At 44.0% G+C, this 144,179-nt stretch overlaps 1 protein-coding gene across 1 annotated transcript; it reads left to right on the top strand.

Moving 5' to 3' along the window:
- Window positions 1–32,836: 32,836 nt before the first annotated feature.
- Window positions 32,837–120,890, top strand: loxl1 (lysyl oxidase-like 1). Its single transcript, XM_060853955.1, has 7 exons — window positions 32,837–34,407; window positions 70,226–70,334; window positions 84,654–84,791; window positions 100,652–100,808; window positions 106,877–106,972; window positions 107,058–107,173; window positions 119,255–120,890. Exons 1-7 carry the CDS (start codon window positions 33,246–33,248, stop codon window positions 119,259–119,261), a joined length of 1,785 nt encoding a protein of 594 aa, XP_060709938.1. The 5' UTR covers window positions 32,837–33,245; the 3' UTR covers window positions 119,262–120,890.
- The last annotated feature ends 23,289 nt before the right edge of the window (window positions 120,891–144,179 follow it).

Genomic DNA, 144,179 nt, shown 5'->3' with positions numbered 1-144,179 from the left:
CACAAGATCGCTATAGAAAATCACGCTGTAGAATAATGTTACAGAAAATCACGCCGTAGAAGATCATTATCAAAAATAGGGCTATAGAAGAAAGTCACGCTGTAGAAGATCGCTATAAAAAATCACATTATGGAAATTCACTATAGAAAATTGCTCTGTAGAACATCACCATAGAAAATAGCGCTGTAGAAGATCGTTATTGAAAATCGTACTGCAGAATATCATTTTAGGAAATCACACTTTAGAAGACCATTATAGATAATCACGCTGGAGAAGACCGCGATAGAAAATCGCGCTGTTGAAGATCACTATAGAAAATCACACTGTAGTAGATCGCTATAGAAAAAGTGTGGTAGAAGATCAGTATAGAAAATCGCGCTGTAGAAGATTGCTATAGAAAATTGCACTGTTGAAGATCACTTGAGAAAATTGCGCTATAGAAGATAGCTTTAGATAATCACGTTTGTAGAAGATCATTATAGAAGATTGCACTGTAGAACACCATGTTTGAAAGTCATGTTATGGGACGGCGCTATAGAAAATTGCGCTGTAGAAGATCACTCTAGAAAATCATGCTGTAGAAGATCGCTACAAAAAATCACGTTATGGGGAGCCACTTTAGGAAATTGCTCTGTAGAAAATTGTTATAGAAAACGGCGCTGTACAAGATCACTATGGTAAATCATGCTGTCGAAGATCGTTATAGAAAATCGTGCTGTAAAAGATCACTATAGACAATTACGCTGTAGAGTATCGTTGCAGAAAATCATGCTGTAGAAGATCATTTTAGAAAATCATGTTATGGGAAGTCACTATAGAAAACCGCACTGTCGAATATCGCTTTAGAAAATCATGCTGTAGAATATCACTAAAGAAAATCGCGCTGTAGAATATCGCTATAGAAAACAGCACTGTAGGAGATCGCTATCGAAAATCGCGCTATAGAATATCGCTTTAGAAAATCACACTGTAGAATATCACAATAGAAAATCATGTTGTAGAAGATCACTATAGAAAATCGTGCTGTAGAATATCGCTATAGAAAATCACGCTGTAGAAGATCACTACAGAAAATTGCGCTGTCGAAGATTGCTATAGAAAACCACGCTGTACAAGATCATGACAGAAAATCGCTCTGCACAAGATCATTAAAGAAAATTGCTCTGTAGAAGGTCATTATAGAAAAATGCTGTGTCGAATATTGTTATGGAAAATTGCTCTGTAAAAGAACGTTATAGAAAATCACATTGTGGGAAGCCACTATAGAAAATCGTGATGTAGAAAATTGCTATAGAAAGTCGCAATGTAGAAGATCATTATAGAAAATTGGACTGTAGAAGATCATTGTAGAAAATCACGATGAAGAAGATGGTTATATTAAATTGCGCTGTAGAAGATCGCTATGGAAAGTCATGCTGGACAAGGTGTTTACATAAAATTGAGCTGTCGAAGATCACTATAGAAAATCACACTGCAGAAGACCGTTATAGAAAATCGTGCTGTAGAAGACCATTATAGAAAAATCACACAGCAGAAGATCATTATAGGAAATTGCACAATAGAAAATCATAATAGAAAATTGCACTGCAGAAGATCACTGTAGAAAATCGTGCTATAGAAGATGGATATAGAAAATCACGCGGTAGAAGACCACTACAGAAAATCGCGCGATAGAAAACTCCATAGAAAATGGCGCTTTGTAAGATCACTATAGAAATTCACATTATGGGAAGCCGCTATAGAAAACCGTGCTATAGAAGATGGTTATAGAAAATCACGCTGTCGAAGACCACTATAGAAAATCACGCTGTCAAAGATCATTGTAGAAAATCGTGCTGAAGAAGATCGTTATAGAAAATCATGCTGTAGACAATCCTTATAGAAAATCATGCTATCGGAGATCATTATAGAAAATCCCGCTGTAGAAGATCGTTATAGGAAACCGCACTGGAGAAGAACATTATAGAAAGCCATGCTGTAGAAGATCGCTACAGAATATCACATTATAGGAAGTCACTATAGAAAATCATGTTGTAGAAGATCATTATAGAAAATCATGCTGGAGAAGGTCACTGTAGAAAATCGCGCTATAGAAGATCGCTATAGAAAAAGGCATTGCAGATATTCGCTGCAGATAATCGCGTTATGGAAAGTCGCTGTAGAAAATCGTGCTGTAGAAGATCACTATAGAAAATCACGCTGTAGAAGATCACTACAGAAAATCACGCTGTAGTAGATTGCTATAGAAAATCATGCTGTCCAAGATCATTATACAAAGCCATGCTGTGGAAATCACATTTGATAACCATGTTATGGGAAGCCGCTATAGAAAATCATACTGTAGAAGATCGCTATAGAAAATCACGCTGTAGAAGATCACTATAGAAAATCACGCTGTAGTATATTGCTATAGAAAATCGTGCTGTCCAAGATCATTATAGAAAACCATGCTGTGGAAATCACATTTGATAACCATGTTATGGGAAGCCGCTATAGAAAGTCATGCTGTAGAAGATCACTATAGAAAATTGCGCTGTTGAAGATTGCTATAGGAAACCACGCTGTACAAGATCACGACAGAAAATCGCACTGCACAAGATTGTTAAAGAAAATTGCTCTGTGGAAGGTCGTTATAGAAAATCACATTATGGGAAGCCACTACAGAAAATCGTGATGTAGAAAATTGCTATAGAAAGTTGCAATATAGAAGATCATTATAGAAAATTGGACTGTAGAAGATCACTGTAGAAAATCACGATGAAGAAGATGGTTATATTAAATTGCGCTGCAGAAGATCGCTATGGAAAGTCATGCTGGACAAGGTGTTTACAGAAAATTGAGCTGTCGAAGATCACTATAGAAAATCACACTGCAGAAGACCGTTATAGAAAATCGTGCTGTAGAAGATCATTATAGAAAAATCACACAGCAGAAGATCATTATAGTAAATTGCACAATAGAAAAGCATAATAGAAAATTGCACTGCAGAAGATCACTGTAGAAAATTGTACTATAGAAGATGGTTATAGAAAATCACGCGGTAGAAGACCACTACAGAAAATCACGCTATAGAAAACTCCATAGAAAATGGCGCTGTGTAAGATCACTATAGAAATTCACATTATGGGAAGCCGCTATAGAAAACCGTGCTATAGAAGATGATTATAGAAAATCGCGCTGTCGAAGACCACTATAGAAAATCACACTGTCAAAGATCATTGTAGAAAATCGTGCTGAAGAAGATCGTTATAGAAAATCATGCTGTAGACAATTCTTATAGAAAATCATGCTATAATAGATTGCTATAGAAAATCATGCTGTCTGAGATCATTATAGAAAACCATGCTGTGGAAATCACATTTGATAACCATGTTATGGGAAGCCGCTATAGAAAGTCTTGCTGTAGAAGATAGTTATGGAAAATCATGCTGTAGAAGATTGCTGTAGAAAGTCACATTATGGAGAGCAGCTATTGAAAATCGCGCTGTAGAAAATCATTATAGAAAATCACACTGTAGAAGATCATTATGGAAAATCGCACTGTAGAAGATCATTATGGAAAATCGCACTGTAGATGATCATTATGGAAAATCGCACTGTAGATGATCATTGTAGGAAATCGTGCTGTAGCAGGTAATTATAGAAAATCATGCTGTTGAAGATGATTATCAAAAATTGTGCTGTAGAAAATCAGTATAGAAAATCGCATTGTGTAAGATCGCTATAGAAAATTGCACTGTAGAAGATCGTTACAGAAAATCATGCTGTAGAAGATCAGTATAGAAAATTGTGCTGTAGAATATCACTATAAAAAATTGAAATATAGAAGATCTCTGCAGAAAATCACGCTGTAGAAGATCGTTATAGAAAATTACTAAACCCACTCAGTTGAAAGTTTGCTTTAACTAAGCTGAATCCACAATTCGTCAATTGCATTATAAACAACATACACTGATAACATACGCTTTCTGCCAGGATGACCTGTAGAATCCCTAGTGTGAAAGCAGGTCATTTGGTCCATTGAGTCCACTCTGAAGAGTCCAACCCAGACCCACCCCCCACTCTATCACTGTAATCCTATATTTCCCATGGCTAATCCACCTAAACCACACATCCCTGGACATGAAAACAAAGAAAGTGCTGGAAGTCACAGCGGGTTAGGCAACATTCATGGAGAGACAGCAAGCTAACATTTCAAATCGAGATGACTTTCCAGAACTGACATCCCTAGACACTATAGAGAATTTAGCACGGCCAATCCCCCCAACCTGCACATCCCTGGAACTATGGACAATTTAGCATAGCCAATCCCCCCAACCTGCACATCCCTGGACGTTATGGACAATTTCACATAGCCAATCCCCCCAACCTGCACATCCTCGGAACTATGGACAATTTAGCATAGCCAATCCCCCCAACCTGCACATCCCTGGACACTATGGACAATTTCACATAGCCAATCCCCCCAACCTGCACATCCTTGGAACTATGGACAATTTAGCATAGCCAATCCCCCCAACCTGCACATCCCTGGACACTATGGACAATTTCACATAGCCAATCCCCCCAACCTGCACATCCTTGGAACTATGGACAATTTAACATGGCCAATCCCCCCAACCTGCACATCCCTGGACACTATGGAGAATTTAGCACGGCCATTCCCCCCAACCTGCACATCCCTGGACACTATGGAGAATTTAGCATGGCCAATCCCCCCAACCTGTACATCTCTGGAACTATGGATAATTTAACATGGCCAATACCCCCAACCTGCACATCCCTGGACACTATGGACAATTTAGCATGGCCAAACCCCCTAACCTAAACATTCCTGCAACTATGGACAATTTAACATGGCCAATCTCCCCAACCTGCTCATGCCTAGACACTATGGAGAATTTATCATGGCCAATCCCCCCAAACTGCGCATCCTGGAACAATGGACAATTTAACATGGCCAATCCCCCCAACCTGCACATCTCTGGACACTGTGGGAAATTTAACATGGCCAATCACCCCAAACTGCACATCCCTGGACACTATGGACAATTTAACATAGACAATCCTCCTGACCTACATATCCCTGGAACTATGGACAATTTAACATGGCCAATCACCCCCAACCTGCACATCCCTTGACACCATGGACAATTTAGCATGGCCAATCCCCCTAACCTACACATCCATGGAACTATGGAAAATTTAACATGGCCAATCCCACCATCTGCAGATCCCTGGAACTATGGACAATTTAGCAAGGCCAATCCCCCTAACCTACACATTCCTTGAACTATGGACAATTTAGCATGGCCAATCCCTCCAGCCAGCACATCCCTGGAACTATGGACAATTTAGCATGTCCAATCCCCCTAACCTACACATCCCTGGACACTATGGACAATTTCACATAGCCAATCCCCCCAACCTGCACATCCTTGGAACAATGGACAATTTAGCATAGCCAATCACCAACCTGCACATCCCTGGAACTATGGAGAATTTAGCATAGCCAATCCCCCCAACCCCTGCACATCCTTGGGACTATGGACAATTTAACATGGCCAATCCCTCCAACCTGCACATCCCTGGACACTATGGAGAATTTAGCATGGTCAATCCCCGAAACCTGCACTTCCCTGCACACTATGGAGAATTTAGCATGGCCAATTCCCCCAACCTGCAAATCCCTGGAACTATGGACAATTTAGCATGGCCAATCCCCCTAACCTACACATCCTTGGAACTATGGACAATTTAAGCTATATTGTACATAGCTTAAGGTCAAACCGAATGCATTGTAATGAGAGTCTTTTGAGACGTGACTCTCCAACAGCAATTTAGACAGAGAATAACATGTTTAAAAAATTTGAAGTACATTTTAAAGGTGTCAGTCTAAGCTTTCCAGTAAAAGTAGTTCTGCATCTCATTTCTTTGCATCATCACAGAGACTCTTAATCAGCAAGCAAATGGGCTAAACTGAGGGCTACCTGTTTATACAAGCACACCTTCATAAGTCATGAATGGTTCCTGCACCATTGCGAAACAAGGCCTTGAATACATCCTGCAGGAAATATTCAGTCAATTAGTACAGGACTTGCAGTTGTTTCTCTCAGGAGGGGAAAAAAATTGTAAAGCAGAGAATCAGAATGTGCAGCATACACAGGTAGGACCATGGAATGCATTCGATTCTGGTCTGTGACCATTGGCAACAAGTCTCCAAGTGAATGTTTTTGATCTCTGATCTAAGTCATCCAAAAGCTTGACAAAACTTTGCAGCAGAACCTTGATCACCTGGGGAATTGGGCTGAGAAATGACAAATAACGTTTAACACAGAAGAGCGTGAGGTCATGCATTTTGGAAAGTCAAATCAAGGTAGGAGTTTCATGGTGAATGGTAAGACCTTAAGGAGTGCAGTGGAACAGAGGGACCGTGAATTCAGGTGCATAATTTGTCTGAAAGTGGAGTCTCAGGTGCACAGGGCAATGAAGACAGCTTTTGGCACACTGGCCTTCATGAGTCAGGGCTTGGAGTATAGAAGTTTGGAAGTTACGTTGCAGTTGTACAGATCATTGTGGTGAGGCCGCACATGGAGTATTGTGGCCAGTTTTGGTCACCCTGCAATAGGAAAGATTTTGTTAAACTGGAAAGAGTGCAAAAGAAAATTATGAGGATGTTGCCAGGATTCAACTGCTTAAGTTATAGGGAGAGGTTGAACAAGCTAGGACATTTTCTCTTTAGAGTATAGGAAACTGAGGAGGGGTCTTATAGAAGTGTATTAAGAGCATGAGAAGCATGGATAGGGTGAATGCATTCAGTTGTTTTCCCAGAGTTGGGGAATTGTGGACGAGAGGGCATCAGTTTAAGGTTAGAAGGGAAAGAGTAGAAGGGAACCTGGGAGGCAACGTTTTTACAGAGAGGGTGGTATTCATATGGAAGAGCTGCCAGCTGAACTGTTTGAGGTGGGTACATTAGCAACATATAAAAGGCATTTGGACAAATACATGGATAGGAAAGTTAAAAATCACACAACACCAGGTTATAGTCCAACAGGTTTAATTGGAAGCACACTAGCTTTCACCTGATGAAGGAGCAGCGCTCTGAAAGCTAGTGCTTCCAATACACCTGTTGGACTATAACTTGGTGTTGTGTGATTTTTAACTTTGTACACCCCAGTCCAACACCGACATCTCCAAATCATGGATAGGAAAGGATTAGAAGGACGTGGGCCAAGTGCAGGGAGATGGAATTAGCATGGGTGGACATTTTGGTCAGCATGGACCAGTCTGGACTAAAGGGCCTGTCTGTGTGCTGTAGGTCTCAATGATTCTAAGCAATATTTCTACATAGCTTTATGCTTAAACAGAATTTCACAGAAAAGGAACAGCTAAGGGTTAAAGCAATTCTTGGACATTTTATTTTTTTGGCTGAGCCAAGTAATGCATCAAGTGCCTTTAAGTAGCAAATAATTTCAGGCTAAGATGAATGCACTGTAAACAGAAATAAATAAATAAATTGCAGGAAAACGCGGTATTTTACAGAACTGTATAAATTGTTGTGATTGTTTGAACTTTGGAATTCTTGTGTTGGTTCTGATGAGTGGAATACAATTTTTCTCTTTTTCTAGCAACATTTTGAGTTCATCGTTTTCAAATAATATTCAGAGAATAAGTGGCAGACATTGCTGGAGAAACTTAGCAGGTATGACAGCATATGTGGGAAAAAAACAGAGTTAACATTTTTTGAGTCCAGAGACTCTTCATCGGTCTGATGCACATAGATGTTGCCAGACCTACTGAATTTCTCCAGCGATGCCTGAAAGAGAAATTCTGCATCTCTGGCAACATCTGTGTGTGTCAGACTGGTGAAGAGTCTCTGAGCTTGAAACAATAACTCTGCTTTCTTCCCACAGATGCCGCCCACAGATCTGGGGGGGGTTCTCTAGCCATTTTAAAATTTTGTTTGATTTCTCCAGCATCTATAGCTCTTTGTTTTATTTCAACTCAAAAATATCTGTTACCACCTCTTTGTTCATTACTAGTGGTTGTAGAAGATACCAAGTTTTCATTGAAGAGTCATAGAGCTGTACAGCATTGAAACAGACCCTTCGGTCCAACCCGTCCATGCTGACCAGATAACCTAAATTAATCTAGCCCCATTTGCCAGCATTTGGCCCAGATCCCTCTAAACCCTTCCTATTTATATACCCATCCAGGTACCTTTTAAATTGTACCAGCCTCCACCACTTCCTCTGGCAGCTCATTCCATACATGCACCACCCTCTGTGTGAAAAAGTTGCCCCTTATATCCCTTCTATATTTTAACTAGGTCTCCGCTACGTGATTATAGAATGTAGAATTATGTAGCTACATCCAGCAACAGTCACTTATATCTCTGTGGATGTTACAACTTTTAAAAGACATTTGGATAAATGCATGAATGGTAAACCTTTGAGGGGATATGGACCAGGAACAGGCAGGTGGGACCGAAGGGTGTGTTTCTGTGCTGTATGACTCTATGACTCTAAATTTAACCCTTTCAGATCAAGCACCCTATATAGCTGTGTACTGGCTAATCTCAACAATTCAATTCACCTCAGTCAAAAGGAATATCTGATCATCTTTACATTGCTGTTAATGGGGGTATGCTGTACACTTTGCTCACATGTCACACACACTTCATTGGCTGTGAAGCACCGAGGCTATGAAAGGTGCTATGACAATGCAAGTTCTTCCATTACTCCTGTTCCCAATATTTTGTTATGTTTTCATGAATTTTTGTAAAGGCAGAACTGCATGCCTCACTTTATCCATGAGGGCTTCCAAGACAACACAATACATTGTGGGGTTAAATTGAGCAGACATCAGAAAACATAACTCATTAAAAGAGAGTGTTTTGAGTTGCTTCAAGCATTTTTGTAATGATAAATTCACAGCCTGGTGAGCACACCCCTGTCCATCAAGTCATGGCTCAGCGCAGAATTATTATTTGTGAAGCTGACTTGCCTGAAGGTGTTTTCCTTCATTCTTTCCCCATGATGAACCGATACTAGTGAGGTTGGACACTATTAATGGACTCAGCCAAAGAGCTCACAAACACATCTCATATGTGAACTATTTTAGATAAAACACCAAACTTGCTCTAAGTCAAAGCACAGGAGATTTTGCTGCAGGACAAAGGTCTGACAGTGGTGACATTGTCTATCATGCTCAGAGGTACAACTCTCAAGGGAAATTGTTGAAACCAAATCCACAACATTGAATCCATAGAGTGCAGGAAGAGGGCATTCAGCCCATTGATTCTGCACAAACCCTCCAAAGAGTATCCCACCCAGACCCAACCCCCATCCCTGCAACAGGGGAGACAATGGCCTGGTGATATTATCACTGGATTGTTAATCCAGAGACCCAGGTAATACTCTGTGGAACTAGGTTTGGGCCTTGCCATGGCAGAGGGTGGAATTTGTATTCATTTTTTTTATATCTGGAATTAAGAATCTAATGATGACCATGAACCCATTGTTGATTCTTGGAAAAGCTCAATCGCTTCACTGACATCCTTCAGGGAAGGAAACTGCCATCCTGACCTGGTCTGAGCTACATGTGACTCTAGACACACAGCAATGTGGTTGACTCTTAACTGCCTTCTGGGGCAATTAGGGATGGGCAATAAATGTTGGCCTGATGAGCAATGCCAAAATCCCATAAGTAATTTATAAAACCCTGCATTTACTGTGCTAATGCACCAAGCCTGATCACTATGGGCAATTTAACATGGCCAATACACTTAGCCTGCATATATTTGGACTGTAGAAGGAAATCAGAGCATCCGACTGAAACCCATGCAGACACAAGGAGAATGTGCAAACTCCATACAGGCAGTTGCTCAAGGCTAGAACCAAACTTGGTTGTCTAGCGCTGTGAGGCAGCAGTGCTAACCACAGAACTACTGTGCTACCCAATATTATTTAGTATTAACCAAAACTTCAACTGAACACGGAATGAAAAAGGGCTGAATTTACATGGGCAGCTCTCCATTCACTGTCCAGACATGGTCAGATATGTAGATGACATCTTTGTAATCAGTAAAAACACAGAAATAGAGAACACACACTGGAACAACAACGCCACACTCATAGGAATCAGATTCACGAGAGAGGAAGAAAAGGACAACCAGCTCCCATTCCTAGACGTGATGGTACAGAGAACACCTAACGGAGAATTCAGCACAAAGTTATACAAGAAAGCCACACACACAGACCAAGTCCTGAACTATGAAAGCAACCACCCCAACACACACAAAATAAGTTGCATCAAAAGGGCCACAACACACTGCAGTACACCAGAACTGCAAAAAGAGGAAGAAGAACACCTGTACAATGTATTTGCCAAAAACAGACAACCGCGCAATTTCATCAACACATGCCTAAGGGAAAGACAACGGAATGAGGACATGCCACAACCCAAAGGACTAGCCACACTACCATACATCAAGAGCATTTCCGAACTGACAGCCAGACTACTGCGACCACTAGGGCTCATAACAGCACACAAACCAACAGCCACTCCCAGACAACAACTCACTAGAACGAAGGACCCGATACCCAGCATGAGCAAAACCAATGTAGTGTACAAAATCCCATGCAAGGACTGCACAAAACACTACATAGGACAAACAGGAAGACAGCTAACGATCCGTATCCATGAACACCAAACTAGCCACGAAACGACACGACCAGCTATCCTTAGTAGCCACACACGCAGATGACAAGCAACATGAGTTCGACTGGGACAACACTACTATTATAGGATAAGCCAAACAAAGAACAGCCAGGGAATTCCTAGAGGCATGGCACTCATCCACAGATTCAATCAATAAGCACATCGACCTGGACCCAATATACCGGCCGCAGCAACGGACAGCTGGAACTGACAACCGGAAGTGGCAGATTCAAATGCCAGAGGAAAGATCATAGAAACGCTTCACAGGAGGCTCCCAAGCACTGAGGATGTCACCTAGACAGGGGACGAAATGTCTGCAACACCAACTCCCAGCTCGGTGAACAGAACCACAACAGGCTAATATTGTTACAACACAGTGGTTTGTTAAATTGCAGAAGTTTTGCTTAATCAGTGAACTTTATCTCTCCCTCCCCCCTCACTGATGAAGACTGATAAGGAGCTTAACTATCAGCCTTTTGAACTGGGAATGAAACCAGCTATAAAAGGTTGGCAATAAAATATCTCTTTAAATATGCCTTTACATCGTAGGAGTCTCATCCTCAATGACAAGGTCAAAGAAGAGACAGCATACGTTTAAGAAGAATATATGCCACGTGCATGTCTATGGGCTTTCAACAAATCTCCACACCATTGACTTCCAAAGAAATCTGATACTTCCAATGTGTGTAGTAGTCCCTCAGAATGAGGACAATGCTTGCTCCTGGCAAGAACCTTGGATGTGGAGTCTCAGCGTCGGGGAAGCTACTACACTGCAGTTACTACATCGTTCTGACATCCGGGAAACTCTCCCACTCTCGCTGCCTGCCATAGATGAGTCAGCCGACTTTACAGATTGATAATTGACCCTTTTGGACCCATTAAGATGTACTTTCCATGGCCATCAAGTCCTGAAATTGGACTTCAACCTGAAGCCTCCAGCTCACAGCTATAAACCCATTGCACTGTAAGACCTTTTCAGGATGACCACTCACAATTGTTCTGATGGTATCAAAAGTTTTTGTCATCTTCTAAAAGTGAAGGAAGTCAACAATGTCCAGAAACTCGAACTCTTCATCCCCATGAGAGATTTCTATTTTCAAAATGATGTGTCTGCTCCCTTTCAACTCCTCCATGACCTTTTCTCGGTCCAGTATTCTGTCTGTGATGTTTGGACGCTATTCCTATTGTGCTGCTCATAATTCTGTTGAGGCCTGATATTTCATCCTGAATAGAATAGAAAGGGTTTAGATTAGATTAGATTACTTACAGTGTGGAAACAGGCCCTTCGGCCCAACAGGTCCACACCGACCCGCCGAAGCGAAACCCACCCATACCCCTACATTTACCCCTTACCTAACACTACGGGCAATTTAGCATGGCCAATTCACCTGACCCGCACATCTTTGGACTGTGGGAGGAAACCGGAGCACCCGGAAGAAACCCACGCAGACACGGGGGAGAACGTGCAAACTCCACACAGTCAGTTGCCTGAGTCGGGAATTGAACCCGGGTCTCAGGCGCTGTGAGGCAGCAGTGCTAACCACTATGCCACCGTAATCCTGTTCTTTTATTTCTCTTCCATGCAAATCTGAAGCCAGACATCACTATGTTCAGAGACTGAGATGTTTGCATAAAGCAATTTACCTGAGGAATGGAGAACCCTCGAGGAACATTGTTTCTGCCTCTCAGTGACAGTTTCTCATGTACTGAATTATGAAAGGTCCAGACACAAATTAGACCTTAAACACAGATTACAGACAAAGGATGAAATGATGTGCGGATATCTCTAAGATAATATATGTACGCTTATTCAAAATTTAGAGATTTATATACAATGGCCCAGTGGTTAGCACTGCTGCCTCACAGTGCCAGGGACCTGGGTTTGATTCCCACCTTGGGGACTGTCTGTATGGAGTTTGCGCATTCTCCCCGTGTCTGCGTGGGTTTCCTTCAGGTGTTCCGGTTTCCTCCCACAATCCAAAGGTGTGTAGGTCAGGTGAATTGGCCATCCTAAATTGCCCATAGTGTTAGGTGCATTAGTCAGGTGTAAATATAGAGTAGGGGAATGGGTCTGGGTGGGTTACTCTTTGGAGGGTCGGTGTGGACTCATTGGGCTGAAGGGAATCTATTACTGTAGAGAATCTAATCTATTTTAATCTATGTGAGCACGTTATGGGTACAATAGTCTACATACCAATGATGGATATAATGCAGTACATGTATTATGTATAAATCAATTCTGTTTTACAGAGATGTCTTGGCCCAGATCTTCTGGCTTCCTGATTGCTGGAGACTAGAAATGTGAATCAAGATGTGTGTCAGGACCCTGTGGAAGTCCCAACATGCTGTCCCTAGCGACTGCCAAAAAGTTGCTTGAGAAGTTTGAACTTCTGAAGGCCAATTCTTCTTTCTCTCAGGAGCTCCGGTAAAGTCTCTGACTCTGAGTTAGAGTTGGAGATTAGGACAATTATATGGTGCTTGCCTGAGTAACTACCCATCCTAGTCTCATTCTGACACCTCCAACTGACTTCTGTTCCAATCCCTCCCCAACTCCTTGATTTGACCAGGCCATTACTCAAAAGCTGACTGCCCCAAGCCTAAGGCAGCATGGTGGCTCAGTTGTTAGCCCTACTACCTCATAGTGCCAGGGACCTAGGTTCGATTCCATCTTCAGTTGACTCTGTCTGGAAATTGCACATTCTCCCCGTGTCTGTGACGGTTCTCTCCCATGGTCCAAAGATGCGCAGGTTAGGTAAATTGGCCTTGGAAATGCAGGGTTACAGGGATAAGGTGGGTGGGTGTTTGATCTGGTTGGGATGTTCTTTGGTGGGGTTGTGTGAACTCAATGGGCCAAATGGCCTGCTTTCACACAGTAGGGACTCAATGAGCTAGTTTCACATTTATTTTGCTCGGGCAACTCCCAGCCAGTCTGAATCAATTTACCAGCCACTCAGCACTTTTGTTTTCCTCTGCAATATAAATAGTGACTGATTGATTGAAATTTGGTATTCTTACATGTGATCGTGATGAAAAAAAGACATTGCAACATGTTTCTTTTTTCAACAATATGCAAGTCCAGTATGACCAAGTGACTGTTGGTATAATAGTGGTATGTACAGATTAATAGGAAAGTTTTGAGAGCATATGTATTATATATCAAATATCACATCATACTTTTAACTCATATCTGCAGACACATCAGACTTAGTAACAGCAGTAGGTCATTCAGCCCTTAAAGCCTGCTTTATCATTCAATAAGGTTGATTTGATTGTGGTCTCAATGTTACTTCCCAGAATCCTTGACTCACTAACACAATTGTATCTAACTCAACCTTGAACAAATTCAATACAGTCGCCTGCACTATATTCTGAGGAAAAGAATGCCCTAGACTAATAACCCTCTGGAAAAAATAAGTTCTCCTCGTTGCTGTTTTAAAAGAAGAGGTCTCTTCTTTCAAAACAGCTTAGTCCTTTTCTTCCACAAGAGGCAACATCTTTCCAACAGGTATTTTCTTAAGCCCCCTCACAACTTTGGTGACCTCTCATTCTTCTAACCTCCGATGGTTCAACCTCTCTTTGTAAAACAACACCTTTATTCCAGGAATGAGTCGACTGAAACATCACTGAACTGCTTCCAATCCTTTTACAAATAATGAGACCGAACTGTACACAGTATTGCAGATGTGGTCTCACCAAGGCCCAGGACAGCTGCAGTATAAGTTCTCTCCTGTTATATTCCATTCCCCTTATAAACACCAAACAACATAGTTCAGACACCACACGCCAAACATCATTCCCCTTACCACAGGCTCCAAACACAATTGCCCAGATTTCCGGTAGATACCACATTCAAGAAAGTGCAACAGCGTCTCTACATCTTCAGGAGGTGAAGGAAATTCATCATGTTTATAAGGACTTGCCAATTTTTATAGATGCACCATAGAAGGCATCCTGTCTGGATGATTCACAGTGTGGTTTGGCAATTGCTCTTTCCCAGAACCGCAAGAATCTACAGAGAGTCATGAACATAGCCCAGTACATCACGCAAACTAACCTTTCATCCAATGACTCCATCTGTACTTCCCACTGCCTCAAGAAAGCAGCCAACACAATCAAAGACCTCTCCCACCCTGGTTATACTCTCTTTCATCCTCTTCCAATGGGCAGAAGATATAAAAGTTTGAATGTATGTCCAAATAGATTCAAGAACAGCTCCTGCTCTGCTGTGACCAGACTTTTGAAAGGAGCTCTCAAATGTTAATTCTGATCTATCTCTCTCTGTGTCTTCTCTTCGGCTGTAACGCTGTAATCTGCATTCTGTTCTGCTACCCTGATGCATTTTGTATGGTACGATCTCTCTATATGGTGCACAAAACAATACTGTTCACTGTATCTCGGTACATGTAACAACAACAAATCAATCAATCAATGTGCCACCTATATGTAGATTAGGTGACTACGTTGAAAGACACCAAGCAAGTATAAAACCATATGCATGTTGAGAAACAGGCACATGTGCACACCCTGCAGATGTTTAATTAAGTTTTCACCCTCTGTATAAATTGCAATTGAACAACTTTGCAAAGGATATTAAAAGAAAAAAACCAAAAGCCCCACATGCAAGAACAGAAATTGCTGGGGAAACTCAGCAAGTCTGGCAGCATCTGTGGTGAGAGAAAGCAGGGTTAATGTTTCAGCTCCTTTCTGAGGGAGGGGCAGTACCTCAACATTATGAGACCAAGCTACCTACAAGGAGCACCAGGGAGATTAGCTCAGGGTATGCAACAACAAAATACTCATCATTGCATGGTAATCTTCTGGTTGTGCACAGCACCATAAATGGGGCATGTTGCAATAGCAAAAAAAAATCGCCAGCTTTAAATTTTGTAATTTAGTGACAGTCAGCAGATGGCAGATCTTTGGGCGTCAAAGATTTGATTTTAAAGCCGACATTCTTATAAACAGTGCTTCCTTTGGAAATTAAGTGGTAGTGTACATTCAAATAGGCCCCTTGTGACCTCATCCTGTAACAGATGCCAATGAGTGTAAAAGCACAAACATGATGTGTGGAGGTGCCGGTGTTGGACTGGGGTGGACAAAGTTAAAAATCACACAACACTAGGTTGTAGTCCAATAGGTTTATTTGGAAGCCGTAGCTTTCTGAGTGCTGCTCCTTTGAAAGGTAGAAAACACACACACACACACACACACAGACACACACACACACAGACACACACACACACACAGACACACGCAAGTGCATGCATGCACACTGGCACAAACATTTCACACATGGCGCTCATGCCTTTGCAGCCAGTTCTGAAACACAAATCAACATTCCCTGAGAAGTTTGTGCTAATTTATCTGATTGCTTTACAAGTATATCATCCATATCATTGAACATGTCAAGAGATTTCACAATCTGCTATAGCCAAAGCCAGTCATTCTTGACTAATTAAGATGGGACCACTCATTAAGCTAGTGTCTTCAACACATAATTGTTGCATGCCATCACATGGAGTTAACCACTGAGAAATAGACTTTTTAAAAGATTTGTGCTGATCAGATGAAAGGTGAATATTAATGCTCCCCGCTTTGTAAGAAATGCAGTGAACCTTTGTGTTTATGTACTTTCCATTACGTAGTTACAGCTGTCACTTTTCCAACTCCAGGAGGCATTAACCTTGGTTGACTGGTCACTGGAATGCCAGATTGGCTATAGGCAGACTTGAAGACTGATGGAGTCATGGAAAGAATGCTTTCTTAGACACACCACACCGGCAACTTGTGCAGAACCAGAGAACATGAAAACCTCTCAGGTTAAAGTAAAAAGCACATTTTACTGAGTTTTTCATTCGCAAAGTCATCTTCCATGGCACATGCAAAATTAATTTGCATTTACAGAAACAGCCCAAAGTGCTATACAGTCGATTAACACTTAAGTGTTGTCACTGTTGCAATGTAAGAAAAGATGACATCCAATCGGTGTGCAGCAAGATTCCAAAACTGTAATCAGTCTTTAATGGTGTTGGTTGGTGCATAAATATCATCCATAACTCCACAGAGAAATTACCTGCTCTTTAAAATTGTTTCCCTGGAGGTTTAACGTTCAGCTGAGGTGGTGGACTGGATCTTGAAATAACATCCCATTGGCAATTCTGCACTCTGCATATACTGCCATGTTTGTGATGATAAATATTACTCTGTTACACATTGTAATCTTGGGAGATTGGACAACATTAATTTCAAAGATATCTATTCACAGAATAGCTGTGATTACTGAACTGAAGGATAAGCCGATGATGTTATGGTCTTCAACACAGCAGGCTATTGCTGCAAAAAGTCACCTTTGGTCAAAGCTATTTGTTTTGAACTCATCGGAACGTTTTGCAAAAATACAAATTCAAGGCAGAAGCCTACATTCATATTTCACGGAAGGGAGTCATGATTGATTCTGAGGCTCTGTAAGGTGCTGGTCAGACCACGTTTGGAGTATTGTGTGCAGGTTTGGGCCCCATACCTCAGGAAGGATGTATTAGCCCTGGACGGGTCCAGAGGAGATTCATGAGAATGATCCCAGGAATGAAATGTTTAACATATGAGGAACGTTTGAGGACTCTGGGTCTATACATGACGGAGTTTGGAAGTTTGGGGTGGGGGGCAGGGGTGTTCTAATTGAAACTTACAGAATGTTCAATGGCCTGGTAGATGTTGGGAGGAGAGACCAGGATCTGAGGGCACAGCTAAAAGTAAAGGGAGAGTCCTTTTACAACGGAGATAAGGAGTAACTTCTTCAGCCAGAGAGTGGTGAATTTATGGAATTCACTGCCACAGAAGGTTGTGGGGGGCAGGTCATTGAATATATTTAAGACGGAGATAGATAAGTTCTTGATTGTCAAGGGGATCAAGGGTTACGGAGAGAAAGTGAGAGAATGGGGTTGAGAAACTTATCAGGAGAAAGTGAGGACTGCAGATGCTGGAAATCAGAGCTGAAAATGTGTTGCTGGAAAAGCGCAGCAGGTCAGGCAGCGTCCAAGGAGCAGGAGAATCGACGTTTCGGGCATGAGCCCTTCCTGCCCGAAACGTCGATTCTCGTGCTCCTTGGATGCTGCCTGACCTGCTGTGCTTTTCCAACAACACATTTTCAGCTGAGAAACTTATCAGCCATGATTGAACGGCAGAACAGACTTGATGAGTTGAATGGCCTATTTTCTGCTGCTATGTCTTATGGTCTTATGATTATTAAATGGACTCTTATTGGTGGAGATGTTGCTATGGGGAATATAATCGTTAAAATTAAGCAACAGTTAACAGTCCAGTTTTAAACCACGCAGGTGTACTGGTACATGCCTAATCCAAGGTATTAAAATATATTGTTAATAATTGTGGCCCCAGCACTGGTTCTTGTGACATTTCATTAGTTATAGATTGCCATTCTGAAAACGTTGCCTTTATCGCACTTCTCTGTCTTCTATTAGTCAGCCAATCCTCTATCCACGCTAATGTATCACCTCCAATGCAATTGGCTCTTACCTTATTGAGTAGTCTAAAGTGGGATAGGTTATAAAAAGACTTCATATTGGTACTTTATGAAAAGTCTTCTAGAAATCCAAATATATGACTTCCCATCTCCAGGGAAGGGAGTCCAAAACTAGAGAACACAGGTTTAAGGTGAGAGGGGAAAGATTTAAAGTGGACCTAAGGGGCAACTTTTTCACGCAAAGAGTGGTGCGTGAATGGAATGAGCTGCCAGTAATTGGTGGAGGTTGGTACAATTACAACATTTAAAAGGCATTTGGATGGGTATATGAATAGGCAGGGTTTAGAGGGATATGGATCAAATACTGGCAAATGAAAATATATTAATGCAGGATATCTGATTGGCATGAACAGATTGGATCAAAGGGTCTCTGTTGTAAGTCTCTGTGATTCTAATGACATCTTTTAAAAGGTATTTGGAAAAGCTCTTGAATAGGAAAGGTTTGGAGAGCTATGGGCCAAGCAAAGTCAGATGGGACTAGTTTAGTTTGGGACAATGGTTCGTGTGGACCGATTGGATCGAAGGATCTGTGTTAGTTCTATAGGACCCTCTGACTCGATATATTGGTTCCCCTTTATCTATCTTGCTTGTTACCTCTTCCAGAATTCTAATAAAATTGTCACACATGATTTTCCCTTCATGAAGCAATGCTAACTCTGTTTGATTACATAAATTATTTCTAAATGCTCCCTTATTGCATCCTTTGCAGACTCTAACATTTCCCCAATAAATGAGGTTAAGCTAACTTGGCTGCACAGGACCAAATAGTGTATTGAATCCATTCACTATTCAGTACAATCAGAGCTACACTTGACTGTTTAATTAACTAATTATCAATTAATGTCCCCAATATACCACTAAGGATATTCTATGATGCATTTTTTTCAGTATTGCCTGAACTGGGCATGAGAGAAGACACATCTCTATATGCGAAGGGACAGAGGGTGATATTAAGGTTTGAACGGCTCTATCTTTCAGATTTTTGCTGCATGAGATGCAAACATTGCTGGCTAGACAAGCATTTTCCTTCCCTAACAAAATCAGAAGTTCAAGGTTTGTGCGAAGATTTGTAGCTCGGGTGCTCGTTGTTGTGGTTCTGTTCGCCGAGCTGGAAGTTTTTGTTGCAAACGTTTCGTCCCCTGGCTAGGAGACATCATCAGTGCTCTGGAGCCTCCTGCGAAGCTTCGCAGGAGGCTCCAGAGCACTCATGATGTCTCCTAGCCAGGGGACGAAACGTTTGCAACAAAAACTTCCAGCTCGGCGAACAGAACCACAACAAAATCAGAAGTTGCTGGAAGAACTCAACAGATCTGGCAACATCTGTGGAGAAAAAGCAGAGTTAACATTTTCGGGTAAGAAGTGTCCCTCGGCCTGAAACGGTAACTACTTTCTCGTCACAGATGCTGCCAGACCTGCTGAGCCCTTCCAGCAACTTCTCAATTTTGTTTCTGATTTCCAGCATCTGCCATTGTTTTGTTTTCCATCCCTCACATCGCAGTGGGTCTAGAGTCACATTTGACAAGTGAATTGCCTTACTGTATGAGCATCAGTGAAGCAGAGAGATTATTTTAAAATCAACAACGGTTATTAGATTAGATTACTTACAGTGTGGAAACAGGCCCTTCGGCCCAACAAGTCCACACCAAAGCACAACCCACCCATACCCCTACATTTACCCCTTACCTGACACTACGGGCAATATAGCATGGCCAATTCACCTGACCCGCACATCTTTGTGACTGTGGGAGGAAACCAGAGCACCCAGAGGAAACCCACGCAGACACGGGGAGAATGTGCAAACTCCACACAGTCAGTCACCTGAGTCGGGAATTGAACCCGGGTCTCAGGCGCTGTGAAGCAGCAGTGCTAACCACTGTGCCACCCACAAGCTAGCTATGTTATGTCAAGCTAGCTTTTCCTTTATCCCCACTAATTCAAATTTCATTCACCATGGTGAGATTCAAACCCCTGACCCCGAGACTTTGGCGTGGATTTGAACTGACACTGTCATGAAGCCTTTTTCTACACACGTTAATAACTGATGAACTGAAAGTGCAATAGGGCTGCCATAAGATGCAAAACCAGTCCATTCTGCTTTGTTCCAGATTTATGCAGTCCATTCAGTGAGGTTTTGAGTAGCCTTACATCCATTGAAAGTTCGTCAACAGATAAAACCCAATTCAACTGAATGAGTTGATTTGAAAACAGGAGTATACAGTGGGTCAAAACAGTTCCCTTTCGTATTGACAAAGTGTATTTCTGAAGTTCCCTTACTTCTGTCTTCTGGGCAGACCCAATTGTGTTTTCTATCTCCATGTTCAGAAAGAGTATTGGGTGCAAGAAGGTATGATGAAAAAAACATTTTATTAAGACAGAGAAAATAGGTTATCAGTCAGAATGCCCTGATGGAATTATCTTCAAAAACACGTACAATTGGGTCTGTCTCAACAAGCTGTACCTTGCAAACTTGGACGAAATCAACACTTGCTTTGCATCCACAAGTACTTGCCAGACAAACTATTCATAATAAAGCTGTGAGGCATACCTTAATCAACCTTGTATCGAGATTACAGCTGAATGAAAGGGAAAGTTTTTTCTCATACCATTTTACTTGTCAATAATGATACCTTTGCTCACGTTTTTTTTAAAGTCATTTTTAAAAAATATTTCACTCGCATTGATGAAGCAGCTGAAGATGGACACTTTCCTGAAGAACTCCTGCAAGGATGTTCTGCAGCTGCGATGACTGACCTACCATAACAACCATCCTCCTTTGTGACAGGTACCATTCCAGTTCAACAACTCTCCCCAAACCACTACCTCGGTAAACTAGAAAGATATCAACAGCAGGCGCATGGACGCACCACACCTGCAAGTTACCTTCTGAATAATACACTATCCTGTCTTAGGAAATATATTATTCTTTTAATGTCACAAGGTCAAAACCCTGGATGTCCATCACTTCATTCCTGATGAAGGGCTCTGGCCTGAAATGTCGAATTTCCTGTTCCTTGGATGCTGCCTGACCTGGTGTGCTTTAACCAGCAACACATTTTCAGCTCGTGTCCATCACTAACATCTGGCTCACAGGCAGAATCCTCCATAACACATACTCCATAACACCCCTTTACAGTCGGTACTGTGGGTCAGTCGTTAGCACTCCTGCCTCAAAGTGCTAGGGACCTGGGTTCAATTCCAGCCTCGGGCAACTGTCTGTGTGGAGTTTGCACATTCTCCCCGTGTCTGTGCGGGTTTCCTCCGGGTGTTCCGGTTTCCTCCCATCTGCAGGTTAGGTGAACTGGCCGTGGTAAATTGCCCATAGTGTACAGGGATGTGTAGGTTAGGGGCATTATCAGGGGTAAATGGGTCTGGGTGGGTTACTCTTCAGAGGGTCGGTGTGGACCTGATGGGCTGAAGGGCCTTTTCCACACTGTAGGGATTCTAAAAAAAAATTACAATCAGAGAGCATCATTTAAATGCAGTGATGTATCATCGATTCACATTAAAGGGTCAGCCTTTCTCGTCATCCCAAGCTGTCCAGCCTATGAATTTCATTAGACCATAAGATAAAGGAGCAGAATTAGGCCATTCAGCCCATTGATCTTGGCAATATGCTTCTGAACACCATTCTTTTCCCTGCAATCCGTGATCCCCCTGACTAATCGGGAACCCATCTATCTCTGACGTAAATGCACTCAATGACTTGGCCTCCACAGTTTTTGGCAACAGTGAGTTCCACAGATTCACCTGCTCAGAAGAAATTCCTCCTCATCTCAGTTCCAAAGGGCCGTCCCTTCATTCTGAGGCTGTGCCTCAAGGTCCTAATCTCTCCTACTCGCAATTGAGAGTGTGTGGAGGCCTTATGTCAGAGCAGAGATTGCATGGGGCCACTGGGGCAGACTGAAATGGGGAAAGTGGAGACAAGAAAGGTCTATTTCACTCCACTGAAAGATTAGAAATCTAAAGAATACCGCACAAATGCAATTTTAAAATAATTCTTGGAGTATGTCTTGCATTTAATACCAATCTTCAGTTTTACTCAGGGGATGCTGGGTTATCTTTACTTATGAGTGATTAATTTACCAGGTTAATAAAACACGGATAAAACTGAACCCCATCTTTTTGGGGACTGCACTCATATAACCGGTCACACTGACAAGGGTATTAGTGAATCAATTCATTTTTCAGATATCTTATGATCACTTTAACTGATCACCCGGCCTTTTTAACCTCAATCTCCCGATTTTTGAACCAACTCGGTTAAGATTCTTCGAAATCGTATGCAGCCATGTTTACATTCGGACAAATTTCAAAGCAGCCTCGGTCTGTAATCCAGTAAGGTTCCTCTGGCAGATTTTGGTGTCTGCAGCTGTTTTGTGTTTGCTTACTGATCACAACTAGTCAGGGCTGGTCAGGGCAAAAAGCGTTCTTTCTCAGTAATTGAATTGGGGAAAGCCACCAGCGATTGCTGAAATATTATCCGCACTGTTGGAGAAAGAGAGAGAAAAAACAACTGGCAAAGATAGAATTGCATCAACTGGTCAACACAGGAACTCCCAGAGGGTATGAAGGATTGTCAGAGGTCTCAGTGCCTCACACCACAGCCAGGGCTGAGGTAATGAAATATCGGTATGGACGTCTCTTAATTCTTACTGAATTGCACTTTATTGTCATGTGCACTCGAATGAGTGAAGTGAAAAGTTTGTAATGTCGCCTCTCGGCGCCATCTTAGGTACAGGATAACCAGGTACAGAAACTTTAACTGTTGCCACAGAGCTGAAATAGTTTAAAAAAAAACTAGCATGGGAATATAGAGTTTAAAAGTCCAGAAGGAGAATGAAAAGTGTCTTTTAGGTACTCGAGTTCTAGTCCTTTTGCAACATGTGTTTGTGCCCACTGGATTTCAGAGCACAAGGCCACACTATATCCACGTCGAGGATTCACACTGCTCCCCACCCACCCTGGGATGCAGCCTGAGACTCGCTCTGCTTCCCACTCCGAGCCCCACTCCGAGCTCCAGCCTGGGAATCACTCTTCTTCCTGCTCCACAACTCAGCCCATGACCCGTTCTGCTCCCCACTCCGGGATTCACTCTGCTCCCCACTCTGGAATTCACTCTACTCCCTACTCCGGGATTCACTCTGCTCCCCACTCCGGGATTCACTCTACTCCCCACTCCGGGATTCACTCTTCTTCCCACTCCGGGATTCACTCTGCTCCCCACTCCGGGATTCACTCTCCTCCCCACTCCGGGATTCACTCTACTCCCTACTCCGGGATTCACTCTGCTCCCTACTCCGGGATTCACTCTACTCCCCACTCCGGGATTCACCCTGCTCCCTACTCCGGGATTCACTCTACTCCCCACTCCGGGATTCACTCTGCTCCCCACTCTGGGATTCATTCTACTCCCTATTCCGAGATTCACTCTACTCCCTATTCTGGGATTCACTCTGCTCCCCACTCCGGGATTCACTCTACTCCCTATTTTGGGATTCACTCTACATCCCACTCCGGGATTCCCTCTGCTCCCCACTCCGGGATTCACTCTGCTCCCCACTCTGGGATTCACTCTACTCCCCACTCCGGGATTCACTCTACTCCCTATTTCGGGATTCACTCTACATCCCACTCCGGGATTCACTCTGCTCCCCACTCTGGGATTCACTCTACTCCCTATTCCGGGATTCACTCTACATCCCACTCCGGGATTCACTCTGCTCCCCACTCCGGGATTCACTCTACATCCCACTCCGGGATTCCCTCTGCTCCCCACTCCGGGATTCACTCTACTCCCCACTCCGGGATTCACTCTACTCCCTACTGGGACTCATCACCCTTCCTCTTGCCTCCATTCTCCATTCTAGGGTAGGGTTGTTTAAGAAGTTGAGTGGGGAAGATAAACTGCTGCAAAGAGGGAAAAAAGGAAAAGGAACTGGTGAGCAGAGGAGCTCCGACTGGAACGTCTTACTCTGCTGCCATACTGCAAATCAAGTTCCCTCATCTCCTGAAGGCAGTCCTTCATTACCAGCTCTAACTGAGTCAGTTAGCTCAGTTGGTTGAATGGCTGGCTTACAATATGAATGACATTGATATGGACAGCACAGTCGCTCAGCGTTTAGCACTGCTACCTTACAGAGTAATGACTTGGGTTTGATACCAGCTTGGGCTGACTGTCCCTGTGGAGCTTGTATCTCTCAAGTGAAGAATTATAAGTTTGAAATGTCTTACGACTGCACCATTACAAGTAATTCCTTGAGGATACTTTCTGAAAAAAACTGTAGTTTCTATAAAATGGATGGCATCCTTATTTTATTTTGCAGGAATGTTTTGGGATAAGGTTGCGTTATTGATGGAGTGGATTGAGTTAATGAGGCATCTTTTACAGTAAAGGGGAGATCGGTTTTGTCCATTTTCAGAAAATGTAAACTGATGCTGGTTAAAACATTAGCTTCCCAGGAAGTTACAGCAACACAACAGACCTCAGTAGGTTGGGATGGGACAAGGATCTGCTGATTCCAATACAATACTCTTCTCCACACTAACCTAACTCCTGTGGAATATTTAGATGAGGATGCCAATTGTAAAATACATTTCTAGAAAATGGAATATACATGTGCCTTGGAGAAATCAGTCCTACCGCTTGTATTAAAATCATAGAGCTGTATAGCATGGCAAAAGACCCTTCGGTCCATCTCGTCCATGTTGCCGAGATATTCCAAGTTAATCTAATCGCATTTGCCAGCATTTGGGCCATATCCCTCTGAACCTTCCTTTCCATAAACCCATCATATGCTGCCTTTTAAATGTACCAACCTCTGCCACTTACTCTGGCAGCTCATTCCAGAGACTATTTTCTTTTTCTCTATTTTTAATACAGGCATAGAGTCAACTGCTGCGTGAAAAAGTTGCTCCTTAAGTCTCTTTGAAATCTTTCCCCTCGCTCCTTAAACCTATGTCCCTCTAGTTTTAGACACCCTCCCCCCGGGGAAAAGGCCTTTTCTCTTTATCCTATCCATGCCCCTCATGATTTTATAAACCTCTACAAGGTCACCCCTCAGCCTCCAATGCTCCAGGGAAAACAGCCCCAGCATATTCAGCCTCTCCCTGTAGCTCAAATCCTCCAATCCTGGCAGCATCCTTGTAAATCTTTTCTGCATCCTTTCTAATTTCACAACATCCTTCCGATAGGAAGGAGACCAGAATTGAATGCAGTATTTCAAAAGTGGCTTTGTTTACTTTTCGCCTGTATTGATAAAAAGATGTGTTTGTTCTGTTTGCCAGAGTGTAATTTCAGCTTTAGATGGCAACGTCTACGTGAGAGAACATCCGACTTATGAACGTTTATACTTCTGACCATGAGCCTACACAAGGGTGTAATTTTAAAGATCCAATTTATGAACATTTCCTGTACTTACAAACAGCTCCTTTATGTTCATAGAATCCCTACAGTGTGGAAACCGGCCCTTTGGCTCAACAAGTCCATACTGACCCTCCGAAGGGTAACCCATCCAGATCCATTCCCCTACATTATTACTATATATTTACTCCTGACTGGGGCGGCACAGTGGCTCAGTGGTTAGCACTGCTGCCTCACAGCGCCAGGGAACCCAGGTTCAATTCCTGCCTCAGCCAACTGTACTGTCCTCCATCCTGTTCTGACTTGTGCACGAATGGAACCCAGGGACTGTTTGTGGACAGAATTTTCTTTCTCTCTGTTTTTAGTAGAGTCGTGGAGTCTTACAGCACGGAAACAGACCCTTTGGTCCACTCAGTCCATGCTGACCGTAATCCCAAAGTAAACTAGTCCCACATGCCTGCTCCTGGCCCATATCCCTCTAAACCTTTCTGATTCATGCACTGATCCAAATGTCTTCGAAACCTTGTAGTTGTGCCTGTATCCACCACTTCCTCAGGAAGTTCATTCTGCGCACGAACCATCCTCTGTGCCCCTCATGTCTTTTTCAAATCTCTCTCCTCTCACCCTAAAAACATGCACCTAGTATTGAAATCCCCCATCCCAAGGAAAAGGGAAGTACCATTCACCCTTTCCGTACCTGAGTAAGGGCTCATGCCCGAAACGTCAATTCACCTGCTCCTCGGATGCTGCCTGACCTGCTGCGCTTTTCCAGCACCACACTTTTCAACTCTGACTCTCCAGCATCTGCAGTCCTCACTTTCTCCTATCCTATCCAGACCACCAACCCACCCCCACTCCCCCATTATTTAAAAACAGGAACCATTATGGATATAATGATTGCTAATAACCATTAAACAGAGAAGATGTTAGTACTAATGTTGTTAAAATTTGACAAGTAATTTTGATTTAATTATTATCTTTGTTTCACTATTTCACATAATGTGTTGGTTCAGCTTGAAAAGGCTCTGTGTCACTTGATTGAAGGGCGGAGTGGACTCGATGGGCCAAATGGCCTTACTTCCACTTTTATGGTCTTATGGAAAGAGAGTTGCAGAGACAGATTAATGTCACAATGATGTTCTGATTTGTTAAAATAAATCATTCTGAGGATATGTGCATTAGCAGAAAGTTGCACGTTCCTAGTTACTTTTAAGGGTCGTCTCGATTCTCTGTAATGTCTGCTGTGAGGATGATGATACAGCCCAGGTAGATGGAGACCGTCAGGACTTTGATCAAGCAACCACCGAGTAACAACCATATATGGCGAGTGTCAGAGTACAGTGAAGTACTTATCGGAGATTCTGCTTTTCCAGGCTATTCCAGAGCTGAAAATGTGTTGTGGGAGAAGTGCAGCAGGTCAGGCAGCATCCAAAGAGCAGGAGAATTGACGTTTCGGGCATGAGCCCTTCTTCAGAAACGAAGAAGGGCTCATGCCCGAAACGTCAATTCTCCTGCTCTTTGGATGCTGCCTGACCTGCTGCGCTTTTCCAGCAACACATTTTCAGCTCTGATCTCCAGCATCTGCAGTCCTCACTTTCTCCAGGCTGTTCCAGAACAAAGGTTAGAGCTGGAAAAGCTCAGCAGGCCAGGCAGCATCCGAGGAACAGGAAAATCGACATTGTGGGCAAAAGCCCTTCATTTCCAGCACCACTCTAATCTTGACTCTGATCTCCAGCATCTGCAGTCCTCACGTTCGCCTACTCCTGAACAAAGTGAGGAAACAGTTGGTCACAGAAGCAATCAACGGATCAGATCTAAGCTCTGAAGTGGAGGCCAGGTCACTGAATGTACTCAAGGAAGAAGTTGATAAATGTTTAGCTATTCAAGACATCAAGGGGGTTTTGGGGAGAAAAGGTGAATATGGAATTAAGATAGAGGATCAATCAAGCTAATGTTGAATAACACAGCGAGCTCAGAGTGCTGAATAGCCTCCTGATTGCTATATAAGTCTTGCCAAATCCAGTCCTGAATGCCTAGATCATGAAATTAGTATTAAAATTAATACTCAGAAAGATTGTACTGGTTATACTTGAGCTTCACTTTGAAGTATTTAAAATGAGTTAAACCAGCATGCGTCATACAGTCATAGAGATGTACGCACAGAAACAGACCTTTCATTCCAACTCATCCGTCCTGACCAGATATCCTAAATTAATCTAGTTCCATTTGCCAGCATTTGGCCCATATCCCTCCAAACCCTTCTTAGTTATACACCCATCCAGATGTCTTTTGAATGTTGTAATTGTACCATATGTTTGCAAGTTTGACTGTTTTTTAAAAATTCCTTCTGGGTAGTTTTGGACAATGAAACAACTCACGAGAGGATGATGCTCCACAAACATCCCCCTCCACCAACAATGGTAAAGCCCAGCCCATGAAAGTGGAAACGTTTTCATTCATCTTCAGCCAGACATGCTGAGTGGGTGAGCCTTCGTGGACTCCTCCTGTGTCTCCAGCATCACAATTTCCAGTCTTCAGTTAATAGGATTTCTCTCTATACGATATCAAGAAATGGTTGACTTGAAACTGCAAAGTCTATGAGATTTGACAATATTCCAGCAATGGTGCTAAAGACTTACGTTCCTTAACTCCCTGTGCCCCCAAGCAAGCTGTAGTAGTATAGTTACAACACTGGCATCCATCCGACAATATGGAAAATTACCCAGGTCTGTAAAAAGCAGGACAGCTCTAACTTGACCAATTACTGCCCTATCAGTCTACTTTCCATCATCAGCAAAGTGTCATCAACAGTGATATCAAGTGTCACTTGCAAAAGAATATCTGCTCATTGACGCTCAGTCTGGGTACCCCCAGGGCCATGCATCTCCTGACCTCATTACAGCCTTGGTCCAAATGTGGGCAAAAGAGTTGAGGTGAGGTGAGAGTGATAGCCCTACACATCAAGGTGGCATCTGATTGATGGTTCCAGAATCGCAAAACTGGAGGCAGTTGGAATCAGCGATTAAGCCCTCCACTAGTGGCAATCATCTCTGAGAAGGAGCAGGGTTCCAAAAGCTTGTGATTTCAAATAAACCTGTTGGACTATAACCTGGTGTCGTGTGACTTCTGACTTTGGCCACCCCAGCCCATTGAGTTTATGCCCATTCTCCTTCGAACAATCCAGTCATTCCCACTACCTGGTTGATCCTTGTGACCCTGTTTACTTAATATTAAGTGTATTTCCTTCAAGCGCCCTTACAATTTCCTTTTGCAATCATTGATCATAATGTAGAAGCAGTGGTGCCAATTTACACACAGCAAGGGGAGATGGTGACATTGTTGTAATGTCTCTTTGAGTAATCAAAGCCCCAAAATAATACCCTGGGGCCATGAGCTCAAGTCCCATCCACGGACTTGGTGAAATTAAAATTCAATAAAATGTATAGCCAGATGACAACCATGCAACTACCGTTGGTTGTTATTAAAAAAATCTATCCGGTTCTTGAACACCTTTCAGGGAAGTAAATCTGCCATCTTTATATGGTCTGGTCACAGTGTGACTCCAGACCCACAATGTGTTTGATTCTGAACTGCACTGTGATAGAGCCCATCAAGACACTCAGTCCAAGGTCAGCTAGGTTGGGAAACAAATGCTGGCAAGGCCAGTGATGCCCACATCCCATGAACCAATCAAAAAGAAAAAAGCTCTAACAAATTATAATGACAAGATAATTTGTTTTAGATGTTGGTTGAATGCCAAAGCTCTTAGAAGAGCTCCCCTGCTTTTCCTCAAAATGGTGCCATGGTATGTTTCAAGATACTGGAGAGTGAGGGTGGGCCCATGGCTTAATGACCAATTAAAAATACAATTTTCCTGAAATTCCAACATATAGTTTCATTAAGTAAGGACAGGCTTAGGTCTCCCTTTCAGATTTTGGTCACCTTTCTAGGTGCCAAGAAGATAGATGAAGGCAAAGCAGTAGATACTGCCTACAAGGATCTTAGCAAGGTCTTTGAGAAGGTTCCACACGGTAGACTGGTCTGCAAGGTAATCACATGGGATCCAGGTAGAGTTAGCCAATTGTACCCATATTTGGCTTCACAGTAGGGGACTGAGGGGTGGTAGTAGAGAGCCGCTGATAAGTCTGGAGGCCTGTGACCAGCGGGTGTGCCACAAGGAACAGTGCTGGGTCCACTGTTGCTTGACATTTATATAAAGGATTGGGATGAGATTATTAGAAGCATGGTTAGCAAGTTTGGGGATGACACCAAAACTAGTGGTATAGTGAAGAGTGAAGAAGGTTATACAAGAGTAAAATGGGACCTTGATCAATTGGCAGTGCGCTAAAGAATGGCGGATGGCATTTAATGTAGATAGATGGGAGGTGTTGCATTTTGATAAAACAAAGCAGGGCAGGACTTACCCAGTTAATGGTATGGTCCTGGGAAGTCTGAGACCTAGCGATGCAGGTAGATAACACCTTGAAAGTAGTGTCACATGTAGACAGGGTGGTGGAGGCAAGCATCCTATAATGCTTGCCTTCATTGGTCAGCGTATTGAGCACAGGAAGTTGGGGTATTCAGTTACGGCTGTATAAGACATTGGTAAGGCTACATTTGGAATGCTGCATACAATTCTGGCTGCCCTGCTCCAGGAAGGAAGTTACTCAACTTAAAAGGGTGCAAAAAAGATTTACAAAGATGTTACCGAATCTGAAAGGTTTGAGCTATAAGGAGAGGCTGGATAGGAGGATCTTTTTTCCCTGGAATATCAGAGGCTGAAGGTGACCTGATAGAGGTTTACAAAATCATGAGGGGTATAGATAAAGTGAATAGGCAAGGTCTTTTACCCAGGGTAGGGGAATTCAAAAGTAGAGAGTGTAGGTTGAGGTTAAGAGGGGTAAGATTTAAAAGGAACCTGAGGGGCAATGTTTTCACACAGAAGGCGATGCCTATATGGACTGAGCTGCCAGAGGAAGTTGTAGAGGTGAGCACAATTACAACATATAAACAACATTTGGACAGGTACGTGGTTAGGACGGGTTTAGAGGGATATGGGCCAAAAGCAGGTAAATGGGGCTAGTTCAGTTTAGGAAACCTGATCAGCATAGACGAGTTGGGCCGAAGGGTCTGTTTCCGTGCTGTATGGCTCTATGAACATACGACTATCGCACTACAAAGTTTTTGATCCACCAATGTCTTTCAAGAAAGGAAATTTGCCATCCTTACCGGTCTGCCTGACATAGGACTTCAGGCCCACACCAATGTGGGTGACCCTTAAGTGACCTCTGGGCAATTAGGGGGTCAGTAAAAATGCTGGCCTAGCCTGCTAGACCCACCGACTGTGAACAAAAAAGAAACTGCAAAACAGATGCTCCGAAGCTCATCTTGAGGTACAGCAACATCGACGTTAATGACTAGAAGCAGCTTGCTACCAAACATTTAAAATGGTGATAACTTGTCATGCAAACTGAGAACATCACCCCCTACAAGAAGCCCTCCAAGCCATTCCCAACCTGACTTGGAATTTTGTCACTATTCCTTCAGTGTGGCAGGGGTCAAAATCCCAGCACTCCTTCCATGAAAGCATTGTGGATCTACCTCCAGCACATATGAACGACAGCTCACCACCACCTTCTCAAGGGAAATTAGGGATGGGTAATAAATACTGACGCAGCCACAAGAGAATTAAAGAAAAAAGTTTAATCAGGCCTTGAGTCCAAATGGCTTAACAATGAATGAGAATTAGGTTTTATTGTAATACGTACTCAAGTACAGGGATACAAGAGCACTAGAGAAAAATTTACAATGTTGCCATTCACCACTTTATCATCTACTGTATGGAAACAGACCATTCAGCCCAACAAGTCCACACTGACCTTCTGAAGAGTATCCCACCCAGACCCGTCCTCCCACCCTGTTGCCCCTGACGAATGCACCTAACTGACATATCTTTGAACACTATGAACAGTTTAGTATGGCCAATCTACCTAACTTGCACATCTTTGGGTTGTGGGAAGAAACTGGAGCACCCGGAGAAACCCACGCAGACACGGGGAGAATGTGCAAACTCCACACAGACAGTCACCCGAGGCTGGAATTAAATCCAGGTCCCTGGCGCAGTGAGGCAGCAGTGCTAACCACTGAGCCACCATGCTGCCCCATAGGTACAAGGTACCTAGGTACAAAATCTTAGTTAAACGTAGACAAAGAAATAAGCTAAGATTTCAACATTACGGTTCTAGTCAGTATAAAATAGTAAGTAAGAAATAAAGTTAAAAGTTCCAAACTGAATCTGCGTGATGGCAGTTAAGGAAGTTCATCAGTGTCCCATTACCTCCTGCTCATAGATCTCAAGTAATGAATTGTTCAATCACATGAAGGCTTCTGACAGAAATCTGTGACCATGAGCAGATGTCACCCTCTCACTGAGGGGCAGATGATGATGAATTACTGCTAATTAACCCCTCCAGGGCCAGAATGGAAAGCCACAGCTCAACCTGTAGCAGTTTCAAGTTCTGGGTTCTACTCCCACCCCAGAAACAACAGTGCAAAAAAAAAATCAGGTTTGTGCTGAGGGAGTGCAGCTGCCCGGGGACGACAAACAAAAGTTAATTATATTGACATTTAGTAAGGATAACAATAAAAAAAACACAGTAAACCAGCCAATACTGGTGCAAGTCATAGAATCATACAGCATGGGAACAGGGTGTTCAGAGCTGAAAATGTGTTGCTGGAAAAGCGCAGCAGGTCAGGCAGCATCCAAGGAACAGGAAATTCGACGTTACGGGCATAAACCTGATGAAGGGTTTATGCCCGAAACGTCGAATTTCCTGTTCCTTGGATGCTGCCTGACCTGCTGCGCTTTTCCAGCAACACATTTTCAGCTCTGATCTCCAGCGTCTGCAGACCTCACTTTCTCCCCCAACAGGATGTTCAGCCCAACTTGAGAGGGTTTCCAAGACTCAACTCATTCCCATTTGCCTGCGTTTGGCCGATATCTCTCTAAACCTTTCCTATTCACGTTGGGAACCTCTGGTTGCATCTGTTACACATTTCAAAATGAAACCCTCGGTGTGTTCAATTCCAAAAAAATCTCCCTTTCGACGTTACTGTATTTTTTTTTCCCCTCCTTGCAAAACAAAAAAAAAACCCGAAGCGAAACCTCTCTGAAGCGGGAAGAGATTTTTCCAGTGCCATTTCGGTTCGGGAATGTTAACTTTGAGCATGGATAGGGAGGGGCAACCAACGCTGTGAGGGCTGACCCGTTTTGTTGCCCGGAGGGAATAGAAAATTGTAGGGGAGATGTCTTAACTTTTTTTTTGTTTGGGAAATGCACTGGCGGTGGAGATTTTAAGGGAGGAAAAAAAAATGCAAGTAAACGGTTGACCCAGCGCTGAACAGAGAGAGAGAAAGTTAAAAAAAAAGGCGGTGCAGAAGAAACGTTGGGAATATTTGAAGAGTTGTTCTCTCTCTCTCTCTCTCTCCCCTCTCATCTTTCACCATCACTCTGTCCCAACATGTCCAGTCTGGGGTTTTGCATATACAGAGGAGAGCAACGCTAGAGAGAGAGAGAGGCAGCACTTTTGTGAGGTTTTCCAGGCGAGTGGTGCACAATACAAGATGCAAGGGGCCAGGGAGAGGAGGGTGCTGCTGCTCCTGACCTGCTGGTCAGTTTCCTCGTTGATTTCCCTGCGCTTTCAGCCGGGATCAGCGCAGCGGCCGGAGGACCACTGGACGCAGATGATCCGCTGGGAGAACAACGGGCGGGTCTACAGCCTCCTGCACAGCGGCTCCGAGTACCTCCCAGCCGGGCACCACCCAGCCCGCAGCAGCCCCAGGGTCTGGCTCGGCGGCGCCAGCAGGCAGCCGCAACGCCCCGCGGCCAATCACGGGCGCCGCCAGGCTCCAGCGCAGACGGGCCGAGCGGCCTCGGAGACGGTGAGGGGTCAGACCAGGCATCCTTTCGGCTTCGGGCAAGTGCCGGACAACTGGAGGCAAGGCCAGTTCGGGGACCCCAGCAACACCCACCGGTACGTGCCACCCGCCGCGAGGCAGGAGACCAGGTCCCGGCAGCAACAGCCCGGTGCCAGCCCCTTTGCGGATACCCCTTACGCCCAGCCGCCTTACCAACGTTACCCGCTGGCCCACCAGCCATCCTATCCCAGCGCCTACGACCCTGGCTATGAGCAAGGGTCGCCGAGAGGCTTCGATGCCATGGACGAAGGTGTGCCATATCGTCGGGTGCCCACCAGCCTACTCCCGGAGGGCAGGGGGTACGCCCTGATGCCCAGGACGAGATACGACGAGTACAGGGAGAACGCCTACCCGTACAGACCCCAGGGCCAGTACCCCAGCCAGGAGAGGTACCACGTTCCCCAGCAGCCCCCAGCCTTCGACGGGCTCGATCGGCGATACATGCACAGCCTGTACGATGAGAGCAGGGGGCAGCCCCTCCCGGCGGCAGACACTCAGCCCGCCCTCTCGCCGTCCAGCGTAAACCCCGGCTTTCAGTCCCCAGGCCCGTCCTCGGATTTTGGCCACTTGGTGCCCAGGGTGAGCTCTGACGGAGCGGGCGCCGGAATCTACCCGTTCAGCCGCAACGTGCCGGTGGACCCGTACGCCTCGTCCCGTTACAGTGAACCGAACGGTCCCACCATCGGTTTGGACCAACACTCCCAGCGGCGAATGGATCCCAGTGGAGGGACCGAGCAGCTCAGACACCATATTCCTCTCCCACGTGTGGCCCTGGGGAGCGTGTATCGACCAGACCAGAACGGCAGAGGTAATAGTGTTTAAAATGTACAACAAGTTGTCAAACTGTGCTTGGTTTCTGCTGTTGAAACAGAATCCAACATGAAATTACTGTTTCCTCTAAGCATGGTTGAAATTCTTCAAATACTTGCATGACACGACTGTATTATTGCCCTGTTCAACCGCCCCCCCCAGTCCCAGCCAGTGCACACGTTAATGGGACAGTTTATAAAATGCTAACATGCATTACATGTTTCTTGAATGAGTGTGCCTGAGTTGTTGAGGATTTAAGCAATTTATTCAGGTGTTCAGGCTGGTGATGTCCATTGCTAATGTCATATCAATGTTGGAGGTTATTTCTCACTAGCACTTTTCATTTTGATGTACATGTTGAATGTTGCAGTGTTTTGGTCCCCTCTGCCATTGGCTTTCTGTTTTCAGGTCTTGATTGGGAAAAATAACTTGCTTTCATTTGCTTTTTATAGCCTCAGGACAAATGCTTTACAGTCAATGCAGTACTTTTGAAATGCATTCACTGTCATAATGCAGGAAACAAGCCAACTAACCTGCACACAGCAAGCTTCCAGCAACCAGGGATAAAACTAACGATGAAATATTCTGCTTTTAATGATGTTGGTATTTGGGAACCTTGTTCAACAGAACTCAGGGGAACACACCTGACGGTGACAGAGTGGCTTAGTGGTTAGCACTGCTGTCTTACAGTGCCAGGAGCCCAGGTTCGATTCCAGCCTTGGGTAACTGTCTGTGTGGAGTTTGCACATTCTCCCTGTATCAGTGTGGGTTTCCTCCCACAATCCAAAGATGTGCAGGTCAGGTGAATTGGCCATGCTATATTGTATTAGGTGCATTAATCAGGGGTAAATATAGGATAGGGGAATGGGTCTGGGTGGGTTACTCTTTGGATGGTTAGTATGGACTTGCTGGGCTGAAAGGCTGGTTTCCATACTATAGGGTATCTAATCTAAATTGTCCAGGCTGGGTGGGTTATCCATGGGAAATACAGGTCACGGGGATAGGGTAAGTGGGGTGGGTCTGGGTGAGACGCTCTTTGGAAGGTGAATGTGGACATGATGGGCTGAATGGCATGTTTCCATGTTGTAGGGATTCTGTGAAAGCCTTCTTGGCACTTTCATGAAGTGTAGGTGTCGTTGGCAACATTGGCATGTGTTTGCCATCCCTAGCTGGCTTACTGGGCCATTTCAGGGAACAATCGAGAGTTGACCACGTTTATTGCTCATCTGGAGCCACAGGGAGGCCAGACCACGTAAGGAGCACAGATTTCCTGTCCTGGGAAAAACATCAGTAAGTCAGGCAGGTTTTTACAACAAGTGATGATAGTTTCGGTCACTGTGAGTGGCTTATTTTCCAAATTTATGAATGGACTTTACAGAGGAACCTCGATTATCCGAAGGACATGGCCGGGGCGTATTTTGGTTGGTTAATCGAATTCCGGATAATCAAATGCCGGGTAACGTAGCTTAGCCAAGCATTGGGATCTTGCGATCTTGCCGGATAATCCAAAATTCGGATAATTGAATGTCGGATATTGTAAATTGCACCAGTTGCCCTGCTGAGAATTGAATACAAGAGTATTATTCAGGGCTAAATGTAAAATTCTGCAGATGTTGGAAATCTGAAATGAAAACAGAGAAACTCAACAGGTCTTGCAGCTTCTGTGGAGAGAGAAACGATGTTAACATTTCAAGTCTGATATGATTTCAGAATTAGAGTTCTTCTGCAGAGGAGTCATACTGGACTTGTAACATTAACTCTCTCTCTCCCTGTCTCTCTCTCTCTCTCTCTCTCTCTCTCTCTCTCTCTCCCCTCCTACAGATGCTATCAGAACTGAGTTTCTCTAACATTGAGTTTAAGTACAGAAGTCACACAATACTGGGTTATGGTCCAATAGGTTTATTTGAAATCACAAGCAAATATGAAAGCGAGTGATTTCAAATAAACCTGTTTGACTATAAACTGGTGTCATGTGACTTCTGACCATCTCCATCCCAGTCCTACACTGGCACTTCCACATCATTCTTTGTGATTGTATGGGGCTGAGCTATCCAGATTACAAGTTAAGTCTTTTCCCACCATGCCACCATCTTCCCCATACTGTCGCGATGTATTTTAAGCTGAAAAGACCATTGAAGATTCATTTTAACATGTATAACCCTCAGGAAAGCATTGGACTCTCCGATTTTGTATTTTGAAGTAAGACTTGAGCACAATCTCTGAACTCTTGAGACAAGGATATTAGTCTTCAGTTCAGCTGCACTGTAGGAGTCAGAAAAAAATAGTTTCCAAGTTATTATTAAAACTACTGCAAAGCTTTTGCCTCACCCTTTCCACACAATTTCATTTCTGTGATAGATTTGTTTTTACACATCTCTAATTACTCATTATCTATCTATCTCTTTATGAAGTCAGAATGATCTAATTATGCAAGCACTCTCTCCAAGATAAAGTTGAAGTTCTGCAGAGTAACAATACATCTGAAGGTTCAAAGACCTGAATTTATTTGCTCAGTTTAAAAGAATGTTTGTATAATGCAGTTCCCCCGAGGTGGCATTAGGACCATTGCTTTCATTATACATGAGTGAATTGGCTAGGTTGTAAAAGGGAATACAAATCCTGAATATGCAAATGTGACACAGTTTGGCATTATATGGTGAACAAGAAAGTAGCAGAAAAGGTGGATATAGACTAACATATGAAGTGGGCAAAAGTGAGGACTGCAGATGCTGGGGATCAGAGTCGAGCCTGTGATGCTGGAAAAGCACTGCCAGCCAGGCAGCATCCGAGGAGCAGGAGAATCGACGTTTCGAGCAAACGCCTCAAGGGCTAATGCCCGAAACATCGATTCTCCTGTTCCTCGGATGCTGCCTGACCGGCTGTGTTTTTCCAGCACCACACTCTGACATGTGAAATGGGCAGGCACAATGAATGCGCGAGGTGTGAAGTGGTGCAATTTCACTCAAACAACATGGAGAGGCAGTTTCATCCAAATAGTTAGAGCTTGAGGAGAGGGGGTGTTGCAAAACAAAAAGAGGAATTGTGGCGAATGTGTTCACAGTTTTTTTTGTATCAGGGCAAGCAAACGATAAGGCTGTTAAGAAAGACTACATAAGATGCTGAAAACAAAAATGCTGGAGATCACAGTAGGTCAGGCAGACATTTGAAACGTTCGCTTGCTCTCCCTCCATGGATGCTGTCTGGCCCACTGTAATCTCCAGCATTGGTTGTTTTCAGTTCAGATTCCATCATCTGCAGTAATTTGTTCTGACAGATATGAGATGCCTTGCTTTTATAATGAAGGAGAAAGTGAGGTCTGCAGATGCTGGAGATCACAGCTGAAAATGTGTTGCTGGAAAAGCGCAGCAGGTCAGGCAGCATCGAAGGAAAAGGAAATTCGATGTTTCGGGCATAAGCCTTTCATCAGGAATGAAGGAGCCAGTGTTGGACTGGGGTGGACAAAGTTAAAAATCATTGGGTTATAGTCCACCAAGTTTGTTTGGAAGCCCTAGTTTTCGGACCGCTGCTCCTTTGTCACCTTCAACCACCTGATGGACACCTTCGTCGTCTAGTACTTCCCAGGAGCCGAAAAACTACACCACGTTCTTCACAGCCTGCAACGCATTATCAATGAGGATGAGCACCTCACCAAGACCTTCCCCACGCCTCACCTTTAAACAATCACCAAACCTCAAACAGATCATTGTTCACGGCAAAGTGCCTGGCTTCAGGACAACATCATCCAACCTTGACACGGTAGATGCTGCAAGACTTGTCAGAGTATTGACACAGATACCACCATTACCCATGGGGACAACACCCACCATGTACATGGCAGGTACTCATGTGACTCAGCCAACATTGCCTATCTCATATGCTGCAGACAAGGATGCCCTGGTGAGACAAAGCAGAGGCTAGGACAACAGATGAATGGACACAGCACAACAATCAACAGACAGAAGTGCTCCCCCCAAGATGGAGAACACTTCAGCGGTCCAGGACATTCAGCCTCGGATCTTCAGGTGATCATCTTCCAAAGATGACTTCGGGACAGGCAACAATGTAAAGTGGCTGAGCAGAGGCTGATAGCTAAGTTCAGTAACCATGGGGATGGCCTTAGGTTCATGTCACACTCCAGGTCACCCCACTGCACTACACAGACACAGACACGCACACACACATAGTCACTTCTACAGACTCATACACTCACGCAGACCCTCTCTCATACACAAGCTCTCTCTCATACACTCACACATACACTCCCACACTCTCACTAGCACCCTCTCACACTCTCACACAGGCACTCAAAGCCCCCTGCACACGCACGCTAACATGCACACATACACACACGTAAATTTGTGGGGTAAATTTGTAGTTGCTGAATTACATTTTATTTTCCTCAAAAGCTGCTTAAATCCATGTAAGATTATGTAAATCCCTTTTTTAGATTAGAATTAGTCTGAACATTAAGGCACAGACAACCTCACACAAGGCACCTCACACCTTCAATGCATTATCTGGGTCAACATGGCGCCTATTGTTAAATTTCACTTGAGAATGTAACTTAAGAAAGTTCTGGAATTTACGTATGAAAGAACTGAAACCAACATGCCCATTCTAAAAGATGAGAGATTTAACAAACCAGGTCTTTTTCAAGTATAATTTCAGTTACATCACACTGTAAACTTTTGCTATAAATTCTGTGTCTTGCAATCTTATGTCCACAACCACCTGATGAAGGGGCAGTGCCCCGAAAGCTAGTGCTTCCAAATAAACCTGTTGGACAATAACCTGGTGTTGTGTGTTTTTTAACTTTGTGATTTTTAACTTTGCTTTGTAATGAGAAGATTGAATAGACAAAGAGAAGCTGTTCCCATTGCTGGAAGATGTAGAGGTGCCGATGTTGGGCTGGGGCGGACCAAGTCAGAAGTCACATGACGCCAGGTTATAGTCCAACAGGTGACTTTGAGATCACGCAAGCTGATGGAGCGCTGCTCCTTCTCCAGGTGCTGCACCCTGAAAACTTGTGACTTGGAATAAATCTGTTGGACTATAATCTGGTGTCATGTGAGTTCTGACATTGGTGGAGGGATAGAGAATGAGAGGTCGCAGATTTAAGATAATTAGCAGAAGAAGAAATGGTGATATGCAGGAAAGCATTTTGCACAGTGAGTGGTAAGGATCTAGAATACACTGCCTTTAAGGTATACTGAGGCTGCTTCAGTGACGACATTCAGAAGGGAATTGGATCATTATCTGTTTCGGAAAATCTTGCAGGGCTATGATTTAAGGCGGGCTAGTGGCATTAAGTGAATTGCTCTTACAGAGAGCTGGCACAGACACAATGGGTTGAATTCAACTCGGAGAAAGTGAGGACTGCAGATGCTGGAGATCTGAGTTGAGAGTGTGGTGCTGGAAAAGCACAGCCGATCAGGCAGATCCAAGGAACAGGAGAATCACCATTTCGGCCATAAGCCCTTCTATGCTGTATCTTTTCTATAATTCTCTCAATTCAAAAGCATGAAAGTAATGCCAAATCTTTCCAAATAGCTTGTTAACCTGGCTTCTATCTACACTCATAGAATTCCCTCTCTGTGTCGATCAGGTCAGTCAGAAGTTAGTTGTTTTTGGTGAGGGGCATTGACATTTATTTGTAAATCTTCATTTTCAGCTTAAAAGAAACCAGACTGACTTTTAAAAAAATAAACTTTGATCCTTGGAGCTACGATGTTTGAGATCACACGCTTCAAGTGTGTGGACATGGTCATATATTTCCTTCCTGTGTTAAGTTGTTGGTTGCAATCAGTGCCAGCTGTTCCCATTGCAAATATTTAAGCCTGGATTTCCGATCACTTTTTCCTATGTCAGCTTGCATTGTTACAGTTTGTTGATGAAATAATGAAATCACTCAAAGATTTTTTTTGTCAAAATGTAATGCCAATTTTTTTCTCCCAGGGAGATCTTTTAGGTCCAACGTTTTAAATAAAATGCCTCAAAAATGCACATATTGCAAACATGGTGAAGTAGATCACTGGAATTACTTTTGTACCTTTGCATATTTTTATTGGAGTCCATACTGAAAGCAGTGGTTTTTCCTAAGCTCCTGTGCTCGAGCTTATTTGAGTGAGATTTTAACTTGTTCAGAACACATCCACTTGCATTGAGATAAAACTAAGCACAATATGAGGGGGGACATGATGGCTTAGTGGTTAACACTGCTGCCTCACAGCACTCGGGACCTGATTCCAGCCTCGGGTCCCCCCGTGTCTGCACGGGTTTCCTCCGGATGCTCCGGTTTCCTCCCACAGTCCAAAGGTCTGCAGGTTAAGTAGATTGGCCATGCTAAATTGCCCATAGTGTCCAGGGATGTGAAGGTTAAGTGGATTTGGCAGAAGTGGGTACTGCAGATGCTGGAGATTAGAGTCAAAATTAGAGTGGTGCTGGAAAAGCACAGTAGGTCAGGCAGCATCCAAGGACCAGGAAAATCAATGTTTTAGGCAAAAGCCCTTTGTCAGGAATTCCTGATGAGGAGCTTTTGCCTAAAATGTCAATTTTCCTGGTCCTCAGATGCTGCTGGATCTGCTGTGCTTTTCCAGCACCACTTTAATCTTGAGGTTAAGTGGATTAGCCATGGGGAGTGCAGGGTTACATGGATGGGTTTGGGGGTGTGCAGAGTGGGGTGTTGTTCAGACAATTGGTGTGGATTCAATGGACCAATGGCCTGTTTCCATATAGTGGGGATTCTGTGATTTTTGAATCATACCCTTGTCACAGGCTCACAGAGTTGTTCCAGCACAAATGAAGACCATTTATCCCGCTGTGCTAGCTAGCTCGTTGACAGAACGATCCATCTAGCAGACTTAGTAAGTCAGAACATGTGTAGTGAGGGGGAGTTTGTGTTCTAGTCATCTGGATTGGGATTTGAAGCTGATGTCCATTGAGCTCTAAGGTAAAAATGATCGTCTTCAGCCCAGCTGCATTGGATCATTCAGAAAAAATTCCCAGTGATGATTGCAAATCCTGTGGGGATTTCCCCTGACAAGTTACACACGGTTTCATTTTCTGTGATGGAACTGCATTTATACATCTCTAGTTGCTCACTAAATATCAATTTCTATATGAAGTCAGAATGATCTAATATTGCAGGCATTCCCTTAAAGATGTTATTGCACTCTGCAAAACAACATTATAACAGAACGTCCAAGACCCGAACTTTGTTGGTGTTAAAAATATTTACCTAACTGGGTGCAGTGGGGTTCCCCAGCAGTAAGCATTAAGGAATATTGTATTTATTATGTACAAGTGATCTGAATGTGGGTATAACAGGATAGTGGTTCCAAGAGTAATTTCACCAGATCCGTCATTCTGTCAAGTGGTAAGCTTGGTTTGCAATGGAGAAAGTGAGAATTGGACATCAGAGTCGAGATTGGGCTGCTGGAAAAGCACAGGAGGTCAGGCAGCATTAGAGGAGCAGGAGAATCGACATTTTGGGCAAGAGCCCTTCACCAGGAACATCATTCCTGATGAAGGACTCTTGCCCGAAACATCGATTCTCCTGCTCTTCGGCTGCTGCTTGACCTCCTGTGCTTTTCCAGCAGCCCACTCTCGACCCTTGCTGGTTTGAAATGCAGAGTGACACCAACAGTGGGGTTTCACTTCCTACACCAGCTGAGGTAACCATGAATTAGAATCAGAATTAGGTTTATTGTCACGTGTGCTCAAGTCACGAAGGAACAGGAGTACATACAGTGAAATGTGTCACAAACACACAGGGCTATCTTAAGTACAAAGTACCCAGGTACAAATCAAAATATAAAGAAAACAAAGGTTACACCACATTGCATACATAAATAGTATAAGTTATAAATAAAAAATAAAGCTAAAAAGACAGACATCACAGTCTTTCTGGGCTTCCACATGGTCTGACTGGGCTCCACTAGTTCCCCAACTAGTATTATCTTTGTTCTGGGCTGTTGACCACCATAGGACTCCCCTTCTCAATCTCATCCCTTGCCTGAGGTGTGGTGACCCTCAGGTAAAACCATCACCTGGTTGTATCTCTCTCTCTCTCTCTCTCATGAGAGAGCAGCATTTGTTTTTGTTACCATATAGCCAGCTATCCTTTTCACATTCTCTGTTAATGTCAATGGGCAGACAGTTCCAGATTGTGAATGGCTTCTGTCCTCAAGTCTGTTTGTAAGTTGATTCATGTGTATGTTTACACAATGCAGAACGATATAAAATATCTGTTCAGGAAGTACAGGAAATGTTCAAATATAGGATTTTTATCTATACATCCTTGTACGAAATCCCATTTGAGGCATTCACGGGCTGGATGTTTGTAGCTCAGAGTCCCACTGTATTAGTTTTCCAGAATTATTTAAAGAAAAGTAAGAGGCCATATTTAATTGTTTGTTTTATTAAGGGAATATTCATATTGACTTTGTTAAACAAAGAGATCTTGTGTTTGTCTCCGTCTGGGAAAACAAATGAGTAAAACAAACACAACAAATTACTCATTACGTACCTGGTGTGGTTTTATTTGATATTCGGACTATCCTTTCTAAACATCAAATGGCATATTAAGCTGAGAAAAAAATCTGAGGTCTCATAATCCACAAAAGGAATAATTTTCTCCAAAAAAAACATATAATTTTTAAAGCAACAGAAAATCTTTTAATTGTCACTTTAGTACCGTGTGTGCGTTAATAATAAGATGTATAACAAGCCTCAGTAAAATGACATATGCAGCCAAATTGTGTCCGTTTTGTGGCAATGGTTGAGGCTTTATACTTGCACACACTTTGCTTTCAAATGGATTCCAAGCCAAATGGTGAAATCAAAAACTAGACAAGAATCCTTTCCTTGATAACAGCTTTATTTGCGAGTGCAGCATTACATACGATATGGAGATGCCAGTGTTGGACTGAGGTGTAAGTGAGGTCTGCAGATGCTGCAGATCAGAGCTGAAAATATGTTGCTGGAAAAGCACAGCAGGTCAGGCAGCATCCAAGGAACAGGAGATTCGACGTTTCGGGCATAAGCCCTGAAGAAGGGCTTATGCCCGAAACGTCGAATCTCCTGTTCCTTGGATGCTGCCTGACCTGCTGCGCTTTTCCAGCAACACATTTTGGACTGAGGTGTACAAAGTTAAAAATCGCTCAACACCAGGTTATAGTCCAACAGATTTATTTGGAAGCACTAGCTTTCAGGGTGCCTCTCCTTCACCAGATGCTCCACCTGATGAAGGAGCAGCGCTCCGAAAGCTAGTGCTTCCAAATAAACCTGTTGGACTATAACCTGGTGTTGTGTGACTTTTAGCATTACGTATGTCTGGCTTCTTCTTTAACATTTGGTGTCCCGGAAATGTTTTTTCATGCACTCTTAATAATTTAGTGAGAATTGATCAACTATACACAAGATCTGTCACTTTTAAAAGGGATGCTTTGATGTTATTATACTAGATGAATATGTAGATTGACTGGGAGAATGACACTGGGGTATGTTGCTCATTCACAGCCATGATGGGTTAAATTACATGGTTAAGCTGCATTTGGAATACTGCATTCAATTCTGGTCTCCCTGCTGTTGTGAAACTTGAAAGGGTTCAGAAAAGATTTGCAAAGATGTTGCCAGGATTGGAGGGTTTGAGGTACAGGGAGAGGCTGAATAGGCTGGGGCTGTTTTCCCTGGAGCGTGGGAGACTGAGGAGTGACCTTATAGAGATCTGTAAAGTCATGGGCATGGATAGGGTGAATGGGCGGGGTCTTTTCCCCAAGGTGGGTGAGTCCAAAACTAGAGGGCATAGGTTTAAGGTGAGAGGGGAAAGATTTAAAAGGGGCCTAAGTTGGACCACATTAGCTGTCCTCCAGCACCTCCCTGTGTGAGTCGATCCTCACAGTTAAGGTACCTATTTCTGTCACTATTATTTCCAATCTCTTTTCCATCAGATCCCAGTTCTGATTCTTCCATTCTGTTTGACCCTGAAGGGGTTGACTGTATGAATGAGCTGCCAGAGGAAGTAGTGGAGTCTACAACATTTAAAAGGCATATGGCATGATGGCACAGTGGTTAGCACTGCTTCCTCACAGCTCCAGGGACCAGGTTCAATTCCAGCCTTTGGTGATTGCCTGTGTGGTGTTTTCAAATTCTCCCCATGACTATGTTGGGTGCTCTGATTTCCTCTCACAGTCCAAAGGTTTGCAGGCTAGGGGAAATGCAGGGCTATGGGGAATAGGGTGGTTGAATTAGCTCTGGGTGAGATGCTGTTCAGAGGATTGTTGCAGACTCAATGGGCAGAATGGCCTCTTTGCTCCTATAGAGGTTCTAGTGCGACAGGAGTCCCACTGTATCTAACTACAAAAGCAAGATGGTGTTTTCCAGGCATCTGATCCACCCCACATCAATCCAATATCACGGTCAAACAGCAAAGGAATGGAAGGAAAGACAACTGGGATCTGATGGAAAAGAGATTGACAATAATAGTGACAGAAATGGGTACCTTAACTGTCAGGATAGGTTCGGGGGAGGTGCTGGAGGACAGTCAATGTGGTTCAACTTTTTAAGAAAGGTGGTAGAGATAAACCGGAGAATGGCAGACCAGTGAATTTTACATCAGTGGCAGGGAAACTACTGGAGAATCTTCTGAAGGAGTGAATTAATCTCCAATTGGAGAGGCAAGGTTACATCAGGGATGGGAGAAAGCGAGGACTGTAAATGCTGGAGATCAGATTCGAGGGTGTGATGCTGGAAAATCACAGCATCCGAGGAGCAGGAGAATCGACGTTTCGGGCATAAGCCCTGATGCATAAGCCATTCCTGTTGAAGGGCTCATGCCCGAAACATCGACTCTCCTACTCCTCGGTTGCTGCCTGACCTGTTGTGTTTTTTCCAGCACACGCTCTCGATTTCCATCAGGGATGGTCAGTATGGCTAACAAGTCTGGTAGAATTTTCCAAGGAAATGACCAGATGTGTAGCTGAGGGTAATGCAGTTGATTTAGTTTATCTGGATTCAAGCAAAGCTTTTGACAAGGTTCCACATGGGAAACTGACAAAGAAGGTAAAAGGGCATTGAATGCAGGGTAACTTGGCAAGTTGGATCCAAAATTCTTTTGGTGGAAGGAGACAGAGGGTGCTGATAAAAGGCTGTTAGTATGACTGGAGGCCAGTGTGCAGACAGGGATCAATGCTCGGTCCCTTATCAAATGTGGAGAGGATAAGGAGTTAATTTACGGATGACACAAAGATTGGCCAGGTAGTTGACATTGAGGAAGAAGATTTTATTTGTAGGAGGATACTGACAGGTCGATCAGATTAGTGGTAGAAGGAATTTCTATCCTAAGTGTGAGGTTATACACTTTGGAAAATGTAATAAGATACAAGAGTACTCAATGTTTGGCTTACACAAGGAAGTTTGGGGGATCTTGGGATTGCTTATCCACAGATCCCTGACAGTGGCCGAACAGGTTAATAGGCTGGTTAAGAAGGCATGCGGGAAACCTGCCGTTATCAGTCGAGGCATGGATTATAAGGCAAGTCTGTTGGAGCAGTAAAAAATTTTCATTAGGCCACAGCTGAAGTACCATGTGTGGTTCTGGTCACCATTGCACTGGAGGGGCATGGGCACAGCAGTTCACCTTTGATGAAGGATCAATAGCAAGGGGCCATCATTTTAAGGTGAAAGGCTAGAGGTTCAGAGGGAATTTGAGGAAAATATTTTTCACCCAGTGGATGGTAGGAATCTGACATGCACAGCCTGAGAGGGTAGTTGAAGTGAGAAATCTCACATCGTTTAAAAGGTATTTGGACGAGCATTTCAAATGTTAAACCATGTAGGACAATAGGACTGGAGGCTCAGTGGTTAGCGCTGCTGCCTGACAGTGCCAGGGACCTGGGTTTGATTCCAGCCTCGGATGACTGTCTGTGTGGAGTCTGCACATTCTCCCTGTGACTGTGTGGGTTTCCTCCCACAGTCCAAAGGTGTGCAGGTTAAGTGAATTGGCAGTGCTAAATTGCCCATGGTGTTCAGGAATGTGTAGATTGGGCATAAATGTAGAGGGAATGAGTCTGGGTGGGTTACTTTTCGGCGGGTCGGTGTGGACTTGTTGGGCCGAAGGGCCCGTTCCCACACTGCAGGGATTCTATAATTTTAGAGGGTTTTTTTTTGGTGCAGATATACAATGTGCCTTTTCTGTGATGCTTGATTCAATGATCCTATGATAGTTACTGGATATAGAGAATTAACCTCAATGAAGCATCATGAAGCCATTGACTCGGGGGGAGACAGTGGTGTGTTGGACTACTGATGGAGAGAAACAAGTGAATGTCCCAGGGACGTGGGACCAGGTCGCACCGGGATAGTTGAGGGAATTCAAATTTACTGAATAAATTTAGAACTGAAAGCTAGTTTTTGTAATGGTGGCCAGGGCAGCTCTGACAGGTCTTGCCTAAACCCATCTGGTTGACTAATGTCCTGCAAGGGGAGAACTCCTTACCCTGTCTCACCTACATGTAACCTCAGACCCACAGCGATGTGGTGGACTCTTCAGCCACGTCATTTCATGCCAGTGACATCCACATCCCATGAAAGAATAACGAAAAGGAAAGCTCAAAATCTGTGGTTTAATTACAGAGAATTGAGAGTGCATTCGGCCCATTGAGTCCATGCTGGAAAACTGTTCAACCGGCCTCTACAAGTGCATCCTTTGATTTTTTTTTCTCCTTCAATGAGACTTCAACATAAAAGTATTACCTGCCATCCATCATCTTGTGGTCACAAGCTCCACGCTCTACATAAGAAGGTTCCTCCCAGATTTCCTCTTGGATACGCCGTCTTCCTGTTGATTATTTCACAAATCAGATGCATTGGACCTGACTCCACACTGGAGCTCTTTATAGCTTCACACATTCCTGTACTGTTTACTGAGCAAACAGAAAAGCAGCCAGTACCCTTACTGTGTCTGTTCCTGTTTCACACCATCCAAAAGGCCTGCTTTTTTCCCGAGCAAAGCCGAAACAGAGCCCACATCTTAATTTTAAACAAAACACGTGCCCCAGTGCTAATAATCGTTAAACCACAGCAGACGGGTTTAAAATTGCAGCAGACCTTGTGTAAACAATGAGGCCAATACTCCTGGGCAGACCACAAAGGATTGTGCCCATTTGCAATTCAGTTCAATGGGCCACCATAAATCATGTGTGCTTTCACTGCAAATATAGACACCCGACTAACAAAACGCCAATAAACTAGAATCTAACTTTCGATGAAATTACAGCAACCTTAACTCTATGATGATGACTAAACAAAGGAAAAGCAAATACTGGCCATTCATCCCATTATACCCCACTGGACAGGTGCAGACACAGGTGGTAAGTATTTTGTTTGGATAATTGAATGCTAGGATAATCGACTGTTCGGATAACACCATTTACCCAAACATCCGGAGATCTTGTTCGGGTAATCCGAAATTCAGATAATCGGTGTTTGAATAATCGAAGTTGTTCTGTATATGAATAAGGAGGGATTACTGGGATGTGGGCCAAATGCTGGCAGATGGGACTAGATTAATTTACGAAATCTGGTCAGCATGAATGAGTTGGACCGAAGGGTCTGTTTCTATGCTGTACATCTCTATGACCGCATGACTCTGTATAAAAGTTAATGCTGATGCTACATTAATATCATGAACAAGTTAAGGGTACGCAGATGAAGGATGTGGATTCAGTTTCTGAAGGCTCACTAGACCCGAAACATTAAATCTGTTTCTGTCTCTCCACAGAAACTCCAATCCTGCTGAGTTTTTCCAGCAATTTTTGTTTTTGTTTGAAAAAGACTTTTGTTTGTTAATATGCTTGGAAGGAGTCTGGGGATAGAGTTTTCTGACGTATTCAGGCAGTGGGCTATGGAGGAGTTCATTAGACCTGATTGTCGGCCTTTCTTCCATGGTTAAGTCCATTCAGATAATCAGAGAATGACAGAATCAGACAGCATTGAAGAGGCTCTTCAGCCCAACGACTGTACTATCAAAACATACTCCATTACCTACACTGGTCCCGGGGGTCCCTCAAAAGGGAGTATGCTTCAGGCCTTGGGTGCATCCCTGACCCACCTGTGACGGGGATTATGTCATATTGCCAGGTCCAGAAATAATATTTTAAGTTCTTAAACTTTCCATAAATGTTCAATCTTTGTTACAGTGTTCCCGTAAGGTTCTGCTAAATTAATTAGTTAATTTGTTTTCTTTAGTTTCTGAAAAAGAGTGTAAAGCAGAACAGAACCTGGCCAAGATGACTATAAACAGGCCTAGCTAGCAGCCTGTCTAAAGGCCTTGGTCATCCTGACTGACTGTCTGTCTGTCCGTCTGTCTGTCTCTTCACGGTTATATCTACATAGAAATGTTCAGGAACAACAATTCCATTAGTACATTTGATGTCTTCCACAACCCAAAAATGTTGCTTTACTTTGTTGAAGAGTTATACAGGACAGAAACAGACCTTTCTGTCCAATACTTCCATGACAACCAGATATTCTATGTTAATCTCGTCCCACTTGCTAGCATTTGGCCCATATCCCTCTAAACCCTTTCTATTCATGTACCCATCCAGATGCCTTTTAAATGTTGAAACTGTACCAGCCTCTACCATCTCCTCTGGCAGTCCATTCCAGACACACACCACCCTCTGCGTGAGAAAGTTACTCCTCAGACAATTAAGTGTATAAGTCCTGGCCCTGGTTTGCCTTACCAAAATGCAACACCTCACATTTGTCTAAATTTAACTCCACTTGCCTCTCTGCAGCCTATTGGCCCATTTGGTCAATGTACTTTATCTTTTAAACTTTTCAATTCTGACAGAAATACTGGTTGATTGCACCTCAGAAGGACGTAATTAGAGTCATAGGGCAACATCAAGACCAAAGGGCCAGTACTGTGCTGTCAATGTTCTATGTTCATAGAATCATAGAGTTGTACAACATGGAAACAGACCATCCAGTCCAACTCATCCATGCTGACCAAATATCCAAAATTAATCTAGTCCTAATTGGCAGAACTTGGCCCATATCCCTCTAAACCCTTCCTATTCACATACCCATCCAGATGCCTTTTAAATGTCGTAGGTTTTCCAACCTCTACCACTTCTGTACATGCACCCCCCTCTGTGTGAGGGGGGCTGCCCCTTAGGTCCCTTTTAGATCTTTCTCCTGTCACTTTAAACCTATGTCTTCTAGGTTTGAAATCCTCCACACTTGACTCTTCATCTTATCCATGCCCTTCATGATTTTATAAACCTCTGTAAAGTTACCTCTCAGCCTCTTACACTCATTAGATTAGCTTAGATTACTTACAGTGTGGAAACAGGCCCTTCTGCCCAACAAGTCCACACCGACCCGCCGAAGCGCAACCCACCCATACCCCTACATTTACCCCTTACCTAAGGCTACGGGCAATTTAGCATGGCCAATTCACCTGACCCGCACATCTTTGGACTGTGGGAGGAAACCAGAGCACCCGGAGGAAACCTGCACAGACACGGGGAGAACGTGCAAACTCCACACAGACAGTCGCCTGAGTTGGGAATTGAACCCGGGTCTCAGGCGCTGTGAGGCAGCAGTGCTAACCACTGTGCCACCATGCCGCCATGGGAAATATTCGGCCTCTCGCAGTAGCTCAAACCCTCTAACCATGGCAACATCTTATAAATCATTTCTGAAGCCTTTAAAATTTCTGTGTTTGCATTTCTACCAGGGATAAATTAGGTTGGAGCTGGTAAACAAGATATAAAATCTAGAAAAAAGCAGTGATTTCCCTTTACTATGAACAGGTCAATAGTGAAAAGCATTGATCTATGGGCAATGTTCAAAGTGGGACAAGATTAATATTCTATCTCAGGCTCTAATCACATTGAAATGTCCAAACTAAAAACATATATACAATTCTTAGAGAGCTTGTCAGGGTAGATGCTGAGATGCTGCTTCTCCTGATAGGACTAGGGGCTCGTCGTTTCAAGATAAACATGTGCATTGAAGCGAGAGATTTTCTCACTCAGCGGATTATGAATCTCTAGCATTCGGAGATCTGTGCCCACTCTGGTCATTGGGCACAATCCAGATTGAGCTTGATGTAGGTTGGAATACCAAGGGAACACTCTATGTGAGGTGGGATTGAGGGGCAAAGGTGAGCCATGCTGAATGGTGGAACAGGCTCAGGGGACCCTACGATGAACCTCTGCTCCTCGTCTTCATGTTCCCTCAGTTGAACTAGATGTAAAGTGTGGGCGATGAGCTGAACAAGGTCAGATGGACGCCGTCAGGCATGATTCCTCCATCCATCCACTGTGGAGTCCAGGATGTTGCAGTGTGTACAGAAAATTGGACAGTAATTTGATGGTCTTCCCTTCAAAGTATTTTAAAATACAGGCCCCATAAGTTTTTAATGTTTTTTCTCATCAAAAACATGACACTTGACAGTAGGGACCCTGCAGCTTTCTGAACTTGATATCGAGTTCCATAACTTCAGAGCTTGAGGTTTGCCATGTTCTTGCCTCAATACTCCTACACCAGGCCTTGTTATCACACAGTCTGCTATTACACGCAACCTATTGTTAGCCAAAGACAGTCCCCATTAACAGCTACAGGGTGGCATTGTGGCTCAGTGGTTAGCACTGCTGCCTCACAATGCCAGGACCCTGGGTTCATTTCCTTCCTCGGACAACTGTCTGTGTGGAGTTTGCACGTGGGTTTCCTCTGGGTGCTCCAGTTCCCCCTCACAGTCCAAAGATATCCAGGTTAGGGTGAATTGGCTGTGCTAAATTGCCCATAGTGTGAGGTGTATTACTTGGGTAAATGTAGGGGAGTGGGTCTGGGTGGGTTACTCTTTGGAGGGTTGGTATGAACTTGTTGGGCTGAAGGGCCTGTTTCCATTCAGTAGGGAATCTAATCTATTCACAATCCCAGCCAGATCATTATCCAATCCTTTGTCTGTCCGGCTACTCTTCTCTCTCTTTGGGCTCTGTCATTTACTCCTTACCCACCTCCGCGCCCCGGCCTATTTTCTGCATGTAAACCAACATTTTCCTAGCTACCATCAGTTCTGAGGTAAGGTCACTCAACCTGAAATGTTAACTCTCTGATTTCTCTCCACAGAGGCTGCCACACCTGCTGAGCTTTTTGAGCAATTCCTATTGTTTTTGAACCTGACATTTGAGTTAAAATTTCATCAAATATTAATGCTTCTTTCTCTCAAACCTCACCCACTCCTCCTAGCTGTAAAATACAATATCTTTGGAGAGGAAGCCGATTTCAGTTCATTGAAGAGCATCTCACAAACCTTTGGAGGACTTCTCAACGCCCCTTGCAATCTCTGATGAGTATCTACCACAGCTTACCTTCCAGATTACCCGCTCATCCTCTGAGATTGACTGTCTCTTCCCTTCTCCATTTCAAGTCTCCCTTCTGTTGGAATCATCAACTGGTTACATCTCAAGAGGAGGCCATTTGACGTCTGTGCCAGCTCACATAAGAGTGATTCAGTTTGTTGCATTGCCCCACCTATTCACTGTAGCCCTGTAGACATTCCTGTTTCACACAGTTATCCAATCCCCTTTTGAAAGCCACAATTGGAGCTGCCACTTCCACAATGTATTCAGATCCTTGGACACTTATGTCACTCTAGTCCTCTGCCAGTCACTTTCAATCTGCGTCTACTGTTTCCCAACCCTTTTGATAAAGGCAACAGGTTGTCTCAGCACCCCCCTCCTGTGGTTTTCGAAAACCTCCACCCTTTACCTCCCGCCAACCTTCTCTAAGGAGCTTTTGCCTAATCTGTCCCCAGGGTAAGGAAATGTCCTGAGAAAGCACCACCTTTGTTCCTTCAAATCTCTGATCTCCCTGTTCTGCATGGACTTTTTCGGTGCTACAGTTCTGACTCTGGTAAAATTGAGACTGAACACAAATTTTCCTGCAGTGGCAAATTTTCTTAAGATCTGCAAATGTTATAAATGCTTATTTCCAATATCTTTCCCAGAACCCCAACTCTCGACGTATTGCACAACTGTGATGAGCTTTTTTTAAAAAAGTGTCTTGTATACATATTGTAGGGAAAAAGTGAGGACTGCAAATGCTGAAGATCAGAGTCAAGAGTGTGACGCTGTAAAAGCACAGCTGGTCAGGCAGCATCCGAGGAGCAGGAGAATTGACTTTTTAGGCATAAGCCCTTCTTTGAGGTCGGGGTGGGAGGTGTTGGTAAAGTTGATGAACCGTTCAACCTCCTTGTGGGAGCACGAGGCAGTGCCGATACAGTGTTGGTAAAGTTGGTGAACTGTTCAACTGTTTAAAGAAGGGCTTATGCCTGAAACATCGATTTTCCTGCTCCTCGGATTCTGCCTGACCTGCTGTGCTTTTCCAGCACTACATTCTCAACTGTATACACATTATAGTCTTGCTTATGGGGATTGGTTAGTTGAGTTGACTGGGCAGTTGATTTGAGATGTCATCACATCTCATTGACAGTCCCTTGCACTCACAGAGTGAGTCTGTAGGTGAATGTACAGACCAATGCAGCTACCTCCGGGGCAGAAGGTGGTCATGGGAAGGGAGTGGGTGGGGCCTTGGTGTGGCAGCTTGCTCCTAATGCTGTTTCCCCCCCAATTCTGCTTTTTCCCAACAACAAGTCCTGAGGTGCTCAACGCCATCCCAGACTCTCCTCCCCTACTTTGGATGGTCTGGGGCCAGAAATTCCCAGGTGTCTGTGGGAATGTTGCACTTCCCTAGTGAGGCCCTGCGGGTATCCCTGAGTCACTTCCTCTGTCTCACCTGGAGCTGGCCTGTCAGTTTGGAGCTGGGAGTAGAGCAGGTTTGTGATGTAGAGTGACACTAAAACTGTCGGTTCAATTCCCATACTGGCTGAAGTAATTAGATTAGATTCCCTACAGTATGGAAACAACCCTTCAGCCCAACAAGTCCATACAAATCCTCTGAAGATTAACCCCTTCCCCTACCCTATATTTACCCCTGAGTAATGCACCTAACACTATGGGCAATTTAGCACTATGGGTAACTCACCCGACCTGCATATCTTTGAATTGTGGGAGGAAACCTGAGCACCTGGAGGAAACCCACGCAGACACGGGGAGAATGTGCAAACTCCACATAGATGGTCACCCGAGGTGGGAATCAAACCCTGGTCCCTGGCGCTGTGAGGCAGCAGTGCTAACTACTGAGCCACCATGCCGCCCACAAAGGATCTTTCCTCACAACCCCAGGTCAGATATGGTGACTCTCAGATTAAACCATCACTGTTGTCTATTCCTAATGAGAGAGTTAAAATCACACTACACTAGGTTATCATTCACCAAGTTTATTTGGAAAGCTCTCAGTAGCTACCTAATGGAGGAGCAGCGCTTCGAAAGCTTGTAGAGTCATAGAGATGTACAGCATGGAAACAGACCCTTCGGTCCAACCCAGCCAGATATCCTAATCTAATCTAGTCCCACCTGCCAGCACCCGACCCATATCCTTCCAAACCCTTCCTATTCATATACCCATCCAAATGTCTCTTAAATGTTGCAATTGTACCAGCCTCCGTCACGTCCTCTGGCAGCTCGTTCTATACACGTACCACTCTCTACTTCCAAATAAACCTGTTGGACTGTAACCTAGCATGTGATTTTTAACTTTTTCCACTCCAGTTCAATACTGGCTTCTCTGCACCATGTCTAATGAGAGAGTAAGACTATAACAACTTTACCTTTTTGTCTTGCTCAGGTTTATGGTACTTCAGCAGCTCTATCTGTACTTGCTAATGGAACCATGCCTCCTTTTGTCCAAACCACAGTAAATAAATGACACATTTTCGATCCTGGCTTGTGGATTAATGAAAAGCAATGAATTTTCCACACATGTTTTCAACTGAAAGATCTAACATTTGATTTTGTGACTGAATTAGGGTCCTTGGGGAGTTCCATTGTACTCAATGTTTTGTTTAGTCCTTCAGATTGTCAGTAAATAGGAAACCTGGTCAGGAGTACATGATGGGATAATTTGACTATTAATAGAATATTATTTCAGCAAGAAGGAGATGTTTATAACCCATTACTCTGACCAAACCTTTTCAGATGCTGCTCCCATATCTCTCCCTCCCTGAATGTGCCTTATTACTGAGACAGTGAGAAGCAATTACTGTTACGTAAACTGACCTTCTTGAAAAAAAGAATTTATTTAGCCTGACTTGTAATTTTGGAAAGTAAGCCAGCCAAATGTTGTGAATGCAACGAAAACAGATTTTGATTTTATAAATCAGTTTCCAGGATATTAAGGGGAACGAATATAATAGAGTGAAATATGGTTAGAGCACAGAAGGAAACCATTCAGCCCATTATGGCCATGTTGGCCACCATAGGCTTGGCTACGTTATTCCCATTTTCCATATTTTGGCATGTGGCTATGGAAGCGCAAATTAATACCTAAATTCTGCTTAAATTTTGTGAGAGTTTGTGACCCAGTCAGCTTTTCTGGCAACGTGTTCCAGATTTCCACTGTCCTGTGTGTGAAAAACATTCTCCTCAGCTCTCCACCTCTTGCCTGAAATCAATGCCCTTGGTTATTGGACCAATCCACTAATTCATAAAGTACCATCCTATCTACTCTGTCTATACCCTGTATGATCTTATACACAACAGTCAGGTCCCTACTCTACATGCACTATTTTGTGGAAAATGACCCCAGACTATCCAATCTTCCCTCATAGCTCAGATCCTCCAGCCCAGACAGTCTGGTAAATCTCCCGTGCATTCTCTCTCATACAATTACATCCTTTGGTATGATAAGCAAACAGCTCTCCTGTTGTAGCCTGTATGGAGTTTCTTACAGCTCAAGTATAGTCTTCCTAGTGTCGTACGCTTTCTATTGGCTAATAAAGACAAGTATCCCATATGCATTCTCAGCCATCTTATCCGCTTGCCCAGCTACCTTCAGAAAGCTATGGGTATGCACACCAAGATGCCTTCTGATCTTCAGTGCAGGGTGCTAGCCTTCATTGTGTTTAGCTCTTCCCAAGTGTACAACCTCACACTTTTTCTGGATTGAGTTCCATTTGCCGCTGCTCACCAGTCCATTACTATCCTCCTACAGTTCACAACTATTCAGCTCACTACTAACCACCCAACCACAATTTGCCTGTAACTGTGAAATTCATGATCACACCCCTTATTTTTTAAGTCCAGATCATTACTGCATACCGCATACAGCAAAGGCCCCAGCACTGAGCCTTACGGACCCCCATCAGAAATAGTCACAGAAATATCCCTCTACCATCACCCTCTACTTTCTGTCTCTTGGCCAATATTAGATTCAGTGTGCCATTTTATTTTTGTTGCCATGGGCTTTTCCTTTCTTGATCAAATTGCTACATCAAAGGCCTTGCTAAAGTCCAAGTTGACCACATCAACTCTCCAGTCACCTCAACAAATCCAAATTTGTCAAACACGCCTTAACAAATCCATACTGACTCTCCCCAAATATTCCAAGTGCAGTTTTGTTCTGTCCCTAAGGATTCTGGGAGAGACTGTTTCAGCAGGTTGGTGAACTGAAGACTAGTGAGCATTGTCAAAGAATTATAGCCAAATTAAGAAATTCTTCTTCACACAGTGTACGGTATAAGCTTGGAACTCTTTTGATGTGACCAGGTCATGAACTGATTGCAGATTTAAAAATGCGATTGATAATTTTTTTGTCTAAAAATATTATGACATTTACGACATAGGCCTGTATGTGAAGCATTCTACCTCAGTGGGGTAATGTCCAAAATAATCAAAAGCCAGTATTCCCAGAATCTTCATAAAAATTAAAAATTTAATGAACCTATGTAAAATTCTCTAATTTACCTGTCTTTTTAGACCCAAGTTGACTGAAATCACAAACCCTGCTCCACATCTTCCTTATATTGAATAAATAAGGATTGTAAAATCTTCCTTAGGATTAATTAACTGTGGGAGTTCTTTCCTCTGGCTCCTCTTCATACTTGGTATATTTTCCAGATGTTAAACCTGTTGTGTTATGTCTCACTGTCAGTATGTCCATGTACATATAAGAGACAGAGTCGTGATAGTATCACTGCGTTTTAGGAAGAGATCTGAACGGTCTGGGAAAGGATCATTGGACCCGAAACGTTAACTGTGATTTCACAGACCTGCTGACCTTTCCCAGCAACTTCTGTGTTTGTTTCTGATTTACAGCATCCACAATTCTTTTGGACTCTGGATTCCCTCTAGCAGTGGGAAAAATTCAGCCCGTTCCCAACAGGAGATAACTAGAAATGAGTAAGTCCATCAGAGGGAGATGGAGATGGGAGTAAGTCATCCAGAGGTCCAGCCAGATTATCTTGGGGCATTGTTTCAAATCCCATCATGACCTCTGGCGGAATTTAAATTCCAACTTCTAATCTCTGTGGTTTTTTTCCCCAGATGTCCATTCCTGGCACCTGTGATATATGGCAGCTCTCCTGTATGTGACACTGAGTAGGCATAGTCTGCAGTCACTTATTCTATTTTGTCTTTGGCTAGCCTTGGACCTATTTAGGATACATCACTGAGGAGTATCTGCAGTTCAGGCATCAGTCTTGGATAATTAGAATTATTATTTTCATACCAAGCTCCCTGGTCTCAGATTTCCAACTAGCAGAAACAGTTTCTCACTATCTATCTAATTTATCAGTGGCTTTTAATACTTTGCCATCAAATAATCGACACTTGATCTTTTATATTATGGCCAATAAAACCTACTTTTTAAAAAAAATTCCCTACAGTGTGGAAAAAGGCCCTTCAGCCCAACAAGTCCACCCCAACCCTACGAAGAGTAACCCACCCAGACCCATTCCCCTACATTTACCCCAGACTAACACACCTAACCTACACGTCCCTGAACACTGTGGGGTGATTTAGCGTGGCCAGTTCATCTAGCCTGCTCGTCTCTGGACTGTGGGAGGAAACCGGAGCACCTGGAGAAAACCCACGCAGACACAGAGAGAATGTGCAAACTCCACACAGATAGTTACCCGAGACAGGGGTCGAATCCAGGTCCCTAGTGCTGTGAGGCAGCAGTGCTAACCACTGAGCCACCATGCCACTCTTTTGTGCAATCTCACCTTGTAATCTAACCTTTTGATGTCCATAATTCTGGTAAAACAAACCCAAACTCATTCTAAAGCTAAAGGATTCTTTGTAAGGTGTAGTGTTCAAAGCTGAACATTGTATTCCAGGTGTAGTCTATCTTTGTGTACTCCCAAGATGCGTAGACTCACTTCCTGCTTGTAGTCTAATTCTTGTAGACCTAAAAGCTACCATTCCTTGGGGGTAAGATGTTCAGGGGGGATGCGGGATAACTGATAATTGCAACGTATAGATCTACGTTTGGTCAGGCATCATTACCAAGACTGTAGGGAGCTAGCACAGATACATAGAGTCATGCAGCATGGAATCAGACTCTTTGGTCCAACTCGTCCATGCTGACCAGATATCCTAAATGATCTAGACCCATTTGCCAGCACTTAGCCCATATCCCTTTAAACTCTTCCTATTCACATACCTATTCAAATGCCTTTTAAATGCTGTAATTGTACTTGCCTCCACCACTTCCTCTGGCAGCTCATTCCATGTACGCACTACCCTCTGCATGAAAAAGGCTTGCCCCTTCGGTCCCTTTTAAATGTTTCCTCTCTCATCCTAAATCTATCCCCTCTGAGGTCTGGACTCCCCCACCCCAGGGAAAAGACCTTGTCCATTCACCCCCATCCATCCCCCTCATAATTTTCTAAACCTCTATAAGATCACCCCTGAGCTGTCAAGTTGAATAGCCCCAGCCTGGAAAGGTTAGATTAGATTAGATTAGATTAGACTTACAGTGTGGAAACGGGCCCTTCGGCCCAACAAGTCCACACCGACCCGCCGAAGCGCAACCCACACATACCCCTACATTTACCCCTTACCTAACACTACGGGCAATTTAGCTTGGCCAATTCACCTGACCCGCACATCTTTGTGACTGTGGGAGGAAACCGGAGCACCCGGAGGAAACCCACGCAGACACGGGGAGAACGTGCAAACTCCACACAGTCAGTCGCCTGAGTCGGGAATTGAACCCGGGTCTACAGGCGCTGTGAGGCAGCAGTGCTAACCACTGTGCCACCGTGCCGCCCTATTCGGTCTCTCCCTACAGCTCAACTCCTCCAAACCTGGCACCTGTTCCCTCTGATCACTGGAATAGTACTCCTGATCTCCCTCCATAGACTGTATGTGACATTGGTATTTGGAGTCACATAACATGAACAGGGTGGCACAGTGGCTCAGTGGTTGGCACTGCTGCCTCAAGTGCATGGCACTTGGGTTGATTCCAGGCTCAAGTGACTGTGTGGAGTTTGCACTTTCTCCCTGTCTCTGAATGGTTTCCTCCCACAGTCCAGAGATGTGCAGGCTGGGTGAATTGGCCATTCTCAATTCCCCATAGTATCCCGGTAAATGCAGGCGAGGTGGATTAGCCATGGGAAATGCAGGGTTACAGGCGTTTGGTCGTGCAGTGGTTCTGGGAGATGCTGTTTGGAGGGTCAGTGTGGACTTGATGGGCCAAATGGCCTGCTTCCACACTGTAGGGATTTGATGAACATTAACCCCTTCAGAAACCTACACAACAACCTTAATATTTTCTATTGATTTGTAGGATATGAGTGTCACTGGCCAACTTTTATTGCTTGTCCCTACTTGCAAGGTGATGGTGAACTGACCTCTTGCACCACTGCAATGCGTATGCTGTAGGTAGACCCACAATGACCTAAGGGAGAGAATGCTAGGATCTTGATCCAGCAACACTGTAGGAACTCAGGATGTTGATTGGCTTGGAGGAGACCTTGTAGGGCACAGTGTTACCATCTGCTGCCTTTGTCCTTCGAGATGGAAGTGGCCGTGGGTTGGAAGGCGCTGTCTGAACGTTGACGGTGAATAGAATGGTGGGCTGTTTTATCCTGGATGGTGTCAAGCTTTTAGAGTGTTGTTGTTGTTGTTGTTGTAATGGTGATCTTTACAATCGTCGATTGTCATAAAATCTATCAGGTTTTCTAACTATTTTTTGGGAAGGACATTTGCCATCCTTACTTGGAATCGCAGACCCACAGTGACGTGGCTAACTCTTTATTGCCCTCTGAAGTGGCTTAGCAAGACACGCAGTTCGAAGGGCAATTGGGGATAGCAACAAATGCCGGTTTCACCAATGATGCCCACATCCTCCGTGAGAGAATAAACTTTAAGAAGTCCTGGTTCAGTGATATCAAACATGTTGTTTTCACAGTGTACTGTGGTATTCTGGAATGTTCTCCAGCAAGGAGACATGGGGATATTTGGGGAAAGCATACTGTACCACTCATTGCCTGAAGGTGTCTGGAGAGTGTTATGTCATTACTTCACTGTAGCTCTGTTAAATATTTGAAGCTGCCAGAACAGAGATGTCACAGATTTGCACTTTCATTGACCTATGTGGTAATGATGAGTAGAGGCAGTCCCACCTCTTGTTCCATGTAGTGACCTTTTGTGTGTTAACCGCATTAAGGACCTTTCAGCTGGGTACTCGGAAATGCACTTTATCCTATAAATCTTCCTTCTCAGGTCTATAGTGAGCCCTACCCGATGTATCTTAAGTTCCACAAATGTTTCTCCAGGACCCCTGAGAGTTGTTGGGCAGAACTCCAGGCTATCTTTTTAACCTTTCAACCTCTTATTATTCTTTGCTAGCTGGTTGCTTTTCCACAGATGGCATCTGCATTGTTGTAGGAGTATGAAGATTGTAACAGGCCCTGGAGTATTTAATCATCTGCCTGCATTTAACCAAGTAACCTTCAATTACATTTCCAATCAGATATTTATCCAGCTGTTTTTATAAGTTGTGGTAATCATCAAGGCATTAACCTTTGCTGAAAGTCGAATCCTGTATTTTAGTTCTGTGGTTCTTGCACTTTGCAATAAAATGTAAATATGGGATAAATTGTATTTGTTCCCAAATGGAAAGCTTCCCAATATTGGGAATGTGCTTCAGGAATTTTAGATCAGAGGGGCTGGTATGTAGGATATACCATTTCTCTTCTGCTCAGAACAAGTCAGCTGCAGACATGCCTTAGAATAGTTGCAAATGTTAAAGGTGCCCTATCAATACAGGTTGTTGTTGAGTACTGTCCCTTAAATTCAAGATTGCCATCAAAACTTAATTCCAAGAAATTAGCCTTTAACCATCGAGATTCAAATACTTTGGCTCACTAATCGTGATGAGGTACAAAGCTCAGCTGCTGCAAATGTCTTTATCATGTTCATAGACACTGCTCATGAGATGGTTTCAAAATATCTCATTGTTTCATTTTGAGGAGAAGTCTTGTTCCAGTGTTCTGACCATCAATTGTAGAGTCATAGAGTCATACAGACCCTTCGGCCCAACCAGTCCATGCTGACCATAATCCCAAACTAAACCAGTCCCACTTGCCTGCACTTGGCCCATATCCCTCCAAACATTTCTGATTCAAGTTCTGAGGAAGGGTCAATGGACCTGAAACATTAACTCTGATTTCTCTCCACAGATGCTATCAGACCTGCTGAGCTTTTCCAGCAACTTGCTGTTTTTGTTTCTAATTTACAGCATCTGCAGTTCTTTTTGGTTTTTATTTCTTATTCGTGTACTTATCAAAATGTCTTTTAAATATTGTAACTGTATTTGAATCCGCCACTTCCTCTGGAAGCTCATTCCACACTCGAGCCACTCTCTGTTTAAAATAAGTTGCCCCTCATGTCCTTTTCAAATCTTTCTCCTTTCATCTGAAAAATATGCCCTGTAGTCTTGAAATTCCCCACCACCCTAGGGAAAATATACCTGCCATTCACCTTATCTATATCTCTCATTATTTTATAAGGCTCTATAATATCACCCCTTAACCTCCTCCGATCATGTCCCAGCCTATCCAGTTTCTTCTAATAACTCAAGCCTTCCATTCCAGCAACATCCTGATTGAATCACATGATCTGGCCATTTTACTCAAGAGAGAGCTACGAAGGGACCGGACGAGACATGAGAAGTCGTTGGCAGATTGGATCAAGGAAAACCCTAAAGCTTTCTATTGGCATGTCAGGAATAAAAGAATGATGAGAGTAAGATTCTGACCAATCAAGAAAGGTAGTGGAAAGTTGTGTATGGAGCCCAAGGAGATATTGAAGCGCTGAATGAATATCTTTCATCAGTATACACACTGGAAAAAGACAATGTTGTCAAGGAGAATACTGAGGAATAGGCTATTAGAATAGATGGGATTGAGGTTCAAGCAGAGGTGTTAGCAATTCTGGAAAGTGTGAAAAGAGATAAGTCCCCACAGCCAAATGGGATTTATCCTAGGATTCTCTGGGAAGCCAGGGAGGAGATTGCAGAGCCTTTGACTTCGATCTTTATGTCGTCATTGTCTACAGAAATAGTGCCAGAAGATTGGAGGATAGCAAATGTTCCCTTGTTCAAGAAAGGAGTAGAGACAACCCTGGTGATTATAGACCAGTGAGCCTTACTTCAGTTGTGGGCAAAGTGTTAAAAAGGTTATAAGAGGTAGGATTTATAATCATGGAGAGAGGCATAAGTTGATTAGGGATAGTCAGCACGGTTTTGTGAAGGATAGGTCATGCCTCACAAACCTTATTGAATTCTTTGAGAAGGTGACCAGATAGATGGTTGAGAGTAAACTGGTTGATGTGGTGTATATGGATTTCACTGAGGCATTTGATAAGGTTCCCCATGGTAGGCTATTGCGCAAAATACAGAGGCATGGGATTGAAGGTTATTTAGCGATTTGGATCTGAAATTGGCTAGCTGAAAGAAAACAGATGGTGGTGGTTGATGGGAAATGTTCATCCTGGAGTTCAAGATACTAGTGACTTATTGCAAGGATCTGTTTTGAAGCCACTGCTGTGTGATATTTTTTTGAATGGTTGATGGGTTAATGGGTGGGTTAGTAAATTTGTGGATGACACTAAGTATGGTGGAGTTGTGGATAGTGCCAAAGGATGTTGCAGGTTACAGAGGAACATAGATAAACTACAGAACTGGGTTGAGAGGTGGCAAATGGAATTTAATGTAGAAAATTGTGAGGTGATTCACTTTGGATGGAGTAACAGAAACAGAGAGTACTGGGCTAATGGTAAGATTCTTGGTATTATAGATGAGCAGAGAGATCTTGGTGTTCATGTACATAGATCCCTGAAAGTTGCCACCCAGGTTGGTAGGGCCATTAAGAAGGCATACAGTGTGTCAACTTTTATTGGTGGAGGGATTGAGTTTCAGGACCATGAGGTCATGTTGCAGCTGTACAAAACTCTAGTGTGGCTGCACTTGGAGTATTGCATACAGTCCTGGTTATTGCATTATAGGAAAGATGTGGTAGCTTTGGAAAGGGTTCAGAAGAGATTTACTAGGATGTTACCTGGTATGGAGGGAAGGTCTTGTGAGGAAAGCTGAGGGACTTGAGGCTGTTTTTGTTAGAGAGAAGAAAGTTGAAAGCTGACTTAATTGAGACATGTAAGATAATCAGAAGATTAGATAGAGTGGACAGTGAGAGCCTTTTTCTTTTGATGATGATGGCTAGCATGAGGGGACATAGCTTTAAATCGAGGTGTGATAGATATAGGACAGAGTCAGAGGTAGTTTCTTCTCTGAGTAGTAAGGGCATGGAACACACTGCCTGCCACAGCAGTTAGACTCAGCAACTTTAAGGGCAGTTAAATGGTCATAGAATAGACATACGGATGAAAATAGGATAGTGTAAGTTAGATGGGCTTCAGATTGGTTCAATAGGTCGGTGCAATATTGGGGGCCCAAGGGCCTGTACTACACTGTAATGTTCTATGTTCTAGTGGAAACAACTTCCCAGCTTCTATCTGATCTATTCCCTTCTTAATTTTATACTTCTATAAGATCCCTCTCATTCTTCTAAATTCTGGTGAATACAGCCCTCAATCTCTCCTCAGCAGCCAACCCCCTCAATTCCAGAATCAACCTAGTGAACCTCCTCTGCATCCCCTCTTAGTGCCAACCCATCCTTTCTCAAGTCAGGAGTCCAAAAGTACACAGTACTCCAGGTGTAGCCTCACAAACACCCTATACAGCTGCAGTATAACCTCCCTATTTTCCTCTAGCAAGGAAGGACAATATTTTATTTGCCTTCTTAATTGTCTACAAACCAACTTTTGAGATTCATGCACAAGGACACCCAGGTCCCTCTGCACAGCAGCATGCTGCAATTTTTTACCATTTAATTAATAGTCAATTTTGCTATTACTCTGACCAATGGATGACCTCACATTTGCCAACATTGTACTCCATCTGCCAGACCCTTGTCCACTCACTTAATCATCTATATCCCTCTGCAGACTTGCAATGTCCTTTGTACACTGTTTTACCACTCATCTTAGTGTCATCTGCGAACTTTGATGCATTAGACTTGGTCCCCAACTCTAAATAGTCGATGTAATTTGTAAACAATGACAGTCCCATCACTGATCCCTGAGGCACACCATTAGCCACGGATTTCCAAGCAGAAAAGCACTCATGTATCCCCACTCTTTGCTTTCTGTTAGTTATCTAATCTTCTAACCTTGCTAACACATTACCTGAAACACTATGGGCCTCACTTTATGTATCCTCTCAAATTTGAAGATCATTCTTTCAAATTCATGGTTAGAATGCAAACAAATCTCCTTCTGTTAAATCTTGCAGCAGAGCAGAGTTTGTTTGCAGTTTCATTTCTAGTAGGCTGGGAGGAATTTGTAGCGATGATAATCTTATGCAGCAGCCTTTTTTAACAGCACCTTGTCAAATACCTTCTGGAAATGGGACTGCAAGGCCTCGTTCTGCCCTGTAGGGATTCAATAGTTCAATACTCTTTGACTCCCTTGTTAGTGAAGAAAGATTTTTGCATATGATGTGAACAAGTCAAGCATTTGTTGTCCATCTCTTGATGCTGAGTGAAATGCTAGGCCATTTCAGAAGATTGTCAAGAGTCAACCACAGAGCTGTAGATCAGGAGGCATATCTCGGCCAGACTAGGTAAGAATGGCAGATTTCCTTCCCTATTAGTGAAACAGATGGGGTTTTCTGGCAAACAGCTACTGTTTCATGGCCATTATTACTTAGACTAGCTTTAAATTCTAGGGCAATCAAATCCAAAGTCCATCAGATGCTGTAGTGGGATTGAATCCCCTGTTCCCCAGAACATTTTCCTGGTCCTACACCAGTGTCTGCTCTCATCCGTTGACGCTACACTGTAACAATGAATAAAGTTGAAATTAATTTAACTATGAAATATGTGGGCTACCACAGAAATGTAACATTTTTCTTTCAACTGCAGCTCACGCTAAAAAATAAGGATGAATTTTTCCATTCACCCATCATTCGTTTGACAGTGAAATCCCTGTGCTGTTTTCTGGTACCTCCCCATCAACCCAAAGGAGAATCTTTAGGGAATGTGTCTCACCCTATGTATCCTCTCGAATCTGAAGATCATTCTTTCGAATTCATGGGTAGAATGCAAACAAATCTCCTTCTGTTAAATCTTGCAACAGAGCGGAGTTTGTTTGCAGTTTCGTTTTTAGTCGGCTGGGAGGAATTTGCAGCGATGATAATTGTCTCCCTGACAAAACATTGTCCTAACCTGGTAAACAGCAGGAGCTGGATTAAATATCTGACCCTTTGTATTCTTGGGCTGTGGACAGTAGTGTTGAGGATAGTTGTTGTGATCTGTCTGGTTACCCTGAAGATATCGAGGATGAACCATTCAGGTAGAATGACAGCGACTCTATAGTGAAGGACATTAGAGAATCAGTTGTGATTTTGTAACAATCTGGAAGTGTCCACCATTTTCGGATTATCAGACGTATTCAATTCATTTTCATCACATACCCTGGTTGGATTTGAGCACTTGCTAATGGCTGTTTCCCCTCCACCATGGTTAATGGGGCCCCTATCCTGAGGGATGTAGTGTTATGAATAACTTACCTCAGCACTTTAGACACAACTAGGTATAGGAAAAGAGGAAGCTATGAAGAGTGACTGCTTGACCATGGAACAGAGCGGATGGTTAGCACCAATGGCTTCTTGAATTTTTGTGGTTCAGCTTTCCGAAGAAAATTGGAGAGAAACAGAGACATTAGAATGCAGGTTCATTGATCATTGAAGATAGAGTCACAGGTAGACAGGATAGTGAAGAAGGTGTTTGATCTGCTTGTCTTTATTGGTCAGTGCATCAAATATAGGAGTTGGGATGTCATGTTGCGACTGTACAGAACATTAGTTAGGCACCTTTTGGAATGCTGCGTACAATTCTGGTCTCCTTACCATCGGAAAGAAGTTGTGAAACTTGAAAGGGTTCAGAAAAGATTTACAAAGATGACATTGGGGTTGGAGGATGTGAGCTATAGCGAGAGGCTGAGTAGGCTGGAGCTGTTTTCCCTGTAGCATCAGAGTCTGAGGCGTGATTTTGTAGAAGTTCATAAAATCGTGAGGGGGCATGGATAGGGTGATTAGCCAAAGCCTTTTCCCTGGGATGGGGGAGTCCAGAACTAGAGGGCAGAGGTTTAGGATGAGAGGTGAAAGATTTAAAAGGGACCTAAGTGGCAACGTTTTCACACAGAGAGTGTTGCATGTGTGGAATGGGCTACCAGAGGAAGTGGTGGAGGCTGGTACAATTGCAACATTTAAAAGGCATCTGAGGGGTATATGAATAGGTAGGATTTGGGGGAATGGGCCAAGTGCTGGCAAATGGGATGAGATTAGGTTAGGATATCTGATCATCTTGGAGGGGTTGGACTGAATGATCTGTTTCTGTGCTGTACAACTCTATGACTCTAAATCCTCTTTCACCTCCTCGAGAGTATCCTCTCATTGCCATATCTCCATTGAGGGGGTAGGACATAAGGAAGCTGACCGGGACCCTGATAAATGTACAACTCACTGTGAGTGGCTTCATTTAGCTTAGTGCTCCCTTTTGATGTTCAACATTTTTTTCATCCTCGCATAGATTAGATTACATTCCCTACAGTATGGGAATAGGCCCTTTGGCCCAACAAGTCCACACCGACCCTCCGAAGAGTAACCCATCCAGACCCGCTCCTCTTCATTTACCCCTGATTAATGAACTAACATTGTGGGCAATTTAGCATGGCCAATTCACCTGACCTGCACATCTTTGTGACTGTGTGAGGAAACTGGAGCACCCGGAGGAAACCCACGCAGACACGGGGAGAATGTGCAAACTCCACACAGACAGTCGCCCAAGGTGGGGATCGAACCCAGGTTCCTGGTGCTGTGAGTCAGCAATGCTAACCACTGAGCCACCATGCTGCCCCATAGGACGTGGGGCCGGGTTTTTTTTCCCCTCATCCTGAATTGTCCTTGAATTTAGTGGCTTGCTCAGTCACTTCTGAAGGTAAGGAAGAGTCAACCATGTTGCTGGGAGTCTGGAGTCACACTTAGGCCGGAGCAGGTGGGGACAACAGACTTCCTTCCCTGGTGACCCAGATGGGTTTTTACAACAATTGATGATAGATTCATCATCACCATAACTGACTCTAGCCTTGCATTCCTGATTTATGAAATGAATTTAAGTCAGACCAGCTGCCATTTGAATCCCATTAGCTGAGGCCTCTGAATCATTAGCCCAGTGAGGTCGAGATCTTCGCTAATAAAAAAAAGTTCCAAAGTGAGAGGCATTGTAATTTTTAACCCTTCCTCCGTTTGCTGTAGTATCACTTTGTGGCACATTGTAAGACTTTGTCATTGCTTAGGGTTAGTGAACGAACTCCCTCTATGAGGTTTTACTTTAAGTATTTGGACCGTTTTAGAGCTTGAAACTATTTTATGGCCAAACTGTTTATTTAAGGAGGAAATACATGCAACTAGGGCCATGAAACACTAACAAAACGACACAAGTTACATCCGCCTTGCTTGCTTCATGTACTGTAAATACTTTGAAGGATATGTAAACATTTAGGCCATTCATTTTTTTATACATCAATAGTTCTCAATTCCTGATAAACACTGGGCATCCACTTCACATTTGGAAAATATAAACCTGGCTTGACTTCAAGCAGACGAGTATTCAAGAGAACGGTTGGAGCAATCAAATTCCAGACCCATGGTCCATCTCTCATTCCTGTGTAAGCTCTGCTCAGAGAAATTGCTGAATTCCTCATGAATCCGGAGTTGAGCACCACTATTGGTTTTGAGTTCATAGTCCAAGTGAATAGTCTAAGGTACTGCTCAGCAAGTGTCCTCTGAGATGTTAAAACCACCACTGTCCCAATGGCTTATGAGAGTCATAGAGATGTACAGCACAGAAACAGACCCTTCCGTCCAACCCGTCCATGCCGGCCAGATATCCCAAACCCAGTTTAGTGCCACCTGCCTACACCTGGCCCATATCTCTCCAAACCCTTCCTATTCATATACCCATCCAGATGCCTTTTAAAGGTTATAGTTTTATAAATCTCCACCACTTCCTCTGGCAGCTCATTCCATACATGCACCACCTTCTGCGTGTAAATGTTGCCCTTAGGTCCCTTTTAAACCTTTCCCCTCTCACCTTAAACCTAAGCCCTCTAGATTTGGACTGCCTTCAACTCTTTTTCTTATCTAAATCCACCATTGCAACCCTCTTTCCCCCCCATCTCCCTCCTATAATTGTCTGATGTCCCCAAAAACTGAAGGAGACCATTCAGCCTACTGTGACAGCACTGGCTATCTGAGCAATCAAATTTGTGCCTACCTCCTGCCTTTTCCCCATGACCCCACACATTGACTCTATTTCCAGTGGTTAGCACTGCTGCCTCACAGCCCCAGGGCCCCGAGTTCAATTCCAGCCTCAGGTGACTGTCTGTGCGGAGTTTGCACATTCTCCCCGTGTCTGTGTGGGTTTCCTCCCGGTGCTCTGGTTTCCTCCCCCTGTCCAAAGATGTGCAGGTCAGGTGGACTGGCTGTTCTAAATTGCCCATAGTGTTAGGTGCATTAGTCAGGGGTAAATGTAGAGTAAAAGGGTAGGGAATGGGTTAGGGTGGGATACTCTTTGGAGGGTCAGTATGGACTTGTTGGTCCGAAGGGCCTACTTCCACACTGTAGGGATTCTATTCTATTTAAACAACCAACTAAAACCCTCTTGAAAGGCTCTATTGAACCTACCTCAGCACAGTTCCAGGCAGTGCATTTAGTATCCTCCACACTCGCTGCATGTTAAGGTGGTTTTGCACTTTGCAGTTGCTTCTTTTGTAAAACACTTTAAAACTGTCAGGTCCTTGACTCTTTTCACGCATGGGAACTGTTCTTCCCTATCTACTCTAACCCGACCACAGGCATCACTAAATTGACTGTAATTTGAGGCTGACAGAAGACATTAAGAACCTGAGGATGGTATCTGTGACCCCCACTGTGATATCGCAACATGAAACAGGAGAGGGAAAGAGAAGATGGTGATTTCCTGAATACACAGTTGGTTGGATGAGAGAGGGTTGAAGTGACAGGTAGTTAATGGATGGTGCTAGTTATTTTGGGTTGAGATTTCTCAACATGACTTGATAGAAGTAAGATTGTTTCAGCAGGTTATAGGCAGCATGGGAAATATCGACCAGCCATCTTTTTTCTTGGCGGTGGTGGACATTCACAGCATACATTTAGGCATACACTGGCCTCACACCAGTGCCCTGCACTTATTGGCATGATAATAATGGGCAAATGTTGGTGATTTCCAGGGGCAACCCTTGCCATTGTCAGCATTTTCTGGATTCCTCGCTCCTCGTATTAATTCCTGTGAGCGCAGTTGGTATTTATTGGCAAGTGCCTGAGGATTTGTCCCCTCCAGCATATTTTGACACAATCCCAGAGAACTGCCCTTGCTCGGAATTTGGTAAGATCCTCGGACTCTGTAACTTTTGGGGCAACCTTTAAGAAGGGGCTGAACAGGCTGGGGCTGTTTTCCCTGGAGCGTTGGAGGCTGAGGGGTGACCTTTTAGAGGTTTACAAAATTATGAGGGGCATGGATAGCGTAAATAGGCAAAGTCTTTTCCCTGAGGTCGGGGAGTCCAGAACTAGAGGGCATAGGTTTAGGGTGAGAGGGGAAAGATATAAAAGAGACCTAAGGGGCAACTTTTTCACGCAGAGGGTGGTATGTGTATGGAATGAGCTGCCAGAGGAAGTGGTGGAGGCTGGTGCAATTGCAACATTTAAGAGGCATCTGGATGGGTATATGAATAGGAAGCGTTTGGAGGGATATGGGCTGGGTGCCGGCAGGTGGGACTAGATTGGGTTGGGATATCTGGTTGGCGTGGATGGGTTGGACCGAAGGGTCTGTTTCCATGCTGTACATTTCTATGACTCTATGACTCTATGACCTCCCGTACCTGACGTGGGAAAATCTATGTGGGCTACCTGAAAGGATAACTGTGCGGTCAAATATGGAGGAAACATTTATTTTATGGGGAGAAAAGATAAGACAGTGGAAGAACTGAAGAAAGGCTGTGTTGCTCTCAAAAAAACATGAACTCTGTTTCTCTCTTTATGATTGGCACCAGGTCTGCTGAGTTTCTGCAGCATTTTATTATTTACCCAGATAGAAATTCCACTCTTCGACCCATTTGGATTAGAAGACTCCACGTTTAAGAAAATGATCTGCCCTGGGCCTCCAGTGTGCAAAGCCATGTGTTGGCCATGAAGATGAACTTTGTTCAGCGATGTATGACAGTTTCTTTTTCCTTTTCCTCCCCTGTTTCATTCAGGTTTGCCTGACTTGGTACCGGATCCCCACTACGTCCAAGCATCCACGTACGTGCAGAGGTCTCACTTGTATTCCCTACGATGTGCAGCGGAAGAGAAGTGTTTGGCAAGGTACGCAACTCTGTTCTGGGCTTGTTTCACTCACCCAGCAGACTTCTACTTGTTATCGAAGTTAAGGAGTCAGAAGATGTTTCCAAAGCCAGATTGCAAAGGGGATGTCTCTTTGCAAGCACTTGTCGCAGCTCCTGGATTTAGATCAAACTTTGTCACACAGTCTGCAATGAGATAGAGTTTGTTTTTGAGTAGTGATGTGCAGGTTTCTGTTTCTCAATTGGACACGGGACCAAAGGCCGTTATGAAGCTGATAGGTCCAATTTAAGGCTAGCCTCTTCCTTCAAATAGTAAAATAATCCCTGCATTTAAAAAAAAATCACCTTTTATAACCACTGGATATCTCAAAAGTGTTTGACAGCAAATGAAGTACCACCATTATTGTAATGATCAGTTGGGTCAGTAGGCTGAGGATTAGCAGATGCAATTCAATTTGGATAAATGTGATATATTGTGTTTTGGTAAAATAAACAATGACAGGGCTTATACAATGAAGAGTCGAGCCCTGGGTGGTGGTGTAGGACAGAGAGATCTAGGGGTTCCAATACATAATTCTTTGAAATTTTGCATCATGGAGACAGTGTGGTTAAGAAGGTGTTCAACACACTTGCCTTCATTGTTCAGACCTTTGAGTATAGGAGTTGGGACGTCGTGTTGAGGTTGTACAAGATGTAAATGAGGCCTCTTCTGGAGTACAGTGTCGCCCTGTTGTAGGAAAGATGTTATTAAACCTGAGAGGGTTCACAAACGATTTACCAGGATGTTACCGGGAATGGAGGGTTTAAGATCTAAAAATTGACTGGAATGACTGGGACGTTTTCTCATGGAAATGTAGGAGGTTGACGGGTGAACGAATAGAGGTTTATAAAATCATGAGGTGCATAGATACAGTAAATCACAGGGGTCTTTTCCCTTGACGATACAATTAATGTCCCATTAACAGGGATGCCTGGGAAAGAGTTTGCATTCAGCTCTCGAACACGATTAGAGTGACCACTAAGCTGCCAACACAGGGGAGTTCAAAACTAATGGGCATATTTTTAAGATGAAAGGAAAAAGGTTTAAAGAGGACACAAGGGGTAATTCTTTTACACAGAGAGTGGTTCGTATGTGGAATGAACTTACAGAGGAAGTGGTGGATAGGAGTACAGTGACAACATTTAAAAGATACTTGGATAAGTTGATGAATAAGAAACGGGTGGTGGTGGGGGGGGAGGTGGTACGAGCCATGTGCAGACAGGTGGGACTAGTTTGCTTTGGGATTATGGTCAGCATGGGCTAGTTGGACTGCAGGGTCTGTTTCTGTGCTGTCTGACTCTGTGGCTACGTAGACAAAGCAGCAACCAGATTACACACAGTGATCTCGCATGAATAGCAATGTGGTAATGATCTGTTCTTGTGATGTTTATTCAGAGGTAGATATGGGCCAGGAAATCATAAGATATAGGAGCAGAATTAGGCCATTCGGCCCATGTTCCACCTGGTCTTCTCTGAAGGAGTGCCATGGGATCTTTATCATCCAGCTGTCAGCAGGTCGTTTTTGAAGGGTAGCACCTGAAACCCTGCAGCACCTCCCTCGTTAATACTCGAAATATCTGCCTTGAATTTTGTTCTGAGCCTCTGGAGTGGGATCTGAATGCAGGATCATTGTGACTCAGATGGGAGTGCTACCAACTGGTGCATGGCTGATAGTAAATAGTGCGAGGAAATATTGTGAAATCTGCTGCAGAACCATGCCCTGAACCGTTCCGTCTTGGTTGTTGATCTAGTTCCCCAAGCAAGTTGGCAGCTTAGTGGTCACTCTAATCGTGTTCGAGAGCTGAATGCAAACTCTTTCCCAGGCATCCCTGTTAATGGGACATTAATTGTATCGTCAAGGATGCACAGTTAAAGGGCATTGACCAGCACCATGAGCACATATAACGAAATACTTGGGATATGACATATATATGTTTGTTGTGCACAGTATTCCATTGCAATAGGAGGCCCTGGTGGATCACAGATTCTAACTCTGCTTGGATTGTCTACAGCCCAGACAGTCCGTGTTCCATGCGTTTCTCAATACTGCAGCCACCCCTCTCCCCGCCCCCAACAGCTTGCACTTTTTGACAGAGCTACTGCTTAATTTCTGACTGCACGTTAGCACCACACTGGTCATCTGCTGCAGGGTTGGTAGACAGTCTTGGCGAACCTCCTAATGGTTCTGTTATTGGGTCGAGCTGTAATCTGAGAGACTGGATTGGCTAGGACGATATTCACTGGAGTTTAGAAGAATAACATGGAGTCAGGGAGGAGATCCTATAGTGGGTGGCACGGTGGCACAATGATTAGCACTGCTGCCTCACAGCGCCAGAGACCCGGGTTCAATTCCCACCTAGGGCAACTGACTGTGTGGAGTTGCACATTCTCCCCATGTCTGTGTGGGTTTCCTCCGTGTGCTCTGGTTTCCTCCCACAGTCCAAAAATGTGCAAGTCAGGTGAATTGGCCATGCTAAATTGTCCATAGCGTGAGGTGAAGGGGTAGATGTAGGGGAACGGATTTGGCTGGATTGCGCTTTGGCGGGTCAGTATGGACTTGTTGGGCCGAAGGGCTTGTTTCCACATTGTGGGCAATCTAATCTAATCAAGAACCTATAAAATTCCAACAGGACTAGTCAGGGTAAAGACAGGAAAGATATCCCCAATGACAGAGAAGTCCAGCGTTTTGTTGGTGCTCCCTTTGAAGCTAGGAATGAACCGTAAGATAGGCAAATAGTAAATCTGAACATGTTCATACCTCCACAGCTGGTTCTAGGCTGACCCCAAGCTCCGCCCCGGGTTACCTGACCAGCTTTACGTACCCAATACGTAACACACAGAATTATGGGTAACAGTCTAATTTTTTTTACACCCAGGGAGTAGTGAGTCTGTGGAATTCTCTGCCACTGAAAACAGTTGAGGCCATTGAAGTAACTCCATAGAGGCCAGTATCCCGTCACCAAGTTACTCTTTCTTTACATGGCTAACGTCCTCAAGACTGATCCAGTTTCCTCACAGCCAGCTCTGAGTGGATAGAACCTCTGACATTCCTGTTTACATCTGTCAGCCAGGGCTCTCTGACTGACCTGGCAGATGGGACTAGATTGATATGGGATATCTAGTTGGCATAAGTGAGTTGGACGCAAGGGTTTGCTTCTGTGCTTTACTACTGTGTGACCAGGTTAAAAGCCCCAATCAGGCAACTTATAATCCATGAGATCCACGTGGCTGACCTTTTGACGATCACTACCTCCCTCTCTCTCTGAGTCTGAGGACAAGGGCTGGATCTTTTTCTTTTAGCTCCTCCTGGGCTGTTTTAGTACTGGGTCAGGTTCCTCCAATCCTGCCTCCAACACGGGCAGTGGGTAGCTCACCTCTTCCACCAGGAAGAAATTAATTCTTCTCTTCAGGCAGCAAGGGCATCAAGGCCGTGATATCCACTGTGTCCATCTCTGATTCCGAGGGATTTCAAAGCTTGACCAAGAGGGAGAAGCCACGGGTTCCAGAACAGTCGGAAAGGCTGTCGTGGAACTGGGTGCGCTTTGTGCCCAGGCCGTTTGCACCTTTGTAGCTTTCATACAGTCCACATGCTTGTTCAGGACTGTCACACCAACCAGAACTTTATACGTCACTGAACCTAACCTTGCGTTGACCATGTCTCTTATCCATGCAGTACCATGACTGTGGTTCTGACATCAAACTTCATCCCCTGATGTAAAATGCCTCTCTCGCTTAGTCTTGAGTCCGGCATTGGCATTCCTTGTGCTGTGGACCACCCCCTCCTCCCCCATTCTACCACTACCATCACCATTCCCCCCCCCCGATCTGGGAAGATCAGATTTAACTTGGTGCGGAGTTTTCTCCCCATTAACAATTCTGTTGGAGCCAGCCCAATAGTTACATCAGGGGTGGTCCTCTCATCAAAAACAAACTGCCAGTGGGAGGCAGCTTAATACATCTGCATTCACTACTGGGCCTCCTGGACTGTGTTCCAATTTGTAATTATGCGCACTTAGTATTCAAGCCCACCACTGAATTCAGACTGAAGCTATGGGTGGCACTGCCTTATCCTCTTTAAGTAGACCCAGCAGGAGATTATGGCCTGTTGTTATTACGAGGTTCTATCTGGAAAGATATTGGTGGAACTTCCTGACTCCAAATATGACGTCCAAGCCTTCCTTCTCTATCTGGGCATATTAACACTCTGCATTGGCCAAAATCCTGGATGCATACACCATTGGGCATTCCTATCCATTGGATGACCAATGAGCTAATCGGGAGGCATCACAGGAGAATATCAGATCTCGCTTGGAGTCACAATGTGCCAACACCTTAGAGGATAATAGCTGGTTCTTCACTTCCCTGAAAGCTAGAGCTTGGTGACACGACCATCACCAATGCTGACCCTTTTAGGAGTTGTCGCAAAGGTGCCAGGATGGAGGCCAGGGTTACGTATGAACTTTCCGTAGTAATTCACCGGCCCAAGGGAAGTCCTGAGCTCCCGTACAGAGGTGGGAACCGGGGGCACCTCTGATCGCCCTCACTTTATCTCCTGCTCAATGTTCTGTGTGTCTGTGTCTCTACATACAGATCCAGGCAGCAAACTGTGGACAGGGTCATTATATTTAACTGCTTGGCTCCCTTCCATGTGTAAACCCACTCCCAATGCCTCTGAGGAGGGGCCACTAAGTGTCCAGTGACAGGCCTGAAGCTGCCTGTGTCCTATTAGCATCGGTAGGGGCAGTGCTGGGGCTGAGGTCAGGGGTGGGGATGTTCTGGCACTGTGGGGGATGGTGTTTCTGGGGGAGCGGTATAGAGTGCATCAGTTCTGGCCAAATTTTAATTTAAATTTGCCTTAATTTTTTTTTGTTATGAATAGTAACTTCTGATTTGACATAACTCATTCATTTGCATGTTTATTTAGACTTTCTAGAGTCTGGAGCATGTCATCAACCTGGGACCATAATTTGAGTTTAATTTATTAGATTTCCTTTGAAGATTGCCTCTTTAAGCGCCTTTTAATTAGTCAATTGAAGTTTTTCATTCGGTTGACTTAATCAAAGTAAGATATGGAAAGATGTCGAGAGTGTGGTGTTGGAAAAGCGCAGCCCGAGGAGCAGGAGAATTCTCGTTTCGGGCATAAGCCCTTCATCAGGAATGAGCTCATGCCCGAAACGTCGATTCTCCTGCTGCCTGACCTGCTGTGCTTTTCCAGCACCACACTCTCGACTGAGCATCTGCAGTCCTCACTTTCTCCTAGATTATAGAAAGATGCCTAGACCGCTGAGTTGGAGGGGGACATATGTAATAGTGCAGTGAATGCTGGGGACACTGAATAAATTTGAGGAGGAGACAGACAGATTCTCCTCCATGGCATGGAGTGTTGGGACATGCAGTGATTTTCTTGTTCTGCTCCTGTAGAATACTGGGGTGCTATATTCTTGCACTGCAAGAAAGATGTGCATTGATACAGCATCTTTCATCAGGAAAGGCTTCTGGGAACAGGGTAGCAAATTGGAGCTTGAGGATGAGTGTGATTGTATTAAATAATGAAGGAGGCTCGAGTGAATTGCCCGCTCCTGCTCCTAATTCTTATGTTTCAACTGTCAAGCTTCTTTTTCCCTTCTCACAGGCTTGCTTTCGCAGTGCCTGACTCATTGCATCCTGACAGATTTGAATTCTGCCTGACGTTTATATTTACCGTTGTCTGTCATCACCCAAGATCTGAGCTGATGGAACTAAACCACTCTACTGTGACAGATGATGCCAGTGGTTGATATCAACATGTCACCTTTTACAAACCTCTTGTTTTCAGACAGAACCATTTAAAGCGAATGAGCCTTAAGACAGGGAGCTGAAGAAGCATTATTCCCCCATTCTCCTCCATGGCATGGAGTGTTGGGACATGCAGTGATTTTCTTGTTCTGCTCCTGTTGAATACTGGGGTGCTATGTTCTTGCACTGCAAGGAAGATGTGCATTGATACAGCATCTTTTATCACTGCACCATGCCACATTGCAAGCGACAATACAGTAATGGTCAGAGGACTTGTTTGTATCATATTGATTGTGGGATTTTCCAGGAGAATCCACCTGCACGTTTTCTATATTGTGCGTTGATTCAGGAGAGCAGTCCGGGTTTGATCTCCTGTCCATTGTCTCCAGTGCTTCCTTGGAGGGGGGAACCTGTGTTCAAGTTACTGGAGTGGGACTTTAACTTAACCTTCTGATTAAGATGCTTACATATGATCCACGAAGCCACCAAAGTGTTCTCTAAAGGCTGGTGAACCTCGAGGTGAGGCAGTGCCAATTGGGGGTTGGGTGCCAGCGTGGGCTGGGTTGGAAGGACTATTCTGAACTTGTCATTTCTCTATTTTCTAATTTATTCCTACAATCTGCAATGCTGGACATTTTATTTCTTTAAGTATGTAGGTTAGCTCGCTGAGCTGGAAGGTTCATTTTCAGAAGTTTCATCACCATGACTAGGTAACATCCTCAGTGAGAGTCTCTGGTGAAGCGTTGGTCATATGTCCTGCCTCTCTATTTATAGGTCTTGGTTTTTAACGTGGCTGATGTCATTTTTTTCAAGGCAAGGTAGATAGGATCTAAATTGATGTGTTTATTGATGGAGTTCTGGTTAGAATGCCATGCTTCTAAGAATTCTCTAAGAAACTGAAAATGACATCACCCACTTTAAGAAACCTATACCTATAAATGGAGAGGTCGGACATAGCACCAGCGCTTCACCAGAGACTCTCACGGTCACTGATGATGTTTCCTAGTATGGTGACGAACATCTGAAAATGAACCTTCCAGCTCAGTGAGCTAAGTTACCCACTTATCATCAACCTGAGCTATAAATCTTCTCAAAAATTTTATTTCTTTGTATTGTTTTTCCGAAGAAATTTAAAAGGAACCCAAGGGGCAACTTTCTCATGTAGAAGGTGGTGCGTGTATGGAATGAGCTGCCAGAGGAAGTGATAGAGGCTGGTACAATTATAACATTTAAAAGGCATCTGGATGGGTATATGAATAGGAAGGGTTTTGAGGGATAAGGACCAAGTGTTGGCAAACATTGCTGGATTAGTTTAGGATATCTGGTCAGCATGGACGAGTTGGACTGAAGGGTCTGTTTCCGTGCTGTACATGTCTATGACTATGAGTTTATAACTTGTGCTGAAGAAGCTGTACTAAGGTACCTCGTGCAAATTATCAACTTTTTACTCCACTCCTCTTAGTACATGTGACAATAAAGCTAATTTTATTCAATGTGCACAGAAAGCCTGAATGAACCAAACAATTTATTCCCTGGAATTACCTCAGAGATCGAATGAATTCAGTAGCAGTAGGAATATGGCTGATTGAAGAGGCTGTCAAAGGCTCACAATGTATCCGCAGAAAGCCTTCACTCCAGAGTGGAGTATTGCGAAGGCAGGTGGGACTAGATTGGGTTGGGATATCTGGGTGGCATGGACGGGTTGGACCGAAGGGTCTGTTGCAATGCTGTAGATCTCTATGACTCTCTGACAGTTGTTTGTTTGCTTTCAGATTGTCCCTTTTATAGTCTCTCCATTCAACCACTCTTCATTCCCTAGACATCTCCAGCAGGAATTTTAACAAAAGGAACTCTTTGAGCGACTCTTTTGAAAATCTTCTTGATTGTTTGCTGCCAGATGGTAGCAGGATAAAACTTGTCACATCATTTTTGCAAGGCTTTGTTGTATAAAAGCAATATCTATTTCTTGATCTGCAAGCTACTAAAGTTTGATAGATGTTTTTCAAGTAGATAATACTTCTTTAATTGCAAGAATAGAATGAGAATCAAGGGGGTGAGGATTATGTTACCATTGTTAGATTGCGTCAGTATTCTATTCTGGGTGTTACATCTGTCAGTCTTGCAGGAAGTGAATAGAAATGTAAGCGCATGAGATTGGGCCATTCAGCCCTTCAAGCCTGCTTCTCATTTAGTACGGTCAGGAGTCACACAACACTAGGTTATAGTCCAACTTGTTTCTTTGAAATCGCAAGCTTTTGGAGTGCAGCTCCTTCATCAGGTGACTTCATAATCATGGTTGATCTTATCTCTGCTTCAACTCTGCTTCCCTTTAAACCCATTGCTAATTAAAAATCTGTCTCCTCCTTAAATTGTCCCAGCATCCACTGCACTCTGAAGAAGTGAATTCCATAGATTTTCTCATCACTGTTTTAAATTTGCTATCCCTTATCCTAAAACTGACCTCTCATTCTAGATTATACCACATGTGGAAACATCCTTTCTGTGATCCCTTTAGGATCACTTAGATCTCCTCTCATTCTACTAAACACCAGAGGCCTCAGCTGCTCAATCTCTCTTCATAAGACAGAACCCCCTATTCTCTGGAATCAATCTGGTGAGCCCTGCTTCCAATCTAACTCTATCCCTCCTCAGGTAAGGAGACCAAACTTGAACACTATACTTAAGATGTGGCCTAGCTCAAACCTTGTATGTTGATTTGCTGTTGGGCCTGATGGTAATTTTTGGTATATGTGAGACTTGAGGTGACATCTGAGTACATGCAAGCACAGTCCTCCAAACTTTCCAATTGTGGTAACGGTGGATGACCTTGTTGATGTTCTGATTAAGGGCTCATTCCTGAAGAAGAACTCATGCCCCAAACGTCGATTCTCCTGCTCCTTGGATGCTGCCTGACCTTCTGCGCATTTCCAGCAACATATTTCCAGTGATGTTCTGATTAAGCCAGTCTTTGATGTTTTCTAGTGCTATCCACAGTTCATACAGCACCGAACCAAAACCCTTCGCTCCAACCAGTCCATGTCAAACATAATCCCCAAACTAAATTAGTCCCACCTGCCTGCTCCTGGCCCATACTCCTCCAAACCTTTCCTAATTGTGTACCTATCTATATCTTTTAAATGTGGTAACTGCTTCACCACTTCCTCAGCAAGTTCATTCCACATGAGAACCACTTTCTCAGGGGAAAATTTTGCCCGTCATGTCTTTTTTAAGTCTCTCTCTTCCTTCATGAATGTCTGTACAGAGCAAAGGGTTGGCACAAGTGCTGCTAACTCCATTTACGCTGTTTGCTTTGATCGGAAATGTTTATACTGACTGAGAAGGAAGGGAAGTGTGAGTTAGTTTTCCTTTTGTCCTCTCGCCCAGGGGTGTCCTCTGACTGACACCAACCAGTTGCCTTCCTCTGAGATCAGTTAGTTTACCTGTCATAGGGAAGACAACTGGAGCTATTATTGTTATGACATTTTAGGAAGGAGCTTAAAGAGGTTTATAGTAACCGCGCAGTGTCAACATGGTTTTGTGAAAAGTGATATCGTATTTAACCAATTTGTTGGAGTTCTTTGAGGAAGTAGCTGTGCTGTGGACAAAGAGTGGATGGGACACACTTAGATTTCCAGAAGGCATTTGTTCAGGTGTCACACTAATTGGCATCTTATTGCTGACTTGGAACTGTATTGCCATTCCTTCATTGTCGCTCAGTTAACATCCTGCAATTCCCTTCCTCACTGCACTGTAGGTGTCCATACTTAGGAAGTTCAAGAGGACAACTCACCATAACCTTCCTTAAGGAATTGACTATGAGTGCTAAAGTCCGGCCAATGATGTGCAAATGCCAAGGAATTTGAAATCAAAAATCTCATGGTGTAGGTGGTTGCATATCAGTGTGGATGGAAGATTGGCTAATGGAGAGGAAATGATGAGTTGGCCTAAATGTGTCATTTTCGTGGTGACAAGCTGTAAGAGCTGTGTGCTGCAGAAATCAACCCTGGGTCCTCAACATTTCTGCAGCTTTTACAAATGATCTGGATGAATTGACCAAAGGTACAGTTGCTAAGTTTTACTAATGACGCAATGACAGGTCGGAAAGTTGTGAAGAGAATATACAAAGGTATATAGATAGGTTCAGTGAATGGGCAGATATCTGGCACATGGCGTTTAATGTGGGGAAATGCTGTCCATGCTGGTGGAAAGAATAAAAAAGTATATCATCTAAATAGTGAGAGATTGCAAAACTCTGAGATGCAGAGGGATCTGAGTGTCCTAACACATGAATGGCAAAACATTAGGATACAGGTAATTAGGAGAATGTTCCTGCTTATGGAATTGAATACAAAGATGGGAAGGTTATGCTTCAATTATACAGAATATTGATGATTCTACATCTATAGGCCTGTACATAGTATTGGCTATCTTATTTCAGGAAAGATTAAATGTGTTGAAACGGTTTACTCGACTAATACTAGAATAAGGCAGGTTGTCTACTGAAGAAAAGTTCTACAGGATCAGTTTGTAACTAATGGAGCTTGAAAGAATAAGAGGTGACTTAACAGGTGACCGAAAGATCATGAGAAGTTTTGACGGGGGTCAATGGAGATAAGATGTTTCATCATCTGTGAGAATCTAGAATTAGAACTCTCTGTTTAAATACTCTCCCGTTTCAGATAAATTTATTTTCTTCAAGAGAGTCATGAGTCTTTGGAATTGTCATGCACCAGACCAAACCGTCCCTCAAAACACATCAAGGAGGTAGCTCAGACCTGAATTCTTCTTTCTTATTTAAAAGGCAAGTGCCAGGTGTTACATTCGGATGCAATTCAATTGGTCAAACTACCAGGCTTGAAGCAAAACACACTTTATTCATGCACTATTGTTGTAAACAAACCCAAAAGGTCCCACTAACATGAATGATTCTGCCTTCTCTTAGAAGCATGGATCCACATATCTTTCTGTTTAAATAAATTAGAGCTGATCAATGGGAGTTATCTCTAGTCTTGTTGTCAAAGTCTTGCTGAGTTGTGTTACACATATGTTGAAAAGAAACTGTGAAGTGGGGTTGTTTCTTTCAATTGTTTTCATGGGATGTTTATCTCGCTGGCAGACTGGCATTTGTTGCTGCTCCTAATTTACTGGGCCCCATCGGAGGCAGTGAAGAGATAAAACTGTTCAATGGGGGGGGGGGGTGCTGGAAAAGCACAGCAGGTCAGGCAGCAACTGAGGAGCAGGAAAGTTGACATTTTGGGCATAAGCCTTTCATTAGGAGTGCCCGAATGTTTCCGAAATGTATGCCTGAAATGTCAACTCTCCTGCTCCCCCAAATGCTGCCTGACCTGCTGTGCTTTTCCAACGCCACTCTTTTCGACTGTGACTCTAGAGCATCTGCAGTCCTCGCTTTCTCGCGCTTCGGAGATAAGCACATCTCGGTGGGTCTGGAGTCCAGTGTGGGCCAGGCCAGGCAGATTTCCTGCCTGAAGGGACATCAGGGAAGATGTTTTATGATAGTCAACAATAATTTAATGGTCAATATTTTTAATTCCAGGTTTATCAATAACATTTAAATAAAATGTGGGCCAAGATTTCAATTGGAGCTGAAAGAGCAATGCTGTGCTTCCTTATATATCATGGATATCCATTATCCCAGGTCCTCTGGATTACTACTTCAGTGACATCTGTGTCACGTAGTTCGCTGGCTATCTGGAGTATAACAACAATGGTTCAATCTCCTGATCTGGTTGTGACAGTTCATTACTCCAAATCTTGCTCCACACTTGTATAATGGTGCCCTTTAATCCACATATAATCACTGCATCACTAGATAACCCCCCTTGTTTTACTATTAGTCTAGTAAAGGGTGGCACGGTGGCACAGTGGTTAGCACTGCTGCCTCACAGCACCAGGGACCTGGGTTCGATTCCAGCCTTGGGCGACTGTCTGTGTGGAGTTTGCACATTCTCCCCGTGTCTGAGTGGGTTTCCTCCCACAATCCAAAGGTGCGCAGGCCAGGTGCAGTAGTCAGGGGGAAATGGGTCTGGGTGGGTTACTCTTCAGAGGGTTGGTGTGGACTTGTTGGGCCAAATGGCCTGTTTCCACACTGTAGGGAATCTAATCTAATTTAAACCTCCTTCAAACTGCTTTCAACACATTTAATCCTTCCTTAAAGAAGATACTCAGTACTGTATAATGGACTTTGTCCAGTGGAGAGAGTTGCCTGAGGTCCTTTGTGGAACACGGCAAGTTAGTTAGTATATATTTGCCCAAAGCTTTGTCTGCACATAGCCAATTATGTATTCATGAGGTAATTAAAGTATTTAATTTTTTTTAGGATTGAGCTGTATATGTGTGGACTGCACTCTTGCCTCTGAGTTGTAGATTTCTAGATCAAGTTCCACTCCAGGCTTGGGCAGAGAAATGAAGGTTGATGCTCCAGTGCAATACTGTGGGTGGGCTGCACTGTCTACTCAGAACCTGCCTGTCTACTCAGATGTGTGTAAATGATCCCAGGGCACTCTTATGAAGAAGAACAAAGCAGTTCTCCCTGATGTCCAGACCAATATTTATCCCTTGCCATCAACATCACAATTATCTGGTCTTTACCCTGTTGAAGTTTGTGGAAGTTTGCACCATTTGCACCACATTTGAGCAGCACAGGGGCTCGGTGGTTAGCACCAGGGACCCGGGTTTGATTCCAGCCTCGGGCGACTGTCTGTATGGAGTTTGCACGTTCTCCACATGTCTGCGTGAGTTCCCTCCAAGTTATTTGGATTAGCCGTGGGAAATGCAGGGTTACTGGGATCAGGATGAGTCTGGGTGGGATGCTCTTCGGAGGGTTGGTGTGGACTTGATGGGCCGAGTCACCTGTTGCCACATTGCAGGGATTCTATAGAAATCTCGAAAATGTTTGATGGGCTGTAAGTCCCTTTTGATACATCCGGGGGTTATGTTAAGTGCTAAATCATTGAAAGATTTTTAAAAATATGAGTTATATTGATATAGCACCTTCACATTTACAGGATGTTCCATGGCACTTTATTGTCAGTAGGGTGCTTTCCAAGTTTAGTCGCCGTTCCAATGTAGGAAATTGTACAGCCATGCTGTGGGAAGGATGTTATTGAATTGAAAAGGGTATAAAAAAGATTTACAAGGATGTTACTGAGACTGGAAGTTTCGAGTTATAAGGAGAGGTTGGGTACGTCGGGACTTTCTTCTCTGGAGAATAGAGGCTGAGGAGTGTCTTTATAGAGGTTTATAAAATCACGAGGGGCATAGATAGGGTGAGTAGACAAGGTCTTTTCCCTGGGGTAGGGGAGTCCAAAACTAGAGGGCAAAGGTTTAAAGTGAGAGGAGAAAGATTGAAATGAGACCAAAGGGGCAAACTTCTCACAAGAGGTTGGTGCATTTATGGAATGAGATGCCAGAATAAATGGTGGGAGTGGGTACAGTTACTTAAAAGACATTTTCGACAGTTACATGGATGGGAAGTTTTAAGGGATATGGGCCAAATGCAGGCAAATGGGTCCATTTTGTTGTAGGAAAGCGGGTCAGCATGGACACGTTGGACTGAAGGGCCGGTTTCCGTGCTGTGCGACTCGATGACTGTAGTGATTGGATCCAAGTGGACCTCGTTGACAATGAGATCCTCCATTGGGATCATGAGCCTGGGCCCATCTGGAAGCCCTGGCTGACGAAGATGACCAGGGGATGCTGGGCCTGACCAGGCTGGCCATTAACAGGCTTGGGCAGCGGGCTGTGGAGGGGTCATTATAGCCTGCCCCGTTCCGCTGTTATGTTCAAGCCTGGGTGTCCCTGGAGCAGGTGCACGTGGTGACCACCAATATTCTGAATGCCTTTAGAGAGAGATGGACACCGAGGGGATTTGGAATGCTTTATGTCCCCCTCCAATTCTGTTTTGTTTTAATCCCACCCCTCCCCTTCACTTTCTTCATGTAAGCACTGTTCGCTCTGGAATTTTCTTATCACTGGTTCATTGGCCACATTGGGTTCTTTCTTGGTGGTGGAATATTAATGAAGTTATTTACACAACTGGTATTTTTCACTGTGTCCTGCACCTACGGGTGCTGAGCAAAATAAGCACTGCTACTGTGTGGCAGCAGTACAGCGGAAAGGAAAAAAGATTTTTAAAATAAAAAAAAGGGATTGAGAATCACCCTCAGTTGAGGGACAAAAATCACCAAGTTATCGACCAACAGGTTTACTTGAAATCAGAAGCTTTCAGAGTGCTGTTTCTTGGTCAGAGGTGACTCCCTGCTGGTTGGTCACAGCAAGTGTACTGTGCATGTGTAAATAAAGGGTGATTCAGTGACAGGATACCGGCTTCTCTGTAGCTACTTCAATGACTGAACAAAATGCATCTAAAGGTCAAAGTTGGTCCCACCGTCATGGCTGCCTCCTCAGTGTGCTTGGGTGCGTGAGTTTTGGAATGACATCCTTTTGTTCCCAGCATTCCAGAGTACCCTCACAGGCTCAGACCAAACTTCCTTTTCTCTCTTTCAGCTCTGCGTACGCTTCTGACGTCACGGATTACGACATCCGAGTACTGCTGCGGTTCCCCCAGCGAGTGAAGAATCAGGGGATTGCTGACTTCCTCCCGAACAGACCTCGCCACTCCTGGGAGTGGCATAGCTGCCACCAGTAAGTGCTCCAGAACAGCGCTGCACATTTCAACATCCCTTTGGTGATAGAAAAATGGGGCAAATCAGAACCACAGAACCTATATACGCACCATTGGCCCAGGGATTCAATTAAGATAACATTACGCCCACGCCACAGTAATTATTTCTGTATAATGAAAATGACTCAAGAAAGATTACAGCTCATTTAAAATGTCAAGTGAAAAGGTTAAGATAGTGACTGCAAAACTGAATAAATAATGGAAGTTGATGCATCTTTCATAGTTAAAAGTAGGCATTAATAATTATTAAGGATTTTATTTCTTATTCTATTTGTTTCAGGATCACCGTCTATTGGTTTCCTTTTCCGATTCCATTTATGTACAGTTGGTTGAACATTACACCCTCAATGTACTTGAAATTGTATCTAGTGGGCGGCATCGTGGGCGGCACGGTGGCACAGTGGTTAGCACTGCTGCCTCACAGCGCCAGAGACCCGGGTTCAATTCCCGCCTCAGGCGACTGACTGTGTGGAGTTTGCACGTTCTCCCCGTGTCTGCCTGGGTTTCCTCCGGGTGCTCCGGTTTCCTCCTATAGTCCAAAGATGTGCGGGTCAGGTGAATTGGCCATACTAAATTGCCCATAGTGTTAGGTAAGGGGTAAATGCAGGAGTATGAGTGGGTTGCGCTTCGGCGGGTTGGTGTGGACTTGTTGGGCCGAAGGGCCTGTTTCCACACTGTAAGTAATCTAGTCTAGTCTGTTTTCTATCAAGTAATGAATCCATGTCAATTTTTTGAAGCCTCCATATTTTGGGGAGATCACCTTGCAGTAACTTAAAATGGCAGAAAACCATTCTGCCTGTTTCATTGTTATGATTGAAATTGATATTTACATCCACATTTGTATGACAATCTGTAATTCTTGATCCTGGCACGGAAATGAGTGAGTTCTTGACGAGTTACAGAAAGGTTGAAGAAACTGTCAATAAAGGAAAAGGCACAGAGAACCCTAAAAGACTCAGCAGGTCTGGCAGCATCTGTGGAGTTAAGCTACACTTGCAATATTGCATATAGTTCTGGTCACCACACTACCAGATGGCTGTGGAAACTTTGGAGAGAGTACAGAAAAGGTTTAGGGGTGATCAAAGTTTGTGCGAAGATTTGTAGCTCGGGTGCTTGTTGTAGTGGTTCTGTTCGCCGAGCTGGAAGTTTTTGTTGCAAACGTTTCGTCCCCTGGCTAGGGGTGACTTGATCGAGGTGTACAAGATGATTAGGGGTTTAGATAGGGTTGACCATGAGAACCTTTTTCCACATATGGAGTCAGCTATTACGAGGGGGCATAGCTTTAAATTAAGGGGTGGTAGGTATAGGACAGACGTTAGGGATAGATTCTTTACTCAGCGAGTCGTGAGTTCATGGAATGCCCTGCCAGTAGCAGTGGTGGACTCTCCCTGGGCATTTAAACGGGCATTGGATAGGCATATGGAGGATAGTGGGCTAGTGTAGGTTAGGTGGGCTTGGATCGGCGCAACATCGAGGGCCAAAGGGCCTGTACTGCGCTGTATTTTTCTATGTTCTATGTTCTATGTTCTATGATGTTGCCTGGGACGGGAAATTTTAGCTATGAAGAAAAGTTGGATAGACTGGGTTTGTTTTCACTGAAACGCAGGAGGTTGAGGATAACCTGATAGAAGTTTATAAGATTGTGAATGGAATGGATGGAGTGGAAAGTATGAGGCTGTTTCCCGGGGTGGAGGGGGTCAGTTACATGGGAACACAGGCTCAAGGTGCAGAGTGTGGGGGGGGGGGGGGGGGGGAAGTTGAAGTGATATGCAAAGCATGTTTTTCACACAAAGGGTGGTGAGTGCCTGGAGAACGTGTTGCCAGAGGTGATGGATGTAGACACAATAACAGCATTTAAGAAGCACCTGGACCAATGTATGAATAAGAAGGGAATAGAAAGGTGTGGATCATGTAAGTGAAGACAGCTTTAGGGCAAAATGTGGTGGCATTGGCTTGGAGGACTGAAGGGCATGTTCCTGTGCTGTATTGTTCTTTGTTCTTAGAAGCAGAATCAACATTTTGAGTCTGCTATGACTTCTTCAGAACTCAGAACTGTTTGTAAGAGAGTTGGGTTGCATGTGCCAGTAAATCAAAAGGTGTTTCTGTCCAAATATCACTTCGCTCCCATCATCAATGGAACTATGTAAAGACATCAATTTTCAAATCACTTTTAGAGATGACCTGATCCAAAATGGCCTACAGTTCAGTCTAAAACATTCTTTACAATTTAGATGCAAACTTTTATCTTAAGCTCATACAATATATCATTGTCTAATTACTGGATAAAGCGTCAATTTTTGTTTTGCCTTTTGTAATTAACTGAATAGCTCAGCACCCTACCAAGCAATTAGTGTATTACTGAAACTGGGTCTTGTTACAAGATTCAGACAAACTAGCAGGGAACTTAACACATGAACACCAACCAGCTACCAAAAGACACGAGCCACTATCACTAGTTTCCCTACATACAGACAAAGAAGGACACCACTTTGGCTGGGGCAACACACACATCCTAGGACAGACGAAACAAAGACATGCACGAGAATTCCTAGTGGCCTGACATTCTAACCAAAACTCCAACAATAAACACATCGATTTAGATCCTATCTACCTTCTACCTTGAAAAAAAACAAACCGGAAATGACATCACCCACCTTAAGAAGCCTAGACCTTTTATGAGGTGGGACATAGCACCAGCGCTTCACCAGAGACTCTCACTGATGGTGTTTCCTAGTCATGGTGACAAAACGTCTGAAAACAAACCTTTCAGCTCAGCGAGCAAACTTACATACATATTAGCTACATTAATCAACACTAATTCTTTAATTATTTGATCTGCTGCTGGATATTTAAACATTGACGAAATAACAGCATCCAGCAATGTCAGTTGGTTAGCTTCAGTATTCTCCAACACAGTACTAATTTGCACTTGTACTGTGCAGGGTAGTATACAATCAGGGCCACATAAAGCAAACTGGTGAACCGTCTGGGTGTTGAACGAGTCACTGTTTCGCCAACAGTGTGGTGGGGAAGAAATTTATGAATGCACAAAATGGGCTGAATTGGCTTCATCATCTGTTTGCACAGCGTGTTCAGTGCTCTGTTGTGCCGAATCTTCCTGGGACTGAATTTGGGGAGGACCAATCATTGACTCTGGGGGTGATAAGTGAGTCATAGAGTCATACAGCAAGGAATCAGACCCTTCAGTCCATCTGGTCCACGCTGACCATGTTCCCAAAATAAACCAGTCCCATTTGTCTGTGTTATGTAGAATCTGTAGTGTGGCAACAGGCCATTTTGGCCTAACATGTCCACACACACCCTCCGAAGAGTAAACCATCCAGACCCATTCCCCATCCCTATTGTTCTACATTTCCCCCAACTAACCCACTTAACCTACACATCCCTGAACACTATGGGCAATTTAACATGGCCAATTTACCTGCACATCTTTGGACTGGTCGCCTCTCAACTTCCTATGCTCCCAAAGAGAAAACATCCCAGCCTATTCCGCCTCTCGTTAGAATTCAGACCCTCCAGTTGAAGAACCTGTGCAGCTAATGAGGTGTGCACAATATTTTATTCTTTCAAAGGACGGCAGTTATCTTCCACCCCTAATTGCCCAGAGGACAGTTAAGAGTCAGTCACATTGCTGTGCGTCTGGAGTCATATGTATGTGAGACCATATCCCTCCAAACCTTTTCTATTCATGAATTTATGCAAATGTCTTTTAAATGTTGTAACTGTACCCACATCTACCACTTCCTCTGGAAGTTCATTCCACACACGAGCCACTCTGTGTAAAAAAAAAAGTCTGACAAGTCCTTTTTAAAGCTTTCTCCGCTCACCCTAAAAATGTGCCCCTCTAGTTTTAAACTCCCCTACCCCAGGAAAAAGAATCTTGCTGTTCAGCTTATCCATGCCCCTCATGGTTTTATAAACCTTTACAAGGTTACCTCTCAACTTCCTACTCTCCAATGAGAAAACATCCCAGCCTATCCAGTCTCTCGTTAGAACTCAGACCCTCCATTTGAAGAACCCTCCATATGCAGCTAATGAGGTATGCACATTTTAAAAAATGCATTCAAAGGACAGCATTAACTGCCCATCCCCAATTGTTCAGAGGGCAGTTTAGAGTCAATCACATTACTGTGGGTCTGGAGTCACAGGTAGGCCGGACTAGGTAAGGATGGCAGTTTCCTTCATTCAGATCGGAGGGGGGTGGAGGGGGGAGGGTGAGGGCGCGGGGTGGTGGTCAAGCCATGGTCAGTCTTTTAGTCGAACCCAACCAGACTTATTCCTGCTGGATATTTTCTTCAAAATAAAAAGACTTTTCATACAATTGTTCCTTTTTCCTTTTGGATTGCATTAACAATCCTGGGACTAACCTCATACGGAAACTTGGCCTGTGCTCGCCCTCTTAAGACCAATTATTTCACCAGCAAATTGTCAGAATACATCATGGGGAGATCCAGGCCAACCTTGCATTTGCCTCTACACTGTCAAATCTGGACAGGCCAGTAACTTCATTAGGGACCAGCGGCTCAATTACATCCAGATGCAGTGACTGACCTCGTGCTGGTGTGAATGTTACGTGGGACTCGATCCAACCTGTTTCATCTTGGCCTTGCTAAGCTAAACTTTCATGTTGGCGAGATGAAATATCCTGTGGATGAAGGGTGTCTGTGTGACAGTTTTGACGCAAAATATCCCGCGTTTGGCCATCTACCCTTTACTCCTGGGGTTTGGATTAAAATGAAACACAGACCCCCGGCCTGGATTCTCGTTCCTAATGTCGGGAAACATGCCAACTTGCCACGGCCATCATGGGAGATTCCCTCCTGAATAGTGAGACCTTTGACTCTGAACAGAGGTTACGAGAGATTCTGGGAGTAGATTTAGCATCACTTACCCCAGATGTAGTTTAGAAATGGCCGGTAATACTCTCTTCCATTCAGCAGAAGATACAGAAGCTTGAACACGCGCACAGACACACACACACACACACACACACCCCAACAGGTTCAAGAACAGCTTCTTCCCCGCTGTTCTTAGACTGCTGTAACGACAAATCAAATGTTGACCTTTTGTGTAGCTCCTGTGCAGTCATAACCTTGTATGTCCCGCTCTGTCTAAGCACCCTCTGATCCCTCCTGTACTGCACATAAAACAAAACTTTTCACTGTACTTAGGTACATGTGACAACAATAAATCAAATTAAATCAGGAGCAACTTAAACGCTCACCAATATTTTATTAAATCATAGTACTTTTAGCCTCACCCACTATACGCAAATACCAAGTCACTTCCATGCCCTGATACCAACCCATACCCTGCCATTGTCACCCTTGAGCCCTGCACAATGCTAACATACACATATTCACCACCTCAGGAGCTTTGTTGAGATGAAATAAAATGGATATCAAACTTCCTTCTCCAGCCTTCGTTATATCAAACAAAACTCTGTTCCAAGAAAGTCCCCTTAAATCTTTTAAATCTCAAGTAATTAAGGCCTTGCATAAACAGACATCTGTTCATAAACCCACATTAAAGACAGCTAATCCTTTAATAACTTCTTTGAGCTGTCAATCAAACTGTGAACTTAAGAACGACCTGCTTTCACTCCGTCTCACACATGCACACACGCACAACATGGATACTGGGAAAAAAAATAAGCACTACCGCAGTTAGGTAGTCGTGTGGAGGTAAAAGCAAAGCAAAAAAAGCAAGAAATAAAGAGAGAGAAAAAAAACCACCTGCTGAGGTAATTATAGCTTGTACACAGCCAAGCATTTATAATGTTGAAATGGTAGTGCATTTTGTACCTAATGGTAGAAAGGTCAATAAATGGGTTTTGTAACAGAGAGCTTTCCAATCAACTTCAAATGGCATAGGCAACTTGTTTCTTCCGATTATTAAGGGGTGGGTGCTTTGAATAACCTCACGGCTTGGGAGTTCTGCAGCCCTTAATTCTCCTTCAGGAGCATTCAAGAGCGCTCTATCAAGGTGTGGCTCCCACAATGTGAGTCAAGGCTGTTCGAACTGAGCACTGAGTTTAAATAATGTTGCTGAGTTTGGCTGAGTCCCAGCACCCCCATGTTCCCCTTCAAGCAGAAATTAAATTTTGAGGCCAGAGTTTCCACATTTGGTCCCCACACTAATAGGCCTCCCCTCTCTTGGGAAATTAGTTTAGTTTGGTGAAATTCTGATTCTGATTGTTAGTGAACCATGGGGCAAATGTATTCCATTTTCTTTCTCCAAAACATTGATGTTTCTTAGAAAGTCTTCAAGCAATTTATAGTATAATACAGTATTAAGGCCACATCTGGAGTATTTGTATGGGGCAGCATGGTGACTCAGTAGTTGCCACTGCTGCCTCACAGCACCAGGGACTCAGGTTCGATTCCACCCTTAGGTGACTGTCTGTGTAGAGTTTGCACGTTATCCCTGTGTCTGCTCGGGCTTCCTCCAGGTGCTCCAGTTTACTCCCACAGTCCAAAGATGTGCAGGTTAGGTGGATTGGCCAAACTAAATTGCCCATGGTGTTCAGGGATGTGCTGGCTAGGTGGATTAGCCATGGGAAATACAGGGGTAAGGTAGGGAGGCTGGTCCTGGGTGGGATGCTGTTCGGAGGGTCGGTTTGGACTCGATGGGCCACATAGCCTGCATCCACAGCAGATGGATTCTATGGCTCTGGTCAGCACGATATAGGAAGGATGTAATTCGTTTGGAGAGCGTGCACAGAAGATTTACTAGAACATTGCCAGGGCTGGAGAATTGTAGCTTTCGGGTGAGGTTGGAGGTGTTTTCCATAGAACAGAGCAGGCTGAGGGTTGACATGATTGAGGTATACACAATTATGAGGGGTAGAGATAGAGTAGACAGGAGCAACCCCCGTTTCCTTACGCAAAGAGTTCAAAAACTGGGGCTCTTAGTTTCAAACGAATTGGCAGAAGGAATGGGGGACTTGAGGAAAAAAGTTTTTTTTTATGCAGAAGGCGGTGGGTGTCTGGAATTTGCTGCCTGAGTTGCTGGTGGAAGCAGAGACCATAAACAGTTTTTTTTTATAAAACTCAGCAGGACTGGCAGCATCTGTGGATGGAAAGCAGAGTTAACTTTTCGGATCCAGTGACCTTTTAAAAAGCTTTTGAGAAAAGATCAGATAAGTTGGCGCTCTTTTTAAAACGTACCTGGGCCTGAACCTTAAATTCAATAAATTGCTGGGCGATGAGCCGTATGCAGGAAGACAGGATTAGAAATAGCATCTGGGTGTCTTTAGATTGGCATGGAGAAGATGGGCCAAAAGGCCATCTTCTGTGTTGTATCATTTCTATGATTTCTATGGGTCAATCTCTTACTTGACCTGAGGTAAATGTGTGACAGGTATGGATGTATCAATCTTCATCACATCCTCGGTGGGTGACTTCTGTCCAACAGGTTTTGGCAGGTTGCTCCCAGTAATTTGCAACAGGTTATCAGTAACACTGATTGGTGTAGAAAGCTGCAGGAAGGTATCAGTGCACTGGTCACATCGGCAGAGAAGGTTGAAAATGGAACTCAATCCCCAAAATTGTGAAGTATCACATTCATGGTGGTCAGACAAGGCAAGGGAAAACTCAGGGGTAGGATTGTGAGCAGTGTAGAGGAGCAGAGGGACTGGGGAGTACACGTCTGTAAATCACTGAGGACTCAGAATCGTAGCAGTGTTATGGTGCCCAAGGAGGCCATTGCTCTTACTTGATATGTCCGTAGAATCCCTACAGTATGGGGACAGGCCCTTTGGCCTAACAAGTCCATACCATACCTAACAAGTCCTACCCTATTATCCTATATTTTCTGCTGACTAATGCACCTAACCCTACACATCCCTGAACACTATGGGCAATTTAGAATGACCAATTCACCTAATCTGCACACCTTTGGATTGTGGGAGGACACCCATGCAGACACGGGGAGACTGTGCAAACTCCACACAGACAGTCGCCCGAGACTGGAATCAAACCTTGGTCCCTGGTGCTGTGAGGCAGCAGTGCTAACCACTGAGCCACAGTGCCGTTCACGGTGAGCATCGTTACCTGGTGCCAATCTCTTTTCTCCCTAAACCCTTGCATGTTACATTTTATCCAACTAATCATCCAATCCCCTCTTGAATGCCTCAATTGAACCACCCTCCACCACAATTCCAGGCAGTCCATTCCATATCCTCACTACTCACTGAGTGAAAACATTTTCCCTTAGTTCGACTTTGCTTCTTTTGTAAACCGTTTTTAATCTACGCCCTCTTATCGAGTTATACGGCATGGAAACAGACCCTTCGGTCCAACCAGTCCATGCTGACCATAATCCCAAACTGAGCTAGTCCCACCTGTTTGCTCCTAGCCCATATCCCTTCAAACCTTTCATGTACTTAAGCAAATGTCTTTTAAACATTGTAACTGTACCCATGTCCACGGCCTCCTCTGGCAGTTCATTCCACATATAAATAATTCAAGGAGAAAGTGAGGTCTGCAGATGCTGGAGATCAGAGCTGAAAATGTGTTGCTGGAAAAGCACAGCAGGTCAGGCAGCATCCAAGGAGCAGGAGATTCGACGTTTCGGGCATAAGCCCTTCTTCAGGACATATGAATAATTGTCTACATTAAAAGAAAGTGCCCCTTTTTAAAATCTTTCTCCTCTCACCTTAAACATATGTTGTTAGAGTCTGTTAAAGTGATTATTCACATAACCACATATATTTCTTTCAATATTCTGTTACTTCCATCTTCTGCTTCAGATACATATTTAGCATACATTTGGTTATCCTTAGACCTCACATGATCTCATCAGCAAGTCAATCATAGAGTCATAGAGCTGCACAGCATGGAAACAGACCCCCCCTCATCCATGATGACCAGATATCCCAAATTAATCCCTACCTCTTGTTCTTGTTCCTTATATGAGCAGGAACAATTTGTCCCTATTTATTCTATTCAGCCACTAACGATTTTGGAAACCTCTATCAGACCACCTCTTAGCCTTCCTCTCTCCAAGTGCAGTCTGAACTTCGAGGAGAAAGTGAGGTCTGCAGATGCTGGAGATCAGAGCTGAAAATGTGTTGCTGGAAAAGCACAGCAGGTCAGGCAGCATCCAAGGAACAGGAAATTCGACGTTTCCTGATGAAGGGCTTATGCCCGAAACGTCGAATTTCCTGTTCCTTTGATGCTGCCTGACCTCCTGTGCTTTTCCAGCAACACATTTTCAGCAGTCTGAACTTCGTCAATCTCTGTTCATAATTAAGTTCCTCATTCCTGCAGCCTTTCTTGTAAGTCGCTTTTGCACAGTCTCCGATGTACACCCTTCCTAGCATCCAGAACTGTACACAATAGGTTGCAGGAGATGGTCCCGAAGCACTTTTACTGCCTGAGGATTAGAATGTAAGAATGTGAGGATTAGGCTAGGAATCTACAAAACACCACTTAGACCGCAGTTTGTAAAGTGTACTGGTCCATTCGCTGCACTGAAAGAAGGATGTGACGAGCAATCAAGAGAGTACAGAAGGGGATTTGCGAGGATGTTGGCAAGAATGGAGCATTTAAGACACAAGGAAATATGGGATAAACGTTGTTTTCTTTGGAGGCTGAGACTTAATTGAGGTGCATAATGTTGAGGGGTGTGGATAAATTGGATGGAAGGATCTATTAACAGGGATATCAACAACCAGGTGAGGTACAGATTTAACATAATTGGTAGACAAGTAACTTTGTTTACCTGTGCTGAGGTAGGGTGGGGATTTAGAGTTGAAAGGGCAGAAGAGGCAGAAACACTTCTAAAAATGTAATTGGATAGAACCATAAGTCATAGAGATGTACAGCATGGAAACAGATCCTTTGATCCAACTCGTCCATGCCGACCAGATATCCTAAACTAATAAATTCCCATTTGCCAGCATTGGTCCGTATCCCTCTAAACCTTATGGGTTAGTCCTGCTGTATCCTAGAATGTTTGCTCTAAGCTACACAGGCCAGAACTCAACATGCAGGAGACAAACAGGCTGTGTGTGAGTGGATCCTTTAAGATGTGCAAAATGGCCACAAAAGCTCTGAAACAATCTTAAAGGGTCTGCAGATAGAAATGAAAGGGAACATTGGCTATGTACCAAGTGATCTAAAGTGGGATTAGGCTTGTTAGTTGTTTTTCTGCTGGTAACAAGCACAATGGACTAAATTTGTGACACACATTTTTCAACGTTATGTCCTGCTCCTTTTTTAGTTTCTAAAGAAATAGCGTCTCTCAACCCTTAATCACATAAATGAGCTTTTTTCCTCTTTGCTGGCAACTTGCCGACTGGCCATAATTGCACGACAGCAAACTTGTAAACTATGTGAAATATTCCTAACAAACAAGTCCGAAGTTTGTGACTACAAAGGCCTGACTGTACGGGGTGGATAAATGATCTTCAAGTTTGTGCAAGTCCACTGCAATGCTTTTTGCCTTCTGCTGTCAGCCAAGGAAATAGCCACAGAAATTCCTGAATTGTTAGCTGTTGAAAGGGGGGTGAATGAAGTCGGGTCCGTAACACAACAATTCAAATGTCAAAGTAGGAAACCAGAGCTGGTATTAACTTGATGTATCAAGCACCAGATATAGTGATGGGATTCAGACCCTTTTCTGAATGCAGTTCTTTTAAATCCCCATTTTAACCTAATAATCATGTTCTTGTTGACGTCATGTTTGGTATGGTGTACACCAATGCTCCATTCAATGTTATAGTGGTCTGAGTTAGAGCATAATTTGTAGGAACAGAAGTATACCATTTGGCCCATCGAGTCTTCTTTATCATTCAGTGAGATCTTGACTGATCTGATAATTCTCAACTCCACTTGCCTGCCATTTTCCCCATGATCCTTGATTCCCTTTACTGATTAAAAATCTGACTAACTGAGCCCTAAATATACTTAACAACCCATGATAGAATAAAAGGAGGGGAAAATGGAGTAAAAGAAAGACTTGCATCTATCTAGCACTGTTCCTGGGAGCCGGACATAGCAAAATGTTTTACTGCAAATGAAATGCAGCTAAACGCAAGACATGGGAAGAAGTTGTAAATTCTATACAAACAATTGCCCATAGGTAGGATCACAGCTGGGTCCCTGGTGCTGTGTGGCAGCAGTGCGAACCTCTGAGCCATTGTCCTGCCCCATTAACGAAGGTGTATCATTTCGCAAGAAATGCACCTACACCTGAATGCAACATCCCATAAATAATTCTGGAGAGTTAACCTCATCTCTTCACATTTTCTTTCTGCCAGATCACTGGGTTAGATACCACTAGGTGTTTCATTGAGTGTCTTGCTCCTCGGATGCTGCCTGACCTGCTGTGCTTTTCCAGCACCACACTTTTCAACTCTGACTCTCCAGCATCTGCAGTCCTCACTTTCTCCTACGTCCAGCATTAGAGTAAAGCTTATGAAGGAGCAGATCAAAATGGACGGCAGATTTCTTATTTCTTCTTTCCACATTGTGCATTGGAAGAGTAGCTGTTGAAGATGGTGGGCGGGGTGCTAGTTAAAGGTGCTGCTTTGTTTTGGGTGCTTTTGAACTCCTCAAGTGTTGTTGGAGCTGAAATCATCAAAGCAACTGGAGAGTATTCTGTCACCCTCCTGATTTGTGGCTTATAGCAGTGGACTGGCCTAGGGGAGCCAGTAAGTGAGTTAATCACCTGTAGAATTCCTAATCTGACATGTTGTGTAGCCACAGTATTGGTTTAGATGTTCCATCTTAGTTTGCAGTCAATGCTAATCCCCAGGACATTGAGTGTGGGGGATTCAAATGTGGTAATGCTGTTAAATGCCAAAGGAAAATAGTTAGATATTCTCTTGTTAGACATTATTATGTTCCAGGCACTTGTGAGCCGTGAATGTTACTCGCCTCTAATCAGCCAAAGTCTGAATGCTGTTTTCATCTTGCTGCATACAGGCACAAACTACTTCTTTATCTGAGGAATTGCAACTTGTACTGAACACGTTACACTCCTCAATGAATATTGCCACTTCTGACATCATTAGTTGGTTAAAGTGCCTGCCTGTTTAACAGAAGTTTCTGTGTTCATATCCCAGCGGCGCCTGTACCTTCTTTTTGGGCGGTACAGTGGATAGCACTGCTGCCTCTCGGTGCCAGGGACCCAGGTTCGATCCCAGCTTTGGACGACTGTCTGTGTGGAGATTGCACATTCTCCCTGTGTCTGCGTGGGTTTCCTCCGGGTGCTCCGGTTTCCTCCCACAATCCAAAGATGAGCGGGTCAAGGTGGATTTGCCATGCCAAATTGCCCCATAGTGTCCAGGGATGTGCAGGCTAGGCGGGAAATGTGGGATTATGGGATAGGGTAGGGGGATGGGTCTGTGTGGCCTCTATCTGCATTGTAGGGAGTGTATGATTAAAGTGTAAATGTTGGCTTGGTTTTGGAGGTGGAGGAGTTAGGTTAAAGGCAGAATGCACGATATTGGACCAGCTGCCTGTTAATATAGAATTTATTGTAATTTGTTGAGTCCAAGTGGTGATATCAAACTGAGGTTTATGCTTTTGCTGAAAGCTTGGGCGACACTATCGAATGATGATTGGGCTCCGATACGTTTCTCTGCAATGGAATATCTATTGAGATCCCCTTTCTAATTCTCCCACGTTGTGCAAGGTGCAAAATGATCTGCACCACTCCTGGGATTGTGCCCTGGCAGGACTGTGTGGTGGGAAGGGAGCAGAAATGCAAAGATTTCATTGGGGAAGATGGGAAAGAGCCTGTTTTAACTGCATCCCGCAGTACTGCTTGTGCAATGCAAGAAGCAATATCAAATGATGCAGAGCTTCTGGCCAGTGTACGGCTGCGTTACCTGAAAAATCCTGGCGTGATTACAGTGCACACGAAGGCCATTTGACCTGTCATATTCCTGCTGGCTCGATGCAGGAGCAACTCTTTTAGTCTTGTTCTTCTCCTTTTTCCCTGTAACCCTAATTCTTTCCAAATATTTCATTCTCTTTGATGATCTCAACAGAAGCTGCCTTCACCATTCTCTGTAGCAATGTATTCTAGATCCTAGCTCTTTGTTTAAACTTCGGTTTTTCCTATAGTTGCCACTACTTGTTTCACCTAAATTTGGTCTCCTCTTAGTCCTTCCGTGCACATAAAGAATATCTCTCACTCTTTGCAAATTTCATACCCCTTGAGGTTTTGAAATATGTTCTTGAGATTACTGGTTGGGCTAGCATTTATTATCTATCAATTGTTGCCCAGAATAAGGTCAAAGCCAGCCACATCACTGTTGGTCTGGAGTTACATGTAAGATTTGCTTCTCTCAAGGACTTTAATGAGCCAAATGGGCTTTTACAACAATGCACCATTATCAAATTTTTATCAAATTTGAATTTCGTCGGCTGGGTCCTGGTGAGATTTGAACCCCAGGTGGGGAAGGGGGCCTAGATTGTTAATCCAGTTGCGTTACTGCCACTTTCTCCCTTTTAACTGTCTTCCTTTCTCTCAACGGCAGTCGGAAATGCTCTTCTCGAAACCATGTAAGTTGCGAACTTTCGTCAACAGATCGTCATTAGATCATCAGGAGGTGGAATAGTATTGGCAATCAGCCTTGGGTTCACTTGCCAGCTGTATATGGAACTGGTACTGAGTCAGGCTCCTTCAGGAAAACATCTTGTGCATGATCAACTCCTTCATGAGTCATAGTGTGGCTGAAGTGGATGAAAAGTCCCTTTCAGGCTTTCAGTACTACATGTGCCAAATAACAATGTTTTCCAAGCTAAACATTTCAATTTGTATCCTCCCTGTGCTTGTTATAATCCAGGCTGCAAGTGGACTTGATTATTAGCCGTCTTCTGATCACATTTAAAGATACCCCCATCTCTCCCTGCTCCCCTCCCCTTGCTCCAGAATGTATTGTATATCTTGCAATATGTAAGCACCATACTCTTTGCTACATTCCACACCTTCAGCTAGCTAATGTCTGCTGGAGTATTAAGCAAGTTTTCTTTACATTGACTTTGCCATTCATCAACTATTCCTCGAACAGCTTAATGAACAATAAGAAAAGGGTGTATTCAGAAAGTAGTCTGTTGTTGGAATCTTTCCCTAATGTATCGAACACCCAATGATATAATGCTTTGTCCTTGCCTATGTCAATGCTCTCATCTCTGAATATTTACCATTCAACTTAGGGCAGCTCAGTGGTTAGCAGCGCTGCCTCACAGTATCATAGTGTGTGTGTGTGTGTGTGTGTGTTTCCTCCTCCCAAAGATGTACAGGCTAGGTGGGTTAGCCATGGGAGAATGCAGGCTTACAGGAATGGGGGAGGGGAGGGGAGGGGTCTGAATGGATTGCTCTTCAGAGGGTTGGGTGTGGATTTGATGGGCTGAATGGCCTGCTTCCACACTGTAGAAACAGTGTGGCTGCTTGAATAACACCTCAACCACGTCTGAAACATTTATCCCATCCAGCATTAATGCACAGTAGCAGCATCAATGTCTGTGCCATCTGCAAGATGCACTGTGGCAACTCAGTAGGCCTCCTTTGATAGCAACTTCCAAACCCAGGAGAACTACATCGAAAAGAGCATTGAAAATACCCGGAAGCACCACTACCTGCAAGCTCTCCTATGAGCCTTGCACTGTCTTTACTTGGAACTGTATCTCCATTCCTCTGCTGTTGCTGGGTCAAAGTCAAGGAACTCTCTACCACCCAGTGCTGTGGATGCATATACCTGGACATGACAGGGAATGTAGCAGCCCAAGACTCTCCAACAGCTTTTCAAGGTGGGTCCATTAAACCCACTTATTTGATAAAACTTCCTTCCAAAATCTTCTCCTTTGTCGCAACATCAATTTTGTTTTGAGCAATTATGCTTCACTGCACTGTGGAATACTAAAGCCAACAATTACTGTTGTTGTTGAGGGTGTAACATAAAGCATTTATTTATATTGTGAGAAATGATCTTAGCTAATGTGCCATAAAGCAATCCAGGCATTTTGTTGATCCACTTTATAACTCCCTATATGGTTTATCTCACATATAGGAATGTAAAAGTCTGGCTAGACGGAGGTTATTGATAGGAGGGAACTCAACAGCAGTAGAAGAGCTAATGGTGTTACAATGGTGCTATGTTGACTGTTAAAACAATTTCAATTGACTGTCATTTCAAAATGACTCTTGACTAAAGTACCTTAAGAGTTATCTGAAAGCAGATTTGAAATGAATCTGAATCCAGCAACAGTTACTCATCCCCATCCTGCTCGTTACAGGTAAATCAAACGAGCCCAACTTATTGCATTGGTGACCGTGTCCCAGGTTGTAAGCAGCAAGTTGGTACTCGAGTCTCATTTCTGAAGACAGAGGTGGTGGATATTTTGAGATTAAATTGTTCGACCTGTTAAAATGATGGATTATTTTGCATTTCTGGCACCCAGTGGTAGCACAGACATGCCCAGGCCATGTGTAGCGCGGTTAGATGCTGCTTCGAAAAGTGTGTCTGCGATTCTATCTTGAGACAGCGATACATTCTGACACTGCAGACATGGCGCGGGTTTCCCTTCTTAAGCTAACTAATGCTAATTAAGGCCTGATTTGGACTGCCTACCAATTTCCATTGGTTTAAGCCTCTTCAAATTCACTCCACGTTCCGTAGGAGTTAACTCCTATCCCAATTCCATGGCGAAGAGCAGCACAAAGAACCAGAAACTATTGCACAATGTGTCCATTCGCTGTGACATCTGGTCCCCAGCCAAGTGGCAATGATGGCTTTATTCCCAAATCAACCTCTTAAGTTGTCTCTGTCTTGCATTGCCAGGCACTATCACAGCATGGATGAGTTCAGTCACTATGATCTGCTGGATGCAGCTACTGGAAGGAAAGTGGCTGAGGGACACAAAGCCAGTTTCTGCCTCGAGGATACCACCTGTGATTTTGGCCATCTGAAGCGTTACGCCTGTACGGCGCACACTCAGGTAGGAGGTCCATCGCAGGCAAAGTAATTCGGTAGATCTATCAACTATCAACTCATTTGACCCCACCTTCCAAACCCTGTACCACTGGGAAGGACAAAGGCAGTGAATGAGTGGGGGAGCACCATCACCTGCAAGTTCCCATTGAAGTCAAACACCATGTTAACTTGGAACAATATAACCCTGCTCACGGCACTGCGCCACAATCTTGGCGCTCGTTTCCAAACAGCACGGTGGGTGTACCCGCATCCCTGACAAGAAAGCAGCTCACCACCTACTTTGCCAGGATGCTGAGGGAGGGGCAGATATATGCTGACTTAGCCGGCAATGCCCGCTCACCCCTGAACAAATTTAAAAAAAACATATCTCCAACATGTGTCACAAAGGCTTTTTCTTCTGGGCTTTGAAATGGTGTCTTAATTTATAATGGAGCTAAGCGGCTGAGTTCCCACCTCTCCTTATTCCAAACAGGATAGGGGGCACTGTTTGTTTGGATCATTCATTTGATTCAGGCAAGGATTCTGCCCCCTCCCACCACCACCCGCCAAGAACAAATCGCACCTCATGCAAGCTTCCAGCCAATCAAGCAGTCGTCAGCTTTCCAGTCCCGGTGGCACCACAGGAAGTGGTGGTCACTGCTGGGACTGTGGGGAGTCTCCATGGAAACAAGCCTGGACAAAGCTTGTCGAGGGTTGCGGGGAGAGGGGAGGAGAGGAGAAGGGGTGAGTAGTATCACTAGGGCTAGTCTGGCATTCCCCAGAGAAGGGAGGTGGGGGGTCCACAATGGACAGGGTGGCAAGGCAGGGGAAACGCAGGTGAGGAGTGGGCATTGGGATGGCTGCTTATGGGCATGGCCTTGGGTAAAATCCTGATGTTGCCATTAATTGGGCACATCAGGGGTTCGCCATATCTACAAGCAAGCTGGCTTCCCCAGCACAGCCTTTACTGCTGATAACATAGTAGCTGGTAGAGGGTGGGCCCTGAGGTGGGAGCATAAACTAACCTGGGTTTTATTTGAGTGCGACTGAAAAAGAGATGAGCTGGAGCAGAATGTTATTGGACTTTAAGAAAGTTAGTCCAGGAAGAAAGTGGAGCATGACTTCAAAGAAAATCATCACATTTTTCAAATTCATAGGCATGCTGCTTTTCCATTCTGGTCAGCGTTAGGGTAACTACTGTTCATATTTCTGCTATTGATTTACTTACCCCTCAGTCTGCAGGAGAAGCTATTGAATGTGTTGGCTTTACTGAATGTAGTAAAGATAAATATGATGCCTTGGGTTAAGGCACAAAGCTGTATTTAGTTGGCTTGAATTGTCCTATATTAAATCAACCCAAATATATTTAATTGAGCCAGTTAACTCTTGGAATGCCAGAGCTGTGGAGAAATGAGTGCCCATCTATTAACAGAGAATATAGAACAACCATTGGGTAATAAAAATAATAATGCCATAATTGTAGCATGTACTGAGTTGTGTTCAATTTAACAGAAATGTTGGAGAATTATGCTGCAGTTAGTTTTTGCAATTTGTGCACCTGTTTAAGAACAAACACTATGATTCTATTTCATTCCGGTAGTGGTTGATGACCTCTTTGTTCTAAAGTATGTTTGTCCGCAGCAAGCTATTTCTGCCTGTCTGCAGTGTTCTGGATATGTCCCGAAATGGTGTGTTGGCTGTGCAGACTGTGAACCTTTCACAATCATCCTTTCCTCCTCCTGGTCCAATCCAGGTTTGGGGACATAGTTGATGTCTTCATTTCTCTCAAGCATGACCTTTTTTAGCTAGGCGATTAATTCATAGTCATAGAACTGCTCTCTGAATTGAGTTTGGTTCCTCTCATTCCTCGAAGCAAGCTGCAATCAGCTTTGGAAGAGGATTCATTTCTGACTCAAAACATTAACTCTGTCCCCAACTCTACAAACAATATGTGACCAGTGGAGTTTTCTTCAGCATTTTCTGTCTTTGCTTGGGACAGTGTCTGATAAAGCTCAAACCTTCCTGAATTGAAAAGTGACTCTTCATTTAATGTGCTAGGCAATAATTGCAGGTACACTGAACACTACTCGCTACTTTCTGCTGGAGTCTTTAGATCGCGTCAATGTGTTCTGTCTCTCCCTAATTCCATTCAGACCCAACTCTCTCTGCCTTCCATCTCTTCACCCATCTGCTGGTTGTCCAGTATCCAGTACTGGATGAGCTGAAATATTTTCCAGTTAAATATTGGAAAGACCAAATCATTATCTTTGGTCCCCTCTACTAATCTCAAATCTCCTTCCCCCTCAATTCCTGGGATCAGTCTTGGGTAACATATCAGGTATATTTCAGACTTCACAACCTTGACATACTGTTTGACCCCAATCCAAGCTCTCAACTCCATCTCCATCACTGAGACCACCCACAACCCCCACTGTCAAAACGCCCGGAGCTCAGCTCAGTTGCTGAATCCCTTACCCACACCCTTGTTACCTCTAGACCTGACCATTCCAGTACTTGGCAGTCCAGTCTCCTGCTTGTCATCCTTTGTAAGTGCGCACTCATCCAAAATTCTGCACCCATCAACTTCTCCACCTCCTGATGCTGCCGAGCTTGTGGTGTTCTTCCAGACTCCTGCCTGTCAACTTTGGATTCCAGCATCTGACAGTTTTTGATGAACATTCTATGGAAGAATCATCCTGTAATCACTGACCTACATTAGTTTTCATTCTAGAAGCACCTGCATACTAAATTTCAAGTAATTCTGCTTCATCTTTCCATCACTTTGTCCCCCTCATTATATCTTGAAAGCCCTGTCACTGATGACATTTGTTCATGTGGTTAGTCTGGTATTGTCTCTTGCTGTCCCCGATGGCTTTGTGATGATCGTATCTAGATTTCCTGTATAGGTCAGAGTCACCCGACTTGAACGCCTCAAACCTGGACTTCGTAGGGAGTGGATCTTTCTTTTCATCTATAGCTTCCAGTTGGGGAACACTTGGATGGACTTCTTTGGAACACAGCCCTCTACACACTTGCAATTGAAGTCTATGACGGTGGTGGCATACTCATTTAGGTTGAGCGCTGAGTTTTTGAGTATGGACCAGTCCATCAACTCCAAGTGGTCATGTAGGAGCTCGTCCATTACCTCAGACCAGCACTGCCCCAGATACTCACACTTCGGTTTCTGCTTGTAAGGTGGGAGAAGGATCAGAATCTTATGTGTTGATTTGCCAAAGCTTGGCTGGGGAATGGAGCAGTAGGTGTCTTTGATGGTTGTGTAGCAATGGTCCAGGGTGTTTGAACCTCTGGTGGGACAGGAGACATGTTGATGGTACCTTGGTAGCACACTCTTGAGATTGGCCCGGTTGAAGTCACTGTCTACAATGAACAAGGCCTCAAGCATTCCGTTTCAAGGCAATTTGTAGCAGTGTAGACCTTATCAAGTGCCTCTTCACTTTTGCATAACCTGCTGCCAGGATAGCAGAGGTAGAGTCCCATGGCCGGTAGTTGGAATGGGACTTCACTGTTAGATATTCTAGATCTGGGGTCAGTGACTCATCAGGGTCATCATGTTCAAGCACCAAGAGATCAGGATATAGATCCCGCTGTCCTTTGCCTTGCCCAAGGACGCTGTGCGGTCCGTCTTGGTTGATTGAGAAACCCTCAGGCTGTAAGGTACAGTCAGGTGAAGCAGGAGTGGGCCATGTCTTTGTAAAACACAGAACACTACAATCTGTCAATTCCCTTTGATAGATGCAGTCAGACTCCACGGCAGCTCCAGCATCTACGTCTTGTCTTCCACTTCGACACTTCCTTCTGGATTCGACATTAACTTTAACAACTGCAGATTGTAAAGTCTTCTGCACCATTTTGTTTCCGTTTCTTCACTGGGTACATTCTTTTAGCCAACAGCTCACTGGCTCTACATTTGGAAAAGTAAACTTTCAGAGCCAGAGAGATTCTTTGCAATTATAAAGTCTTATCTTGCCATGAAAAACACACTTAATCATGAATGGTGTGTACCTCCAACAGTGCAGCTGTTCCTCAGTACTGCCTTGGAGTGGCAACTTGATCTTTGTGTTCAAGTTTTTGTTAGATTCAGCAATGTGTTTTCTCTGAATTGGACTTCATTGTCAGGCATTTCTGCTCTTTGACTTTGTTAATATAGAAATTGAGAAACTACTTCCATTCTGTAACTACATTTTGGAAGGTCAAATTGAAATGTAGATTACAGGGTTAAAGGCTGGATTCTTGGCAGTGTGGATGAACAGTGGGATCTTGCCACCCAAGTTGATAGGATTGTTAAGAAGGCATATGGTGTGTTGGCTTTCATTAGAAGGGGGATTGAGCTTAAGAGCTATAATGTTATGCTGCAGCTCTACAAAGCCCTGGTTAGACCACAGTTGGAATATTGCGTTTTGGAGTGAAGAAGGATGAGAGGTGACTTGATAGAGGTGTACAAGATGATGAGAGGCATAATGGAGTGGATAGTCAGAGACTTTTTCCCAGGGCGGAAATGGCTATCACGAAGGGGCACAATTTTAAGGTGATTGGAGGAAGATATATGAGAGATGTCAGAGGTAGGTTGTTTACACAGAGAGGTGGCCATGTGGAATGATAGTACAGTCAGATACATTTGGGACATTTAAGCAACTCTTGGATAGGCACATGGATGATAGTAAAATGAAGGGTATGTAGGTTAGTTTGATCTTAGAGTAGGATAAAAGGCTGGCACAATATTGAGGGCTGAAGGGCTTGTACTAAGCTATGCTGTTCTACATTCGATGTTCTAAGTGGACATAGGTTTAGGGTGAGGGGGGAAGATTTAAGAAGGACCTGAGGGGCAACTTCTTCACACAGAGAGTGGTGCGTATATGGAATGGGCTGCCAGAGGAAGTGCTCAAGACAGGTACAATGACATTTAAAAAACATTTGGATAGGGAAATGGATGGGAAGAGTTTTGAGGGATATGGACCAAATGCGGGCAATTGGAACTGGCTGAGTGGGCACCATGTTCAGCATGGATCAGTTGGGCTGAAGGGCCTGTTTCCATGCTGAGCCACAAACCCATAAGTATTTTTCTTTTACTGGAGAACAATTCTAATTCTAATCTTTTGCAAACTATTTTGGCAAACCTAAGCCTCGGTCCCATTCTCAATCTGAGAAGGCTTGAACCTATGCTTCAGGTGAAATTATCCAAAGTTATTATCCACTGCTTCACACAGTTCAGCCCCTCTCTCTGACTGAATGGACCGGCGTTTCCTTCCCCAATCTCAGAGTTGTATTCCGTTTCCCCACAGGGATGTGCTGGCAAGCTGCACTCAAATCTCTTGCTGCTCCTTGACTGAACACTCACTGTTGCGTGAGACACCTGAGTATTGGGTTGTCATTTTCGCTTCACGTTCTTTCTCCCCCTGTGGCGTAAACATCTGTTCATCACCTTACTGTCACAGCCTGGGTCAAAACTGACAACTTGCCCCGCAGGGAAGCACTGGTAATGAAGCCATAGCCCCTATCGTGATGCATTGTCTGTTGATCGTGCTCATTACGCAGGCATTCGAAATTATAGGCGTTTGTTTAGTCAGTGCGTGAGTGAGGGCTCCTGTGGAGATGTGGTAGTGTCTCTACCTCTGAGCCCAGTGACCTTAGTTCAAGTCTGACCTGCTCCAGCAGCGTGTGGGTAATGTATCTGAACAAATCAATCAGATAATATCTATTAAAGTATGAGGTGAAATGGTGGCAGGAGTGCTGATACCCAGAGGAAATATGTTCACAATAATTGGAGGGAGGAAGATAAGGTTACTTTTTTTTAATGCACTATCATTTGAATTGGATTGTCAGGTTTGAAAAGGGAGCAGAAATAAATTGAAAGATAATTGGATGTATACATGGAAAAGAGAGTGAGAGAAATATTACAGGACTATGGGGACGGAGTAGTGGACCTGGGATAGTTGGATAGTGATTCTAAGAGAACCTGCACAAGAAAGATGCACTGAGTAATTTCTTTGGCCATATTTTGAGACTCCATCAATTGCTTTGGTAAAGTACACCATTCAGTGGCAATTATAAACATGACGTTTATTTTTCATTCAGGGTCTGAGTCCTGGTTGTTATGATACCTACAATGCGGATATAGATTGCCAATGGATTGATATCACAGACGTGCAGCCTGGGAAATTCATATTGAAGGTACAACCCTATTTCTGCTGCATGCAGTTCTGAACTGTCAGCAAATTACACATTTACGTCCCTGATTTGTATTTTTGTGTTGTAGCTTCAAGTGAACCCCAACTATCTTATACAAGAATCGGATTTCACAAACAACGTTATCAGATGCAACATCCACTACACAGGGCGATACGTAGCCACGACAAATTGTAAAATAACACAGTAAGTACTTTGAGTCTTTTTTTTCTGTGATTTCGGAGTTGTCACCAGCATGTAATTCCAGTCTATGCACAGTTCCATTTGCCTCAAAGCTCTGAATGGTCACAGTCCATTTGGAAGCCATAACCCCTCCCACCTGGGAAAGGATAAGGACAGCAAGTGCATTGGGATGCCATGAACAGATAGAAAGAAGCACTCAATCCATTCCCTGGCATTTTTATTGACCACCCCTCCTCCCATTGTCTCACAACAGAGATATTCAAAGTCCTCATCCGTGTTTGGATGTCTTTCCAATACTTTGCCAAGTCTGTCCTTATTGCCTTGTTCAGACATTGGTCCTTTCTATCCGAGTTTCCAGCCTAGGCTTCCTGTTCCCTCTATTATGCAGCTTGACCCCAAGTTGTTAGCTGCCTTGAACTTAAGTTCTCGACCTCCTGTCAGTAATGTCATAGAGCTGTACAGCGTGGAAACAGACCCTTCGGTCTAACTCATCCATGCCAACCAGATATCCTAAATTAATCTGGTATCATTTGACAGCACTTGGCCCTCTCAACCCTTCCTATTCATATACCCATCCAGATGTCTTTTAAATGTTGTAATTGTACCAGCCTCCACCACCCCCTTTGGTGTGCATTCCATACGCACGCCATTTCAGGCCCCTTTTAAATTTTTCTCCTCTCACCTTACACCTATGCTCTCTAGTTCTGGACTCCCCCAACCCAAGGAAAAGACCTTGCCTATTCACCCCATCGATACCCCTCATGATTGTGTAAACCTCTATAAGGTCACCCCTCAGCCTCCGTTGCTCCAGGGAAGACAGCCCCAGCCTATTCATCCTCTCCCTGTAGCTCAAATCCTCCAACCCTGGCAACATCCTTGTAAATCTTTCCCGAACCCTTTCAAGTTTTACAACATCCTTCCCATAGCAGGAAGACTGGAATTGCACACAACATTCCAAAAGTGACCTAACCAACGTCAGCTACAGCCGCTCACTTTGCTTCACTCCTCACATTCGGGAGTCACCTCAAAACTTTTTCAACTGTATTTGCAGTGACAGCCCCTTTCTCCCCTCGCTCACAAAGTTTTGTGTTCAAATCCTGTACTAGGATTTGACTGTTAACTAAAACATGGTTGACTCTCCAGTGCTTCAGGGTGAGAGTGCTGGCTGTCTTACAGTTGGGATGTTACTCAATGAGTCGTGAGTTCATGGAATGCCCTACCAGTAACAGTGGTGGACTCTGCCTCTTTATGGGCATTTAAACGGGCATTTGATAGGCATATGGAGGAAAGAGGGCTAGTGTAGGTTAGGTGGGCTTGGATCGGCGCAACATCGAGGGCCGAAGGGCCTGTACTGCACTGTATTTTTCTATGTTCTATGTTAAACAGATGCTTCGGTCAGAGATTCTGTGGCTGTTTTGAGGTAGAATAGGGCGAGTTATCCCCTGTGTCCGTTGCCAACATTTTTTATCACATTGTTGTTTATGGGAGCTTGTTGTGCACTAATGGCCCTTGGTGTTTCCTGGAGTACATTTCATTGGCTGAAAAGTGCTTTGAGATGTCTGATGGGTGAGGAATCCTTCATCATCTTAGGTGCATTAGTCATGGGGAAATGGGTCTGGGTGAGTTACTCTTCAGAGGGTCGGTGTGGACTAGTTGGGCTGAAGGGCCTGTTTCCACACTGTAGGGAATCTAATCGAACCTAATACAAATATTTCTTTCCAACGCACCCAATGTTAGCTCATTCAACCTTTGCCCAATAACTGAGCAGCTGTTTTTCTCTTCCGGCGAAGTTTGGTTTGGGGAGGGATCTTTTCTATGTTTGAAGGTGCTCTCTAAGTATCAGTTGTTGCTCGCGAGATGATAAGCAAGGGTGTATTAAAGAAACTATAAGCAGCTCTTAGAGTAACGCCTACTTTTTTTTTGCATATCAACATATGTGGTTTAAGTGCTAGGTTTCACATTCCCTCAGAACTCGTATCATTAAAATTCCTGTTTGAAATACGCAAACATTTGTTGGAAGGTTACCATGTCGTGCGACAATATGATACCACGCAACTCGTTCACAGTCTCTGTTGAGTGCTGTGTTATGCCAAGAGATGTGTACATATGGACATGGGCGCCATCATGTGGTCACTCATTGTCCCAAGTCTCCAATATCCCTTGGTGGCAGGGGGAGAGAGGAGCAAGTGTTAAATGTGACTGTTATTGACCATGAATAGAAGGGGAAGGTTATCTCCCTGCCTCGTCCACTCTCGATCTCACAGTGGGAGGTGGTCACTGACGATTGTATAATTGACAACGGCTCGCTGATGAGTGCACCTCTCTGTCTTTGTCCTGCTACCTGCCTTTGCAAACTTGTATGAAAAGCAACAATTCCATTGTCCAGCTTTTAAGGCTGAGATGAGGAGGAATTTCTTCTCTCTCATTTTGAGAGTCCTTGCCTCAGAAAGGGGCTGTGGGGGGAGAGTCCTTGTGTATATTGAAAGCTGAGGTAGGTAGATTCTTGAAATCAAGGGTTATGGGAAAGTGGATGTGAGGAATGTTGCATCAGCCATGATCCAAATCCATAGCGGAGCAGGCTGGAGGAGCCAAATGGCCTACTCCCTAGATTGATTTGATTAGATTGATTATTGGCATTCACCGAGATACAGTGAAAAGCATTGTTTGGCATGTTAACCAGACAAATCATAACTGACCTATGTGCATCAGGGTAATCGAACGCAGAATATCGTGTTACAGCTACAGAGAAGGTGCAGAGAAAGATCACCTTTAATCAATAAGTAATCCGTTCAGAAGTCTGATAACATCAGGGAAGAAGCTGTTCTTAAATCTGTTGGTAAATGTTTTCAAACTTTTGTATCTTCTGCCTGATGGAAGAGAGTATAACTGAGGTGGGAGGGGTCTTTGCTGATGTTGACTGCTTTCACAAGTCAGTCGGATGTACAGAGAGAATCAGTGGATGGAAGGCTGGTTTGCATGATGGACTGGGCGTGCGTTCACAACTCTATGTAGTTTCTTGTCATATCAAGCTGCGATGCATCTGAATAGGATACTGTCTATGGTGCACCCTTAAGAATTGGGATTGTGGACATGCCTAATTTCCTTAGCCTTCTGCGGAAGGAGATGCATTGCTGTGTTTCCTGGACAATAGCATTAATGTGGATGGACCAGGACAGTTTGTTGGTGATAGTTACTCCCAGAAACTTGATGGTCTTGACCACCTCAATCTCAGCACCGTTGACACAGACAGGGGCAAGTCCTGCACTCTGCTTCCTGATGTCGATGACCAGCTCCTTCATTTTGCCAAAATTGAGGGAGAGATTCTTGTGTTTACACCATGTCACTGAGCTGTCCATCTCCTTCCTGTACCCTGTCTCATCGTTGTTTGAGATCCAACTCACGATGGTGGTGTCATCAGCAAACTTGTAAATGAAGTTAGAGCTGAATTTGTCCACACAGTTGTGAATGTATAAGGAGCATAGTAAAGGGCTGAGTATGCAGCCTTGTGGATACCAGTGTTGAGGATTATGGAGGAGGTGTTGTTGCCTATCCTTACTGATATGTGGTCTGTGGGTCAGGATGTCGAGGATCTAGTTGTAGAGGGAGGAGCAGAGTCATAGATCTCGGAGTTTGGAGATGAGTTTTGTTGGAATTATAGTGTTGAAGGCAGAGCTAAAGTCAATAAATAGGACTCTGAAGCAGATGTCCTTGCTATCCAGATGTTCCAGGGATAAGTGTAGGGCCAGGGAGATGGCATCTGCTGTGGACCTGTTGTGACTATAGGTGAATTGTAGGAGATCTGGGAGGCTGGAATTGATGTGTACCATGACTAACCTCTCGAAGCACTTCATAATGATGGAGGTCAGAGCCACCAGATGGTAGGCATTAAGGCACGTTGCCTGATTTTTCTTTGACACTGGGATGAAGGTGGTCTTCTTGAAGCAGGTGGGAACCTCACATTGAAGTATGGGGAGGTTAAAGATATCTGAAAATACACTCACCAGTTGGTCTGCACAGGATCTAAGTGCACAGTCAAGGGCTACATCCGGGCCTGTCGCTTTCCGTGGGTTCACCCTCCAGAAGGCCGATCTGACCCCTATGGCAGTGAGTGTGGGTATAGGTACACCCGAGGCTGTCAGGATGGGTATCACTCTGCTCTGTTGACACCTTCTCTCATTCCTATTCCTTATGTTCTACTCATGTTCTCCATCAGCTGGGGCTGCCGGGGTTCCTGGTTATGTTGCTGTGCTTTCCTGTCCGTGCTAAGGTATAGATGTTGACATTCTTCCATCAAGCTAGGTCCTCCCCTCTCTGTCTCTCTGTCTGTCTGTCTCTCTCTCTCTCTCTGTCTCTCTCTCTCTCTCTGTCTCTCTCTCTTTCTCTCTCTCTCTCTCTGTCTCACACTCTCTCTCGCTTTGTCTCACACTCACTCTCTCTCTCTTTCTCACTCTCTCTCACATTCTTATTCTCACTCACTGACTCTTACTCACTCACTCCCTAGCTCTCTCGATCCCTGTAAGGTTGGGGGCCTGTGTGGTTGGTGCAGCCCCCTTCAAAGTATTAAGAGTGAACAGATTGAGTGAGGCATTCTGATGGTGACCCTGGTGCACATTTTAACACTTGCATTTACATAGCACCTTTCGTAATCTCAAGATGTCCTGGTCCAGGTTATTGCTGACTTGAGGAGATTGAGGTGTAATGGGCTTACTGGGCTAATGTTTGAAGGCAAGGCTAATCCTTTGCCGTGCCGATGAAGAGTCGGCACACTCGAAACATTAACTGTGCTTTCCTCCCACTGATGCTGCCAGACCTGCTGAGTTTCTCCTGCAATTTCATTTTTTGTTTCAGAACTCCAGTGTCTGCAGGTTTTTTTTATGTAATCCTCTGGAGGCATGGATTCTAGGCGTACCACAGCTGGTGGGATTTAAAATTAATGCATACATCTGGAATCCTAATATCAATAATGGCGACTGTGGAGGTATCATCATTCATTGTTTAAAGGTCGCGTGGTCCTTCAGAGAGAATCATAGAATGCCTACAGTGTGGGAACAGGCCATTTGGCCCATTGAGTCCACACCATCCCTTTGCAAAGCATCCCACCCATACCCATCCCTCCACCTGCATTTCCTTAGCCTGCACCTCCCAGTTTACTATAGGGCAATTCAGCATGGCCAGCACATCCTAACCTGCAAATCTTTGGACTGTGGGAGGAAACCAGAGCATTCGGAGGAAACCCACACAGACATGGGGAGAATGTGCAAACTCCACACAGAGAGTTGCCAGAGGCTGGAATCGAATCCAAGTCCCTGCCACTGTGGCACCCAGAAAAGCTGCCATCGTAACCTGGATTGGTCTACGTCTCACTCAGACCCCCAATAATGAAGTTGGTTCTTTAACTGCCCTCTGATTTGGCCCAGTAATCACCTCAAGTTCAAGGCCTGTTTAAGGATGGGCAACAAGTATTGGCCTTCCCAGATCCTGTGGATCCTGTTGCACATCCTGTGGAAAAAAAAATGAGTGAAAAAAAATCATGGTGTGTTTGAAATGTAATTAGTGGGGTCATGTTGGCAACTAATTTTCACAGCAAGATTGCAGCAAACATAACAAAGAGGTACCCTGCTTTTAGATGCTTAGTGTCGACAATGATGATGGGCAAGAAACATTGCAAAATACCAGGCAACAATAACCTCCAGAAACAGAATCTAACCCTCACCCTTTTACATTCAGTGGTATTACCATCACTGAATCCCCCACTGTCAACATTTTATTGGGGGTTTACCATTGACCAGAAACTGCAGTGTATCAGTTATGTAAACACTGTGGGTAGAAGAGCAGCTCAGAGGCTAGGGATGATGCAGCAGGTAACTCCTGTGTCCTCAAAGCCTATCCATCATCTCCAAGGCAACAAGACAACCTCAACGTGTTGGGATGAGGCCAGCTCCAAAGAACACTTAAGACGTCTGACGTGGTTTTGGTCTGCGTTATTGGCACCGCGTCCATAAATATCCACTCCCGATACTCAGTGGCAACAGTGTGCACCATCTAGAAGATGCACTGTAGAAAACCCCCAAACCCACGACCAGGACCATCTAGAACTACATGGGAACATCACCACCTGCAAGTTCCCCTCCAAACCGCTCATCATCCCTAATTTGAAAACATTACTGCTGTACGTTCAGTGTCACCGGGTCAAACTCCGAGAACACCCTCCCTAATGGTACAGTTTTTTTAGATTAGATTAGATTACTTACAGTGTGGAAACAGGCCCTTCGGCCCAACAAGTCCAACTGACCCGCCGAAGCGAAACCCACCCATACCCCTACATTTATCCCTTACCTAACACTACGGGCAATTTAGCATGGCCAATTCACCTGACCCGCACATCTTTGGACTGTAGGAGGAAACCGGAGCACACAGAGGAAACCCACGCAGACACAGGGAGAACGTGCAAACTCCACACAGTCAGTCGCCTGAGTTGGGAATTGAACCCGGGTCTCAGGCGCTGTGAGACAGCAGTGCTAACCACTATGCCAAATGGACTGCAGGCAATTCAAGAAGGCAGCTCACCACCACCTTCTCAAGGGTAACTAGGAACGGGCGATAAATACTGGTCCAACCTGTGATGCTCATGTCCTATAAGTGAAGAAAAATAATTTCATTTTGCTCCTCTTCAGACTAGGGCCATGGGGTCTTTCATATCCACCTGAGTGGGAAGATGAGACTTCAATTTATATATTGAGTTTGAAAGGCTACAGTGAAATCTGAACCTCAGGCAAACAAAAATTAAAAACTGCATCTTTGTTTTAATTAGATTCCCTACAGTGTGGAGACAGGCCCTTTGGCTCAACAAGTTCACACCGACCCTTCGAAGAGTAAACCACCCAGACCCATTCACCTACTCTCTTCTATTGCACCTGTGACTATGGGCAATTTAGCATGACCAATTCACTGACCTGCACATCTTTAGACTGTGGGAGGAAACCCACCCAGATACAGGGAGAATGTGCAAACTTCACGCAGAGAGTCGCCCGAGGTGGGAATTGAATCCGGGTCCTCTGGTGCTGTGAGACATCGGTGCTAACCTCTGGACCACTGTGCCACCCCAATTTTAGCAGCAATTTTGACATCTTCTGCTCTTGCCTCACCACAAATTGCACAGGAACTTGGTTAGGCCACACAGTACTCTTAATGCAACTTTTGAGGGGCCCTGCATTCATTTGGCACCTGCCTCTCCTCCAGTTTTTATTAACCCAGTTGTCTCCTGGCAAAAGTTATTTGTCCACTCAACCACAAGGTTTCACAGAAACGGACCTGGGCATCATTATTTGTCTCCAGGTTTGAAGTCTCTGTATGGGTGCATAAGTGCAAGTTGTACAATGTTTTCTCAATTGTAAAAGGTGATGGAGTTATTGTGCAGGAGATCAGCTTACTTACTGTAATGGATAGCAGAAAGGTTTACCAAAAATTACCGGAGACAACAAGCAGTGGTGCCTTTGCACCTTCTGGTTTTGAGCAGAACCAGGCTGACTAAGTGAGAGTCTACTTGGCTTGTTATGATGTGATTGAAAAGAGGTTCAGTATAAGATCATAAAACATAGGAATGGAAGTAAGGCCATTCGGCCCATCGAATCCACTCCGCCATTCAATCATGGCTGATGGGCATTTCAACTCCACTTACCAGCGTTCTCCCCATAACCCTTAATTCGAGACAAGAATCTATCAATATCTGCCTTGAAGACATTTAGCATCCCGGCCTCCACTGCACTCTGTGGCAATGAATTCCACATGCCCACCACCCTCTGGCTGAAGAAATGTCTCCGCATTTCTGTTCTGAATTGACCCCCTCTAATTCTAAGGCTGTGTCCATGAGTCCTAGTCTCCTCGCCTAATGGAAAAAAATTTCCTAGCGTCCACCCTTTCCAAGCCATGTATTATCTTGTACGTCTCTATTAAGTCTCCCCTTAATCTTCTAAACTCCAATGAATTGGAGTTCATTGGATACTCAATTAGAGTACCTCCTTGATCTTGTTGGTGTTGATGGTGCTTTGTCTACCTCCAGTGCAGTGTAACCTGTACGCCTCAATCTTGACTAGGCACCCTATGATCTGCCTGTATTGTTCGCAAGCAAAGCTTTTCACTGTACTTAGGTACGCGTGATTGCAACAAATCACATCAAACTAGACATCCGAACTGGCTCAGGCGAAGACGCAGAACAGCCTCTCAATTTTGGCACAAAATTAGCAATGTTCTTTAGATAGACTGAAAGAAAAGCTGGGATTGAATGAGGAGGAATTGGCTTTGATGGTGATTGGTGGCCTATGATGATGGTAGGGAGGATTGTCAGCATCAGTCCAAGGTGATGGACATACAGCTAATCCACTGGGGGGTCGCTTTTTCCTGATAGTTGAAGTGACTTAATTTGAGAGAGGCAGGATCTGCCATATAGGGCAGATCCTGCCCTGTATGAAATGGCTATTTGGTGTCTTCATGGGGTTGTACATAGTGCAGCCCTTATTTATTACCTCAGGACATCCCTTAGCACTGCGTAATGCCCCGTTAATGAACTGCAAAGCTGTTATAATGTAGCCAATGCAGCTGCCAATTTTCACTCAGCAACAACAGCACTGAGAGAAATGGGTTTTCTTAGTTATTAGTTAAGGAATAAATATTGGCCAGGACTCCAGGGCAAACCTCTGTTTGTTTCTTCGAATAATGGCGTGGAATCCTTAACGTTCGGCTGACACTACAGATGAGCCTTCACTTCGATGTCTCATCTGAAAGACAGCACTTCCAACTTTGCAGGACTGAGGAGCCTTTGGTTTTGTGCTCAAGTTTCTGACATGATCTTGAACTCATGACTTTCTGATTTTGAGGTGAAAGTGATGCAGACACGTTCCAAATCATTAGGTTCTGGCGTAGTCTGTTTGGATTGTAGGATCCTACCTCCTTACCCCTTGGCTGCAAGGTAAGTATAGCTATTTTCAGTGTAACTGGTGATGGAGCCATAGAATCCCTACAGTGCAGAGCGAGGCCATTTGATCCATCAAGTTTGCACTGACCCTCTGAAGAGCATCCCACCCAGACCCACCCTATCCTCAATATTAACCATGGATAACTCACCTAGCCTGCATGTCCTTGGACAATACAGGGCAACTTAACCATGGGCAATCCACTTAACCTGCACATCTTTGGACTGTGAGAGAAAGCCAGAGGGAATCCACACAGACATGGAGGGAACTTGCAAACTCCACACAGATAGTCACCCAAGGCTGGAATCGAACCCGTACTGTGAGGCAGCAGTGCTCACCACTGAGCCACCCTATCTGCACCCAAATCCCTCCTATTGGGATCAATGGAAAGTTGCATGAATCTCTAAACGAGCGCGTTGGCCTTTAAATCCCCAGTGTCTACTCGTCTTGTGTAGATCATAAATCTTTAAAACTATATATCAACCAGTTAGTACTCGGTAATGATCCCGTGCAGGGACAGCTTACTTTTGTCTCAGTTATTTATCCAGGAGACCATCATTTAAATGGCCATTATTCATGTGTGAACCTTGGGGGGAATGTATTTATACAGATGTACTAACTCATCTAATTAGCTGAACTCCAACATGGCATAACCCGTCTATATCTACTTTGTCATCCCTTTTTGCAGCTTCTAAACCTTAATTAGATCTTCTCTCGATCTTTAAACTCCAGAGTGTAGGCCTAAACTGCTCACTGTCTGTTCATAAGGCAAACCCTTAATTTCTGGAATTAATCTAGTGGACGTCCTCTGAGCAGTCTCCCATCAATGGGCGGCACACTGGCTCAGTGGTTAGCACTGCTATCTCACAGTGCCAGGAATCAGGATTTGATTCCAGCCTCGGGGGACTGTCTGTGTGGAGTTTGCACATTCTCCCTGAATCTGTGTGGGTTTCCTCTGGGTGTTCCGGTTTCCTCCCACAGTCCAAAAGGTGTGCTGCTTAGGTGAATGGGCCATGCTAAATTGCCAAGTCAGGGGTAAATATAGGGTAGGGGAATGAGTCTGGGTGGGTTTCTCTTTGAAGGGTCGGTGTGGACTTGTTGGGCTGAAGGGCCTGTTTCTATGCTGTAGGGAATCTAATCTCAGAAGCATACCAATCCAACTATATCCCACCTGAAGTAAGGGGGCCAGAATTGTACATTATACTCCAGGTCATATCTCAGTAATACCTTGTAACAATATACTAGCCCACTTTCATACTCTATTCCTTCAGCAATAAACGCTAACATTCCATTTGCTTTCCCTATTCCCTGCTATACCTACAGGAGACTTTTTTTTATCTGATTAATTCATTCACAGAATGTGCAAGCTAACTTTGTCTGCACATTTAAAATTGCCATCGTGGTGAGTCACCTCCTTGAATCACTGTTGTCCAGGTGTCCAAGGCATGTAGACCATTCCAGGGTTTTCCTCAATGAGGATATTTTTCCAAATCTGGAACGAGGTTTGACTTAGAGGGAAGCTTCCATACATTGGCTGCATTTAGAATAAAGTTAAAAATCACCCACATAACAACACGACGGTGGAGGAGGAGCGCCTCATCTTCTGCCTGGGAACCCTCCAACCACAAGGAATGAACTCAGATTTCTCCAGTTTCCTCATTTCCCCTCCCCCCACCTTGTCTCAGTTGGTTCCCTCAACTCAGCACCGCCCTCCTAACCTGCAATCTTCTTCCTGACCTCTCCGCCCCCACCCCACTCCGGCCTATTGCCCTCACCTTGACCTCCTTCCACCTATCACATCTCCATCGCCCCTCCCCCAAGTCCTTCCTCCCTACCTTTTATCTTAGCCTGCTTGGCACACTCTCCTCATTCCTGATGAAGGGCTTATGCCCGAAACGTCGAATTTCCTGTTTCTTGGATGCTGCCTGACCTGCTGCGCTTTAACCAGCAACACATTTTCAGCTCTGATCTCCAGCATCTGCAGACCTCATTTTTTACCCTAAAAATCACCCAACACCAGGTTATAGTCAAACAGGTTTATGTGGAAGTACTAGCTTTCAGAGCGCTGCTCCTTCCTCAGGGCACGATCATAAGACACAAGTTACCTGATGAAGGATCAGCGCTCTGAAAGTTTTTCTTCCAAATAAACCTGTTGGACTATAACCTGGTATTGTGTGATTTTTAACTTTGTCCACCCCACTCCCTCCATGTAATGGCACTTAGGATAAATTCAGAGAATCCCTACAGTACAGAAGCAGGCCATTCAGCCCATCGAGTCCATGCTGGCCCTCCAAAGAGGAGCCCACCGAGAGCCCTTCTCTTAACCCTGTGCTTCCCATGGTCAATCCACTTAACCTGCATAGCTTTTGACTGTGGAAGGAAACCAGAGCACTCGAAACCAACACAGACACAGGGAGAACGTGCAAACTCCACGCAGACAGTCGCCTGAGACTGGAATTGAACCCAGTACTATAAGGTAGCAGTGCTTACCACTGAGCCACCTTGCTATTTAAAGTGATAAAGATTGTGGGTTTGGGAGAAAACTATGCAATAAACTGAAAAGGGGAACTCCAGCCAATTTACCAAATAGTTTTGAGTTCATTGCCACTGTCTCTTTAAGATTGACTAAGCAGCAATTGTGATAGAATCTCGGGTATATCTCAGCTATCCATGGGTTAAACCCATCGATGCATTGGTGATAGTTTAGCTTGTTCTGCTATAATGCACATTTCATTAACATGAATTCACTACAATACAATTGACGAATTGGGAACACTGTTTCTGTGGTATGAACTTTTAAAGCATGTATTGGTTATAATACAATTCCAGCCCCATGTTAGTTTAATGATGTTGCTGTTATGTGATTTTCTAATAACATGGGGTTGCATGAGAACAGAATTACTGCCTTTCAGCAGAACTGACTGTCTAAAACTGCATTGGTCTTTTTAATCCAGCATTTAGGTTTGAAATATTAAGTTTCTGAGATTGAAAGAGCCAATCTGGAAAGGATTCTTGCATTTTTATGCAGTCTTGACCGTGAATTTAATTCAAGCTGACTGCTGGCCAGTCAAGTCTGAGATTCCTTCTGAAATTTCATCCCTTCATTTTTTAACAGGTCGTGATCTACAAGGTTTCAATTTCAAACCACGACACTGTATATCCTGAGCAAACATCTGGTGCGTGTGGAACTTGATCGTGCAGCAGCTGTGATGTTTGGTAGCCGTCACCGGGAGTTAACAGGACTTCAGTCATAACCAAAGAATCTGCCCGTGAAGCTACAGGATATTGAGCCGACAACTGCGAACAATCCTTAACATGGACTAGGCACCAGATTATTTCCAGTGAGGTTGTGTGGGCATCTGAGAAATGTTCTATTATAATTCGCAACACTTGTATGAAGTGAGCTTGACTTATTAGCAAACGAACCACTGCAGTCACACTTTTAGCAGTGGCCTACTATTCCATTATTCAGTGCAATCATGACAGAACTTCTACATCAATTCCACTTTCTCTCCCTATCTCTTTATTTTCTTAGTTTCTAAAAATCTGTCAAGGTCAATTTTGACTACACTCAACGACTGAACATCCTCAGTTCTTCAGAGTAGATTGTTCCAAAGATTCATATCCATCTGCATGAAGACACTTTTCCTCATCTCATTCCTCAATGGCTACCCTGTATCGTTTTTTAAAAAAATCAGTCACAGGATGAGGGCATCGTTGACTAGGCCAGCATGTATTGCTCATCCCTAATTGCCCTGAGGGGATTTAAGAGTCAACCCCATTGCTGTGGGTCTGGAGTCACATGTAGGCCAGACCATGTAAGGATGGCAGTTTCCTTCCCTAAAAGATATTAATGAACCAGATGGGTTTTACGGAGAATGGTTCCATGATCATCAGATCCTTAATTCTAGATCCTTAATTGAATTCAAATTCCTCCATCTGCCATGGTGGGATTTGAACCCAGGTCCCTCAGAACATGAGCTGAGTTTCTTGGCCATTGCCTCCCTTTTTGTGATCATAACAACCTAACAACTAGGAGCAGGAACAGGCAGTTCAGCTCCTTGGGAGCTTCTATTCAATACAATCATGGCTGATGTCATCTCGGCTTCAATTCCACTTTCCTGCCCACCTTCCATATCCATTCAACCCGTTCCTAGTTAAAAATCCATCTCCCCCTTAAATGACCACTCCTGGTTCTAAAGTCTCCAGCACAAGGAGACAGTCTCTCCACATCTGCACTCTAAAACTTTTGCAGACTTTTTTTAAAATCTCTCAATAAGATCATCTCTCATTCTAAAACATGAGAGAGTACAGGCTCATTTTGCCTGGTATGTGGCCTTACTTTTCAGTCTTGGTACTCTGTCCATTGCAGGAGCTAGCTTTGATGCCCTTGGATTATAGAAAAAAGCAAATTAGTCATTTCTAAGGAAAAGATTAACCCTGCTTATGTCTCCCATCTATTTGAGAACAGTCTAAAGGGTCCAATGTCCTTCTCTTCCTGTGGTCCAGGATCCTTCTTCACTGTCATTATTGTCCCTATCTTTTCACAACTGCTGACTGACTTAGAGTCATGGAGCTGCACAGCATGGAAACATACTCTCGGTCCAACTCGTTCCCGCCGACCAGGTGTCCTGAATTAGTCTAGTCCCATTTACTAGCACTTAGCTCATGTTCCTCAAAACCCTTCCTATTCATATATCCATCCAGATGCCTTTTAAATATTATAGTTGTACCAGCCCCCACCACTTCCTCCATATTGAAGAAGTGGTGGAGGCTGGTACAATTACAATATTTAAAAGACATCTGGGTGGGTACATGAATAGGTTTGGAGGGATACAGACCATAGGCTGGCAAGTGGGACTAGATTGATTCAGGATATCTGGTCGGCATGGATGAGTTGGACCATAGGGTCTGTTTCTGTGCTGTATGTCTCTTTGATTTTAAGTCAGTCGACATCTGTAAAAGGGCAGGGACAATATTGAGAGTGTCAAAGAACCCTGGCCACGCGAGAAGAGGATGATTTGGACTTATTCTGCATTCCAAGCATTTTCCGTCATTATTACAAATCTCCATTCTTTTATTTGTGGTCTGAATCAATATAAGAACCAAAAACAGAAGAAATTGAGTGTTGCTGTGAAAAGACACACGTTTGTTGAAGCATTTCACCTTGCATTCATCAAGACAGTTCCCAGGAATTCTCAAAGGAAGGGTTGAACAATGTTTATAATGTAATGGAAATATGAAAACAATAATCCCAAATTGCTTTACGTACTCAGAGGATCATCCGAAATCTGTGGAGAGGGATTAATGTTTGTGATGTTTTGGGTGTGGAGCCCTTCACCAGAATTGCAACCGTAATAGAACTGGTGAAAAATTGACCAAGAGAAAAATAAATGTGGGAAGGTATGTTACGTGAGGAGAGAATTAAGTGAAAGATCAGAAGTAGATCTTAGTTCTGAATACTATTGGTTCAAATCTTCTTTTGCTGATACTTCTCAGTTGGTCAAGTTTGTTCTTCCCCCACCCTGTCCTCCTCAGTTTTAAAAATCAGAATTCATCTCCTCACTCATTCGACGGACGTGGAAAGTCTGAAAATCACTTCACTTTACGTAAAATGCGCATTTGCAGTGACCTGATCATTACCCCTTGGCACTTTTTACAATACCAATTTGTGTCGCTATGGTAGAATGTTCTGATGTTCTTTCCTGGACAGCGAGGATCTGCACAGGCTGCCACCACGGAGACCTGGGGAAGGTATTCCAGGAGGGTCTTAACAGAGGAGCCAGTGAGGCTGAGTGACACTGTGGGTATTGTCCTTACCTCAGACCCAGAAGGTGGAGTTTGTGTTCCCAATCCAGAGCTCAATGGCAAAGTATGTTGACTATCAGTTGGCAAATCTTTCTGATGAGTTCCAATGATAGGGAGCTAAGATGAGGAGATGGTCCTGGTCAGACATGGGTTGGAAAGAAAGCTGGAACTATCACTATCCACAGAGCTGCAGACTGCAAAGTCAGAAGTCACATGACAGCAGGTTATAGTCCAACAGGTTTATTTGTAAACCTGATGAAGGGGCAGCGCTCTGAAAGCTTGTGATTTAAAATAAACCTGTTGGACTATAACCTGGTGTCGCGTTACTTCTGACTTTGTCGACCCCAGTCCAATACCGGCACCTCCCCAATGTGGCTCCAGACGACAGCCTGCTGTTATGGCAATGCAGATTCCCTGAGTGGACACATCCTCCGATGGAAGAGTGAGAATTATGTCAAGTTGTGGGGGGAAACCTTAAAGATATGCAGCTAGACAGCTGCAAGCATATTTTAAAATTACTTCTTAATGTATTCCTGATGATATGGTTGTTTGTATCTTTACATAACTATATTACTTAATATCTCAAGCAACTTTGAGTGCTCTTCTTTAGTCCATATCTTGGCTAATATTTCTCCAGCAACTTTTATTTCTCTCAAAAGAGGCCCAACTGTCTGATTTATAGGATCAAAGTAAGTGGAGTACTTTTCAACTGAACACTTTCCAGTTTAATGTCATTGTCATGTAACCTATGATTTATCCTTAGGGATTGAAACACTGCATGGACACAATGCATTATGTTTTTGAATAAGTCTCTTTCAAAATCATGTCAACATATCTGCACTGTTTCCTTTCCAATCCAACATCAGCTTTGATGTTTTTTTTTTGTTTTAAAGTGAAGCCAATTTCATAGCAATCTGCCAAAGAAAGATTGTTTTTAAATCATTCCAGGATAATGTAGTGGCTGATTTATGAAACTAACCTGGAAATGACAAGGGGTCAAAAGGGGGAAATATATAACTTTTATATTTCTCCAGTAGGATTTGAGGTGCAGATCAATGTAACATGCCCTCTTAGCCTTCTAATTAATGTCAATCCAAAGTTTCGGTTAAAATCTATTTCATGTTTTCTTCTGATTATTTGAACAATCCTATTTCTCAGGCTTTTTGAGGTTTAGTTACACCACACTGTTTTTAAAGATGTTTGATTTACAAAGTATGAGCAAAAGTAAGGACTTGCAGATGCTGGAAACCAGATTCTAGATTAGAGCGGTGCTGGAAAAGCACAGCAGGTCAGGCAGCAACCGAGGAGCAGGAAAATCGACATTTCGGGCAAAAGTCTTTCATGGAATGAGGCAGGGAGCCTCCAGGGAACCCCCTTCCCATTTATCTCTCCACTCCGGAGGCTCCCCGCCTCCATTCCTGATGAAAGACCTTTGCCCAAAATGTCGATTTTCCTGCTCCTCGGATGCTGTGCTTTTCCAGCACCACTCAAATCTAGACTCTGATTTACAAAGTATGTCTGCTGATTTCCAAGTTTCTGTGTATCAGGGAGTCCTGAATTGCTCACTGCCTCAAGCACCTTTTGAATGAAGAGGCAGTTATGTAGCACCTATTGTGGCCTCTGGATGTCCCAGAGTGCTTTACAATCAATTTTGAAGTCTGCTGTTGTCACATGGAAACTTCAGCGTCCATTTGGGGCACAGGAAGATCCCACAAACAGAACAATGATCATGATCCGACTATCCTTTCGTTTGTAAAGAAAATAAATCTGTGAAATGTTCAACTGGTCTGGTAACATCTGAGAGGAGAGAAACACAAGGTTCTTGTGACTTCTCATCAGAATTGGGGAAAATCAGGATTCTGAACAAGAGAAAATTAAGAGAAGTGGGGGTAGCCGAAGAACAAAAGAGACAGTAATGGGGTGGACGGCAGGAGAGATTAAGCCACAAAAGGGTTACTGAAGCAAGTCCAATGAGAGTGGTAATGGGACAACTCAAGGAATAAAGAAATAATTCCAGAGGAGGTGGGGATTGGACACAGAATCCTGGATGGCTGACATCTGAAAGCTTAGGAGATAAGAGAGAGGAAAAAAAATACAGGAAGTGAACAAAACAGGGGAAGATGTTAAAAAAAATAAAAGTGACGTTGAGTCCAGAAGTCTGTAAAATGCCCAGTAGGAAGATAAAGTACTGTTCGTTGAGCCTGTGTTAATGTTCATTGGAATATCTGTATTTGTCATGTTGTTTGAAAGATAAATATTGTCCAGGAAACGGGGGGAAAATAAGTTGTTATTCTCCCACAGTTGCACAAAGATTTTTACAAGCACCGGAGGGGGCAGACTTAGCTTCTGTTTAAGTCTCATCCAAAAGCAGTTTGGCTGACAGACAGTTAATATCCCCACTAGATAGTGGGAGAGAGAGAGAGAGAGAGGAAGTCTACCTATTATTTCTGGGCCTCAGACTGAGTAGAAAACCATCTCTACGTAATGATAAGACAGTAAAATAGAGTTGCCATTGTTCTGCACTCTCATTAGAGAGAGGTGGCTGAATGGTGATTTAAGCTGAAGGTCACCTCACCTCAGGCAAGGGATGAGGTTGAAAAGGTAGGACTTTCATGGTAACCTCAGCTGGCATAAGGATTGAACACTCCACTATTAGCATCACTCTACATTGTATACCTGCCACTCAGCCAGCTGAGCTAATCAAGCAGTCAGCCATTTGCAAATAGCTCAATTATATATTAGGAGAAGGTTTCAGGTTAGCCCTGAAAAGCAAATTTAAATTGGCAATGGGGATCTTAATGTGGCCTTTGACTCCAGTCTGTGTGAAAGTTCAAGCATTTCTGCTAATTTCACTGAGGTCGTTGGCAGGGTACTCATTGTTAAGAGTGTTGAACATCTCTGGGGCGCTGCTGATTATATTTTAACCTCTGGCAGTGAGGGCAGGAGGAACTGCTTTGAAAAAAATTCTTTCACGTTCTCGCCTAGTCTTGGTAACAACTTCCTTGATTTTTGTCTTGAATGGGATCTTTTAATTGTTTTATGTAAATAACTCAACTGTAGTAAAAAGAAAATCTTTACTACTGACAAAAGAAAATAATGATATACTGTGTACCAGAAGGAACTGAATGAAATAATAGTGGTGGGAAGCAATCAAACTATTTGTTTTTACTAGAATAACAGCATAGAGCAATGAACTGGACACAACTGCACATGAATTGATTTGTGCTTTTATTCCAAACACTCAGGAACCAAAAACTGGAAAACCTGATGACAAGCTTAACCCTACTGAATGACTCACCTTTTAACTGAACCAAAGTGATTATACGAGATATAACATTGCACTCAAAGGGCTCTGCCTGGTAACTCTGTGTAGACACCAAATAAGTATCAGAAATATTTCATAAGAAATAGATAATTTTTGCTCAACTTCTGTAGGTCGGATGTTTAGTTACAATATTAATAAGAATAAAGAAAACATTTCAGTTTAAGTTGTAGTTTGAGACCATCTGATTCAGCCTCCATTTACTATGTGTCTCCTACTGTTCGACTACCTCTATACGTGAGAACACTTTTAAATGTTTGGAATGAAGGTTTTCCTGTGACTGATTATCAAATTGTACAGCACACATTGAAGCGCTTCCTCATTTAATTTGATCTGATTTGATTTGTTTTACTGTAGTCACATGTACCTATGTACAGTGAAAAGCCTGGTTTTGCGAGTGGTACAGACAGATTAGAGCAAACAAGGATGTACAGATCACGGGGTGCTTAGGCAGAGCGAGGTGTACAGGGCTACACTGTACAGGAGGGGCATAAGGCAAGATCAACATTATTTGCTCAGAAGTCGCACAAAACCTGACGAAGATGCAGTGTTCCGAGAGCTTGTGAATTCAAATAAAGCTGTCAGACTATAACCTGGCGTTGTGTGACTTCTGACCTTGTCCACCCCCCTGTTCAACACTGGACCCTCCATATCATAGCATTATTTGAAGTTAAAAAAGTCCATTCATCAGTCTAATAATGGCAGGGACGAATCTGTTGGTGCATGTGTTCAAGCTGCTGTATCTTCTGCCTGACGGAAGAGGTTGTAGGAGAGCATCATCAGGGTGGGAGGGGTCTTTGATGATGTTGGCAGCCTTTCTGCAGCAACGGGAAGTGTAAAGGGAGTCCATGGATGGGAGGTTGGCTTCTGTGATGGTCTGGGCTATGCCTCTGTGGTTTCTTATGGTCCTGGTCTGTGTTAGTATAAGCCTGGTTAGTATAAATGTGAGCTGAAAATGTGTTGCTGGTTAAAGCACAGCAGGTTAGGCAGCATCCAAGGAATAGGAAATTCGACGTTTCGGGCATAAGCCCTTCATCAGGAATGAAGGGCTTATGCCCGAAACGTCAAATTTCCTATTCCTTGGATGCTGCCTAACCTGCTGTGCTTTAACCAGCAACACGTTTTCAGCTGTGATCTCCAGCATCTGCAGACCTCATTTTTTACTAGTATAAATGTGATGTGTGTGTTCTTTGCCAGCTCAAATTTAGATTAGGTTCCCTACAGTGTGGAAACAGGCCCTTCAGCCTAACAAGTTCACACTGACCCTCTGAAGAGTTACCCACCCAGTCCCATTGGCTAATGCACACACTTAACTATGTGCAATTTAACATGGCCAATTCACCTGGCCTGCACATCTTTGGACTTGTGGGAGGAAACCCACACAGACACAGGGAGAATGTGTAAACTCCACATAAACAGTCACCCAAGGGCTGGAATCAAACCTGGGACGCTGATGCTGTAAGGCAGCAGTGCTAACTGCTGAGCCACCATGCCACCCAGGACTTAGGGTGTACTGTTCATGTAAAAGATACAAAGGTAAACATTAGGCATGAGCCTGTTCTGATGCAAGTTTACTTCACAACCAGAAATACTAGCAAATCTATTAATCTTAGTAAAGAAACAGAAGAAAGAAAGGTTGCCATCCTAGAGGGAAGTCAAAGATGGGAAATAAATGCCGGCTTTCCCACCAGTTGTGGTTAGAAAGCAAGCTCAGGGGCTTGGAATTAGTAGTGACTGTCTGACTCTCCAAACCCTGTCCGCCATCTACAAGGCACAAGTTACGGGTGCGATGGAATACTCCCCACTTGCCTGAATGGGTGCAGCTCCAACAACAATCTAGAAGCTTGGCACCATCCAGGACAAAGCAGACCACTCGATTGGCACCCTATCCACCACCTTCAACATTCATTCCAATCGCCATCAATCCTTGGGAGCAGCATTGTGTACCATCTATAAAATGGTATTTCAGTAACTCACCAAAGCTACTTCGACAGTACTTTACAAATTGAAGAAAGACAAGGGTAAGCAGATGCATGGCAACATCACCATCTGTTAGTTCCATTCCAAATCTCACACCGCCCTGTATTTAAAAATATAACCTTACTCCTCCCCCATTGCTGGGTCAAGATCCTGGATCTCACAGTCAGACTGAGGGTGGCTCCACATCACTTGGCAGCAATGATTCAAAAAGACACCTCACCACTACCTTATTCAAGCCAATTAGGAATGGGCAATAAATACTGGCCTATCCTGCAAACCCACACGCTATGAATGAATATAACTGAACTGTCCTTTCAGATATTCTCCCTTCACATAGAAATGGGCCAGCTAACAAGTTGTAAATGCTTCTGAAGAAAGCAATGATTCACACCAAATATTGGCCAAATTACTATTATTCCAAGTATAAACTAACTTGAACATGATGAGGTCAGGGTATTTATGTGATCGAATAATCCATTGGGATTTCTTTTTGGTATATAGTTATAAGGAAATGGGCCAGAAATGCAATATGTAATACAAAGGCGGTTTGGAAGGGAGAAAATGGGGATTTTCCAGAAAGCGATGATTAATGGATGTGAAACTTGTGCAAGTGAGAGAAGTTGGAGAGCAGGATTTTTCATCAAACCTACTACCAAAACTGAAAATGGGGTCAGGCAAGACTTTTGACCCTGACCCGTTCTCCTGTGTTGGAGTCAATCATCTGTTCACAGTCAGATCCTTGCCACAGTTTGGTTCTCCAGTGGCAGTTCCTCATTACCGAGAAAGCAGAATTGCTACTACGTTAGAGGATCCTGTAATGGATGGGATAAGCAGTCCCCTATACTTGTGTTGTGTCTTGATTTGGTTCTGACGGAGACCAGTACCCACAGTATAAACATTTGGAACGATAGAGACAAGCTGTCATCACGTAACTTAGAATTTGTTTCTATGAAATGTTAAATAAAATCAGAATATTCAAAAAAAAAGTGAATATCGTATAATAAGGATGATGCATATGAGGACTGGTGTGAAATTTGTCCCAACAAGAATTTGACCATCAAAGTTGCCTTAACAATTGTTTCTAGGATATATCCATAGTGACAAGGCCCAATCTAACCCATCCCTAGATTCAAGGGTGCTCCTTGGATGCTGCCGAACTGCTGTGCTCTTCCAGCACCACTAATCCAGAATCTGGTTTCCAGCATCTGCAGCCATTGTTTTTACCCCATCCCTAGATTCCCTATTGTCATAGTTGCTGACCATTTTCTGGGAAACACTGCAGTATTTGCAGGGAGGGTTACCAATAGTATATCTTCGAGATGCCAGAAAAATTAAAAAGTGGCTGCTTTATTTGACCAAGTTGGCATTGTATTATCAAGCCAGTTGATGGCAATGCTGGACAAAGCAGTTTCCAAAATGAAATCTGGGGCCTCATAGTTTTAATGGTTACCATGGTAGTTAGTCACTGAACATTTTCACGTGAGCCTGCCAATGTTCTTTACAAAAGAACGCAAGTTTAAAAGAAGGAGGGAAAAACAAGAAAATCTAAACTATACATATGTGATAGTTTAGAAAGATCTTAAACAGCAAAACAAAGTTTCAACCTTTTCTTGAGTGATATACTTTAAAGATACTTAATCCAATCAAAAATGTCACTTCTACTTTAACTCTTTCATTTCTTATTTAACTGACTCTTCTTAGTTTTGTTGGGCCAGAGACTTCTTTCCAGTTTTGACAGCTTGTAAACTTTTGCACACATTCTCTCAAGTCAGAGACTTCACAACTCTGTTATGAGGGTGAAACTGATCCCTAAACTGAACTGAAAACAAAACTAGTAGCCCCAGTCTGTTTTCTCTGTATGTCATAAAATATTCACCAAGTTGAACATTTATTAATTAACCCCACAGATATCCTTCTCAGCATTTAAGTCACATACCAATTTGCAAATGATGTAGTTAGTGACCTCTGTTAGATAACAGTTACCTTCACCGTACTGAAATCACAGATCTAGTTTACTTCTACTTTAAAATCCAGATTTCCAAATGGCCGTAACATATAGATACATCAATATAGTATGGAGGTGCTGGTGTTGGACTGGGGTGGACAAAGTCAGAAATCACATGACAGCAGGTTATAACCCAACAGGTTTGTTTAAAATCACAAGCTTTCGGAGTGCTGCTCCTTCAACACGTAAACCTGATAACGGAGCAGCGCTCCGAAAGCTTGTGATTTTAAATAAACCTGTTGGATTATAACCTGCTGATGTGTAACTTCCAGCACATTGATATAGTGCATGTATGGTGGGGAAGCTGGAGTTTATGGTGTAGCTACTAAATTACTGCTCTTGCCTTCTGTGGGGTTAGAGATCATAAGACATACTTTGATTATTCACAACTAGCTTCATTTTCTACATGAGAATTCCTAGTCTTTGGAACTCTCTTACATAAATGACAGTGGATGTGCATCAGATGTTTGTTTAAATCTGAGACAGGCAGCTTTTCATTCAGTAGAAGTATGAAGGGATGTGCACCAAAGGCAGGTGTGTGGAGTTGGGATAGACATCAGCCCTGAATGATGAACAGGTTTGAGAGGGTTACCTGGCCTATTCCTGTTCCTCTGTTTCTATATTCCAGTTTGGAGAATGATATGAAATTTTCATGTGGCATTGATATGCCATGTGTGATTGAAGTAATTTGATGGGATTTGATAGACACATACAAGATCAGAGGGTTAGATAGGGTAGACAGTGAAAGACTTTTTCCTAGGATAATGATGTCAGCATGTACGAGGGGGCATAACTACAAATTGAGGGATGATAGATTTAAGACAGATGTCAGAAGCAGGTTCTTTACTCAGAGAGTGGTAAGGGCATGGAATCCCTGCCTGCAAATATAGTTAACTCAGCCACATTAGGGAGATTTAAACAATCCTTGGATAAGCACATGGATGATGTTGGGATAGTGTAGGGGGGGTGGGCTTAGATTAGTTCACAGATCGGCTCAACATCGAGGGCTGAAGGGCCTGTTCTGAGCTGTATTTTTCTATATTCTATGTTCTATGACCCACCAATAACCTTGTATAATGCAAGGGACTAATTATCTTCAGATGAGAGGCACGGATAAGGTGAATGTATTCAGTTTTTTTTCCCAGGTTTGGAGAATCGAAGAATAGAGGGCGTCAGTTTAAGGTTAGAGGGGAAAGAATAAAAGGGAACTTGAGGGGCAACTTCTTTACACAGAGGGCGGTATCCCGTAAGGAATGAGCTGCCTGTGGACGTCATTGAGTGGGTACAATAACAACATTTAAAAGACATTTGGACAAATACACGGATAGGAATGGTTTAAAAGGATATGGGTCAAGTGCAAGGAAATGGAGTTAGTATGGATGGACATTTTGGTCAGTATGGGCCTGTCTCCATGCTGTAGGACTCGGTGTCTTTCTGACTCCCTGTGTCAGGTGCAAGTGCTGGAAGCACATAAGACATATATTGCAAAATACAAAGTTATCTTGTTACTCCTCATTCATAAAATATTAATAAATACCTGTTTCAAAGCATCTAATTTATAAATGCATAAGCTAAAATGTGCTGGAAATTTTCAACAGTCAGTATTTTGTGACATGTTAGCCACCAGGAAACCAAACATGAGCCACACTCACCTCTTTGCAGTTCAACACAGAAAACATAGACACCTTGATTGTGAAAGCTTCAATCCAAGTTAGTCTATGCCAATTCTGTATCTGACCAACAACTCATCAAACATCTTTTGATGTTAGTGAGCTAGATTACTGATTAGATTAAATTACTTACAGCGTGGAAACAGGCCCTTCGGCCCCAACAAGTCCACACCAACCCGCCGAAGAGCAACCCACCCAGACCCATTCCCCTACATTTACCCCTTGACCTAACATTACAGGCAATTTAGCATGGCCAATTCACCTGACCTGCACATCTTTGGACTGTGGGAGGAAATCGGAGCACCCGGAAGAAACCCACGCAGACACGGGGAGAATGTGCAAACTCCACACAGACAGTTGCCCGAGGATGGAATTGAACCCGGATTAGCTTTTATTTAAAAAAAAACAAAAGATAGGTAATGTAATTCAGATTTTACCAGCTACCCAGGCAGGATTTGACCCCATATTCCCAGAACATTAATCCAGCATTCAAAATTCCTAATCCAAGGACTTTGCCAACATCCCACTCTCTCCCCATTTGGGATGGCAAGCCATTGACCAGAGCCATTCACTTCTGATTACTATTGGACTGATATATTCTTTCGAAGATGGAGTTCTTTCACCTGATGAAATCTATTACTTCAGCTTGCCAATATTGGATCCTGCGTTTGAGCCACTGTTAATCACAACACTCTCATAACCATTGCTCAAGCAATATGTTGCCTCTCAGAAAGCGTGATTGAATTTTCTGCTTCACTCCTTGAGGATGCAGACTTCAGTATCTCAGGTTAGAATAAACCATGTCTTATAAACTAATTAGAGCAGAAATGTACCATCTAATAGATTCTTCATATCTGAATGAAAGAAAGCAATTTAAAAATAATTACAAAATTATTTTCAATTATTGAAGTGCTGCGCCATCTCAAAGCTCAGGAAACAGATAATTACATGTGAGAAGTTCTAAGTTAATATTTTCCTGTTGCAAACAGTCGTAATGTGATACCTAGGAATGATTTTCATATTGTATTTAAAATCTTATGTCATTTTGACCATTTAGAATGCATACATTTCTAATGAAAAAAAAAGAGATTTGCATTTGAATAGCGCCGTGCATGACAAAAAGCACTTGATGGCAATCGAGTACATTTTAAATTGTTAATTCACTAATACAATGTAGAAAATATAGCAGCCAATACCTATGCAGCATGATCCCACAAATAGTAATGTGAGAAGGACCAGATTCTGATGCAGATTGATGGATCAGGACACCAGGGCTAACTATCCTACTTTTCTTCAAAACATCTTAATGTTGATCTGAGAGGACAGAGGTAAATTTGTTTTCGTACCTCAACGTGAAGGTGGCATAGACAGCAGAGTTTAAATCTCGATTTTTGTGCTCAGGGCTGGGACGTGCAATTAGGATCTCCTGATTCATTGACAATTGAGCTGGATCTGATACACTGTCACACTATAATAACAACACCCTTGAGTGAAGATGCTATAACGATAGGCTAATGATAGGGTTCAAGTGTGACAGCGTTATAGATGTGATGTTGATTGAACTTGAAGATAAAGTAGTGACCAAAGCACCAGGAAGACGTCTCTGCTCTTCCTTAAACCATTAAATCTGAGAGGAAAGATGGAGTGCCTGAAAAGCGAATAAACCAATAAAACCAGACTTCTTAATAACACAAATTTAAAAATGAAAAATGCAATTTACATTGCATTTTTCACAATCCCACCTGTCGCAAAAAATGTTTTTATTATTCACTCACGGATCTGGATGTCATTCACTAGGCCAGCATTTATTGTCCATCCTTAATTACCCAGAAGGCAGTTAAGAATCAACCACATTGCAGTGGGTCTGGAGTCACATGTCACCCAGACCAGGTAAGGATGACAAACTTCCTTCCCAAAAGGCAGTTAGTGAACTACATGGGATTTTCCAACAATTGTGTTTTGATCATCATTAGACTCTTGATTCCAGATTTTTAATTGAATTCAAACACCACAATGGTAGGATTTGAACCCGGATCCCCAGAACATAACCTGAGCCTCTGGATCAATAATCTAGCAATAATATCATGAGGCCATTGCCAACCCCACTTGAGAGCTAATGGACTACAAACAGAAATCTTGGCTGCCAATTTTCACCCAGCAACCTTCCACAGACAGTGGTGTGAAAACACCACTGTTTGAATCAGTTTATTAGTGACGTTAATTGAGGGCTTTGCATTGGAAAGGACACAAGGTAAGTCCTCTTCTGGTCTTCGAGTAGTGGTGTGTTATGAACACAGTTGCTGTTACTATTGAACAAATTAGACCTCAGACTAAAATTTGGCTTGATAGATCATATTTTGTTTTATTTTGGGGTTTTAATGAAGTGAACTTTGTTGAAACATAAGCAGTAGAGTAAAAAATGAGGTCTGCAGATGCTGGAGATCACAGCTGCAAATGTGTTGCTGGTCAAAGCACAGCAGGTTAGGCAGCATCTCAGGAATAGAGAATTCGACGTTTCGAGCATAAGCCCTTCATCAGGAATAAGAGAGAGAGAGCCAAGCAGGCTGAGATAAAAGGTAGGGAGGAGGGACTAGGGGGAGGGGCGATGGAGGTGGGATAGGTGGAAGGAGGTCAAGGTGAGGGTGATAGGCCGGAGTGGGGTGGGGGCGGAGAGGTCAGGAAGAGGATTGCAGGTTAGGAGGGCGGTGCTGAGTTGAGGGAACCGACTGAGACAAGGTGGGGGGAGGGGAAATGAGGAAGCTGGAGAAATCTGAATTCATACCTTGAGGTTGGAGGGTTCCCAGGTGGAAGATGAGGCGCTCCTCCTCCAGCCGTCGTGTAGTTGTGTTCTGCCGGTGGAGGAGTCCAAGGACCTGCATGTCCTTGGTGGAGTGGGAGGGGGAGTTAAAGTGTTGAGCCACGGGGTGATTGGGTTGGTTGGTTCGGGCGGCCCAGAGGTGTTCTCTGAAGCGTTCCGCAAGTAAGCGGCCTGTCTCACCAATATAGAGGAGGCCACATCGGGTGCAGCGGATGCAATAGATGATGTGTGTGGAGGTACAGGTGAACTTGTGGCGGATATGGAAGGATCCCTTGGGGCCTTGGAGGGAAGTGAGTGTGGAGGTGTGGGCGCAAGTTTTACATTTCCTGCGGTTGCAGGGGAAGGTGCCGGGGGTGGAGGTTGGGTTGGTGGGGGGTGTGGATCTGACAAGGGAGTCACGAAGGGAGTGGTCCTTGCGGAACGCTGATAGGGGAGGGGAGGGAAATATATCCTTGGTGGTGGGGTCCGTTTGGAGGTGGCGGAAATGGCGGCGGATAATACGTTGTATGCGCAGGTTGGTGGGGTGGTAGGTGAGAACCAGTGGGGTTCTGTCTTGGTGGCGGTTGGAGGAGCGGGGCTCAAGGGCGGAGGAGCGGGAAGTGGAGGAGATGCGGTGGAGGGCATCGTCGATCACGTCTGGGGGGAATCTGCGGTCCTTGAAGAAGGAGGCCATCTGGGTTGTGCGGTGTTGGAATTGGTCCTCCTGGGAGCAGATGCGGCGGAGACGAAGGAATTGGGAATATGGGATGGCGTTTTTACAGGGGGCAGGGTGGGAGGAGGTGTAGTCCAGGTAGCTGTGGGAGTCAGTCGGTTTATAATAGATGTCTGTGTTGAGTCGGTCGCCCGAGATAGAAATGGAAAGGTCTAGGAAGGGGAGGGAGGAGTCTGAGACAGTCCAGGTGAATTTCAGGTCGGGATGGAAGGTGTTGGTAAAGTTGATGAACTGTTCAACCTCCTCGTGGGAGCACGAGGCAGCGCCGATACAGTCATCGATGTAGCGGAGGAAAAGGTGGGGGGTGGTGCCAGTGTAGTTGCGGAAGATGGACTGTTCCACATATCCTACGAAGAGGCAGGCATAGCTGGGGCCCATGCGGGTGCCCATGGCAACTCCTTTAGTTTGGAGGAAGTGGGAGGATTGAAAAGAGAAGTTATTCAGGGTGAGGACCAGTTCAGTCAGTCGAAGGAGGGTGTCAGTGGAAGGGTACTGGTTAGTGCGGCGGGAAAGGAAGAAGCGGAGGGCTTTGAGTCCTTCGTGATGGGGGATGGAGGTGTACAGGGACTGGATGTCCATAGTGAAAATAAGGCGTTGGGGACCGGGGAAGCGAAAATCCTGGAGGAGGTGGAGGGCGTGGGTGGTGTCCCGAACGTAGGTGGGGAGTTCTTGGACTAAAGGGGACAGGACCGTGTCGAGGTATTGGGAGATGAGTTCGGTGGGGCAGGAGCAGGCTGAGACAATGGGTCGGCCGGGGCAGGCAGGTTTGTGGATTTTGGGCAGGAGGTAGAAACGGGCGGTGCGGGGTTGTGGGACTATGAGGTTGGAGGCGGTGGATGGGAGATCCCCTGAGGTGATGAGGTCCTGGATGGTCTGGGAGATGATGGTTTGGTGGTGGGAGGTGGGGTCGTGGTCAAGGGGGCGATAAGAGGAGGCGTCCGCGAGCTGGCGTTTGGCTTCAGCGGTGTACAGGTCAGTGCGCCAAACTACCACCGCGCCTCCCTTGTCTGCGGGTTTGATGGTGAGGTTGGGATTGGAGCGGAGGGAGTGGAGGGCTGCACGTTCTGAGGGTGAGAGGTTGGAGTGGGTGAGAGGGGTGGACAGGTTGAGTCGGTTGATGTCACGGCGGCAGTTGGCTATAAAGAGGTCGAGGGCGGGTAGGAGGCCTGCACGGGGTGTCCAGGTGGATGGGGTGTGTTGGAGGCGGGAGAAGGGGTCGTCAGAGGGTGGGCGGGAGTCTTGGTTGTGAAAGTAGGCACGGAGGCGAAGGCGGCGGAAGAATTGTTCAATATCTCGCCGCGTGTTGAACTCATTAATCCGAGGGCGTAGGGGAACGAAGGTGAGGCCCCTGCTGAGGACTGATCTTTCATCCTCAGAGAGGGGGAGATCTGGAGGGATGGTGAAAATCCGGCATGGCTGGGAGCTAGGACCTGGTGTGGGACTGCAGCTGGAGCTGGAGCTGGGGGCGGGGTTAGGGGCGGGGACAGAGATCGAAGTAGGGGCGGAGTTAGACGTGGTGACGTTGCTCGACGTGGGGGCGGGGTCATGCGTCGTGACGGAAATAAGCGTGGGGGCGGGGTTACGTGAAGCGACGGGAGATGGCGTGGGGGCGGGGTTATGGGCGGGGTTATGGGTAGTGACGAAAGACGGCGTGGGGGCGGGGAAACCTGAGGATTTGTGCTCCTGCAGGTTAGTGATGTCAGTGGGGGCGGAAGTGGCTGCGTCGACGGCAACCGGAGGGGCGGAAATGGTTGCGGCGACGGAGGAGTGGTGGTCATTCCCGGTGGCCGCGTGGGTCGCGGGTCCGTCGGCCTCAACTCAGCACCGCCCTCCTAACCTGCAATCCTCTTCCTGACCTCTCCGCCCCCACCCCACTCCGGCCTATCACCCTCACCTTGACCTCCTTCCACCTATCCCACCTCCATCGCCCCTCCCCCTAGTCCCTCCTCCCTACCTTTTATCTCAGCCTGCTTGGCTCTCTCTCTCTTATTCCTGATGAAGGGCTTATGCTCGAAACGTCGAATTCTCTATTCCTGAGATGCTGCCTAACCTGCTGTGCTTTGACCAGCAACACATTTGCAGCTGAAACATAAGCACACTATGTTGCAGATTTGACTATAACAAATAAAATGAGTTTAAACGTAAAATAAAAGACAATAATATGGTAATAAATCAGACTATCTATTAATAACACAAATGTAAAAGTTTGAAAAATGTGATCACATATAATCCTGTTAAACTCAAAAACACTCATTAGATCTCCACATACATCTTTACAGATCTCCAAAACAATTTTGTTTGTAATCACTGTAGCAACAATCACTTCTCTAACACCTGCACAGAGTTATTTCCACTCACAGTCTGAAAATGCGATATTACCTTCCTGAAGCTCTCACATGCCTGAGCTTAAACTTTCTCAACTTCAAATTACTGCACTGGGTTTTATTCAAATACTTTTGCTCTGGCACTATCACAAAACTATTTAAGGTAATGCATTCTTACTTTCTTCTCCCTTTCTCAGGAGCAGCCATTTTAAGCATCCATCTTTAACAAGATTTCTGTAGAATTACCCCAACTGAAACTAAAACCAATTTTTTTTCAGTCAAGGGTATTTCCCCTAAGCTTGCACTAAACAAGCCCAAAAGCTTTCATCAGACGTTTAATGTACGTTGCTCACTCATACACTTCCCCTCTGTGAGCAAAAATCAATTAGTCCTTTGAGACTATCTCCCCTAAACTGTTTTAAAAGAAATAATCATGGTCACACAGATGCTTCCAAATTAATGGTTAAACCTTTGAGACACGGATCTTGATTAGATGGGCTGAGGAGTAGCAGATGGAGTTTCATTTGGAGAAATGTGACGTTCTGCATTTTGGAAAGGCAAATCAGGGCAGGGCCTACACATTTAATGGTAAGGTCATGGGGATTGATGCCATATAAAGGTACCTTGCAGTGTAGATGGAGTAGCAGGCAGATAGGACAGTGAAGAAGGCATTTGGTAGGCTTGCCTTTATTGGTCAGTGCATTGAGTATAGAAATTGATAGGTCATGTTGCAGCTGTACAGGACATTGTTCAGGCCACTTTTGGAATCCCACATTCAATTCTTGTCTCCCTGCTATAGGAAATTTGCTGTGTAGCTGTAAAGGGTTCAGAAAATATTTACAAGGATATTGCCAGGGTTGGAAGATTTGAGCTATAGGGCGAGGCTGAATAGGCTGGGGCTATTTTCTGTGGAGCATTGGAAGCTGAGGGGTGACCTTGAAGAGGTTTATAAAATCATGAGAGGCATGGATAGGGTAAATCGGTGAGGTCATTTCCCCAGGGTAGGAGACTCCAGAACTAAAAGGCATAGGTTTAAGGTGAGAGGAGAAAGATTTAAAAGAGACCTGAGGGGGCAACTTTTTCATGCAGAAGATTGTGTTTGTGTGGAATGAGTTGCCAGCGGAAGTGGTGGAGGCTGTTACAATTACAACATTTAAAAAGACATCTGGATGTGTATATGAATAGGAAGGGTTGGATGGATATGGGCCAAATGCTGGCAAATGGGAATAGATTAGTTTAGGATATCTGGTCTTCAATGACGCGTTGGACTGAAGGGTCTGTTTCCATGCTGTATGTCTCCATGATTCTTTGACATACAGAAAAACCCAGATGTCACTTGTTCAAAATCCAAACTTAGAGGAAGTGACATTAAAATGCATATAAACTACACAAGCTATATCACATGTGAGATCTTGAACATCCTCCAAGCAGATGGATTGCGCCTTTGTTTAAAATGTCATCCAAAACAAAAAGCAGCATTTCAAACAGTAATGAAGCATCAGCCTTGATCTATGTATTGATGTCCTGGAGTGGGATTTGAGCCTTGAGATTCATTATTGAGCCACAGTCAAAAGGATATGTATCTCACAGCCATAGGTGGCCAATTGGTTATTGTCAGTTCTTTCTGAAATTATTATGACTGTGTAGCACATGCCTAATGGTTCTCAGCTGACTGTCAGTTTAAGATCAATGTTATTTGACTGTAGAGAGATGTTGCTATCATTAGAAAAGTAATAAGTGCTGTTGGACAAAGCTCTTAGGTAAATTAATTTTAAATACCAGACATTGGTTAAGAAATGCACCATATGCTGGTTGGAAAGCAGTTCAATTTAATGAGGCAGTACAAAACAGGATTTTAATTTTCATTTGGTTTTAGGCCATTTCTGAGATTGTTGTCAAATGGGGCATCAATGCTGCGAATATAAATGCTGTAGTTATATCTTCTTCTCCAGCCTCCCCTGATGTGGGTTCCTGCCAGACTTCCTGTCCATAATGTCTATTAACTGCTCTTCCAGTGGAGAATGTGTATAAGGAAGGCTGTCCCTTCCTCCAACAACTGTCCACTGCAGGAGCTTGCTGGCAGAGAAGTGAGTGTGTCAGTGCTGGACTAGTGCTGGGTTCTGAAAGCCTGAGTGTGGGGTGGTGTTGTACAGTGGGATGGTGTTGTATAGTGGGGTGGTGTTGTACAGTGGGGTGGTGTTATATAGTGGGGTGATGTTGTACAGTGGGGTGGTGTTGTACAGTGGGGTGGTGTTATATAGTGGGGTGATGTTGTACAGTGGGGTGGTGTTGAATAGTGGGGTGGTGTTGTACAGTGGGGTGGTGTTGAATAGTGGGGTGGTGTTGAATAGTGGGGTGGTGTTGTACAGTGGGGTGGTGTTGTATGGTGGGGTGGTGTTGTATGGTGGGGTGGTGTTATATAGTGGGGTGGTGTATAGTGGGGTGGTGTTGAATAGTGAGGTGGTGTTGTATAGTGGGGTGATGTTGTATAGTGGGGTGATGTTGTATAGTGGGGAGGCATTGTATAGTGGGGTGGTGTTGTATAGTGGGGTGGTGTTGAATAGTGAGGTGGTGTTGTATAGTGGGGTGGTGTTGTATAGTGAAGTGGTATTGTATAGTGGGATAGAACATAGAACATAGAACAGTACAGCACAGAACAGGCCCTTCAGCCCACGATATTGTGCCAACCACTGATTCTCATGTATGCACCCTCAAATTTCTGTGACCATATGCATGTCCAGTAGACTCTTAAATGATGGTGTTGAATAGTGGGGTGGTGTTGTACACTGGGGTGGTGTTGTACAGTGGGGTGGTATTGTATAGTGGGGTGGTGTTGAATAGTGGGGTGGTGTTGTACAGTGGGGTGGTGTTGAATAGTGGGATGGTGTTGTACAGTGGGGTGGTTTTGAAAAGTGAGGTGGTGTTGTACAGTGGGATGGTGTTGTATAGTGGGGTGGTGTTGAATAGTGGGATGGTGTTGAATAGTGGGGTGGTGTTGTATAGTGGCATAATGTTGGAGAGTGGGATGGTGTTGAATAGTTGGGTGGTGTACAGTGGGGTGGTATTGAACAGTGGGGTGGTGTTGTATAGTAGGGTGGTGTTGTATAGTGGGGTGATGTTGTACAGTGGGGTGGTGTATAGTGGGGTGATGTTGTATAGTGGGGTGTTGTATAGTGGGGTGATGTTGAACAGGGGGGTGGTGTTGAATAGTGAGTTGGTGTTGTACATTGGGGTGGTGTTGTATGGTGGGGTGGTATTGAATAATGGTAGGCATGGGAAAGCTACAGAGGAGCAAGGGTGTGTAATTTCTGTGGCCAGGAGGTGACGGTGTTCAGCTCAGTTTAAGATGAATGAGGTTGCAGTCCATTGTTTGAGTGGGCTGTTTCTCAAATTCTGATTGTACTTCAGTCCCAAACACATAGTCAAAGACGGGTCTCGGCAGTGTGCAATCAAGTGGATTGTTCGACCTTATGTTTGCATAAATTAGGAGAGTTTATGACTGACTAACCCTCGACAATGCCCACATTTCTGGGTTTCTGTGACTGGCAGGCACTGAGAAACAACATCACTCTATAAATAATTTGATGGGCTGAGCTGCTTTTTAAGTTTTTGAACTTCTTTTATAGTGTTTTCCTACACGGTGCCCCTTTCAAAAGGGGTCACTTAGTTCTTCCTAAGGCAACTTCTTCCAAGTGCCTGTGTGTACACACATTCATGGCCCATGGGGACAGTTCTCTGGACTGGTATCATTATGTGTAGGTATTGACTGAAACAGCAAGATGAATCCCAGCACTTGATGTAACACTTACCAATGACTCCCCAGTTGCAAGTAAAATCTTACAGAGTCATACAGCTTGGAAACAGACCCTTCAGTCTAACCAGTTCATGCTAGACATAATCCCAAACTAAACTAATCCCACCTGCCTGCTCCTCGCCAATATCCCTCCAATTCATTTCCCATTTATATAATAATTGAAGTGCCTTTTAAATGTTGAAAGTGTACCTGCATCCACCACTCCCTCAGGAAAGTGGGTGGCACGGTGGCACAGTGGTTAGCACTGCTGCCTCACAGCCACAGCGGGTTCAATTCCTGCCTCCGGCAACTGACTGTGTGGAGTTTGCACGTTCTCCCTGTGTCTGCGTGGGTTTCCTCTGTGTGCTCTGGTTTCCTCCCACAGTCCAAAGATGTGCGGGTCAGGTGAATTGGCCATGCTAAATTGACCGAAGTGTTAGGTAAGGAGTAAATGTAGGGGCATGGATGGGTTGCACTTCAGTGGGTCGGTGTGAACTTGTTGGGCTGAAGGGCCTGTTTCCACACTGTAAGTAATCTAATCTAATCTAGTTGAAACTGACAAAAAAATTGGCCTCATGTCCTTTCACCTTAAAAATATGTTCTCTAGTCTTGAAATTCCCCATCCTAGGGAAAGGATGCTCAGCATTAACCCTTCATGATCTTATAAACCTCTATAAGGTCATCTCTCAAACTCCTACACTCTAGTGAAAAACATTCCAGGATGAACCGTTGATTCTCCTGCTCCTTGGATGCTGCCTGACCTGCTGTGCTTCTCCAGTACCCTACTCTTGACTCTGAAGAACATTTCAGCCCATCCAGTCATTCTTTATAACTCAAACTTCCCATGTCCCGCAACATCCTGGTACATCTCTTCTGAACTCTCCCCAGCTTAAGAATATCCTTCCCATAAAAAGGCAACCAGAACTGGACGCAGTATTCCACAAGAGGCCTCACCAACGTCCTGTATAACTTCCCAACTCCTATACTCAAAGGACTGAGCAATGAAGGCAAGCATGCTAAATGCCTTTTTTAACTACCCTGTCTCCATGTGATGCAAACTTCAAAGAATTATGTAGCTGAATCCCTAGGTCTCTCTAAAATCTGATTGAAGATTTGTAGCTCGGGTATCCGTTGTTGTGGTTCTGCTCGCCGAGCTGGAAGTTTTTGCTGCAAACGTTTCGTTCCCTGGCTAGGGAACATCATCAGTGCTGTTGGAGCCTCGTGTGAAGCGCTGCTTTGATGTTTCCTCCGGTATTTATATTACGTCCATCAACAGACACATCGACCTGGACCCCACATACAAATCACTGCAGCTGAAACTGACACCCGGAAGCGGCAAGAACAAACCAATATAAATACCGGAAGAAACATCAAAGCAGCGCTTCACACGAGGCTCCAACAGCACTGATGATGTTCCCTAGCCAGGGAACGAAACGTTTGCAGCAAAAACTTCCAGCTCAGCGAGCAGAACCACCCCAGGTCTCTCTGTTTTACAGCCCTACCAAAGGGCCTGCCATTAATTGTATAAGTCCTGCCCTTGTTTGTTGAACCAAAATGAAATACCTCACATTTATCCAAGTTAAACTCTGCCTTTCTTTAGCTCATTGACCCATTATTGGAATAAAAGTGGAAAGTGTTGGAGATACTCAAGGGATCTGGCAGCATCCGTGGAGAGCGGAAAACAGAGTTAATGTTACGAGTCTGATTGGACTTACTCGCAGATCTTTCTGTTTCTCAAGCACCTTGAGTAATTTGCTTTACTGAAACTGAGCAGAAGTATAAAGTGATAACTTTGTTGGGAGTGGTGTATCAGATGATTTGCTTGTGGCCCATATGTGTTGGCATGGACAGGTGTGAGATGATGGTGTCTGCCAAATGCTCACATTTAGCTTTTGGCCTTCTGTAGTACAGCAGAGCAATTCAGCTAAAACAATAGAAACAAACACTGCTGGCACTGCAGTGCAGCACGAGGTCAGTTGTACCTGAGCCAGCATTTTGAAAGAGCTATCCAACTGGTCCCAATCCCCTTATCTTTGCCAAGGGTCCGACAAATATTTCCTTTTGCAATTCCCTTTTGAAAGTATCTATAATGCTTGTCTCCAAACTCCTTTCAAGTGGTACATTGCAGATCATAAATCACTGAGTGGAAAAAGAAAACTCCTCATCTCCCTTCTGTGTCTTTAGCCAACTAACTTCAATCTGTGTCCTCTAGTTACCAACTCTCTTGTCAGTAGCATGTTTTCTATTTAAATGCCTCACAAATTTTGACCACCTCTATTAAGTTCCTTAATCTTCCTTGTTATGCACTCAGGAGAAAATATTTTAGCTTTTCCACATAATTGTAGCCCTTTACACATGGAATAATCCTGTAAATCTCGTCGACACCTGCCGTCAGGCTTTATATCCTGAGGTGTACAATCTAAAGGTAATCAGCATTACATTCAAGTGACAAGAAGTTATAGTACAAGCTCAGCAAGAAGGTATTGTAACAAGTCATTCAATTTGATTTGATTTGGTTTTGATTTTATTGTCATGTGCACTCAAGTACTAAAGTACAGGAGTGCAGTGAAAACTGTATAATGTCACCACACAAGGCACCATCTTAGATACAAGCACCTCGGTACAGAATTTTTACAACAAGATAGAATGAGTTCAGTTTTAATGTGTATTTCTTCAACACAAATTCCGGCCTCATTAGTTAAACTGAAGTGGCTAATGTGAGGTTTTCTTACAAGGCGAGATCTCACAAAGACCGAACTACTGCGTTATATCAGAACCGACTGTAAAAAGAATAAAGTTAAAAGTTAAACATTGCATAATTATAGTATAACATATCTTAAAGAAGGTTAAAAATTAAACAAACTTTCTTAGCTTTAAGTAGTACATAAACAAATAAAGCTGTAAGTCAAACATTGCAGTATCTTTTAATCACTTAACCAAGAGGGACTGCACTTCAAGGAATCAACTCAAGACCAAAAGTCCATGCTGAGGCCACACTGGGTTAAGAGACCATTACATACTGCTGAAAGACCACAATGCAAGGCTGAGAGATTGCTATGCTGGGCCACTGACAGCTCTCCACGTTGGGATACTGAGAGATCTCCATGCTGGAATACTGAGAAATTTCCGTGCTGGGATTTGAGAGATCTCTGTGCTGGGATACCGAGAGATCTCCACGCTGGAATACTGAGAGATCACCATGCTGGGATATTGAGAGATCTCCACGCTGGGCCACTGAGAAATCTCCACACTGGAATACTGAGAGATCTCCACACTGGGATATTGAGAGATCTCCACGCTGGGATACTAAGAGATCATCATGCTGGGATACTGAGAGATCTCCACGCTGGGATATTGAGAGATCTCCACGCGGGGATACTGAGAGATCTCCATGCTGGGATACTGAGAGATCTCCACGCTAGGATACTGAGAGATCTCCACGCTGGGATACTGAGAGATCACCATGCTGGGATACTGAGAGATAACCATGCTGGGAGACTGAGAGATCTCCACACTTGGATACTGAGAGATCTCCACGCTGGGATACTGAGAGATCACCATGCTGGGATACTGAGAGATCACCATGCTGGGGTACTGAGAGATCACTA

The sequence above is a fragment of the Hemiscyllium ocellatum genome, chromosome 42 (assembly GCF_020745735.1).
Source record: "Hemiscyllium ocellatum isolate sHemOce1 chromosome 42, sHemOce1.pat.X.cur, whole genome shotgun sequence".
Taxonomy (NCBI): Eukaryota; Metazoa; Chordata; class Chondrichthyes; order Orectolobiformes; family Hemiscylliidae; genus Hemiscyllium; species Hemiscyllium ocellatum.
This window is presented reverse-complemented; position numbering and strand designations above follow the sequence as displayed.

Coding starts and splice junctions, on each gene's coding strand:
- loxl1 (XM_060853955.1), top strand. CDS start 33,246: ATGCAAGGGGCCAGGGAGAGGAGGGTGCTGCTGCTCCTGACCTGCTGG. Junction 70,335..84,653: donor GAAGAGAAGTGTTTGGCAAG/GTACGCAACTCT, acceptor TCTCTCTTTCAG/CTCTGCGTACGCTTCTGACG. Junction 106,973..107,057: donor CTGGGAAATTCATATTGAAG/GTACAACCCTAT, acceptor TTTGTGTTGTAG/CTTCAAGTGAACCCCAACTA.